Source organism: Panthera onca, chromosome C1 (assembly GCF_046562875.1).
Source record: "Panthera onca isolate mPanOnc1 chromosome C1, mPanOnc1 haplotype 2, whole genome shotgun sequence".
NCBI lineage: Eukaryota > Metazoa > Chordata > Mammalia > Carnivora > Felidae > Panthera > Panthera onca.
In genome coordinates, this window is record NC_138346.1 from 203,011,577 (window position 1) to 203,155,755 (window position 144,179).

The 144,179-nt window shown below is 46.2% G+C and overlaps 2 protein-coding genes and 1 long non-coding RNA gene across 13 annotated transcripts in view; all 3 read right to left on the reverse strand.

Moving 5' to 3' along the window:
* Positions 1-31,528: 31,528 nt before the first annotated feature.
* On the reverse strand, positions 31,529-98,238 carry CLIC4 (chloride intracellular channel 4). 2 transcript variants are annotated; one of them, XM_060623623.3, is made up of 6 exons: positions 97,990-98,238; positions 61,139-61,248; positions 50,869-50,994; positions 44,105-44,211; positions 35,774-35,955; positions 31,529-35,049 (listed from the first exon to the last, which is right to left on the reverse strand). In XM_060623623.3, exons 1-6 carry the CDS (start codon positions 98,059-98,061, stop codon positions 34,885-34,887), a joined length of 762 nt encoding a protein of 253 aa, XP_060479606.1. In that variant the 5' UTR covers positions 98,062-98,238; the 3' UTR covers positions 31,529-34,884. The 2 variants fall into 2 exon arrangements, with proteins under 2 accessions (XP_060479606.1, XP_078308318.1); XM_078452192.2 differs by lacking the exon at positions 97,990-98,238 and adding an exon at positions 73,575-73,595.
* Positions 80,738-81,999, reverse strand: LOC144617096 (uncharacterized). Of its 2 annotated transcripts, none has more exons than XR_013557121.1 (3): positions 81,911-81,999; positions 81,683-81,783; positions 80,738-81,175 (listed from the first exon to the last, which is right to left on the reverse strand). It is a non-coding gene; the product is annotated as an uncharacterized LOC144617096 (long non-coding RNA). The 2 variants fall into 2 exon arrangements; XR_013557120.1 differs by having other exon boundaries at positions 80,738-81,178.
* Positions 98,239-142,086: 43,848 nt separating the features above from the next.
* SRRM1 (serine and arginine repetitive matrix 1) overlaps positions 142,087-144,179 on the reverse strand; it is a 32,082-nt gene continuing 29,989 nt past the window's right edge. For all 9 annotated transcript variants that reach the window (XM_060624291.3, XM_060624283.3, XM_060624282.3 and 6 more), the window contains 2 exons: positions 143,960-144,169; positions 142,087-143,140 (listed from right to left, as the gene is read on the reverse strand). In XM_060624291.3, coding sequence (XP_060480274.2) covers positions 143,036-143,140; positions 143,960-144,169 — 315 coding nt within the window. In that variant the 3' untranslated portion in view covers positions 142,087-143,035. The remainder of the gene's footprint in view (positions 143,141-143,959; positions 144,170-144,179) is intronic.

Here is a 144,179-nt window from a genome sequence, read left to right on the forward strand (position 1 = left end):
TGGCACGACTGAGGCTTTTGCTCCTCATGATAACAGTACGCGATCGGTGTCACAGGATCGGTGGGCAGACTCGTGAGCTAACGCTATGAGTCGCAGGTGTTAGGGTTCGGCGGAACCTTCTGGAAAACGTGTCCAAAATACGAGCTGCCGGCCACGTCCTCAGGGTTTCAGATGCAGCAGGAGCCTGAGAATTTGCATTTCGAGCACGTTCCGCAGTGATGCTGACGCTGACGGCCTGCGGACCACGCTTTGAGAAGCACAGCACTCGTTCGTGCCAAGTGCTCTGCGTCCAGCACCAGGTCCAGGACGCAAACACCACGTGAGCACATTTTAGCTCTTCCCGCAACTACCACTGGGAGGCTTGCAGGACCGGGGTTATTATCTTGGCTTTCCGGTTGGGGAATCAGAGGCCCAGAGATGTCAGTAACTGCCGGGGGTCGTGAGGACAGGACGGCGCAAGGCTGAGACTTGAGCCCGGGGATTCTGGTCCGGGCCGAAGGCTCTTCACCGGCCCGCCGGGAGCAGGCACATTTCCTTCAGAATCTGCCGTCCCCCCTGCCCTCCCCCAGCCTCTGAAGCATTCTAGGTCAAGTCCAGACATCCAACGCTCCGGCCTTCTCACTCATTGCAATCTCCCTGCCCATCCGGAGATTTTCCCTAAACCCGCTGCTCTGAATCCACTGCCTGGTGGATACAGCTCCCGCCACCCCCTCCCCCGACTCCCAGAGCCTCTTCCTTTCTGCCACCCCTGCCCTGCCCCGGCCCAGGCCTCGGCTCCAGCAGGCAGGGCTGAGGCAGGGCGGCCCAGGCAGTCCCGACGGCCACATAAGTCACGTTCTCAACCCCTGGGAGCCTGTGCAAGGCCGTTGTGCATCATCCCCTCCCTCAGTTGCTCCTGTGGCTTCTACAGAGAAGTGGCTTCCTCGAGAGCCGTGAGCTGGGCAGGCTTCAGAATGAAGTCTCTCCATTGCTGGTCTGTCATCTGCTCCTTCATCCAAATATTTCCTGGGCACTTGCTCCAGGGCAGGGGCGTGCTGGGCTTTGAGGGAACACAGGGGTTATTAAAAGCCCGGTTGCAAAAGGTCACGGCCAGCTTAAGACGACGCTGACCCTGCAACAGTCATCACAGGGGTGTGTCCGAGGCGCCATCCCATAGAGAACACTTTGAGCAATCCCCAGAGACGTCCAGAAGCAGCCTGGTGTCAAAGCCCAGAGTTCCCGCAGCGTCCCAGTCCTCTCTTGCCCGCTCGGGGCCAGAGGTGGTCACGGCCAGTGGACCCCAGAGAAGTGGACAGACGCCACCCATCGGGAGGCAGGATGCCCAGCGAGATCGGGGGCCGCGAGGAAACACGGGCACATCTTTATAGGGCTCCGTCCTCAAGACAAGCTGCTTCTCAAAGGAAAGTACTTCAGTAAGGGAGGATGTGCAAACGGGTACCATTTTTCCCATTTTAATATTTCTGAAAATTGGGATGTGTCTTACAATAGCTGTTGGCCAGGGGCCCTCTGGATGGAGTTCTCATTGCCTATGCAAGCCAAGCGGTACTCTGGTATGGGTTTCTGCGGCTTGGAAGGAAATCCTGGAGACAATACAGGAGTATTCTTTCAGCCTCCAGGAACCAGATGGTTGTGGGCGCAGGGCAGGGGAGGTGGGAAAGCGGACGCGTTTAGCAGCATTCCTCGCGTGGGAGTCCAAAGGGAGGAGCACTGAGCAATGCAAAGCTGGTGTAGGACCAGCACCAGTGGCTCTCAGTCCACCTATGGATTCTGTTGAGAAACGCCGCTTCTGGATGCTTCCCTAGTTGGAGAGGGGGTTAGGGAGAGCACAAAGTTAGTAGGGGTGCTGGAAATCTCTCCGAAACCCAGAGGTAGCTACGCTCAGTACTGTGCTGGTAAACCAGCTCCTGAGGAGGGAGGACAAGGCCTGAATTGCATCATTTGCCAGTTTCCGTGGTGTAAATATTCTCACGATGGCTGGTTTTGAACAACAAACAGTTTAAAAGCTGCTCTGCCAAATCCCTAAATATTTACCCATCAGCCACCACTGGTCACAGACGCAGACTTCCATGGATGAAAACTCATCAGATATCCTTACGACGTGTGCGCTTCATGACATGCAAGCTTTTGCTGAATCAAATGTGTTTAAAGTCAGAAAAAGAGAGAGAGAGAGAGAGAGAGAGAGAGAGAGGTCACCAACACATGCTGACACAGAGGACAATACCGTCTGAAAAAACACCAGAGTCGGTCACTCTGACCCAGAGCCTGATTTCGAATGTGAACAAGTTTCTTTTCATGTGAATTGAATTTCATTTCGAATAAGTTTATTTTCATCTGAATGCTCCTTCTACATATGTACGAGAATGATGTACATAAGTCACGCATCCAAGTCTAAAGGAGCTCTTTTGTTAAGTGTGAAATAAAAAGATTCTGAGTGGTAAGAAGGTATTGTCTTAGTCTAACTGACAGCACTTTGATTTCCTGTGGCATAGAGAAGAGTGGTATGTCTGTATCCAGGAATGTTGTAGATTTGTTGAAATGTAGAGACGCATTTTTTTTTTTCAGTTTTGTACCTGTTCTCAAGAACACCGGGCCAGGAATTAAGAGATGGGGTTCTAAGTCTGGATTTGCTGCTGTGTGACCACGGGGAAGTCAGTTATCCTCTCTGAGCTCTGTTCCCTGATTCTAAAATAGGGATAATAATGCTACTTACCTCCTACAGCTGTGGAGCGAGGTTTAGCAGGTGCCTTAGGGAGGCAGGCTAAGTAAGAGCTGAGTCTAGGGCTACCTGAAGTCATTACTTAGACTCTTCTGAACCCCGATCTGTCAAATGAGCTCAGTCCTAGGTTTGCTGGGAAGATCCAATGAGCTAACACAGGTACACAGCCCCTGAAAACTGGACCGTGCTCTGCCCACAAGACAAGATTGTTAAGAGGGGCGCCTGGGTGACTCGGTCGGGTGAGCGTCCGACTTCGGCTCAGGTCACGATCTCGCGGTCCGTGAGTTCGAGCCCTGCATCAGGCTCTGTGCTGATGGCTCGGAGCCTGGAGCCTGCTTCAGATTGTGTGTCTCCCTCTCTCTCTTTGCCCCTCCCCCGCTTGCGCTCTCTCTCAAAGAGAAATAAAAAAAAAATTAAAAAAACAAGATTGTTAAGAATGGTCTAAAGGTTCTGAGCACATCAGGGTAGCAAAACCATGATGGGACACATTGCCCAAGGGAAAGAGCCAAAAAGGGAACCACGAAAAGACTGCATGAAGGCTCACGGCTCACTTCCACACATGGAAACATCTGTCAATCTGCGGTCAGACCCGCCGTCCCAGCCTGGCCGCTCGGTCACCTCAGAATGGAGAAGTGGCCATGGGAACGGCATCCTCGTCTGTGAGGGGCTGACGTAGGGGTTTGGACACAGGGTGGGGGACCGGGCGCCAGAAAACTGAACCGAAAACGTTCCCAGTGAGGCGGGCCCGCCCTGCTTCCCAGCTGTGCTGTCACCAGACCGTGTGGTCCGTGGATAAGGAACATGGCCTTCCCAGCCGGAAGAAGCTGGGCTCAAATCCCTGCTCTGTGCGGATTCTCCAGCTGGGAAACGGGGATGGAGCATAGCTACTTTCAGGGTTATTGGGAGGATTAAGGTAGAACACGTATGCAGAGCACCTGGCGGGCCTGGCACGCTGGAGGAGCCTCAGAGAAGGCCTCTGCAGCATGGCGCCACACAAGCCCATCGGTCCCCGTGCCCTCGATGGATCAGGTGGGACAAACACGGACATCCACGTTCACCGTTATGTGGTTAGCGCCGAACAGAGAAGAAAGTATGAGGCGCCATAGAAGGGTGCAGGGTGTGCCTGCAGCTTCCCAGGAGAGCTGAACCTCACCAGATGGGTAAAGTTAGCCAAGCAGTAGAGGGCGGGAAGGTCATTCCCGGCAGATAAGATAGCGTGAGCACAGCCAGGAGGCACGAGGCGGCCAAGCGTCCCACACAAAGGCCTCATGCTCCAGAGACAGATCCCTTGGTTTAGGCGGGGAGCCACAGGGACACCAACATTTCTTCCTCATTCTGAGCCAACGCTCCTACTCGGCTGGCAATGAAATGGGCTGTCGCTGCCACCTCCAGAGTTAGAGAGTGAGCTCCCCAGCACCTGAAGCATGTAAGTACAAGGTGTCACTGGGCCAGTCCCGGGCCTCTAAGTTCAAACGCATTCCTCCCTGTGTTGCAGGGGGGGCTGATGTCTGTGGGCTGCGTGTGTCCCCGGTCCCCTGGCCAGTGGGTTTCCAGCTGGGTTCTGGCCCGGCGAGGCACAGTCTGGGGGGATGGGAGAGGGGGCTAAAGAGAGAAGCTGGAATCGTTCTCCTCAAGTGAGGTCACCAGCAGCAGCTCTTCCGTGTTCCAGCTCCCACCCAACCGGGTCCCAGCTGGCACCAGGCAGCCCGGGGCTCTGGGCTCCACTCACCCCACCACCTGCCCTGGCCCCTCCGTCCCCAGGGCGGGGGCAGTTTTCCACACTGGCTAATCTCTGGGTTGACTCACCATCCCCTCTTTGGCTCTAAGCTCTTCCATAACCTGGGTAACTAACTCCCTATATTAAGTCTCTCCGTCTGAAATACCCAGACTGCTTCTGTTTCTTGGTTGGACCCCGAGTGACAAGACCCTCCTGCAGTCCTGTGACAGGACTGCAAGTCACAGATAGGAGGCTGGTCCAGAAGGTCCTCTGAGACTCTCCCCCAGGCATCCACGGGCCACAGGCAGGCCAGCCCCACCCGGACAAGTCCTGGAACAGAAACTATACCCCCAAACCCCAACCCCAACCACCAGGAAAGTCCAATAGCCCTTCCATGGTTACCCAGAGCAGAGACGGCCCGGTTCCAGACCACAGGGAAGAAATGCACAGGGAGCTAGGGAGGTGTCCTCTCTCCACAGCTTTAGAGTGGGGCCCACTTGCAAGCCGGGAAACTGGGCCAGCATCCTGTTGGAGGGTGAGGAAACTGAGGCTCAGAGAGGGAAGGGGACTTTTTTAGAATTCCCAACCAGAAAGCAGCAGAGCGGGGGCTGGAACCCGGAGGTCCCGGCTCCTGGCCAGTGCTCTTTCCCCTCCCGAGTTATCCTGTCCCTGACCCGCCTCCCGGGAGACAGGGACTCTCAGGTCCACCGGCGACACTGTGCATCAGCTTGATTGCAGTCGGGTGCCGCCGTGGCCCAGCCCGCCCGCTTCCGGGGCACCGCCATTTAGGAATGTTTCCGGCACAGGCCTAAGGACGTGCGGTGGGATGACTGTAGCCTTGTCTAAAAGTGAAAGGCTAAGGATGACCTGAGTGTCATCAGCAGGGGATCGGTCCCAAGTGCGGCGTGTCCACACCTTGCGCTCCTGGGTGACCGTTAGACCACACGTGGTGTGGTCTAACCACCTGCTGTGTTTTCACGACGGAGCCCACGTTAAGGAGCGCAGAGAGAACTCTGAGCAGGGGTCAGTATTGGGGCGGAGCAGGGGTCTGGACCCAGAAATAACTCACTTTTCACTGTAAACCCCTTATGATACTTACGTGGCCGCCACGGCCGCACCATTGTTCTAAGAACAGTTAATAAAGTTTTTAATATTTCACTTAAGGGGCACCTGGGTGGCTCAGTCGTTAAGCATCTGACTTCAGTTCAGATCATGATTTCACAGCTCGTGCGTTCGAGTCCCATATCAGGTGAGCTTGAGCCCTGCTTCGGGTTAAAACATAAGCCCTAGATGAGCCCCACTTCTTTCTCTCTCCCTCTCTTCCCTTTGTGGGATTCTCTCTCTTTGCCCCTCACTCACTTGCACCCTCTCTCTCTCTCTCTGTCTCAAAAAAAAAAAAAAAAAAAAAAGACCTAAAACCATAAAACTCCTAGAAAAAAAACATAGAAGGTAAGCTCCTGGACATTAGTCTTGGTGATAATATTTTGGATTTGATGCCCTACTCAAAAGAAACAAAGGCAATAATAAACAAGTGAGACCACATCAAACTAAAAAGCTTCTGTAGAGCAAAAGAAACCACCAATGAAATGAAAAGACAACCTACTGAATGGGAGAAAATATTTGCAAATCTTACATCTGATAAGAGATTAATGGCAAAAATATATAAGGAACTCCTACAGCTCAACAGCGAAACAAACAATCTGATTTTATAAATGAGCAGCGGACCCGAAGAGACATTTTCCCAAAGAAGACATCCAGATGGCCAACAGACACATGAAAGGGTGCTTGACATCGCTTATAGTCAGGGAAGTGCAAATCAAGACCACAGTGAGATGTCACTTTACCCTGTCAGAATGGCTAGTATGAAAAAGACCAGAAATAACAAGCGTCAGTGAGGATGTGGAGAAAAAGGAACCCTCGTGCACTGTCGCTGGGAATGTAAACCGGTGCAGCCACTGTGGAAAACAGGATGGAGGGTCCTCAAAAAATTAAAAAGACACCTACCACACAATCCAGTCATTCCACTTCCGACTATTTATCTGGAGAAAATGAAAACACTAGTTTAAAAAGATCTGTTACTCCCCATGTTCATTGCCGCACTATATACAATCGCCAAGATATGGAAACTAAGCTGAGCATCCATCGATGGATGAATGAATAAAGAAGGGCGGGGGGGCGCCTGGGTGGCTCAGTCGGTTGAGCGACCGACTTCGGCTCAGGTCATGATCTCGCGGTTTGTGGGTTCGAGCCCCGCGTCGGGCTCTGTGCTGACGGCTCGGAGCCTGGAGCCTGCTTGGGATTCTGTGTCTCCCTCTCTTTCTGCCCCTCCCCTACTCGTGCTCTGTCTCTGTCTCGGAAATAAACATTAAAAAAAAAAAAAGAAGAAGAAGATGGGGTAATATCTACAAGGGAATATTTTTCAACCATAAAAAGAAGGAACTCTTGTCGTTTGCTACAACAAGGATGCACCTTGAGGGCGTTAGGTTAAGTGAAATAAACCAGACAGGAAAAGACAAACATTGTATGATCTCTCTTATGCCTGGAGTCTGAAACCAACAACAAAAACAAAAACAACCAGGCTCCTACACACAGAGAACAGACTGGCGGTGCCAGAGGTTGGGGGTGGGGAGGTGGGTGAAAGGGGTGAAGGGGGCTCACAAGTCACAAACTTGCAGTTTGATAATAAAATAGGGATGTGACGTACAGTCTGATGGCTGCAGTTCATAGTTCTGTATTGCTTATTTGAAAGTCGCTAAGAGGCTAGATTGCAAAAGCTCTCATCACGAGAAAAGCGACGTCACTGTGTGTGGTGACAGGTGCTAAGCAGACCTACTGTGGTGCTCATCCTGCGGTCGATACAGATAGCAAATCATTACGTTGCACACCTGAAACTCACATACTGTGGTATGTCAATTACGCCCCATTTAAAAAAAAAAAAAAAAAAAGGTTAAAAAAGAAAGACCTGCCAACAGACCAACCTAAGATGGAATAAACGGCCTTGGGAGTGAGCATCCTGTCATTGGGGGAGATCAAGCTGGTGCTGGGCACTGGCCCACAGGACACTGTAGAGGTGACTCAATTGCAGGACAGTAGGTTGATTCTTTGATGTTCAGAGTCCCTTCCACCCCGAGAGTCACTGAAGGAGCCAGTCCTAGAACAGCCCCGTTCGCCGACTCTGGGCCCAGTGCTGTATGAAGGGTCCTATCAACTCTAGAGCCTTAAACCTCATGGCAAAGCTGAGGGAGGGGCACTACCGCTCCCCTGTTCTACAGACAAGGAAAGGGCTGGGGGGGGGGGGACAGGGGAGGGCCAGGCCCCCCCAAGAGTCCACACCTGCAGGGAAGGCATGGCACCCACTGCCCTCCTGAGCCACAGAGGCCCCAGTCAGCAAAGCCCAGCTCTCACTCACTTCCCCTCCCCAAGAGGTCCCCTTCACCAGTTGGTCTGGTTCTGTGTCCTCATAAAGGGTGTTATTGCCTTAAATTGGCACAAATGTATTGTGCTGAATTTTTTAGTATTCTCTTTTACTTTAAATTTGAAAAAAAAAGGGGCGGGGGAGCCCAGGGTGACTCAGTCAGTTAAGCGTCCGACTTCAGCTCAGGTCACAATCTCACGGTTCATGAGTTCGGGCCCCGAGTCAGGCTCTGTGCTGACAGCTCGGAGCCTGGAGCCTGCTTCGGATTCTGTGTCTCCCTCTTTCCCTGCCCCTCTTCTGCTTATGCTCTGTCTCTCTCTCTCTCTCTCTCTCTCTCTCAAAAATGAATAAACATTTTAAAAAAGTAATAAATTTGAAAAAAGTTAAGCCTTCAAAAAAATGACAAGAAAAACACACTAAAGGGGTCGCTTTCACCTAGATTCAGCCATTATTAACATCTGGCTACGTGCGTTCTCTCTCCACATATCTATATACTTTCTTTGTGTTGACCCACAGCAAAGTATGCTGTGCACATCAGGACGCGTCATCCCTAAATGTCCCGGGTGCCTCTGGAGAAGAAGGACGTTGTCTTACACAACCCGGGACAATGATCACATCCAGGAGAGTTCACACCGTTCCCTGACATATAGACCACATTCCTTCACCAGCCGGCCCAGAGCTGTCCTTTCTGTCATTTTTCTACGTGCACGTTTCCAGTATGTGGGTTCTTGTCCCCATTCCCGCTTCTTCCACTCAGCCCACGACGTGGGATCCCTGCGTGTTCCTGCGGGCACACGCTCCCCTCCCCGCTCCCCAGTGCGGACACCTCCCACAGACAGGGCTGGACACCGTCCTTCCTCCCTGTCCCCTAGCCCAGCGCTGCTCACACTTTGCTCCCAAACTACCCGGCGCTCTTGGGAGATGACAGAGTCCGATTCAGCAGGATGCCGGGAAATCTGCATTCCTGACCCCCTCCCGGGAGTTGCTGGCGTTACAAGTCCACACGTGGAGCAGTGAGGCCCCTGAGCGAGAAGTGGGGTGCACTTTTGTGGAGGGTGAGAGGTGAGGGCTGGACCCGGGGGCACAACCGCCGCGTCTTGGAGTTTGTGGACTTCACCATCACAGGGCACGGCCACTCTGAGCTCCACGATGACTGTCCTTTGTCTGGGTCGCCACGAAGGCCCAGGCGTGGCTGCCTCCCTCGCCCACCCCTCCCCCCCAGAGTCCCCTTCCTCCCCACACTGTGACCTAGGCGGGCAGCTGAAGCTGCACTGCCTGTGGCCAACACGAATCTCTCTGCCCCCCAGCCATGCTCACAACTGAAGCCTGTCCCGCCCTCTGGGCAAGCCCCAGAAGCCTCTCCGAGAGAGAGGCCTCCGGTCTGTGAACGCATGTGCCCGGAGCTGAACATGAGTTGTCACCACAGTCACAGACCTCGGCCAGCCCTGCCTTTAGCTCCTCTGCAAAACAGAGGCACAGAGAGGTTGTGCGACTTGCCCAATGCTACACAGCCAGAGAGATGGAAAGGCTGATACTCACTCCAGCCAGGAACCATAAGGACAAAGCCGACCGCCAGGGGAGATTAAAAGTGAAAACACCTTCAATCAAACCAATTGCAGTGGGGAGAAAATGACCTTCCTGGAAAGACCCATCTTGCTAAGGCTCATGATCAGTGAATGCATGGACACTGGGCATTTGGGGGTTTGGAGCGTGTGGGAGACTCTGGGTTGACCAGGCCAAGCCCTGCCTGTAAGGATGCTGGGGCCATTCTGGAAATATGCCCCTGAGCCTCCTGGGGGGCCAGCTCCAGGCACCTGCTTAGCCCGCCCACACCTCCCTGAACCTGTGGACCTCGGGGCTCCTCTCGCCCCTTGCTGCCCCCTGCTTTCTGCCCACGCCCTGCCCCTGCCCCCTCAACTTCCGGCCAGGGCCAGAGGCACCAGGGGGTCTGGAAGGTGTGTCTTCCCCCCCCCCCCCCCAGTAGCCCTGCCTCAGGACCCCTCCTGCTTTCTTGCCCCCGCCCCCATCCAGGCTGGGAAACCTCTCTCTGTCTCAATAAAAGGACACACGTCCTCCAGCACATGCCCACCTCCTGAGATCCTGTACGCGGCCACCACCCCATGGACGCTTCACCAGGGTGGGGACCAGGAGTCACAGCAGCAGCCCTGGGAAAGCCACCCGCCATCTTCCCCATGTCTCCATACCTCGTGCCCTGCGGACCCCAGACCTGCCTCCCACCCCTGCTCCGCTCCAGCCACCCCGGCCGGCCTCCCTTCGTGCCTCACCTCTTCGTGCCAGCTCTTCCCCTCCTCGGGGCTGTCCCTCTACGACACCTCCCCTAAAGAGCTTCAGCAACCAACCTCTCAGCCTCTGTCCGGATGTCACCTTTCCAGAAAGGACTCCTCCGAGGTGGCACCGTGTCGCTGGCCCTCATGGGTCCCCCACTGCCTCGCCCTCCAAACCGTCCCCCTGGTTTCCTGGTTGATCGTCCGGCTGTGACCCCTAGAAGGTCACCTCCAGGGACCAGGACCTTGTCGGCGTGCTGCTATTTCCCCAGACCCCAGAGAAGGGTACGTACGTTATAAAATGCTCATTTCAGGAACGAATAAGCAGCACTTTACAGTTTACCCGGTGTTTTTGTGTCCACAACATGCTCAATCCACCCAAACCTGTACGGTAGGTAGTTTCTTGACTTTTTCAAAGAGGAGCAAATAGGGCTTAGCCCCTCCTGGGCCATTCACTTCTCAGACTCTGGCTTCCTCATCTGCGAAATGGGCACCATAATAATCCTCACGGCCTGCTATGGAGCCAGCGTTCGATACATGGAGACTATTGTTAATGTTATTTTACTTAGACACGTGTACTTTCGATACAAAAGCAGATCCTCGGAACACTTCTGTTACCAAAAATTTGAAACACTGCAGATGAAGCTGAAGAAGCTCCTGGAACCACTGTTGGTTGGGGAACCTCCCTGTTCTTTCTCCTCCTCTGGAGAAATAAAGGAGTGGGGGAAATAAAGGAGCTAATCAGGGCTAAACTGATTAGCATCGTCACCCTGTGTCCCTCGGTCCTCACGTGAGGGCCACTTAGCGCCCTGTCCCAGAGAGGTCCCATGCTTTCTCGTCCACAGACCGTGTTCCCTCCCACCTGCCGCTCGACCTTCACAGGTCGGTGACTCGAGCCGGGCAGGCGATATCCCCATTTTGCAGAGGGATAAACCGAAGCCCCAAAGAGTAGAGACAGCCTCCCAAGCTCATGCAGGAGGAAGGAGAGGGACCGCCTCCCAAAGCGGGGTCTGCCAACTTTGGGGTGGCTGAAGCCACGTCTTCTGAGACCAACTGCCCCCTTGGGAACAGACTGCTACGCTCAGCTTCTTCATTCATTCATTGCCTCATGCATTCATTCAAGCTTTGCCAAGGATGAACAGACCTTCCAACAGTGGCCTCCAGCCATTTATATGCCAGAAAGGGGGGGGACGAGAGCCGTGCAGCGCTTTAGGACGGTGCCAGTCGCCTGGTTCCTGCCCTGAGGGAGATTCGGACGAAGAGGAGAAAATCTTCACGTCTATACTGTCGATAGTTCTAGTTAGAGGCGAGAGCACATTTCCTTTGCGACCGTAAAGAAAAATCCCACCGCCGGAGGGAGCCCACAGGCAGAGGAAAGGCAGGACGAAGCCAGATGAGGAATTGGGGGGGGGGGGGGGGGGGCTTTGCGAGACTCCCAGCACCGGCTCCCAGGCTCTCACGTCGGGAAAGGGGAAACCAGGGCGAGCGTGGAGCTGTCAGCAGCGCTCAGGCCCCATTAAAACGTCCCCCAAACCCCAAGGTCATTTCCTCCCGCACAGTGGATGTATTTATTTTCCATATCTGGCCAAACGCAGGGGAGAAACCCAGGCTGCGTAGCAAAGGGGCCGGGAGAGAGAGGGGAGAAAAGAAAACAACGCGAAGTGGAGTTTTACGAGAGGCACTAAGTCCCCTCACACGATGAATCACACGGGCCGCTAACGAGGGCGACTCCGGAAAGTCTAGGGGACCGAGTCAGGGGAGAGGCAGGCAGTCCGAGAAAGGTGGGTGGAACTGCACGGGCGCCCGGCACGCACACAGAAAGAGAGCTGCGCTGGGGGACGAAGGTCTCGAGGGAAGAAAGCAAACCCAACAAGGTAGAGCTCTGCAACCATCCCAAGAAGAGTCCCTTCACTCAGAACCTTCCACGGCCTTGCCCGGGCAGCGAAGGAGAGCCTGCCATTGCCCGGTGGATGCTCGGCTGGGGTCCCGCAGACCACCCAGAGTCATGGTCCCCTGCAGGGGGGCCCGGGTCTCTCTTCCTGTCCCCCCGCCCCCTGCTCCCTCCACAGGCATGGGGGCTGGGCCTGGTACAAGACATAGCCTCTCTCCGTCTCTCTCACACACACCTGCACCCACTCACACCCATTACACACACACACACACGACTTTAATTTCTTTTTCTCTGGGTGGGTGGAGGGAGCTTCTTGACCAACCAGCTACACCATCAGAAGGCCCTCTGTGTTCTCCAAACCTGCCAGCTCCCCCCCCCCCCCCACCCCCAGGCTGCAGAACGAGACCGTTTTTCCCCCACGTAGAGCTGTGGGAGGGCCCAGTGATGCTCGTAAGCACTTAGCGCTATGCCTGATACAGTCCCGGTACATGGGAGGCATTATTTTTCTTTTTATCATTAGCAGTGACCTTGGGAGGGCCCGGGGACAAGGGGTGGGAGGGGGAAGGGAATGAGCGAGCCGGGGCAGCAGTGGTCAGGAGGCAGCCGAGGGTGAGGGTCTGCTAGCCGGTGAGGCCTCACGCAGTTGAGGGAGCCGGTGTGAGGCCCGAGGTCACTGGCCGTCAGAAAAGGAGCCTGGAGGTGCACGGGGGCAAGGAGTCTGCTGCCGAGCACGGGGGAGGGAAGATACGGGTTCTGGCACCAAGAAGAGGGACGGAGGGTGGCCTGGAAAGACGCCAGGTGTCCTCGGTTGTGCCTCGCCTCCAACTGTGTGACTGTGACCCACCCCTGACTACTCCAAGCCTCAGCGCCCTCCCTGGGAGTCTGGGGCCCCATCTCCCCACGGACCCACGGCTCGATCTGACGCCACCCACTGTGCCCTCCAGCAGCGGGCGCTCCCTTCGCCCACGGCCACCCCCTCCTCACCTCGGAGCCCCCACACCCGGGGGCAACAGTCAAGAATGTCTGCCAAGTGCCTCTCCCTCCAAACAAACAAACAAACCAGAAGGAGTCACAGCCTAAGTGTCTTTTCGGTCCGCTGCCTGATGTCCCTGAAGCCCTGCCTGATTTCTTTCAGGCCCGGTTATGCAAAACATGACCCTCTCTAGCAACTGAGAGACGGCCCTGAGTTCTGACCTGGGCCTCGGCGAGACGTTTGTCCCGGACGAAGGTAGTCTGGCAAGTCCCCCAGCCCTTCTGAGCACCTGTCCAAGCTGCGGAGCCTCTTGGTGACTTCGTCAAAGCTAACCGTCGGCTCTGCCAGAAGGGAGGGCCGGGCTGAGCCCGCGGAACGCAGAACGTGAGCCAACGTCCGCGCAGGGGTGTGGTAAACTGCCCGTGGTCTGAAGGACGGCCTCGGGGAGCGGGGGGTGCTCAGAATCTGCTCCCGGACCGGACCTCGCTCCCCTTACTTCTTTAGGAAACTGGAGCCACAGGCTTCAGGATCCCGCCCTGCAGCCCCTCCAGGCCCGAGCTGACGGTCACGGCCGGGGTAGGGCCACTCCGCTGGCTGCCAGGGATTGACAAGGCCTGTGTGGCCTGAGTCACAGATTCCTGATGCCTTCCTGACCCCCACCCCCTCCCCCCCATCAGCCTCTAGGTGACTCGACTTCTGCTCGGGGACTTAGGCTGGCAAGCAGCCCCCGACAGTGACAGTGGCTGAAAGAGGACCGGGGTCCTGGATTTCCACGGACTCCCGCCATCCAGGGGGTCTTAACGGGGCAGGCTGGGGGCACAGCAGGGTCACCCCAGACTAGGGTGGAGGGACCTGTTCATTGCAAATCTGACTGCCCGTCTCCCACTCAGACCTGCTACACGGAATCCCCACTGCCCTGGCAGCCCCAGAATTAGGCTCTTGGGCCCCTAACAACTGCAGCGTGGGGCACAATTCTTAAGGGTCCATCCCAAGAGCCAGAAGACCCTCGGCGGACCCCTGACTCTGCCACTTACGAGCTTTATAAACTTGAGCGAATAACCGAACCTCTCTGAGCCTGTCTTCTCATCCCTAGAATGAGGATAAAACTGGCACCTCCTCCACAGGGGACATGAAGAAACGATGAGAGAATTCTGTACAACACTCGGTGCAGGGCTCGGCACAGAGTAAATGCCCCATAAACGCCAGCTATCCTTACCGCTCTGACGTGTGGCCCGCTATTAACCACCGCCCTGCCTGCTCTCAGGCTACAGTATCTCTCTGCCCTGCCTCACTAGCCAAATTATACCTCTGCCGGTCAGGGTTGCCACATGAGGTTGCATAGGTTGTGCACTGCACAAAGTGCTGTCGCCGGAACCGGGGCTGAAATCCAACCTGACTCTGCTGCTAAGCCAGGCGCAGCGGCATATGAGCTGTGGCCACAAGGGACGCATTTTCCGATCTGCCCAAAAGCCCCACACAGGCAGCAGCAGGTGCTGTAGACCCCTGACTTAGCTTACCCCAGCCACTGCTGGGCACGGGACCCTGATCAGTGTCTACCAAGTACTGCCACTCCAGCCTCGCCTCAGCCACCGGGAGAGGGTGGTGGCCGATGTCTGTCTGCCTGTCCCCAGCCCCACCCTGCGGGCTGCAGGAACTTTGATGTCTCTAGCTGACAGGCCCAAGCAGGAGGAGAACAGTGATCCACTGTTTTGTAAAAGTGTATGTACAGATGTATATATATTTGGAGGACAACTTGGGAAATTTGAAAATCAATTTATTATTATATGAGATTAGAACATGGTAGTTAATTTTAGGCATCGCGCTGGGTAGGAGAACGTCCGTATTCTTAGGAGATGAGGGCTGGATTATTTAGGGACGATGTGCCATGACGTTGACAACTCAGTCCAGGGGCGCCTGGGTGGCTCAGTCAGTTAAGCGTCCGACTCTTGGTTTCAGCTCAGGTCATGATCTCCCAGTCTGTGAGTTCGAGCCCTCCGTCGGGTTCTGTGCTGATAGCGAGGAGCCTGCTTGGGATTCTCTCTTTCCCTCTCTCTCTCTGCCCCTCCCCTGCTCACTCTTTCTGTCTCTCTCTGAAAAAGAAATAAACTTAAAAAAAAATTAGAAAAAAAAAAAAAAGAAGAAGAAAGAAACGCCTGGGCCCCAAAACATAGATCCAGATGTGCCTATAACTATAGAGAAATATAGATACGGAGAAATGATACAGATCAGCAAACCAAGTATGGCCAAGTGTCAACAGCGATTACATCCCGATGGGGGGTATAGAGATGTCTGTGGGACCGTCCTTGCACGTTCTCTGTACCTTTGACAGTTCTCATAATAAACACATTTCACTAATAACTCCTGTAAAGGAAATGGTGAGAAAGGGGCCCCAGGGTCAGCCGAGTTCTGTCTGGCGTCCCCCGCCCCCACCCGCACGGTGGTCTTCCTTTCCGGGAGAGAACCTCCTGGACAGGCCCTTGCCTCCTTTGGGCGTGTGGGAGGCACCCTCCCAGGGCGACGCGTTGGAGCCACTCAGAAGCCAGCGCCGAGAAGGGCGGACCATCACCGTCTCTGACCCCCAGAGGAGCTCAGATGCGCAGCTCGGGACACCCGCACCCCCGCACCCTCAGGATCCTCCTCTTGGAGTAAGAGACTCTAGAGAAGGATGTTCCCTGTTGCATTTTGCATAGTCAAAAAAAAAAAAAGGAAATCGCGTAACCGTCCACGAGTAGCGGATCAGAGGCATATAAACTGAACAGCTGCGTACCTGGGGTCACGGACGCGTCTATGACATTCGGGTGAAAAAGCAAGTTGACGAGCAACACGTATGATCTGTTGCTCTTAAAAGAAAACTCTAGGGGCGCCTGGGTGGCTCAGTCGGTTGAGCGTCCAACTTCGGCTCAGGTCATGATCTCGCGGTCCGTGAGTTCGAGCCCCGCGTCGGGCTCTGTGCTGACAGCTCAGAGCCTGGAGCCTGTTTCAGATTCTGTGTCTCCCTCTCTCTCTGACCCTCCCCCGTTCATGCTCTGTCTCTCTCTGTCTCAAAAATAAATAAACGTTAAAAAAAAAATTAAAAAAAAAAAAAGAAAACTCTAGATATATATGATCACTGTGTACGTCTAGAGAATGATCTGGAGGGTGGCCCACTGAACTGTTCGCGGTGGTTACTTCTGGAGAGTGAGAGTAGGTAAAGGAAGAGAAACTTTCACTTTCGGGTCAAACACATCTGCATTTTTGGGATCTGTTCACAATTCTAAAGAGCACATCTCAGGGCACTTAGAGCTTTTCGAGAAGCATAACAACAATGTCCAGCACTCACGGGCACCTACTCCGCCTCATGCACTGTTCTAAGGGCTTCATGCCTATTAACCCACTTAACCCGCACACATTATTCTTACCATCTTTCCAATTTAGAGACCAGGGAGGCACAGAGCAGTTAAGCAACCTGCCCAAGGTCACACAGCCAGTAAGTAGGGGAGCTGGGACTTGAACCTGAGCAGTCGCTTTCTACGAGCAGTGCCACAAGCCGACTATATACCCCTCGGAGGCGTATCTTCATGCGTTGTTTGTAACCCTCGCAAAGCTCTCAGGGGGCCTCCTTGCCCGACTCCGGTAGTCCAAGAGTAGCCGAGGAGGCTGACCCACGAGGGCCCCGGCACTAACACCATCTGAGGGTGGTCGGAGGTTCGTCCTCTTCTAAGAGGGAGGCAGTGAGGGCACCAGAGGAGTAAAGAGGATGCACTCGGTGTAAAACCCTGCGATCTCCGAAGCCGTCTCTGGTGCCACACAATATTCGTCTTGAAAACCAAGGCCCTGCTGCTCCTTTGACAGATGAGGAAACTGAGGCTCAGAGCCAGGAAGAGCCCAAAGTCGGGATGAGTTTTGGCCAGGGCCTTTTAGGGGAAGGGGGGAGAATAAAGACCAATCCCGTCCTCCAGGGGCTCCTGGTCTTGCTCTCCGTGGATGGTGAGGACCTAGTCTTGAGTCCCGTGGGCCTCACCTGGGCGGCAAAAGGTGAGCCGCCTCCAGGAAGGCAGGTGGAACCCGATGGCTCCCGCCCCCCGCCCCCCCATCCTCAGCGTCGTCGGGGCCTGGACAGAGGTGTCACAGTGCCCCAGAGCCACACCTTAGAATTCTGAGAATAAGAAGTGACCCAACACCCCGGAGGAGACACGCCCAGATGTTAGCAGGGGCAGATCTGGGGCGTGAAATTGCGGGTAATGTTTATTTCCTTCTTTGTACTTTCCCACGGTTTCCAAATTTTTATTTGGTGACCGTGTATCACTGTTATCATTCGAAAAAGAATGCTGTACTTCCTCTCTCTCTCTCTCTCTCTCTCTCCAGGAGAAACCGAGGACAAATCACAGCACGTACTTCCATGTGTGACCCTTGCTAGAGAACCAGCATTTCTGAGATGGCCCACTCTGCAGGGTGCCGGGACTGCTACGTCCCTTTAATGTCCACAACCACCCTGGGAGTCGGCTGTCAGGACCCCCATTTGACAGGTGGATATACCGAGGCCCATGATGGTCCACGACGCATTTCACAACCCAGGTGCCTCTCCGGGCATCGTTGTACCGTAACGCACAACGGTGACCGATGGCTAGCATTTGCCATTCCCTTGATGACGGAAGAACATTTTGTGTTCCGCATGCGCTGTTTTGTCTGGCGGCACGCACACCTAATGTAGATAAAGCTACAGCGGACTCAGGCTCCCCTTTGGCTGCCAGCAGCCCTGAAAACTGGAGCCACCCTTTCGGAAGCAATAGATGACGACGGGTAAAGAGCTCTAAGCACGTTAAGGTCCTCTGACTCGGGAGTTCCTTTCCCAGGGACGGGTTTCTAAAAGGGCTTCAGCAGGAAGAGGAACCTGGGCGCATAAAGAGCTTTGTGTCCATATTAACGGCAATAAGCAAACCACTTACAGCACAACGATGTGACAGAAGACGCCATAGGACCTGACCTTCTGCAGGGGCCAAATAGAGTAGCCATAGGTGGCAGCAAACCCCCCAAAAGGCCCCACAAGTGCCTCCTCGTCATCACTTGCGAAGTCCCCTCTCCCACCGAGCAGGGCTGACGTGGTAATGGACAGGATATTGTGGGAGTGACCACAGGTGGCTTTCAGGGAGAGGCCGTGAAACACGTTGCAGTTTCAACCTCAGTCTCGTGATCGATCACTCACTCTGGGGGGAAGCCGGGCATCGCGTCATGAAGAAACCCAAGCCCCGGTCGAGCCCTCAGACGACACAGCTGCCTGCCGGATACCTCAGGACCGCCCAGCTAAGCGGTCCCAAAATTCTTAGCCTGCAGAAACGACGAGAGAGGAAGTGTTGCTGCTGGGTGTCCGTGAAGCTCGAGAGATCCTGGCCAGGCAAAGGATATCAGATCTCATTGTCTTCTCAGCCCTTGACCTTTCCCCGAAACCCTTCCATGGAATGGTTTGATCACGGAAAAATAAAAATAAAAATAAAAATAAAAATAAAAATAAAAATGAGTAAGTATAGGTTGTCACTTGACGTCACTAGGTTTTGAGATAACTTGTCCCACAACAGTGAAAAAACAATACCCCATGCAGGGAGCCAGAGGGGCTTGGTCGGTTAAGCGTCCGACTTCGGCTCAGGTCATGATCTCACGGTTCATGAGTTTGAGTCTGCATTGGGCTCTGCGCTGACAGCGTGGAGGCTGCTTTGGATCCTCTGTCTCCCTCTCTCTCTGCCCCTCCCCAGCTTGTGCTCTCTCTCTCTCTCTCAAAAATAAATAAACATTTAAAAAATTTTTTAAAGCAACAATGCCCCATGCAGTGGAATACCAGGCAGCGATGAACGTGAACCAGTCGGCTGCAAACAACAATATGGGTGAATTTCACAATGTTGAGCAAAAGAAGCCAGATAGCAGAGGACATTCTTTGTGATTTCATTGATACGAAGGTCAAAAACATTCAAAAACGGGGCACCTGGCTGGCTCAGTCAGTGGAGTATGCGACTCGATCTCGGGGTCGTGAGTTTGATTCCCCAAGTCGGGTATAGAGATTACTTAAAAATAAATAAATAAAACTTAAAAAAAAAAAAAGTCAAAATTAATCTATGCTATCAGAGTAGTGGTTCTCTTTGAGAGAGGGAGGGAGGTTAGTGACTGGGGCTGGTCAGGAGGGGGTCCCCAGGTGCTGAAAGCAGTCTACTTCTCCATCTGGGGTGGCTTTTTAGTTCAGATTGTAAGTGTGGTTAGTTTGCAAAATTTCATCAGGCTGTCCATTCGTGATTTGTGTACTAGTCTGTATGTACCCTATATTTCAATACAAAAATTTTTTTTTAATTTTTTTTAATGTTTATTTTTGAGAGAGAGACAGAGTGCGAGTCCGGGAGGGGCAGAGAGAGAGGGAAACCCAGAATCTGAAGCAGGCTCCAGGCTCTGAGCTGTCAGCACAGAGCCTGACACGGGGCTCGAACCCATGAACCGTGAGGCCATGACCTGAGCTGAAGTCAAACACTTAACTTATTGGGGCACCTGGGTGGCTCAGTTGGTTGAGCGACCGACTTCGGCTCAGGTCATGATCTCACAGTTCGTGGGTTCGAGCCCCACGTCAGGCTGTGTGCTGACAGCTCGGAGCCTGGATCCTGCTTCCGATTCTGGGTCTCCCTGTCTCTCTGCCCCTCCCCTGCTCATGCTCACTCACTCTCTCTCTCTCTCTCAAAAATAAAGAAACATTAAAAAAAAATTAAAAAAACAAAAGAAAACACCACTTAACTTATTGAGCCACCCAGGTGCCTCAATACAAAAATGTTTTAAAGTGATCATTTTAGGGGTGCTGGGTGGCTCAGTCGGTTGAGCATCCAACTTCGGCTCAGGTCATGATCTCGCAGTCCATGAGTTCAAGCCTTGCGTCGGGCTCTGTGCTGACAGCTCAGGGCCTGGAACCTGCTTTCGATTCTGTGTCTCCCTCTCTCTCTGCCCCTCCTCCACTTGTGCTCTCTCTGTGTCTCTCAAAAATAAATAAATGTAAAAATTAAAAAGTAAAAAATAAAATAAAATGATCATTTTACATGCAATGGAGAGGGCCGCCTGGGTGGCTCAGTCCGCTGAGCGTCCTACTTCAGCTCAAGTTATGATCTCACAGTTCGTGAGTTCGAGCCCCGCGTCGGACAATGTGCTGGCAGCATGGAGCTTGCTTGGGGTTCCCTTTCTCTCTCCCTCTCTCTCTCTGCCCCTCCCCCACTCGCACAGTTTCTGTCTCTCTCAAAATAAATACATAAACCTGAAATGCACTGTATAAAATCTAGACACCTATGAGCAGGCTCTATTCACGGTTCGTGGGTTCGAGCCCCGTGTCAGGCTCTGTGCTGACAGCTCAGAGCCTGGAGCCTGCTTCAGATTCTGGGTTTCCCTCTCTCTCTGCCCCTCCCGGACTCGCACTCTGTCTCTCTCTCAAAAATAAACATTAAAAAAAATTTAAAAAAAATTTTTGTATTGAAATATAGGGTACATACAGACTAGCACACAAATCACGAATGGACAGCCTGATGAAATTTTGCAAACTAACCACACTTATAATCTGAGAAAAGGGCAGAACCCTAGGAGAGCCAGTTATCTTCATCCCGCAGCACGCACATGCCTCGGAAGGCAGGGTGGAAAGGAAAGGAAACGTTTGTGTTGGGAAGCAGGGACCCTGGGCCATCGTTAAATGTTCAACTATTTCATTTAAGAATGCACTATACTGTGGTGTCAAAGGAATGAACTACAAGGCCAAGTGGTAAAACGTTTCCGCAGGGTGTCTAAGCAGACACTAAAATACAATCCTCTAAGGAGTAAGCTTTCCAGTCACCAAAAATCCGGCCACCCAGAAGAGCTCCTTCCCAGAGATTTTACAAATCGTTCGAGCGCGGTCTCTCTAAGCAGAATCGGTTATTACAACTACCGTTTTAATGAAAGGCAGAAAAGCGGAGGCCTACTCGCAAGGTTCGTGGCCCAGCGGGGATTGGCGGGGAGTCTCGCCAAGAGGAGAGAGAAGGAGAGAGAAGGAGCGGGAAGGAGTCGACGACACGCTGGGCAAACAGAACAGGAAGTATCACTTTGCCGTGAAGTAAGGAAATAACTGCCCCCGGGGGCCCCGGGGGATCCTCCCCAGGGCTGATAGCAGCAGAATCAGAACAGAAACATCACCCTCAAATCCCAAAATGGCTGCAGACTCACAAGAAAGAGGCGAGAGTCCTCAAGTTTCACTGAGCTGTGAACTCCGGGCTTGGCGTAATAGCTTTCCAGGACGGGTCATCTCCCAGCTCAGAACTGTCAGTGGCTCCCCTGCCTGTGACCCTACAGCACAGCCCTAACACGGGTCCTTGGTCCGGCCCCAAACCACAAGTCCGGTCCAGGCACCCACGAATGGATCACCTCTGGCCTCCAGGCCAAGCCCCCTTGTATCCCTCACCTGGGAACTCCCTTCCCCAACTGCCCTGTACATGGGAAGGGCTTTCTGAGCTTCAAAGCTGTGGAAGAAACCACAGAGGAAATGTCTGACAGATCCGTGCTACAAAACACAACAACAACAACAACAACAACAACAAATTCTGGTGTGATTAAAAAATACAAGCACAATTAAAAGACAAGCGACTGGAGGGAATATTTGCAGCGAATACCACAGACAGATGGTTAGAACCCTTAATTTATGAAGAACCCACATAAATCAATAAAAACAAACACAAAGACACTCATGGATAAAAAGGCAAAGGACATAATAAGAAGCAAATGTAAGTGGCCCATAAGCACTGGGAGGGGGGATAAAAGGATGCTCAATCTATCTAAAGGCCGAAGAAATGCAATTAGCAGTAAGATACCATTAAGTTAGCAAAGACACTGTCCCCTCCTAGCTGGAGCACAGAGATGGCATTAGCCCCGGTGTTGGGGGTCGGGGCGTGTAAACCGCTGAGATATTCCCTGCAAGCCACTGGGTGATATTTATCAAAAGCCTGAGAGGCGCCTGGGTGACTCAGTCAGTTGAGCGTCCGACTTCGGCTCAGGTCATGATCTCACAGTTTGTGGGTTCGAGCCCCGCGTCGGGCTCTGTGCTGACAGCTCAGAGCCTGGAGCCTGCTTCGGATTCTGTGTCTCCCCCTCTCTCTGCCCCTCCCCTGCTCACGCTCTGTGTCTCTCTGTCTCTCAATAATAAATAAATGTTAAAAAGGAATTTTTTTAAAAAGCCTGAAAAAATGGTCCTCCTCTTTGTCCATATGTATGTTTTTAAACCACGTCCTCAGAAACTTCCCAGCAAATAACTTGCTCATATGCATCGATCCTCTGGAGATGGTCATACTTTTGGTTCACATCTCTGATTATTTCCCCCAAAACGTAGAAGCTGAAATACAGTCAGAGATGTACGTACAGAGATACCCACGGCGATGTAAATGTGTAATAATGGAAAGCTGGAAACAACCTCGACACCCTACCAGTCGGGGAGTAAGTGAGTCAATTATGATGCATCCGTGTGACGGAAAGCATTGGGCAAATAGCCTTATAATGATCGAGAGTTCCAGATGATGCGGGAAATGCTTCTGATATGATAGATTTGTGATGGAAAGTAAGCTGTAAAATTCTTAAAGAAAAAAAAAATCCTGACCAATTGGTGGGAAAACACACCATGAATGGGTTGCCTCTGGTGGTGAATTTGGGGGAAATTTGTGTATTGTGCTTCTCTACTTTTCTCTGTACTTTCCAAAATTTCTACAGCGAGCAGAATTACTTTGATAATCATTTGAACAGTTAAAAACCTTTTATAAACGTATTTGCTATACTATTGATTTTCCTAGTGAAAATCAATTTTCCCTTTACAAATCAGAACAAGGTAAGCTCAATAAATACGCAGGAGTGAATGAATGAATAGTGCTTTTAAGTCTCTTGTGAATAGTTTCTCACCTTCTGCTTTTATTGCCTGGTTATTTGTGTTTATGTCTTTTCTCCCCTGTGGTCCTGGAAGCTCCTGGAAGGCAGAAATCACGTGTCTCCATTTATTCACCATCAGCCAGTGCCTTGTGCCCAGGAGGCACTTCAGTTATTTTTTTTAATGAATGGGGCATCTCATACACTTAAGCGTGTTTTAACAGAAGATAAAGATTCTGGATCCAGATAATTTATTTGTTAAAACCCATTTCTTGTGAAGTCAGGGAACTCCCTGAGAACCAAGCAGAGGGGATCAAGATGTGTTTCCAGGGGCGCCTGGGTGGCTTAGTCGGCTAAGCGTCTGACGTCGGCTCAGGTCATGGTCTCACCGTTTGTGAGTTCGAGCCCCGCGTTAGGCCCTGTGCTGACAGCTCAGAGCCTGGAGCCTGTTTCCGATTCTGTGTCTCCCTCTGTCTCTGCCCTGCCCCCATCCACGCTCTCTCTGTGTCTCTCAAAAAAAAAAAAAAAGAATAAACGTTAAGAAAAAATGTTTTAGAAAACTTACCAAAAAAAAAGATGTGTTTCTAGAGGCAACTCTGTGTCTGCTTGGTAGTCACCACCTTGTCTAGACCTGAGAACACTGTCCTAGAGGTCCCCACCCTGCAACTAATTAACTAAGGGGCGGGGCACGACCCTCATCCTTGGTTCCTTCATTGATGAGCCAAGGGTGCTGGAGTATGTCCAGGTTGCCCTCACCATCATCTTCTGAAAAGCATCTGATAATGAAAGTTGAGTCAGAATATCAAGTTGAAAGGTATCTTTAGAACACGGCAAGAGGTTTTTTTGTTTTTGTTTTTGTTTTTGTTTTTTTTTTTAATCAGGGTGCTGGGGGTGGGGGGGGGAGCTCAGGGGTTGAGCATCCAATCCTTGACTTTGGCTCAAAATCTTTGAGCACTGTCAGCACAAAGCCTGCTTGGGGTTCTCTCTCTCCCTCTCTCTGCCCCTCCCCGCCCCCAAATAAATAAACTTTTTTTCAAAAGGCTCTTTTGATAATCAGTGAGTGGGGCTTCCCTCCAGTTTATTTACATTTTTATCTTTCGGTCCAATTTGGAAAATAGTTACCATAGGCAACCTTAGGAGTCTGCTAAGAACCATAGGGGTCTTGGAGCATCTGTAGAGACGAGGACCGACTTCTCTGCGGTCAACTGTTTAAGAGAGTGACATGACCTCGTAGACCTAACGGTGTTTCCAGGGAAGGGAAGGCGGAGGTACCCAGGCTTTTCGCCTCCTGCCGCTCCCTTGATGGGGAAACTCCCGTTCTTCCTCAGCAGGACGATTTTGCTGGCTTACAGTGACCTCTGCAGGCAGCGGGCAGTTGCACGCCTATTTCTGAGCCGAGGAGGTGGAGAGGCCAGGCCCCTTTTGCTCTCCGGGGAGGCCCCCAGAGTCCCGTCTCACCCTCTGTCTTTTTCACAGACAACAAAGCGCCAGTGCACTTGGCACTTAAGAGTTGGAACCTCTCAGCTCCGCGTGCACGGCGCCCACCCGACTGTCCTCCGGGGGCCGGAGCCGGGCGTGGTACAGCCGCGAACCTTCTGGATCCCACTGGAGAAGTCCACCTAGGGGAACTCTGGGCGGCTCCATCGCCGGGCCAAGAAATCAGCCTTCCCGAGTCCCCACCTGAGCCCCTCCCAACGCAGGGGAAGTGACAGCATCGAACTGAGCGCTGTAGATAAATCTCGGAACCAGATGGCCTCTATCACATTCCTGGACATGTGGCCTTGAGCAAATAATTGAACCTTTCTATGCTGAAGTTATCTTACAAAAAAAAAAAGTGGGGGGAGGGTTATTAATCACCCCTACCTCAATAGATTGTTGACAAGATTCAAAGATTTGAAACGTTTATTTATGAATAAATATATATATTTATACGTACATTCGGGATAAGCTTTAACACAGCAACGGGCACCTAGTGTTGAAGGAAAATTATTTACTCTCATTTGAGGACGTCCGAGGAAGAAGAATCACTTGAAAAAACCGAAGCACGCCCATTCTTCCTGTATAAGACACAGAATCAGAAACGTCGCCGGCTGTCCCTCGTTTTCCCGAAGGACGACCCCCGCGGCTCTCCTCACCGGAGGCCACTCCTCCGGCCGGGGACGGAATTTCTCCGGGCGGGCCTGGAACTTGCACCCCCTCCCGGGGACGACGACGCCCTGGGGCTCTCAGCGCGGCCCCTCCTCCGGGGAGCCTGCCCCGCGCCCCCGCCCCGCGGCCGCACGGTCCCCTGCGCCGCCACCTGGCGGCTCGCGGAGCCGCGTCCCGGCGCGGCGGGGAGGGGGCCCCCCAGGACCGGCCGTGGCAGCATCGCTGGGTCCCCTCGCCGCACCCGCCTGCACCCGCACCTGCTGCGATCGCGGCCGAGGCGCTCCCTGCAGCCTCCCGCCTGCCGGCCGACCGCCGAGGGCGCGCGAAGGGCTGGGGGTGCGCGGAGATCGCGCGCTCGCGGGCTCTGCCCCCGCGGGGAGCGGAAGCCCTCGGGCCGCCTGACTTGCAAGCGGGGTGTCCCCCTCCCCGGGGTGCGAGCGGGGCGGGGGGTGGGGGGGGGGCGGCGCTGCAGGTTAGAGCGGCCGTTCGGCACAGGAAGGAGGGGCGGAGGCCGGAGGTGCCTTCACGGCGCGCAGCAGCCGGGACAGATCTGATAAAGAGGAAGGAAGCCAGCGACGCGGCGGAGCCGAGCTGCCAGCTCCCCAAACTGACGCGGGTCTGCAGCTGCCGGGCGGTTTGCAGCCCGGGGAGCGACGGCAAGGGGGGCCTGCGCCCCCTGCTGGTCCTTCTAGATCAGCACCCAACGGGCGCCCCGAAAGCCAGCAAGGGCAAGGCTAAGGTTGCCTCCAGCACGAGGCAGTAAGCCTTCCCGGGAGAGGCAGGGCCTGTCGGGCCGGGGCCCTCGACCCTCTGCTCCTCGCCGGAGACCTGCCCCAGAGAACAGACAAGAATAGATTTGCTCCTGCTGGAGCTCTGCTGACCTGGCAACCCAATGACCTTGGCTGGCGGGACTCGCGGAGCCAAGTCTACGCTAGTAAAAGTAGGAACACTTGCACAGATTGCAGCTCACAATCCGCCTATTGCTACGTTCCTTGGGCTCTAATTCTGGCTCTGTGACTTAATAGTTGCGTGACCTTGAGCAACTCTCTTAACTTCCCTGTGCATCAATTTCTTCATCCACAAAATGGGAATCATAATCTCCATGTCATAGGATTGTTAGGGAGACTAAGTGAGTGTATGTAAAGTGGTTAGAATAGTTCCTGGCACATAATAGGCACATATGTTTGTTAATTTTTTTTACATTTCAGTGCAGGTTTTGGTCTTACTTTGCACTTGCTATCACTGGGATTCTCCTGCTGTCTTTCAGTCATGTCTATTTTAATTCTGCTGTGGTCAGAGCACATACTTTGGAGGATTTCTTTGAAATTCGTTGAGACTTGCTTTATAGGCCAGCATATGGTCTACTTTGCTGAAAGCAAAGTACTTGAAAAGCAAGTACTTGAAAAGAATGCGCGTTCTGCAGTGGTTGGATATAGGGTTCCAATGTCAGTCAAGTCAAGTTGGTTAACTGAGTTATTCAAATTCCTCATTGAGTGGGGTGGGAGGTTCTGTTCTTCTATCAGTTATGAGAGAGCTATGATGAAAATCTTTCATTGTGATGGTGCATTTGTCTATTTCTTCCTTTTAGCTTAGTTAACTTTTGCTGTATGTATTTAAGACTGTGTTGTTAGATGCATACAAGTTTAGGACTTTGTATCTTCCGAGTAAATAAGCCTTTCATTATAAAAGGATACCCTAAATGTCCTGTATTATAAAATGTCCTTCTTCGGCTCTAGTAATACTTTCTGCCTCAAAGCCTGCTTTGTATGATAAATGGTTATGTCTGCTTTCTTTTGATTAATGTGTCGACAGATTGACTGTTCCACCCTTTATTTTCAACCTTTCTGTATCCTTATAGTGGGTTTCTTGTATGTGTCAAATATTCGGTTTTGACTTTGTTTTTAATCATTCAACACTCTCTTTTTTTTTTAATGTTTATTTTTGAGAGAGAGAGAGCATTAGCAGGGGAGGGGCAGAGAGAGATGGAGACAGAGGAACACTTCCCACTTTCTGATTTTTAATGATTGTTTAGTGCACTTATATTTAATATAATTACTCATGGTATATGGTTTATAGCTAAACTTTTTCTATTTTTTCAATTTGTCCGATCCTTTATTCCTTTAATCCTCTTGTCCTTTTGTTGGGATTCATTGGCTTTTTAAAAAATTCCTTTCCCCTTGAACCTTAGATGTTTATTCTTATAATTATCGTAATAGCTACCCTAGGCATTACAAAACTTATCTATGGTTTTGTAGTTTTCTTAAATCAGTATTTAATGTAAGGATCCTACAAGTACTTAACTCCACTTACTTTCCTACTACACCTCCATCAATGTTATATATTTATAATATATAACCAGCTATATACTGCACGTTATCTATTTTACTTCATTACATTTTACTTCTGTAAGCCAGTTATATGTTCCATAAAATATACTTCTGCAGAATATAGATATGTAAATGTCTCCTTCCACAGAAGTAAAATATACGACAGTGCGTATCTGCAAGACGTCGTTGTTGTTTAAGTAGTCAATATTCTTTTACATTTGCCTACAGATTTTACCATTTCCATTGCTTATTCCTCCTTCTGGTTCTGTGCCTCAGTCTGGGGGTCATTTGCCTTTGGGCTGAAGTACTTCTTTCAGTGTCTTTGGTAGCATTGGTCTGCTATTGCCAAAGTCTCTCGGCTTTTGTCTCTGTGAAAATGACTTTTGACTTAGCTTTTGAGAATACTTTCACGAAAGTATGGAATTCTCCGTTGGTAGGGTTTCCTTTCCTTTCCTTTTCTTTTCAGCAGTTTGAAGATTCCCCTTTCTTATGGTTCCAACATCTCTGCTGAGAAGTCTCAGCTTAGGAGTCTCATGGTGACTCCTTCAAAGGTTATGGGTCATTTCTCTCTGGCTGTCTTCAGGCTTTTCTGCCTTTGGTTTTCAGCAGTTTGACTAGGATATTCTATGTTGTGGTCTCTTTGTTTTGATTCCTTATGGGGTTTGCTGAGGCTAATGAATCTGTGGATTGATGTCAACAAGTCTGGAGAGTTCTCAGCCATTATTTCACCCAATATTGCTTCTACCCCATTCCCTGTGACTTCAATTACACCTATCTTTAGATTATGTTCTCTCATGTTCTTTCCTTGTAGATTTGTTTTTGCATTCTTTTTACTGCCTTGCTTCAGTTTTTTTTTTCTGTTGACCTACCTTTGAGCACTAATCGTGTCTTCTGCTGTGTTTATCCTATTGTTTAAACCCATAAAATAAATTCTTAATTTCAGATTTGTGTTTTTTAGCTTAAAAAAAAAAAAACATGTTATTGAAGCATAATTTATAGGCTGTAGAATTCACCCATTTTAGGTGAACAAAACTAAATGGTTTATACAAAAATTCTTTTTTTCAGGGCGCCCGGGTGGCTCAGTCGGTTAAGTGTCCAACTCTCGATTTCAGCTCAGGTCATGATCTCCTTGTTTCATGGATGAGTTCAAGCCCATCATCGGGCTCTGCGCTGGCACCACAGGGCCTGCTTGGGATTCTCACTCTCCCTCTCTCTGCCCCTCCCTGCTCACTCTCTCTTTCCCTCTCACAATAAACAAACAAAACTGATTTTCATTTTTTTTTCCTTTTTCCCTTTTAAGAATACATTTTGGATGACATTTAATTTGTACTTTTTAAAATTTTTTTAACGTTTTATTTATTTTTGAGACAGGGAGAGACAGAGCATGAACAGGGGAGGGTCAGAGAGAGGGAAGCACAGAATCTGAAGCAGGCTCCAGGCTCTGAGCTGTCAGCACAGAGCCCGACGCGGGGCTCGAACTCACGGACCACGAGATCATGACCTGAGCCGAAGTCCGCGGCTTAACAGACTGAGCCACCCAGGCGCCCCTTAAATTGTTAACTTTAATTCAAACACAAAAGAAAGCCAAGTGACTAACTCTGGCAACTAAGCTGCCAAAACGCTGATTATCCAAAACTTCAGCATGGCAGAGCTGCCTCCACGCACTTTTAAAAAATTGAGATATAACTTACATCCCACAAAGTCCACCCTTTCAAAGTACACAATTCGGTGTGGTTTTTTTATATTTTAGTATTCACAAAGCTGAACAACCATCGCCATCATTTAGTTTTGGAACACTTTTATCACTCAAGAAAGGAACACCAGAACTACCAGCAGTCCCTCCCCATCGTCTCCTCCCCCAACTCCCGGCAACCCAGTAACTTGTCGGTCTCGGTAAGATTTCCCTCTTCTGGACATTTTGCATAAATACGTGGCCTTTTGTGATTGGGCTCTTTCACTGAGCATAATGTTTTCAAGCTTCATTCATGTTGTGCCTTGTATCTGTATTTTTTGATGGCTGCATAGTATTCCAGTACATGAACACATACATATATATAGATAGCTACAGGTTTGGGTTTGTTGTTTTTCAACCATTCATCTGATGATATCTGGGTTGTTTCCATTTGGGGGCTATTGTAACTGACACGAGCATCCATGTACAAGATGTGGAGACAGTTTTAATTTTCCTGGCTAGGAAACCTAGGAGTGAAATTGCTGGGTCGTATGGTTGCTCTATGTTTAACTCTTTGAAGAACCACCAGGCTGTTTTCCAATGCAGCTACACCATTTTATGTTCCCACCAGCAATGTATGAGAGTTGTAATTCCTCCACCTCATCGCCAACACTTAATAATTGTCTTCTTGATTATAGCCACACTAGGGGGTATTTTTTGTGGTTCTAATTTACACTTCCATAATGACTAATATTAAGCTTCTTTTATGTGTTTATTGGCCATCTTTGTATCTTCTTTAAAGAGATGTCTATTCAAATCCTTGCTCTTTTATTATTATAAGAATTCTTTATATATTGTGGCCATTAGACCCTTACCTATAATCCATATTTGGAATAGTTCCATCATCTTAAAGATCCCTTATGTTTGTTTGCAATTCCCATTCCCACCCCCCAGTGCCAGGCAACCATTACGTTCCTGGGTTTTGAGTAAACCCCTCCAGCTAATGAAATTTTGTCTCCTAAATACGGTGAGATTGTGGGAGATCTCATTCTGCCTTTTGGAAGCCCTGGGCCTAGCTTCTAGCATGCCCTGGACAGCTCTGGAGTTCAGCAAGTGTCCTGTGAGAAATCCAGTCATGTATTTGGGGTACCTCAGGTTTCCAGTGTGCCCTGTAAACAAGAGCCCTGTGATTTTCATTTCCCCAGAAGAACCCCTCTGCATGGGCCAAACCCAGTCCTCAGTCCCAGGCCCAGAATCAGCAAATGCCCCCAGGGAAGAAAATTACCAGACCATCAGTTCACCTCAGAAGGGCTTCCTCCTCTGAAATTCCAATTCATTTAGTTCTTCTTGCTTCCACAGTTTTCTGATGTTTAAAAATATTATTTTGGTGTTTTTACTAGTTGTAGTATGAATGTTGTGTTGTCGTGACCTTCTATAACCTACCCATCAATTACTGTAAGCTTTTAAGTCTTTATGTCTTATCAGGCAAGTCTGCTAGCCTACCTTCCCTTTTCCATATATTGGCTATTTGAGGGGCATTAATTCTTCCATATGAATTTTTTAAAATCCATTTATCTAGTTTACACACACACACGCACACACACACACACACACACACACACACACACACACACACACACTTGGGATTTGGGGGGAAAATATACTGAATTTATAAATTACTTGAGACTGAATTGAAACTCAAAGACTCTTAAGCTCCCTATCCATGAACATGGTATACCTATCCATTGAGCAGGTTTCTATTAGGTCCTTTGATAATATTTTGCACTTTTCTTCATAAAGAATTGCACATTTTGACCCTAAATAGCTTATAGTTTATCTTTTAAAACAGTTTTATTTTTTGGAATAGGTAATATATTTGCTACAAATTTCTCAAAGCTCAAAAAAGTATACACTGACAATCTCCTACCAATTTTCCTGTCACCCAGGTTTTTCCAGAATTGTCACTCAGTGTCACTAGTTTATTAATTTTAATATGGTTAATATTAGTATATAGTAATTATATTTCTTCATTATTGTATCTAGTAAGCTGGCTTAATTTTCTTATTTCTAACAGGTTATTATGGATTTCCTTTATGTGTATGTATCATCTGCAAAGAGTAGCCATTTGGTCACTTCTTTTCCATCCCCTGTTCTTTCTACTGATTTTACTGCACTGGCTAGAATGTTTCTAATAAAATAGCTGTAGAAAGTAGCTGGATAATAGCCATGATAAAAGGCAACCTATGTATGAAATTTGCTATAGGTTCTTAGATGGCTTCACCAGGTTAAACGTTTTTTTTTTTTTTTTTTTTTTTGCCGCTGGTCCTATTTTGCTAAGAATGAGAATTATGAAAGTTCTTATCAAATTATTTTATCCACCTACTGAGATGACTATATTTTTCCCCCTTTAATCTATTAAATGTGCCGAATCACCCACTCATGGAAAAAAGTAGTCTCAAGTAAAACACTTTTACCCCAGGTTACTATTTATTTTCATGAGGGGGGGAAAAAAGAACCTTTTATGATAGTGAAAATATACTTTATTTTTTTAATACAATAGCTGCCAGCAATATACTGGTTCTAGAGAGAAAAGAAAATACAAGCATTCTATAATAAGCTTTCATTTGCCTTTTCAAGTAATTCTAAAGAAAATATTCCAATTCTGTTCAACATTATGACTTGGGGAGTTGAAATTTTTTCCATGATAAAAATATAATTTTGACGGTTCCAATCTTGATCATTTGTAAAGGATGGAATTTAAAAAGCCCATACAGTGTATCAATAATGAATACTTCCCTCTCAGAATCAAATACTGATTATAACCAGTATAAGAAAATGGTTAATCAATAAACTTGATGAAATGTGTATCAAAATGTTCATGAAAAAATACATTGCTATTTCTTCCCATTTTTTTTACCTTGCAGATATTTTCTAAATGGAGATTTTAAATGTACAGAAATAAAAGCTATCTACGTAACTCTGGAGAGATTCAAAACTCAACAGAAGTTAAAATGCCTAAACTCTAGAGTTGATCAACTTAGTGTAAGAATGTCAGAAGTCTCTTAATTGCATACAGATTGCTCAAGAATTTAAACATAAATTGTGTAAGCTGAGTTACCAAGAAATCAAATCTTATATGATTTTCATCACAAAAGCCAACAATCCTAATAAAAGAAGGCTAGAGAATATCTGCATCTACATTAAAAAAAAAAAAAAAAAAAAAAAGGAAGTTATATCTGCTGAAATAAAGAGCTTTCCAACTGTTAAACACAAAAATGTCTCAGAATTCCTTGGAAAACAGTGAGAGTTTCCATTCAGAATCTAATGTTGTTGAAGGGGAAGGTAAGGGGTTTAAATGAAGGGGGAAATGATTCAGTAGTTGTAGAAATAAATATCAGATGATCCACATTATGTCAAATCATACACTAATTGCCATGAAAACTTTTATGTCCTAATATCTCCCAATATCTTAAGCTATGACCTTTCCACAAGTACAAAATGGGATTAAAAACAATGTTCTAGGATTATTCTCTTTACTAGCTTTTTGTCCATTTGCCAATCTCAATTTTATCTATCTTCCCTGATAAAGTAGTAAGGTCTTTCTACATCAAAATCAGAAGAGAGAAACCTGCCTTCCTTAGGTATCCAGAGGGATAGCCAAGTATAATCATGGGATAAATTTTTAAGAGACACTGAAGAGAATAAATATCGAAAGTGGAAATACTTCACAACTGAATTTCAGAATGTGTTTTCCATCGCTCTACTTTGAGGAATGTGCCGCTGTCCTCATTACCCTCTCCTCTGCACCGAGGCCACCATTCACTTGGAAGAACAGACCCCCTTCTCTTGAATCTTTTTCATACTTCAGGCTACGAGGCCCGGCTCAGTATCACCTGAATGCCAACTTACCACTTAGAAAGTAGGTGAGAAGTGGCAATGTGCGTCCCGGTGCAGATGTGACATTTTCACCCACTGAGGCTATAGAACCTCTCAATGATAACCTGAGTGCTCTTCTTGGAACCAGGTAAGTCGTCATCCGATATTTAATTATAAAAAGGTGGGTGCCCAAACTTTCGATCACCAATAAGGAGTTCTAAGAAAGGTAAGGCAAAGAAACTTCCCTGAGCTGAACGGAGACAATACGGAGCTCATCCTTCTACACCAAGCAATTACGGATAAAAATGCAGTACATTTATAGAAATCAGGCTGCTTCCATAACACCAGTGCTTACCGAATGTTACCACATCAAAGTGGGGGGAAACACCGCCACTTTAAAGCAATAATATACTTGAATTTCCAAAAACAGCCTCTGAGAAATAGCACTTCTTAAACAAGTTATGTATAAAAAATTACCAAAAGTGTATTCGAGTCACAGCCATGGTCTTTGGAGCAGTATTTATAAAGTACGTTTTTAAAAAATGGATAAATACATAGCAGACTTTTTGTTTTATTTTTGCCAAGTTCATCCTCCCCTGTCACAGCATGGACCATCCCTGGTTTAGGACTTCAATCTAAAAAATAAGCATGCAGAGTGCTATCCCTCAGTGCGGCTTTAGAAACATTTAATTGAAAGACGTACAATGACTGAGATTAGGCAAAACTCGGTAAATGCGTTCTCACCATCACAACTACAATTTAGTCCCAAAGGAGCGAACCATCCTCTAACCCAAAGTTTAACAGTAAACGGGAGTGGAATGGGAAAGCTCGTAACGAGTGTTTTATCTTGTTTTTAATATAGGGTGGAAAGTGCATTGTTTAGATGATCCACATTAATTAAATTATGTTTTAGAAACAAAATTCTACTTGCCATTTTGACAAACCCACCCGACATTCCTTCGGTTAATATCTGTGAGGGTTAATCTTTACAAATCGTTGTACTGCGACAGCAAAATCAACTAAAGATCAGTTTATGTAGTGTTGCTCAAAAGATCTACAGACAGCAAGGTCTATGCTTACCTAAAAAGGAGCTTTTTAAATAAAGGAGGAAAGCAATATGGTTCTAAATGAATGGCACTGGGCAAAATACATACAAAAAAAAAAAAACAAAAAAAACCCCAAAAAACCCAAAACAACAAAAAAAAAACCCACACAAAAAAAATCCACCACACATTTAGACAGAAGAGCAGGTGCCCACTGGTTTTTCTCATATGGACTTGAGGAAGACCTTGAGAATTATCATCTCTCTCTCTCTAAACTTTTAGCTTCTACATAGTGTCAGATGTTACAACTGGTTTGAGGGATAAATGCTTTCGGGCAAAAGTAAAAACCCACGTACAGAAGTGGAACGGCAAAGTGTGTAGTGACTTTCTGTGGAAGGCTCTCTTCACTGGTGGGAGCACACCCAGGACAGAGCATCCCGAAACTGACGGATACGGCGGTATTCTGATAGGGTGGCGATCCCTTCATGTACGAAACACTCTAAAATTCCAAACATACATAAATATTCCTTGTACCACGCATCGTGCACCAGCTGGGGGCTGACTGAGGAGGTCACGGTTACTATGTTCACACATCAACACTCAAAGTGCCGCCGTCTACTCAAAGTGAACAGACACAACAGTGAGGGTTCCGGAAGGATGGCAAACGACCTCTAAAGTGAAAAGAGCGTGATGGAGCGTCCCCAGATGGGGGGCAGGGGAAGGGGAAGGGGCAGGGGCAGGAAGGGGAGGCAGGGTGCAGAATTTTAACATAATACTGCTTAGGAGTGTGTACTTAAAGACAGCTACTATACCTGGTCTATCCTTGATCCTAATCCTGAATAACTGCATGTTCATGCAAAATAAGATTTCTACTTTATAGGAACAGGAGCAGTCTGTTAGGAAAAGCATGTTCTTAGGGGAAGACGTGAAGTCATCTCTCTCATAAGTGATAGTTTACTTGGTGAGTCTTTTGGCTACGTCGCTATATGCTATTTCAACCTCCTTGTCACTGGGACAGGTGTTGGTAAACTCATCCCTGCTATAAGCGTTAGTTAGGTATCTCCAGATGCCAGCCATCCCTTTTGGAATGTCAAAGTTGCGATATTTTTTGGCCACCACCTGAAAACACAAAGAGATCGAAAGTGAACATTTATTTTCCATGACTTGTACACCAGACATATCTCCAGTTTGGGGACAAACGAATTCCAACCATCTCTGAGAACTGCTTCTATTGGAGAAGTCACCTTCGTCCTAACTGGAGTTTTAAATAATGACAGGACTGCACACGACATCAGAACTTCAGTAGTGTCACAGTGACCGTAAACACCTGCTCTGGGGATCCAGGGAGGAGACAGCCAAGTGCCATTGCTCGATAGATACCTTAAAGCGCACATGCTGTTTGAGACGTCTGTTCTCCTTGGTCTTGACCTTTACTGCACAAGTAGTGCCTACTCCTATTCTAGGTAGCACAATGTCTTACACAAGAAACGCTCAGTAAATATTTTTTGCCTCGTACCAGATGATCACAGAACAGAATTTGACAATGTAAGTTTGTGTAGCAAATTCCAATTCCAAGTTACCTGCTACCTTTTTAAATTTTTATGCAGTCATAGGAAAAACTATTCTTCTTTCTCATATGCCTCAATTTTAAGACATAATTTCCCATTTAATTAACTCTAAAGGCATTTCAGCCGTTGCCTAAATAGCATTAATTTCTACTGTTCGGGGGTTCCTGGTCATATACAGAAGATCGAGGAAATTTCACACACAAAGAAAGCGCTATCTCAATAAACAGAGAAGGAGCCCCCTAATTGCAAAGTGACACCACATCCCATAGACCTACCTTGACAATGTGCAGTTTGGGAAGCAGGTTGCAGTCAGCTAATGTCATTTCATTGCCATCCAGAAATTTACGTGTAGAAAACTTAATGTCCTCCATACTGTTCTCATCAATTTCATCAGGGAGGGGAGAATTCAGATATTCATCCAGTTTCTGCAGGGTTTTCAAGAGACCCCTCTCCAATGCTGAAAGAAAGATGGGGATACTGTAAGAAGGAAAACCACCCGAGCCCCAAAATAGAAGCGTTCCTCTTCCAGCCCGTAACTACTTTATCAAATGCTTACGCCGACACGAAGCACTGTCGAACTAGACAGACAAGGTTCCTGCTCTCCTGGAGCTTATTTACATGGGGCCAGTATGAGACAAACAAATACATTTGTTCAGATAAATACAGAAACAAGCGGGACAGTTTCAGAAACCGGAACCCGTAAAACTTAATAACTAAGCGCCCCACTTACAAACACACTGTGGCCCAACACAGTTGAGGTTTAAACCAGAAAAGTGACCAACACAGTTGAGGTTTAAACCAGAAAAGTGAGTGAGAAAAGGCAAAACCTATTAATTCAAATCTAGGGAATAAAATCTTGCTACGACGGAGATTCTTGCCCTGAATTTTAACGCCTGCTTCCCCAGGAATATTTGGATTTATCACCAAGAAACGTGTTAAGAAACTCCAATACAGACAATCCAAGCAGAAAACCCGAAGTTTCTGCACTGTCATGTAACACACAAGAAGCCAAGAATAGCACATTTTATAATAACATGGAAAACACAGAGGTCAGATTAGTGAGTTCAATTTATAATACTGAATCAGGGGGCTCTTCAGCCAAGTAGATTAAGATGCTATGATTGTTATAATTCAGAAATTAAGTGAGACAGAGCCACCCCTGTATACCTGATCAAAGTTAAGGACCTTCAGCAGAGGGGGTGGGAATGTCATTGGAGAGGACTGTGGAATAACACAGACAGGTCTCCTATTATCCCTTCTTATCCTCTGCCTTCCCAATCTACCTTCACCCCCCCCCCCGCCCCCCACACCCTGAATGGACGAGCTCACACTGATGACTACAGTGCTTGGCCATAAAAGAAAGTTAAATACCCTGAGGTGACAATCAATACGGTTGTATAAGTTTGAATAAACTTGGTTCCATTAGAGAAAAAGACAAAGTTTTCATATGCTACATATTAGGTATTTCACCAGCCACATAAATATGTCCTAACCCAAAACGTCTTCTTCCACATTAGTCCCACCCACTCATCCCTTGGTCCCTTCCTAGCAGTCCAGATAAAAGATGGCAGTCTTAGCTGGATAAAAGGGGCTGTAGACAAAAAAGGAATAAATGGATTTTAGAGGTACTTAGGAGATAAAAACCAACAGAGCTTGGAAACAAAACTGTACATTGAGAAAGGACAGACGGGTGCCTGAGAGGCTCAGTCGGTTAAGCATCCAACTTCGGCTCAGGTCATGATTTCGCAGTCAGTGGGTTCGGGCCCCAGGTCAGGCTCTGTGCAGAGAGCTCGGAACCTGGAGCCTGCTTCGTGTTCTGTCAGCCAGATGCAGGGCTCAAACTCAGGGACCATGACATCATGCCCTGAGCTGAACTCACGGACCGTGACATCATGAGCTAAGCCGAAATCGGACGCTTAACCAACTGAGCCACCCAGGCGCCCAACACTTAAAAAAACTTTTAATAAATAAATAAACATTTTTTTAAAGTTACTTTATTTTATTTTTTAACGTTTTATTTATTTTTGAGACAGGGAGAGACAGAGCATGAACAGGGGAGGGTCAGAGAAAGGGAGACACAGAATCTGAAACAGGCTCCAGGCTCTGAGCTGTCAGCACAGAGCCCGACTTGGGGCTCAAACTCACGGACCGCGAGATCATGACCTGAGCCAAAGTTGGACGCTCAATTGACTGAGCCACCCAGGTGCCCCAAAGTTACTTTAAAGTCAGTATCTAACAACTGCATACCTTGTAGTTTTTAATATGTTTTTTTTTTTCCACTCTACCTGAAACGTTTTCTTTTTTAATATATAATTTATCACCAAGTTAGCTAACATACAGGGTATAGATACAGTATGCTCTTGGCTTCGGGAGTAGATTCCCAGGATTCATCACTTACACACACACTCAGTGTTCATCCCAACAAGTGCCTTCTTCAGTGCCCATCACCCATTTTTTTAATATGCTTTTTAAAAATATGTATTAGTTATGCTCAGTATTTTAATATGAACATTGTTAGATTTTTTAGAACTGTTAAATTTTTTAATTCAGGGCTGGTTTATATTAAACTAATAGTCTACTAAATCCTGAACTCCTTCCTTCTAATTCTTGTTATTCAATTAATACGTTATTCTTGTTTCCCCGACCACACTATTTTTTCTTTGAAGGTGAAGTCCGTGTCTTATGCTTCTGTATATCGTCTAAAATTTATGGCACTCTAGTCAAGCACAAATTAAATGCCTGTTCAACATCTGCCCCAGACTGAGAAAGGCTGACAACGAAGCATAAAAGTTTAGAGTTTCTTAAATGTCTGGAGAGGGTTCAAAAGGAAATCATGTGAAAATGTAGAATAGATACTTTTAAAGTCAGACAAGGGGAGATATTTGTATCTATTACATCTTTGTGGGAAGCTGAAAACAGAGGCAGGAACTGCGTATTGCTAGGAACATTAGAGCCATTTTAAAATGTAAAGAAGAAACGGTAAAAATTTTTTACTTACGTAAATACCAAATTGGAATGTATGTATGTCAAACGATAGGGGACAAGCTCCAGAACAAAGAACTACCTATTTTATTAATAAAAGGTCACTCCAGCCATAGCCGGAATCAAGTTAGTTTATTTCTTAGAGCAAACAGTTAAGCAGGAGGGCGCTAGAACCCAGTAAAATAAAGTTGAGGAGTTAGCAGAACTCAACTGCAACCATGGAAGTAACAAGGAATTAAGCCATTTAAAAATAGATCAAAAATACAAAGGCAATTAATATAACTTTTTGATTACATCCAAGTTATCACCATGCACACAGTCATCTGAAATGTCAAATTTATAAATTAACAAGAGAATGAAATGTGAGAAATAGGCAGGTTAGTGAGGAGTCCAGGGCTTGATGGAAAAGTTTTCACGGTTATACTTAAAAGGGCTGGGGACGGGCCAGCAGAATCTCAGGATGGTAAAAAAATAAATAAATAAATAAAAAACAAAGATTCAATATGCTTCCTATCAAAATCAATGAACACAGAATAAATACACATTAGATACAATGACTTGTTCTTTGATGGGTTTATAGTGAACAGAGTCACGGCCTCTATGGAGGAGAATACTGCCTGAATTCAAACACTGAAACAATGTCTCCAATGGCACTTGAGGGGAATGACAAGTCTGGGCAAGTCTATGATCTCCAAGCTACTCTAAATTCATCCTTTTCCTGAACTGGTTTTCAAATGTATCCAACAGAAAAATAAAATATCCTAAATCTACAATATTTGAAACATAATGCTTATCGTCCCAGAGATAATAAGGCACAGACTAAACTTAAGAACCTAGCCAAACATTACAATTACTATTCTTTCCATCCTTTTGGACTTAGTAAAGCATCCACAATGAAGTTGAACTGCTGGACCTCATTAGAATGTGATTATTCATTAAGAATCTCAGAAAAAAGGGTATAGTAATGAAAACAAAGAACGCTGAATTACTTTGATTCAATTTTTTATGAAACAACACAAGGAAGCCCAACAAAACAAAGAAAAACAGAGGTGCCGAGAGGTACTAACAGAGCATCATTCAATAAATATAATGAAATTTTGAAGACAAACCACAAAGGAATCTAAAGCTAAGAGAAAGAAAACGTCAACATTAACCACTAGAAGGCAATAGCAAGCCATGAGAAAGTAGCTCTTGTCTTAGCACTGTTACTCTAATACCCCTCCTGTGGTAATGCTGATATCTCTACGAAGGTATTTCAAAAGCTCTCCAAAAAAAATTAGTACTTAATTACAATAGAGGCCATACAATTAGTTTTAAATTAATTCTGAAAATCAAAACATCCTTTCTTGCCTATGAAAATATAGCAAAAATTTTCACACACACACACACACACACACACACATACACACACATGCACACACATGCCAGGGTCAGAAGTGTGGGGAAATGAATACTCTCACATTAGTGAGAATATAAACTGGTGTGGACTTTTGAGGAACAAAACCTTCTGACCTATTTAGAAGGTAGCACAAGGACACGGTGACTGGCATCACTGTTTGTGATAATAAAAAACAAAACAAAAAACTTGAGACAATCTATATGACTATCAACAGGGAAATAATTAAATAAAAATCCTTATTATGGAACACATTAAGCAACATTTCTAAAAACTGAGGTAGATCTATGATCTCCAAGCTACTCTAGATTCATCCTTTTCTTGAACTGGTTTTCAAATGTATCCAACAGAAAAATAAAATATCCTAAATTTACAACATTTGAAACATAACGCTTGTTATGTTTTTTGATATGGGAAGACTTCTACAACATAATATGTGAAAAAGACAATAGCAGAATGTAAAACACACATAAATACACACTCATATACAATGTTTGCAAAATTACATAGAAAAAAGGGTGAATACTAACTGTTGGGGAAGAATTTATATAAGGTTATTAAGAAGGACACTGAAATTCCATTAAATTTATTTCTAAACTATTGTAACTTTTTTAGTAAGCATACATTACTCAATCACTGTATAATTTGAATGAGTAAATGCAAGGCAGGAAGCATGAAATGTAACACGATCATGCTAATTTCAATAAAGGGTAATCTTACACAATTTTTAAAGGCCAAGTAGAAAATAGGGAGTGGTAATGAGTATTTAAAGATGATTAAATCTACAATTCGGTTACACAGTTACAATGGTGAACAACCACCCTCTGATTCCAAACACTTCCACGGGGGAGGGGGGGACGACAGCCAAGGAAGAGGGGAGGAAAGATGAATTTTGAATAAAAAGGAACTAATTAGAACTTACAGAGATCCCTTGCCTCCATTTAAAAATAGGAATTTGGACACTATGAAATATGCCTCAGAACATATAATGGCGGGTTTCATCACTGCCAATTCATTGAACTCTTAAGAATATTATAAATATCAGGGTGCCTGGGTGGCTCAGTCAGTTAAGCGGCTCTTGATTTCGACTCGGGTCACAATCTCACAGTTAGTGAGATCAAGCCCTGCGTCAGGCTCTGCGCTGACAGTTCCAAGCCTGCTTGGGATTCTCTCTCTCCCTCTCTCAAAATAAACAAACATTTTTTAAAAAAAGACTATTATCTAAAGTACCAACACCCTAATAAATTACCTATTAAACAGTTACATTTGGGAACTTAATAATTTATACAAATTAATGAAATCCCAGAACTGAAGGAAAAAAAAGTAGATCTGGACAAGTCCTACCTAATTCATTCCCATGAGAGGAATGACTATTAACTTCTTTTAATGCTTCAAAAGATTACACAAATCTTCTCCCAATCAACTTGGACATGTTACCAAAAGAATTAACCTTTCTCTCCCTTCCTTCCTTCCTTCTTCCTTGCTCCCTTCCTCCCTCTCTCCAGACCTACCATATTTCCCTTTATTGTATTCTTTAAACCCTATTTGTTTATTTTCTACCCAATCTAAGTGCTGACCCTTCTCGTTCACTGGCCCAATACTGCAGTATCTAGACATCTAATCCCTCACTTAGAATTAGGTCTTAAAAGGTCTGAAGACTGTTCAAACATACTGAGTTTTGTAAAATACTTAATAGGCTGGTAAAACTAATCAAAACCTTGCCTACCCGATCTACTGTGTAAAAATGACAAATTCATCTCCATATAAGCAGTTTATAGTTTGGGGGAAGAAGGAGAAGCACTAATTTCTTAGGCTTATTTAAGGCATTTTATTGCACTAAACAGACAGATAAGACATCTGAAACATGTATATACACACACACATATATACATATACTCAGTAAGCTCCACAGTAATTTGGAATACTGTTTTCTAAAGTCCCAGGGCAGTGACAGGCCCTATGGGGGAAGGTTGCTTGGCAACTGGAATTCTTATTTACTTACCAATAGGTAATTTAATATAAAGCCTTCTAAGTTATGCACTGTCTGATCCATTATGTTGTTTGTTCTTAGTGGTTACAATTCTAAGGACAGTAAGCGTAGGTGGCTACTTAAGACAGTAACAAATTGATAGGAAAAAATAGAATACAAAGTTATACTTAAGTGAGTCACTTTCTCCCCTGTTCTCTCCCCTCCATCCCATCCCCCAAAGCAATTGTTTGGCATGCACGTGCGTGTGCGTGTGCGTGCGTGTGTTTAAGCAAATATATTTTTTCCCCTTTCCTCCCCACCAAGTGTCAAAAGAAATTCAACCACCCTCCAGTTTCCAAAGGCTACGTGGAGAAATAAAAACATTATGAATTTAACTCTGAGAGTTCAAAGAAATGCGGGCAAGAGCATCTGGATATAAAAGGGCAGTTTCACGGAAAGAAGAGTCACCTGGATAAAGGAAGGGGACAACAGAAGATACTGTGTGTCGACAGGAGGGGCTCCAATGTAACTGTTTACTTAGTATCTAAAAGGCTTAGACTGAAACATCCACCAGGAAAAAAGCCAATTACTTAGGAAAAGTGCTCCCAAACCCAAGGCAATTACTGGAACACATTTAATAGCTACAAGCCAGGGCTGGACACTAAGACTGTTCCCTCCCTCTCTTTGTAGGAAAACATCGCATGCAGTGAATATTATCCCAGAAACCATTGAAATTCAATACTAAATTATAAACTGCTGCAATTTTAAAATTTAATAATAATAATTTTTAAAAAAGCCTGAATAGCTTGGAACTCTGCCTACTGAAATAACATCAGAAAATTAGCAAGTGTTTCAACTTTTTAAAAGATGTTTATTCTTGCTTAACCAGCACTGTTATTTCCCCCCTTTGGTGTCCTTGTTCATTTGTAGCCATAAACTTCTACCCAAAAGAACCTCACCCAGGCTACCAAACTGTCTAAAACTACGATGGATTCAAGTGTCTTTAGGAGCTGGCGTTTTGGGTATTGTGATTACTTTTAATTAATAAACACTAACGTTCTCTCCACAGAGTTTTATCCAGAGAGAACGATGCTGGATGCTTTGATGCTTCTCAAAGAGAAGAAAAAGAAAAATTACTGAATGGTGTAGTTAAGACAAGGTTCATTAAATGGGCCCTCTTTCAAAAAGACCTCCCTTCACCATATATAGTTTCGGTAAATGAAATAAGATAGTGTCCTTTAATAAATAAAAGAAGGAATTTGGGGGCACCTGGGTGACTCAGTTAAGCGTCTGACTTCGGCTCAGGTCATGATCTCACGGTCCGTTGAGTTTGAGCCCCGAGTCGGGCTCTGTGCTGACAGCTCAGAGCCTGGAGCCTGTTTCAGATTCTGTGTCTCCCTCTCTCTCTGACCCTCCCCCGTTCATGCTCTGTCTCTGTCTCAAAAATAAATAAACGTTAAAAAAATAAAAATAAAAATAAATAATAATAAAAGAAGGAATTTATATCTGTACTACCTACCCTAAACAATACTCACCATGAAAATATGACTTAAAACTAAAATCCTATTTCAGGATGCAAGAAATTAGGAATTATACTCCCCAGTATAAATGCCCTCTTAAGAGTCCCTCCCAAAATTGCTCTTTAAGGATAATTATCATAGAGGCGCCTGGCTGGCTCAGTGGCAAGAACACATAACTCTTGATCTCAGGGTCATGAGTTCAAGCCCCATGCTGGGTATGGAGCCTACTTAAAAAAATTTTTTAAAGTCAAAATAAAAAAAAAATTTAAAAAGGACAAGTATCACAAAGATCCATCCAGGCTGACTTTAGGCTGCCAGCACCCAAGAATAAACAAAAGATTTAGTAATAATTTAAATGAAGTTAAATCAGTCTATTCCAAACCACCACAACCACAGAATCCATGGTTTCTGATGCACCGTTAAGTCTTTGCGTAGTTCCCCTTCATGGTAACTTCTCAGAAGACTGTGGAAACAATTTGTTCAATAAACATTTTATCACACATCCACTATATGGTAGGCACTGTACCAGCAGCCACAGACAGGAAAACGACAACCTCTAATCAACTTGGAAAGCCAGTTTTTAATACTTAATGGGACTATCTGGACTCCAAAGTAACCATTTATAATCACCGTATAACGGGATTTTTTGGATTTATTCGAGGGGGTTTTTTGGTTTGTTTATCTGCAGTGGTAATCCAGTAGTCTGTGGGGGTTTTTTTGTTTTGTTTTGTTTTTTTACCTTCATTAGCCTCTGGCCTTGAATTTTTGATATATGCAGAGAATTTGGCAAAGATGTCCATTCCAGCAGTATTTGATTCTGGGTGTTTTGGTGAAAGCTTCAAGTACCTGGCGGGAAAAGGTGATAAAGGATTAGAAAGATCCTCCAGAGATCTGTTAGCGCTGAGTTCTCTCAATCCACAAACCATCGTGCTAGCAGTTACTAGACATCTTCTAACAGTTATGACTCTAAGAAATGCCATCATCTGTTTTCTATGGTATTTTTAAGATGTGTTTTTTCCTTAGGAAACAAAGCTCTGCACAGTGTTTTTGTTCGCATATTAATATTCTTGGCAAGCAAAGGGCATCCGCGCTCACTTCCATTTTAGAAATTAGAACGCTGGGGAAACAGTCTGCTTGCTCGGAGGTGGGTGCCAAGCCAATGCGGGTCTTAGAAAGAGAGCTCCAGAGCAGCACTGTCCAAAAGAACTTTCTGTAATGAAGGAAATATTCTATATCTGAACTTCCCAGTAGGGTAGCCACTAGTGATGTGTGGCTGGCTATCTGGACAGGAATTTCGATCAACTAGTGTTACGTCAAGTTAAAAAGTCCCCTCCTCCGCTTGCACCAGCCACATTTTAACTACGGAGCTTTCTCGAAACAGAGATGCCAACCAGATTCTTGGTGTGTGCCCTGCCCTGAACCACCCCATGCAGCAGTGCCAGAGAATCCCGACAGCGGGAAAGATCAGGCATTTTGGTCAAGACAAAAACAGCAGGAAGCGGACCACTCACTTCAATCCCACGCTCGGGATTTTCCAAAACCTTCCCTGTATTAGACATTGTAAGGGTGGCACTGGGCAACAGGAAGAGAAGTTGCCCGTAATTTTGCTAACAAGTGTTCTGTTGTGTTGTTACAAAGTTGGTCTACTTTGACATGAGACATAACTTTACACACACACACACACACACACACACACACACACACACAGATGTGTATTTTGCATATTTAAATCCCAAACACACATACTCAGTGTCTATTTCTTGCTCAAATTGGAAAATACATGTGAAAAGGCTCAGCTCCTCCCTCTTCCCTTGGGCGGAGTCGCACGCACTCAGGGAGTTGGCGGCCACAGGAATTCAGACCATCAGCACCCCAGTAGGAAGACAGATTCATCTCCTCAAAGGCCCTGCCAAATTTCCCTGGAAAGTGGGCCTGGGGGAGTAAGACTTTGGGAAACTACGAACTTTGATTTCCTCAGATATTTTAGGATGCGGTCTTTCCACTTCTTTAAAATTAAAAATGAAGGTGAGGTATTTTTAGGTAGAAATTTAATTTACTTGCAAGCTATAGTTTCTGGTTAGCTTTTATATTCATATTTTTTTACATCTGCGATTCTGAAATCAAGGACAGGTACATCTAAAAATCTGGACAGAGGACTACATGGGTAAGGAGATTATAAAGTATCTACTGAATACTCATAGGCTCCATTTGTCTTTCATTTTAGTAACTCTCAACTGTTAAGCTTAAAGATTTCTCTTATAAACAGAAATGTTTACAGAACAAATTCTTCAATGAACGATGAATTTCATACAGTATAATGTATACTACATTAATAATATATAATAATTTTTTTTTTCCCTCTTAACTATAGAAAACCTTACCCTCTCTTTCTCTCTCTCTTTTTTTGCCCCCGGCTTTGGGCTGAAAGAGTTAATTCCAGGTTCACCTCCCTGAAGTCCCCTCGAGTATAAAAACAACAGCCTCCAGTTTAAATGTTTTTACTGCCTGTAATACAGTAACTTCATTGATTCATTCCAAACAAAAAATAGCGCAAGGAACCTACGTGCCTCTTCAATACATCTATGTTTTCCTCTAGCCAAGTTTCCATAATTATTCTTCTTTTCCCCACCCAATATTTAGCTGTACCTACTTTTTCTAATAAAGTTCACTTCCTAATTCTCAAAATAAGAGGCGTGAAGGTAGGCTTAAATTGTAGATCATTTATATATTCATTACTCACATATATTCATTTATTCTAATTATTATGGGCCTGCACTGTCAGGCATTGTTGTAGGTGTAGGGGATATAATGATGAGCACACAGAGGCAAATTTACTAAAGACCTATTTTAATTAACAGGGAAGAATGAAGAAGGATTTGCAATCAGCATATCCTTAACCATATGAAAACAGATGCTATTATGATTCTTAAAAAATAAAAACTGTCCTCTAAAGCAGGTTAGGCATACCCTACTCTTCTCCAAGACAAACCATTAAATTTGTACTATTTAATCGATAGAATACTTACAAGAGACCACCTCAAATTCTCATTTTGCCTAAAAGGAAATTCTATTCCAGAAAGCTCACATTCTTGGTCCCCAAATCCCTAGACTAGTTAAAAGTATTGGCAAACTAAAACCCAGGTTTCCTGTCTCCAAGTATTGTTTTTGCTTTTGTTTTAGGACAGATTGGGGTCTCTGAAAGATAAAGCAAATTCTAAACCAAGAGGTCCAAAATCAGTTGCCAGTTCATTTTGCATTTCCTCAAATACTGGATTTTAACAATTCATCATTATTCACTTTCCCAAACAGCTTGATAAAGCAAAACTTCGACTGAGAACCTTCATTTCAACATTTAACAAAAAGGAAGGCAAGTAATTTACAAAAGCCTACCTGTCAGCAACACCACGGGGATGAGCATCCAGGGTACAAAGACTTTCAGATCAGTCCTTTATTCTGTATTACATCACAGACTGTGAATGGTAAGACTAGCTATGAATACTCCCATCCTTTTAGGAAAGATCTCAGGCATTTTCTTTCTCATGTGAATATAAGAATAAAGTCTGAGTATACAACACATTAAATTATCCCTGTAAATTCAACTTTCATTGTATTTTTCACTTTAAAAAAAAACAACAAAAACAGGATTAGGGGTTTAAGATTAGAGCCTGGACAGCTCAGTTGGTTGATCGGCCAACCTCAGCTCAGGCCATGACCTCGACTGTTGTGAGTTCGAGCCCCAGGTCGGTCTCTGTGCTGAGAGCTCAGAGCCTGGAGTCTGCTTCGGATTCTATGTCTCCCTCTCTCTCTGTCCCTCCCCTGCTCTCTCTCGCTCTCTCTCAAAAATATACAAACATTAAAAAAAAAAAAAAAAAAAAAAAAAGAATAACCCTTTACAGAGCTCATCTCCAAAATTATCTAACTTCCTCTATCCTTCTATTTTTTTTTTATCAGTAAGTTAGCCAAGTATACCGGTCTGCTTCAGTTAAAACTCCCAAGTTTCAAAGCTTTTTTGAAAGCTTTTTTGGCAAAGTAGTTCCTTAATTCAAGCAAGGGGAATTAGTTATATATTTATAAATACTTTCCCCAGAGGAAAAGAAAGAGAAAGTTTCTTCTATGTATGCTGGTTAACAGACCAGCAAAAAAAAAAAAAAAAAAAAAAAAAAATTCCTGGATTTAAGCTTTTCACTAAATTCTAAACAACTCTAGAACAAACAGTTGCCTGTATTTATATTTGTCATGATCGAATCAGAAGTGCTCACATAAAAACACTCTGTTCTCAGTACCATCAAATGCCAAAAACATGTTATTAGAAATGCTAGCTTCTGGTCTGCCAGCTTGGGCAACTCCTCTGCCTTTTCTCTTCATCCAGTCTAGAAACACGAAGGCTCTCAATCAGGGAGTGAGGAGGGTCAGCAGTAGTTAAGGACTAAAGACCTTCTTGTCCTTGAGGGGAAAGGCAATGAGCCAGGGCAGTCCCTGAACGCCCTAGAACACCACAGGAAGGGAAAGGGATGCCCGTGGTGGTCCGGGAAAGAACTTCCTTCCTCCTCCTGCTCATCTTCCAGAAACAATTGTGCCCAACAGAGACTCTGCTGTTCATCAGCACCTCACAGTAGGGGCCGCAGGGCCCAGTAAGGGGAAGCCCCTGCCCATCCAAACGTGCTTTTCCAATGCATATACATAAAAACTCATCACAAGTTAAGCCTCACCTATTTCTTAAACAGGATTCATTGAATTAAGTTTGACAAACACCTTCGGTCCCACGGGCTCATCACAGGAAGCTTTGATTTCTTTCCTGTCCTTCCTCCCAACTTGAACTAGCCTACAATTTTATACTCGCTAAAGCACAATCCAACTAAAGACTTACATTTCACCTCTTTTATAAAAGTCAAGCTCAACAACATAAAGAGGAGAAAACTAAAAGGAAGAAAATAGAGGAAACACAGGTTTTGGAAGTCATATAGGCCTGGCTTTGGAGCCAGCTCTGCCACCAGTGACTGTAAGACCATGGACAGGCTACGTAGGTTACTCGCCCTCAGTTTCTCCATAAAGTCTTTGAGAGGACAGAGATCGTCCACAAACATAATCCATAATGCACAGCGCACGGCACATAATTGGCACTTGAACGTTGGTTAATTTAAACAGCAGAGCCATCAGCAACATCAAAAAATACTCCCTTCTACAGAGTGAAATTTAAAGAAACTCTTCAGAAGAGGGGCACCTGGGTGGCTAGGTCGGTTCAGTGCTGACTTCGGCTCAGGTTATGATCTCAAGGGTTGGTGAGTTTGAGCCCCGCATCGGGCTCCATGCTGACAGCTCGGAGCCTGGAGCCTGCTTTGGATCCTGTGTCTCCCCCTCTCTCTGCCCCTCCCCTGCTCGCACTCTGCCTCTCTCTGTCTCTCAAAAATTAAATAAACATTGAAAAAAATTAAAAAATTTAAAAAAAGAAACTCTTCAGAATATAAACTACAGCATAAAAACAAGGAATATAATGGGAATAAGGCATGGGGATTAAAGAGTACACTTAGGGGGCCCCTGGGTGGCTCAGGTGGTTAAGTGTCCAACTCTTGATTTCAGCTCAGGTCATGATCTCACACTTGTGACATCGAGCCCTGTGTTGGGCTCCGTGCCGTGTGGAGCCAACTTGAGATCCTCTCTCTCCGTCTCTCTCTCCCTTTCTCTCCTCCGCTCACTTGTGCACATGCGCGCTCTCACTCTCTTTCCCAAAATAAACATTTCAAAAAAAAAAAGAGTACATTCAGCATGATGAAAAAAAAATAAAATGATTTTTAAAAAATACCCTTAGAGGGGCGCCTGGGTGGCTCAGTCGGTTAAGCGGCCGACTTTGGCTCGGGTCATGATCTCACGCTCCGTGAGTTCGAGCCCCGCGTCGGGCCCTGTGCTGACAGTTCAGAGCCTGGAGCCTGTTTCAGATTCTGTGTCTCCCTCTCTCTGACCCTCCCCTGTTCATGCTCTGTCTCAAAAATAAATGTTAAAAAAAAAAATTTTTAAAAATACCCTTAGAGAGAATTCAGCACATTGTGAACCTTTTAGGACAGAAAGATCTCCAGATACTTTTTTTTTTCTTTACTGATTTTTTTTTTAGAAAGTTTTCCAAGTTTTAAATTATTTAAAGTGAAAAAAAGACCGTCTCTGGTTAGAGTATCTCTGTGAACATGCCCAAACAAAATGGAGCTGAAATTTCTGTATATAAAAAGCAAAGTGAAAATGTGTATTTTCCAGGTCCGATTCAAGAAGCTGTGACGTCTCACAGAGCACTGAATGCTAAGAAACTTGAGTATTTTTGATATTAGTTCTACTATTATCTATTATCTTAATGTCTGTTCCCTCTGAGAAAAACAACAAGAAGGAATAATGAAAATCGTCGCTACAGTTGTGGAACGCCTAGACTGCCCATCTCTCTCCTTCGTTCACCTGCAGGATGCCACTTTTTGTTCATTAAAGCTTAAGCCAGGTATTGTCTCTTTTCTAAAGCCTTTCCCGCCTCCACTCACTTCCCTTCACCATGCCACCACCCCCTCTCCATCCATAATGGATCGCGCTTCCTGAGGGTAGGAACTGTGTCTTACTCACTACTGTATTCAGAGGGCTTTGGTTGTAGCATAAATGAGCGAGTGAGTTCTGAGGAACCAATTGTTTTAGAACCCTCTGACCCAATAATCCCATTCCTGGGAAATTTATCTGGATATGGAGAGTAAAAGTCAGATCAACTAGCAAGAAAGCCCCAGGCCAGAAGAAAAACAGTTCTGTTTTCAGGATGATGGCACCAGAAAAGTCTAAAAGAAATCCATAATGCATTGAACCTATGCCAGGATTATAGCAGGATGCAACACTGCACATGTGCAATGCGGGTAACTGTCACCACAGTCCATCTGTCCCTCAAGTGTACCTCACATTGTAGGAAATATAGTTGAGTACTTCAAAATCATTAACCACGTGGGCTAATGTGCAGGGCCTGGGAATCTATAACAGCTCAAAGAAATACATAAATAAAAACTGAATCCCAGGGACACAGTCTGAAGTCAATTCCCTTGGGTGACAGCTTTAGACAGCTACCTTTAAAATGCCCTGATGAGGAATCCCCCAGCAACGTATTCCACACTCCTGCTCAGCCGTTCTGGCTAGGTTCCATCTGAACCTCTCTCTCCATCTCTTCTCCTTCCCAAACTTCTCAGTTTGGGACCACTACCCCTCAAATAACCAGAGCTAACCTAACGTAGCTCCCACGTCTCAAACCCGCCTTCAGTGTGTACTCTTATCTAGGCTTATTGGCCGAGCCAGAAGCCAGTTCTGACAGAAGCCAGTTCTGACGTCTGTGGAGCATGAATTATAATGAATGAAGGGAAGCCCAGCCACTGCCCCTTAATGCTTGCTGTAAGAGTTTGACCCCAGGACCATCCGGAGAAAGGGCCCCAAGGGCCAGAAAAGACCAAACTTTAAAGAGATGGCAATACTTCCGTGCGCATTTTCTTTGATACTCACTTGGGAGGGCATAAGACTTCTTCGAGAAATTCTTCAATCTTATTTACATCCGTTTTGACTTCATTGTTGAAAGTTATAAATGGTGGGTGGGTCCCAGGAGCCAAGTTCTGCAGGTCAGCAGGCTTCCTGTTGGGCAAAACAGTGGTCAAAACTGGATCATTTTCTACTCTGGGAAGGCAACAATACTTTAAATACTCAGAGTGGTTCTAAATGTTAAAGTAGGTAAAAATGAATAAGAAATAGTACTTTTTCCACTAAGTACAACAGCTGCACTGCTCTTCTAATAAGATGCGAACCTTCACAAAGCACAAAATTCATAGTAAGAAAATCAGAAATCTTTGACTTTTAACCAAAAGACAAGCCCCCCATTCTCATTCCAAATTTAACGGAAGTGCTTATTAGAAACAGTGGTAGAGGGGCGCCTGGGTGGCTCAGTCGGTGAAGCGTCCGACTTCGACTCAGGTCATGATCTCACAGTCTGTGAGTTCGAGCCCAAGTCTGGCTCTGTTCTGACAGCTTAGAGCCTAGAGCCTGCTTTGGATTCTGTGTCTCCCTCTCTCCCTGCTCCTCCCCCACTCGTGCTCTCTCTCTCTCTCCTTCAAAAATAAATAACATTTCGAAAAAATTTCAAAAAAAGAAACGGTGGTAGAACTGAGAGACAACGGTCTCTAGTCCCCTAGTGGGTCTATGGCACCCACTCATTGTGTAGACATGGCGTAAACCGTAACTTTTCTGGGTCTTCCTTTTCTTTTTGTAAAACACAGAACAAGAGCAGCTGATTCATACAGCCTTTTCCAACTACAAGATTCCAATTCAGTGCTACCAATTTTCCACTTTCCTAGAAGTCCACTCTCAGCGAGGAAAGAGATCACCAGTCAAAATGACTTCAGTACGTAAGAGATAGCATAACCAAAAGTAAGATGCAACACAGAAAGGGCAAAACAGGATAGCGAACAGGAAAGGCTCAAAATACGTATTAGATGAGAATTTTGTCCAAATTCATTAAAAAGCCATCAACAAGTCAAACAGGTAGGAGTCAAAAGAAATTGATACACGATAGATAAAGTAAGTGGACACGTGGAAAAATGTAAAAACAAAACAAAAAACCAATTACCAAAGAAATTCAAGAGGAAACTATGACGACATTTCCTTCCTATTAATTAGGGAAAACTGAAAATACATAGAACACTGATAAAGACGGCAAAATTGGATACTTACAGCTACTAATACCACAGAACACTGGTACCACCCTATTAAAAATCACAGTGGCTCGCCTGAAGCCATCAGTGAATCCTAGAATCAATAATATGACCCAATACAGTGTGATCCTAATGATAAAATACGGAGCGTACATCACCATCTGGGAGGTATTCTTACAAAAAAGTTGACCCTGAATCTAGAATCAAGTCTCTTAAGGCAGCTGTCTCTTAAAATGCGGTCTAGGGGACCCTTTCACCAGGTGGTCCATAAAGTCAAAACCATTCTCATAATACTAACACGTCACTTACTTTCTTCACCCTCATTCTTTCATGCCTACAGAGTTATCCACAGACTACCTGGTGTGTGATGTCCCAAGGTAACGTATACGGAAACAGATATGAGAATCTGTCTTCTATGAAGGCAGACATGAGAGATGTACAAAAATGGAAAGCAATGCCATTGTTTTGGAAAATACATTTTTTAAGACATATTTTTTGTGATAATAATAGGTTCATGGTTGTTCTACCTAGTAAATGTTGTTTTAATTTCTCAGCTTTAATTTCTAATACAGTAAAGTTGACAGATACAACCCACACAATTGAAAGCTCTTTGAGGTCCTCAAATGATTTAAGTGTATAAAGGACTTCTGAGACCAAAAAGTTCATTTGCAGGAAACATGAGGAGTTGCTGAACAAAGTTAAATGATACCACAAAGAAGCCATCAGCCAAATACAGAATTTGGGACGTTCTGGAGTTCAACGGAATGGATTTCCACCAGTCAATGGCATGAGGGAAAAAAGTCACAAATGGGGGTTGGAAAGGACTGTTGCAGATTAAGAAAAATTTAAGAGACATAACAACCAAATGTAATGAGTAGAATTTGTTTAGATCCTGATTTGAAGAAAGCAGTCAAAGAAAAAAGATACTATGGAGACAACCAGGGAGATCGGATCATATGCTGGGGACTAGACGTGATAATGGCAGTGTGGTTGGGTAAGAAAATGTCCCTACTGTTTGGAGACATACAGTGAAGGGTGCAGGGTTGGAAGGACAGTGGGATTTGCTTTGAAACTTATTAGAAAAACTAGGGACACAGCAAATGGGTAAAATCTTGATAACTGAGTTGAAGTTGTGGGGAAGTTTATTCTATCCTTGTGTATGTTTGAAAAGTTTCAAAATTAAAAAGATAAACCTTAAGAAACTTAAATGTTAAAAAAGCAATATACTGCTTCAAGCAACTTTTCCCCCACATACTATTACAGCCCTTCCCTATCACAAATGCACAGAATTTAAAAGGATATCTTTTGTTTTTAAAGCTCACCCCTTTTTTTTTTTTTTTATGTTTATTTGAGAGACAGAGAGACATGGGCCCAAACCCATGAACTGTGAGATCATGACCTGAGCCAAAATCAAGAGTAGAACACTCAACCAACTGAGCCACCCAGGTGCCCCTTAAAGGATGGCTTTTTTTTTTTTTTTTTTAATTTTTTTTTTCAACGTTTTTTTATTTATTTGTGGGACAGAGAGAGACAGAGCATGAACGGGGGAGGGACAGAGAGAGAGGGAGACACAGAATCGGAAACAGGCTCCAGGCTCTGAGCCATCAGCCCAGAGCCTGATAAAGGATGGCTTTTAATGCATCATGAAGGTGAAATACTTTGTCACTAGAAAATAATGTTTAAAACAGAGTGTGCCCCAACGTCTCATCCCAGCTTATCAATTTCCCTTGGTCTTATCCATATTCCTTCTCTGTCCCTCTCCTTTTTTTTCTCCCTACACCCCCATTTAGGTTTAGAAAGCACTTCATCTCCTTATGACTACATTCCAAAAACAAAGAGACTTATTAACGTCTGCTTAGTTCAAATTTTCTAACTCCAAGCCCCCTCAACCCAAGCTCTAGAGCCCATCTCCCTTTCAAGCCAAAGAAAAAGAAGACGCATTTTCTATGACTTGTGTAAGAACCTAAGCTCTAAAAGAGGGCTTTTAAAAGCCAAAATCTGATTTGATGTGCAATTCTGATTCCTTTCCTGAGCATACTTTGGTCTGAAAAGGTAAAGCTGAGCACAAAATGACTGGAATCACGAGAGCTGAGCAGTCTTCCGGCTGCACACATACTTAAGCAGTGGTGTAGCCTGTGAGACTCCCGAACTCATGTAAGAATCCAGGTCGGAGCAGGGCCTTTTCCAGGCGTCATTTCTTTGGTTTGTTCAGTTATTCCTTTTCACGCCTCACCCTGACCATCTGTTCATCTGTGATCACCAACGGGCCCGGCAGGTCCACGGCCGTGTCACCTTTGGTCTTCAAGCCCCCTCACGTTCCAGCTCACAGCTCACGACTGTTCCCAGCTACCCTCCATTTCCTGCTCAACTCGGGAAGACCCTGTACGTTACCAACGGTCCAGAAACCCTAACAGTTCAGGGTTTAAACAATTTATTTTCAAATCTCAACATTTTAAAGTTAAAAAAAGAGACTCGTTTTGTTCCCACGTTATAAAACCTATCCATCCGCATTTTTATGACTAGCGGTCGATTAATGCCTAAATGTAAGGTAATAACAACATACGTCTGTGTGTTTCACAAATAATTTTTTCATGAACAGGGTAGAGTTAGACAAAGGGGAAGAAAGGGACTGATGCCTTAAAACAACATGGAGGGAGGGCAGCAAAATAAGTAACAGCTATTACTTCTATAATAAATTGTAACAGCTTTTAGCTCTCCAAACAAATTTATTAGAGGAGGGATAAAGTTGGCATGGCAGAGAAGAAAGAGCCAAAGACTGAATCAAAAGGATGTGGTTCAAGTCTCAAATTGAATAGTTCTGCCATCCATCCACCAGCTGTGTGACTGAGGAAATCACGGCCTCTGGATTTCCTCCTCTGCACTGCGGACATAAGCCCTGCTCTGCCGGTGAAGATCAAATCAAATAAGGCCTATGAAACCGAACTAAACCAAAGTACGCAAAGGAAATCCACGACGGCTTTTAGTAGCACGCTAACACAGCATGCTGCAGGAGGTGAGACAGGCGGTTTTTAACCTCTACTTGAGTCTGATGGTTCAGAACCGGCTACCTAGCATTAGCTGACTGGTAATAAGAAATCTGATTAATAGAGGCTTATAAGTGAAGTGAAACCAGGCACGCGATTACCAACGTTCTGTTCATATTAGGGACTAGTGGATAGTCCGTTTTGTTTCTGCCAAAAGCCTATCTAGATTCTGAAAAACCAAAGGTGACGAAACTATTTTCCAGGATTAAGTGTTGACGTGAAGGAGAACCATGTTAGGTCCTTACCCCAAGTGAAAGCAAATTTGAGAAGAAACTTGAATGCCTCTCAACGGAATAGCGGACTTCAAATAAATGTTCAAGTTGCAAACACTGAGGTGACTTAGAAGCTTTATCAGGTCATCAACAAGGCAGAATCTCCCCTGGCACTCCAAGGCCTCAGGTGTTGTTTGACCCACAAGGTTCACTTTACAGATGCTTCACAGAAACTTAACATTTCAGAAGTGCAGCGTGACAGACATGAAACTGAAACACAGGCAACGGCTAAACATTTCAGGCCATCCTTGGCTTATTTCATAAAAGCCCTTTAATAAATACTCAATGATTCATTCAAGCCCATTCAAATGTTTTCCTTAAGTGACATCTAGAAAAAGCAAAGTGCATATAATTCGTGCTTTGAGATAAGAGCACAAATACTCTTCAATGTTTGAGGTGTCTTTTCTTTTTTTCTTAATGTTACTTATCTGAGTAGTCTTTTTTTTCTTTGTCATAGTAGATGGACAAACATATTCTATTCTCTCCCGTTTTGCTTCTAGATGAAGAAAAGGAAAAATAAAGAGAAACAAACGAATACAAGAGGCAGAGGAGGAACCTCATAGGACCTAATACTTTAAGCAACTTAAGTGGCTTAACTTCAATTGAAAGTTAATTCAGTACACTTGCAACAATTGGAGAACACCGGGCAGGTGACTCAGGTCCGGCTGCTTCTCAGAAGATGAGCACAGTATAGTCCCAGGACACTGGAGCCGGTTCTTAAAGATGACCTATCTGTAACTAGCTGACTCCACTAAATGGAGAAAACAAAAATACTAAGTATGTAGACCTTATATTCTTCATTGAGTTCCTTTTGAAGGTACTGTTTTTTGTTTTTTGTTTTTTTTTTAACGTTTATTTATTTTTTTGAGACAGAGAGAGACAGAGCATGAGCGGGGGAGGGTTAGAGAGAGGGAGACACAGAATCTGAAACAGGCTCCAGGGTCTGAGCTGTCAGCACAGAGCCCGACGCGGGGCTCGAACTCACGGACCGCGAGATCATGACCTGAGCCGAAGTCGGCCGCCCAACCGACTGAGCCACCCAGGCGCCCCGAAGGTACTGCTTTTCAAGACATAAAATTCATCCATACAAATCAAGAGAATATTGAACGCTGTATGGCAAGCATGGGGGAAAAAAGTTAGCACCAAAAATCCTTGGTTTCAGAACACTGTACTCCTTTTAATTATTCTTCTCTAGGTTTGCTATAGTCTAATACTAAAGTCACCAACTGAATGAATGAGTCATGGATTCACCAAAACATACGCGCCAAGGTCCCAGTTACTAAGCATTTGCCTATGTGTCCCAATTCAACCAGTTAAAGGATTTTCTTTTGATTAAATGTGGTATGCTGCCAAACCTTCGTCTACTTTAGTGTCAATCTGTAGATCAATCATGTTAAAACAAAACAGCACCCACGAACTGGTTTCAAACACAACTTCAAAAATTCTTAAGAGAGTTCATCAACACAGTTTATAGAGTTTACGCTAAGTTTAGAAGTACCTCCACCATTAATCCATTTTTCTAATTCAGCTCTTAACCACCTCAACAGGATTTACCATCTCTGAAGTCATTTTGAAAAAGAACATAAAGACGTGGCAGTGAAGCTCTCTCTCTCTCTATGACTGTCCGTGGCTGTCTGTCTGTCTGTCTCTCTCTCTCCGTGGTTCTGACCCTTCCCCCCGCTCAAAACACTACACATGGGGTGTACATATGATTCATATGTACGTGTATTTCCCAGACTTTTTTTTAATAAATTTTTTTAAATGTTTATTTATTTTTGAGAGACAGAGACAGAGCATGAGCAGCGGAGGGGCAGAGAGAGACAGAGACAGAATGTGAAGCAGGCTCCAGGCCCTGAGCTGTCAGCACAGAGCCCGATGTGGGCTCACAGAGCTCACAAACCGTGAGATCATGACCTGAGCCAAAGTCGGATGGATGCTTAACCGACTGAACCACCCAGGCGCCCCATATCTCCCATAATTTTTAAAAGCAGTCTTCTCCAATTTATTTATTTTCTCAGAGAACATCACAGAGGAGGGATTTTATTCACTGGTAATATACCACCACTTTGACAACAAAAAGCTGATTTCTAGGGCGCCTGGGTGGCTCAGTTGGTTAAGCGTCTAACTCCTGATTTGGGCTCAGGTCATGATCTCACGGTTCATGAGTTTGAGCCCCACGTCCGACTCCGCTGCTTGGGATTCTCTCCCCCACCCACTTCCCTGTGTGCTCCTCCCGCACGTGCATCTTCTCTCAAAATAAATAAGTAAACTTAAAAAAAAGGTTCATTTCTTAACGTTTTCATTTCTCCTCTCATTCCCCAAAACTAGAAAAGCTTACCTAACAAACATGTGACAAAATATGGCCACACTTAGATATATCCAAGTCAGGGTCTCAGCATGTGAACAGGTGTGTGTGTGTGTGTGTGTGTGTGTGTGTGAGAGAGAGAGAGAGAGAGAGAGAGAGAGACACAGAGACAGAGAGACAGGGGATGGGGAGTCTACTGTTGTCATTCTTCCTTCTTTCTCCTCCCCTTGCCTGCCTCTCAGGCTTATCTGTGCTCCAAAGATGCTAATCGTTGATATAAAATTTTTATAATTAAGTATAATGAAGGTAGCAGAAGTCTTCAAAGATTTTCATCACTGCCACAAACCTGTCCAGCCAGTATGATATGAGACAATGAATTCTATTCAACAGAAGTGTCTGAAAATGGTTTGATGAGTAGTAAAAAGTACCCTGAACAGCGTTGAGTACACAGTAGACACTGGGGAAATCTTATTTTTTCCTTCCTTTTTCCTGAATTTAGAAACAAGGTAACTGACCTCCAGAGAAGACAGGCATCTTGCCCGAGGTCCCACGGAAATAAGTGACAGGGCTCTCTCTACACGGAACCAGGTCTCTATCCCTAATCCATTGCTCCCCCTTTGATGACATGTGGTAACACCTTTAAATATACTCCCAATTTTAATATTTTCGTTTCTATTCATCTGAAGATCATGCTTAAATGGTGGCTGATGTAAAGCCCAAATTCCTTCCGAAGCCTGAGCACTTTTTTTTGTTTTAATCTCCAATTCTGCAATACAATTGCAGCATGAACAGAAAATGAGGTTTAGGAATGACTCCCACTAAAGCATTAAGGCAGCACTGGCAGGCAAGCCGAGGGGGATTGTTCTAAGCCTCACAGGGGCTCATGAATACCACCAGCACGGTCATTAACATCAATTGAGATTCAAAGAGAACGTGTCATACACTGCCAGAACGAGAAACTGGCTTGTTCTTATGGATGAAATGTCACGGAACAATACTTTTTTCAGAGCACAGAGTGGGCCCCGAAATAGCTCTCAGTTGAGTCCAACCGCTCTCCACCGGTCTGTGGGGCGGTCGGCAGTCTTCACCGAGGAATTAGACAATTACCGGGAAAAGCAGGAAAATCAGCACCGTAGGCATTTTCTCCCCCGCAGCTTTTTAGAAACGGTCCTGTCTAAAGTTTTTAAAGTTAAGAACATACTGTGAGAGGTAGTTTTTTTTTTTTTTTTTTTTTTACTACAGGATGCTCGATTCCTCTGTGACAACTTCATTTCACAACGATGTTTTGAGCCAGCGTTCACTCTCTTTAAATCTGACTCAAGACTTTAAGTGTCTTAACTCACTGAAAAGGTCTGGAAGGATAAAGACCAAACCTAGATGCGACGGTATCTGCGAAGCGGAAGCTGCCGACCAGGGGCTGGAGGTGGCACGGATTCGTTACCAGGTGCTCCTTATACGCGTATAACTGCCCTTGAGAAGGTTTTGGATGTACTGTAGACCCAAGATTTCTGAAGGAAACTACGAAATACAGGCTCCAGTGTCAAGTGCTGTTGGTTTCACGCAAAGCAGGACAGAAACAGACAGCTTCTCTGGGGGGTGATCCTCACTGAGGAGGGAGCCTTGAATCCCTCAATCCTACCTGCCACGTGTCACTTTTCACACGCAGGGTGTATTACTCTGAGACACATACACATCCTCAAATATCAATCCACGCGCAGAAATAATGCCGCCAAGGGTTTGTACAGGAAGAGTGAAAGAGCCATTATGAGCTCACTTCCTTTCCTGAACCGGACTCCCTTCGTTTATGGCACTGTTGCTGGTCTGTGCCACAATCACGCACTGTGTTGAGCTGCTCAAAGAAGGCTTTTTCGAAGCACGGCCGCCAACTCACTTGCTCCAAGCCAAAAATGGAATAGGAGAAATCCGTGTATTTTAAGACACAGTAAGGGTGTGTGCCTGGTAGCATGGTCTATTTTTAGAAGTTACACTGGGAAACTTGCTTTTTGAATGCATGGGGGGCGGGGGGGGAAACAGTCATAGAAGGGGAACTACTTGAATTATTTCATTCTTCCAACAGCTCTGTCCAATGTGAGGTGGGCCCACCTTTGAAACAGACTATAGTTTTAACTCTTACTGTCCCCAAAGGCTTACCTTACCTCTGCCTTCATATACATAATTAACGGGTTCCTGGACAACTTCCTGGATTATTTTCAGTAAATAGATTTTAAGACTCCAAAATCTCAAATAAGGGCACTAGCAGTAAGTAAAGAATAAAGTTTAAGCTACCGACAGAAATGCAGGGAATGCTAGCCTGGAACTGGAAATGGGATGACAAAACTCTCACTTTGTGACACCCAGAGGGATAACATGCATGACTTCTGCCACCCATGTTTTTTCCTGGACGCTGCTCGTGACTGATAATGCTTAAAAAAATGAGCAGCAAGCCATGTTGTTGCATGTGTGCAAGAGGCATACATTTCCACTGCCCAATCCTAGATTTCCTTTTGTTATCACTGCTCTTAACCCTTGATTTAAATCTCTTCTTTTCGGGACGCCTGGGGGGCTCAGTCGGTTAAGCGTCGACTTCAGCTCAGGTCATGATCTCGCAGTCTGTGGGTTCGAGTCCCGCATCGGGCTCTGTGCTGACACCTCAGAGCCTGGAGCCTGCTTCGGATTCTGCATCTCCCTCTCTCTGTGCCCCTCCCCCACTTGTGCTCTCTCTCTCAGAAGTAAACATTAAAAAAAAAAAATTCTTTTTAATAAATAAACCAATCTCTTCTTTTCCCCTAAGTATGAATGTTCTTCACGTCGAGCCTATTTGCCGAGGAAGAACAGAGGGGCTCCTGAACACAAGGAGCCTATTACCTATCAGGGCCCTTCCCAGTCCTCTCCACTTGGGCCTGTGGAGGCAGAGTTAGAAACAACTCTTCACCGAGCAAGAATAATCACAGGGCCATGGATAATGGCTCTTATTTCACAATTATATTTAACCAAATATGGTTAAAATCATATTACAGACAGTTCCCTGTAAAGGAGAATAAATAAAATAGCCCACAGTCGTATCCGTCCTCCTAAAATCCCACTCTTGTCTTGAAGGATCCAGATAATATACACCATGAGTTTAAGCACCTTTTAAATGAAGAAGCTGTCTGCTTAGAAAGTTCTTCAAAGTTCCACGTTTACACTGGAAAGTCAAAGATCCTGGTGCTGGTCTTGAAGTTAAGAGTAAGCATACAGTAAGTTCCTAAAAAGACTGAGTGGCCAGTAAATGCAATTTACTGATACTGTGAGTTATCCATAATACTTACACAAGTTAAATTTGTCCACAAATCAGCTGAACTTTAATAAATGTATTTCCTTTAAAGAGCATATACATACATAGGGAGGAGAGAGGCTCAAACTGAAAACACTATACACTCAAGTTAATTTCCAACCACAACAAAATCTTACCTTTTCAGGTCCACGGTTGTGACACTAAATACAACTCCTTTGAGCCACAGAATCATGAAGAGCCTCTGGGAAAAGGGGCAGTTTCCTATGCTCTCACCATCACTCCCAGCCTAGGAAACAGAAATCAACATCGAAAACCAGGGTCAGAGGGGTGACATTCAAAACAAAAGACTTTCTTCTGACTTATAATCAGGGGTCCAAGAAGAGAGCAAAAGTTGCATTACAGAAGAAGGAGTGGAAACTCAGGTTTCTGTTATTTTGCTCTTTCATTTGCCTCCTCTCTTCTTAAAGATGGCCAGTCTACTATAGCACCACCCTAGAAAATTTTCTGCAAGGGTAGAAATGATCTGCATCACCACTGTTCGACACAGCAGTCGTTTGTGACATATGGCTAAAACGACTGCTTAAAATGTAGCTAGTTTGAGGCTTTTTATTTGCTTTTAATTAACTGTATGAAACGTAAGTCATTTCTTGTTCTATGAGACAGTATTCTTTACAAGGCAACATAAAGAGGGAAATTTACAGGTGTGTCTATCTCCAAAAAGTTAAATCATCACCAACCCCTCCCCATTTACAAAACAGTCATTATAAAAATCCCATATCCTGTTTTACACATTCAGGAGCAAGAGAATAACAAGATATCTTTATAATAAGCTATTTGTAATCCTACTTAATGTGAATGGAGCAGCTGATGACTATGACTTCCCCAAGCTCAATGATGAGGTAGAATTTTCCTAAAAATCAGTGGGACAAATCTTTAATTCCATCACATGTGCCCCCAAGTTTACAAAGCAGGGACAGGGGAAGCAGGAAACAGGAGGGGGGAAAGAGAGCATACTGGAAGAGAACATTCTAACACTTGCTAGGGAGAAACAGTCCTCTTCACCACAAAGGGTGGAAAAAGCCAGAAATAACTTTCGACAACTCATTCAAAGATGAATGATTCAAGTACTATTTATTATCCTAAAGTAACTCTCAAAATATTCAGAAGCCATTTCAGTAAAACGCTGCATTAGTAAAGTATTCCTAAACTAATGGGGAAATAGGGTGGAGTAAAAAAAAATAATAAAGTCGTTAACCGATTAAACACAACACAACTAACAAAACACACGGGTATAAAAGGAGGATCCCAGAACCCTTCCCTCATCAGCATGGGAGAGTTACAACTAAGCTTGGTTAAAAAAAATAATAAAAATCAGTCTTGGGGCACCTGGGTGGCTCAGTCGGTTAAGCGGCTGACTTCGGCTCAGGTCATGATCTCGCGGTCTGTGAGTTCGAGCCCCGCGTCGGGCTCTGTGCTGACAGCTCAGAGCCTGGAGCCTGTTTCAGATTCTGTGTCTCCCCCTCTCTCTGACCCTCCCCCGTTCATGCTCTGTCTCTCTCTGTCTCCAAAATAAATAAACGTTAAAAAAAAAAAATTTTAAAAAAATCATTCTTTATCAGAAACAAAACATACACAGAATTGTCACCAGACTGACTCATGTTAATTTCTAGTACTGCAACTTGCACAAATCTTGACTTCCTGAAGAAGGTCTAGTTCTTAAACTTTAAGGTGATTAAGAATAACCTAAATAAGGGGCACCTCGGTGGCTCAGTTGAGCATCCAACTCTTGATTTCAGATCAGGTCACGATCCCAGGGTCGTGGGATTGCACCCCCGCGTCAGGCTCCACACAGCCTACTTAAGATTCTCTCTTGGGGCTCCTGGGTGGCTCAGATGGTTAAGTGTCCGACTTGGGCTCAGGTTATCATCTCACGGTTTGTGAGCTGGAGCCCGGCATCAGGCTCTCTCCTGATGGTGCAGAGCCTGCTTGGCATTCTCTCTCTTCCTCTCTCTCTGCCCCTCCCCCACTTGTACCTTCTCTCGCTCACAAAATAAATTAAAAAAAATTTTTTTTCTCTTTCTCCTCTGCCTCTCTCCCCTGCTCTCACACTCTCTCTAAAATGAATTTTTTTTTAATTTTTTTTAACGTTTATTTATTTTTGAGACAGAGAGAGACACAGCATGAACAGGGGAGGGGCAGAGAGAGAAGGAGACACAGAATCCGAAACAGGCTCCAGGCTCCAAGCAGTCAGCACAGAGCCTGACGCGGGGCTCGAACTCACAGACCGTGAGATCATGACCTGAGCCAAAGTCGGACGATTAACTGACCGAGCCACTCAGGCGCCCCTAAAATGAAATTTAAAACAATAATAATAACCTAAATAAGACAGTTTGGATAGAAGATTTCTGGGCCTTATACCCAGAGATTGTGGGCTGTGATTCAGAAGAATGCTTGGGTGGAGCCCAGGAATCCTCATTTTGTTACAGGCACCCAAGGAGATCGCACAGCAAAGCACCTGCTAGTCACACTGAGAAACACTGGTGTGGGAAGGGTCAGGGTGATATTCCTTGGACAAAGCAGGAGTCAGTTCATAAAACTAAGTCATCCAATGATACAATGTAACAAAATGGTACACAAAGCTGCTTTTTTGAGGATGCCGGCTATCCCCACACACAGAGAACACTGATAACATAAAAGTGAGTTTATCGCAGATAATAAAAAGTTAAGGCATTCTCTTTCTGTATATGTTGAGGATTAATATTTTTACACAAGGCTGTGACTTTAGATACTCAAATTTTATGAACTTGCAGCTTGCGAGTTTGAGCTCTGCATTGGGCTCTGTGCTGACAGTGCAGAGCCTGCTTGTAATTCTCTCTCTCCCTGTCTCTCTGCCACTCCCTTGCTCGCTCGCTCTCTCAAAATAAATAAACTTCAATATATAACCACAAGAAAAAGTACACCAAACTTCAGACTTCCTAAAAAAGCAGTACAGTTTGGTAGCCAAAGAACGAGTCTGACTCACTTTGTCCTATTCCATTTGTTTAATCTATGAAATGAACTATAATTTCCCAAAAAGTCTGTCATAGGAGTGTAAAATAATTAAATTGGTAGAGAAGTTGCAATAAAGATGTTACACAGAGCCACTTGGAAAGACATTCAACCAAAGGCCAGCCGGACATAAACAGCGATTGGCTACAGATCAGGAACACCGCGCCATAACCCCTATGACAGTCTGCAGAGCATATGCGACAGTAGAGACAGAAGCACCCTGGGACAGGGACGCTGCGTGAAGACCCAGTCAGGACACGAATGCCGCCTCTGCTTTCGTGCGCTTACTTCCCTCTCAGGCATGTCTGACGCTCGTTACACATCCCGCACTCCTTATACGGTTCTTTTATACAAACACAAATAAAAGTATGTGTGCTCTTTAAAGCAGATGTGAAAAACTGCTTTTCATTAACTAAGGCCAAAACTCAGGACAATTCAAATGAGAAATATTGCCAACTACAAGTTTTTCTGAACTTTCAACAGCATAAGATTGGGAGCTACCAGAAGGATGTTTTCATCAAGTACACATACAGTGAAACTGGAAAAACTTGGATTTCTAGAAGTCACAGATCAAAGACTTCCTCCTTCAATCCGTGTTGTAATAAAATTCCATTTAAACATTTCAATAAAATTCATTCAAGTTAAAGGATCAAAATTACACTCTTCAATACAAACTACGTTGAACATAACCTATCGGTACAATGGACTGAGGAGGACATTGTGGTATAGTGGAATGCATTATATGCTGGAAATCAAGATACCTTTATTCCGTACCCAGTTCTTTATTATAATAAAAATTAACACATAGGTATATCTAACAATAGCATCTAAGAAAGTATGTTTAAAAAAAAAAAACTTGGCTTTTTACTGCTTCTAACAGTACATTCATGATGTTAAAGATAAATAAAAATTGAAACACTACAGAAAGTCAGAGTTCCTCTACCTTTGAAACATTCACTAGTTTGTTCCTTATTCTCCTGAATTTTTATTTTCTATGTACATACTACTTTTCTTTTTCCAATATGTGATCGCTGGGGCGCCTGGGTGACTCAGTCGGTTAAGTATCTGACTTTGGCTCAGGTCATGATCTCACGGTCTATGAGTTTGAGCCCCGTGCCGGGCTCTGCTGATGGCTCGGAGCCTGGAGCCTGCTTCGGATTCTGTGTCTCTCTCTGTCTCTGCCTCCCCCCCCGCTTGTGCTGTCTCTCTCTCTCTCTCTCTCTCTCTCTCTCTCAAAAATAAATAAATGTTAAATATTTTTTTAAAAATATGTGATCGCACCCTACATAACTTTTTTATAATCTGCATTTTTATTCCCAATGTAATGTAATCAACCCTGTGAAGGCTGTCATGCCCTCGCCAGGATGGTGGCCAAGAGGGTCAAGGGGGGCGCCAGGGCTTCCAACCCTGCCAGGAAGAGGAAGCCCTACTCCCCCCTGCTCGGGTGCACATCAGAGGAGGCCCAGTACAGAGCAGTCAGACATTCACCATCAACCAGAGGTAATGAGGCCACCCCACTGGGGTATCAGCGGAGGCCACTGTAGACATTCCGTCTCTGACAGTAACCAGGCAGTGTTGTTGCCCTTCTCCCCTCCCAGCCCCCTCCACAGCAGTGTCACAGAAGTCTTATTTGAGTGTTCGGGAAGTTTAAACAAAGTTTAAACAAGAGCCAGAGTCTCCTAACGTAATATGAAAAGGTACCGGTTTCAATCAAGAATCGCTTGTCATACAAAGAACTGTATCGAACTGAATGAAAAAAGGCAGCCAACAACGCGGACATCAGGATGACGGAGATGTTAACATTTGCTGACAAAGATTTTAAAGCAGCCGTAATAAAAGTGCTTCAAGGAGCAATGAAGACCAGCCTGAAACAAGTGAAAACATAGACTCAGCCAAGAAGTAGAAGGTGCAAAGAAGAACTAGATGGAAATTTCACAACCAAAAAAGAAAAGAAAAGAAAAGAGCTCAAAGGATGAGCTTAAACTGCCAAATGGAAGGCACAGAGGACAGAATCACTGGACAGAAAGGCTGGATAGAAATCACTCCCTCTGAACAGAGAAAACGTAGACTGAAAATGTGCTACTTCCTATATGTTTCCATATTTTGATGCCATCCATCAAACAGTTACGTTTGAAGGCTTCATTTATTCTATTAATCCAACCATTTCATTTCTATAAATTTATTCTGTAGAAACATGTATACAGATGCCCAGAGACAGAGGAGCAATGAAGCACCGTTTGTAACAGCCACCCACCGGAGACCACCCAATGCAGATCGATAAAGGACTTGTTAAGTTATAGGCTACCACCAGAGGGCATGTCTGGGCTAACCGCTTGGCCTTTGCTGCTATGGGTAGGGGCAAGGTCACAGCTTTTTTTTTTTTTTTTTTTTTTTTTTTTTTTGAGAGAGAGAGAGAGAGAGAGAGACAGACTGTGTGAGCAGGGAAGGGCAGAGAGAGGGAGACACAGAATCCAAAGCAGGCTCCAGGCTCTGAGCTGTCAGCACAGAGCCCGACGCGGGGCTCGAACTCACAAACTGCCAGATTATGACCTGAGCCGAAGTCAGCTGCTCAACTGACTGAGCCCCCCAAGCTCCAACCCCCCGCCCCACCACACAGTTCCTTCTCTTAAGGCCCATATGGGATGGTCTCACTTTATGATTCTTACCTACACACAGACACTTTATTTAAAAAAAAATTTTTTTTTATAAATGTTTTTATTTATTTTTGAGACAGAGAGAGACAGAGCATGAGCAGGGGAGGGGCAGAGAGAGAGGGAGACACAGAATCCGAAGCAGGCTCCAGGCTCCGAGCTGTCAGCGCAAAGCCCAACGCGGGGCTCGAACTCACAGATCATGAAATCAAGACCGGAGCCGAAGTCAGATGCTTAATGGATTGAGCCACCCAGGCGCCCCTAAAAACTTCCCGTCTTAAGCTTAGGCTGCCCGTTCCTGGTTCTTTGGCCAGGGAGAGCAGGCTTCTGTTAGAAAGGTTTTTGTCGGGGCGCCTGGGTGGCTCAGTCGGTTGGGCGGCCGACTTCGGCTCAGGTCATGATCTCACAGTCCGTGAGTTCGAGCCCCGCGTCGGGCTCTGTGCTGACAGCTCAGAGCCTGGAGCCTGTTTCAGATGCTGTGTCTCCCTCTCTCTGACCCTCCCCTGTTCATGCTCTGTCTCTCTCTGTCTCAAAAATAAATAAATGTTAAAAAAAAAATTAAAAAAAAAAAAAAAAAAAAAAAAAAAAGAAAGGTTTTTGTCTGCACCTGTTGGTGTTTCTAGGCTGCCGGCTCCTACAGCTCCGGGTCTGGGATATATCGAGACGGAAAACAAAAAATAGAAAACAAAAAACAAACAGACAAAAAGCAATTTATCTACTCTATCTTTCCAGAAGCAGAAGTCTCTCAGAAGTATTAAAATTAGAAAGCAAAATTAAAAATGTAGAAAATGTGGTATATCCATACAATGGAATATTATTCAACAGGAAGAAGCAATAAGGTACTGACATACACTCTAAATTGGATGAACTTTGAAAAATTATGCTAACTGAAAGGAGCCAGTCACCAAAAACCAGGTAGCGTATAATTCCATGTATATGAAATGTAAAAAACAGGCAAATGTAGAGAGACAGGAAGTAGATTAAGTGGTTACCTACCTAGGGCTTCTGTGGAGCAGGAAGGAAGGAAAGGTTGGATAAAAAGGGATGTTTTTCTGGAGTGATGAAAATATTCTAAAATTAGACTGGGGTGATGGCTGCACAACTCTGCGAATATACTAAAAATCACTGAATTGTATACTTTAGATGGATGCACTATATGCTATATGAATCATATCTCAAAAAAGCGGTTTTAAATATACAGGCACAAAGGGCACCTGGGCAGCTCAGTTAGGTGTCAGACTTTGGCTCAGGTCATGACCTCACAGTTCATGAGTTCAAACCCTACATCAGGCTCTGCCTGCTTCCGATCCCGTCCCCGCCCCCTCTCTGTCCCTCCCTCGCTCATGCTCTCTCAAAAATAAACGTTAAAAAAAAAAAATACACAGGCACAAATTACAAATATAAATATATACATACCAGATAAATGTTACCTTGGAATATATAGTTCTAATATTATGATCTCTTATTAAAAAACAAACACGTCCATGTTTTCTCAAAAATTAGAAAACCCAAATAAGGCAAAAACTTCAATAATCCCACTGACCCAGAAATGACCACCAATTTCCAGGTAAAGGCTGGGTCTAAACATTCATTTTAAATGTTCTTACAAAAGGAGCAGTTCTGCTTAACTTGCTATCTGGGGCTCCTCTTACACACTCACTATTGCTCACCCTTCTCCCTCCAGGCCTCTGTTGTAATTCCTGAATTGCCTAATACCAGTATTTAATCAGAAACTTCCATATTAACTCCTACATTGCTAAACAGGGGTCAGTGGTAGATGCCATAAATATTTTAATGTTTTACTAATTCCAGGTTAAGGAATGGCTCACTTAGAAAACCTAGTTTAATCAGTTGTTAGAATAGTCATTTTAAAACACCCAAGAAGGCAAGTTTGAACTCCATTCCTCCTTTGTGACTAAGGGACTGGGGGGGGGGGGGGGTGGCGCGGCGCAGGGGGTGATTAGGGTAAGAAAGACAAACTAGGAACCTAAGGTAAACCTGTGCTCCTGACCATTAAATTATTTTCCTTGACATACTTTCTAAGGAATGTATATAACAATATGCTGCTAAAAGAGTAAACTTAAAAACCTTAAGGCTTCATGTACCTTTACTGTGGATTCTACCTAAATTTGCTATCTGAATACACTAAATGGCTTGCTTTGATTTAGATTAACTTAAAAGTCTCAAAACAACATGATAAATGGGCAAAGTCACCTGGTTTCTATTATTCATTTCTTCAGAGACTTTCCTAAACACATGCTAGAACCAAGGTTTAGAGTCCTGAGGTTTAACAAGCCTTCACTCGTCTACAGGGTCTGCAGAGCATGTCAGAAACAGGGTTCAGAATCAGACATCTGGGGCGCCTGGGAGGCTCAGTAGGTTAAGCGTCCGACTGAGGCTCAGGTCACGATCTCGTGGTTCACAGGTCCGAGCCCCACGTCTGGCTTTGTGCTGACAGCTGGGAGGCTGGAGCCTGCTTCCCATTCTGTGTCTCCCTCTCTCTCTGCCCCTCTCCCACTCACACTCTGTGTCTCTCTCTTCAAAAATAAACATTAAAAAATTTTTTTAATAAAATAAATTAAAAGAAAGAATCAGACATCTGGATTTTGAATCCTGACTTCACTACTTATTAGATGTGTGATCTTTAGTAAGTTACTTAACATCTGTGAAACTGGACTTCCCATGCCATGTTATTAGGGGGTCAAGTCTGTTAGGGTACACACAGTTCTTGGCACATGGTGAGAGTTTAGTAAATGCTACTTGACTTTAAAGACACTTCATGCACAGAACTCAAGCCCTAACAACAGGTTTTTAAGTTGGAGCACTTAGTCATTAGAATCTCCAGTCACTTTATTCTTCCAGAAAACGAGAGAGGGAAAAGAATCACAGAACTAAGTCTACAAATAAAGCCAAAGGATACGGAGTGGAACAATTCCTGTATCCCAAGCTCTGGCGATGTAAATAAAGCAGCCAATGGCAGGGCCTGGGAAACACCTCAGTTGCTACCATTTTCTTGTTCAGTGTCACCAACTCCTGAAGTCCACTGTGCAATTTAGAGAAGAACTGATTCGTGTGAAATTACATGAGGATACCCAACTACCAGGGTTAGATGAAACTCCAGGCTAGGCTGTTTGAGTTCACATAAAACATTTACCCTACTGAAAATGAACTCTCTACTCTCCCAGAACAAGCTCTTTACATGTATTAAACCTAACTGATCCTTGCATTCTCTAATTCAGCAGAGGACGGTGGTTAATTAAGAGCCAGACTCACACAAAGCCACCACTTCCTGTGTGACTCTGAAAAAGTGACTCAACCTCTCTGGGCCAGTCTTCCTCGGGCATAAAATGGAAACAATAACAGGACCTACCATTGGATTGTTGAGGGGAACTGAATGAGATAACACACCAAAGGGCTCAGAACAGCACAACTGCTCTAAAGCCAAGACACTGGGAGGGAGTTATTCACTGCATACCTTTTACACTCTCACATTTTTTGATATTTGTACTATGCACATGAGTCTTTCGTCTTAAAAAGAAAAAAAAAGAAGCAAGGCGGGGTGCCAGGGTGGGGGTGCCAGGGTGGCTCAGTAGGTTAAGTATCCAACTCTTGGTTTCGGCTCAGATCACGATCTCGCAGTTTCCTGAGTTCAATCCCCACACTGGCCTCTGTGCTGGCAGCACGGAGCCTGCTTAGGAGTCTTTCTCTCTCCCTTTCTGTGCATCCCCCACTCACGCTCTCAAAATTAATAAAGAAAGTTTAAAAAAAAAAAAAGGCAAGCAAACAAAAGCCTTCCACCCCAAACATATGAAAATGAAGTAAAACAAAAGCTACAGAATGAACGTGGAAAAGTTCTGAAGCTGAATGACAGAGATATGACAGAATGTACAGGAGCAGCATTCTCACATCTCAGGCTACAGAAAAGTCCACAAGAAGTGCGTTTAAAATGCAGATTTCCAGGCCTCACCTCCAGACATTCAGATTCAGTAGGTCTCTGGTGAGGTCCAGGAATCTGCAATTTTTAACAAGTGCGTCAAGCAATTCAAATTCTGATGCATTTGGTGGGCAGACCACATTTTGGTAAACACTGACCCAGAAGAAAAATGTGCCAAGAAATAAAGACTGGAAGGAAGTTTACTCCACAGTTAGACTTTGAATTTGAATTCCTCGTGATGCCTTTTGGACTCTGCTCTTTGTAGGCCAGCAACCTGGTCACTATTTGTTAGAGGCAGTTTGGGTACATAACAGCCGCCTCCCATATTTTAAAGGAATACTACGCTATCTGGCCTCAAACCAGGGCATACCAAGACTTAAACGAAGCCAACCTAAAGCCCTTTAGAAACCTAAACACTCACATTCAAGAATATTCTTAAAAAAAAAAAAAAAGTTTATTTATTTATTTTGAGAGAGACAGAGACAGAGACAGAGCGGGACAAAGAGAGAGGGAGACAGAGAATCCCTAGCACAGAGCTGATGCAGGGCTCAGACTCATGAAACCATGAGATCATGACCTGAGGCAAAACCAAGAGTCAGATGCTTAACCTACTGAGCCACCCAGGTGCCCCAAAAACATTCTTATTTACACAAACTAAGAAGCAGAAGCAAAACAAGGTAACAACAATGTTTCTAAGGGTTTGTCTTACAGCCAAACAATGTCGAGGAAATAATGGTGTCAGGAGTCCTCTATAGATCAAGTCCTTTATGCTGTGGGATGGTTAGATCTGGTTTAAAAGAACTATAATTGTAATTACTATATTACATTACTAAATGATTTGACTTCTCGGGAGGAAAAAAAAAAAAAAAGATTCTACTATAATGTTAGAGACAAGGACCAATACCTGAATTGAAAAACAGAATTGGGGCGGGGGGGGGGGGGGGGGGGCGCCTGGGTGGCTCAGTCAGCTAAGCGTCCGACCTCGGCTCAGGTCATGTTCTCACAGCCCTTGAGTTCGAGCCCCGCGTCGGGCTGTGTGCTGACAGCTCAGAGCCTGGAGCCTCCTTTGGATTCTGTGTCTCCCTCTCTCTCTGCCCCTCCCCCACTCATGTGCTCGCACACGCGCGTGCGCTCTCTCTCTCTCAAAAATAAACAAAAAACACTAAAAGAAAAGAAGAACAGGTTGGGTTTTCCACTTAGAAGCCATGTAACTTCACACTAGGCGAGTCACTTAGCGGCTTTGCCTTTAGTTTTCTCTTGTAACGGGCAGTCCCAGCGTAGGGGTTTGGGGGTGGAGACTGAGTTACAGAAGCTGGAAACTACAATGCTGTGATACAAGAATATATTCCTACCCTTAGAGAGCACAATGTATGGAACTTCAAGAAAAGGAGCAAATAATAAAGCAAATGGGGTAACATATTAATAGGTAAACCAGGTAAAGAATGGTCTTTGTACTGTTCTCATTCCTGCAACTTGAAAGTTTGAAATTATTTCCAAATTCGTGGTTTTTAAGTTATTCATTTAGTTTCCACTTCTGTCCTAATAGTTTCTAACTATAACTCATTTTTGATGTACCATTTATATATTATCTCCAAGGGTAGATAAAAATCAATCTTTTTAAATTAAATTTTTTTGCTTTTTAATCATTCATCAACCGTACGAGGACCGACACTAAATCCTGGAGATCCGGTGCTGGATAAGAAAAGACTGTCCCTACATTTGTAATACCTATGGTCTACAAAGCTGAATGTGAGTAATTTAAGAATGTTAGAACACACTAAAAAATGAAAATCAAAACAGGATACAGTGAAACTCAAAATACATTCCCCAACCTTATCACAACTGAAATAGCACTTCAACATTTTCTCAAAAGTGTCATAAACATCCCCCAATAAATCACGGTTCTGGGAGTTTCAGTTTTATGGGCTTTTGCCACGGCTGCTCCTCTGCGTTGGTGATTCAGCTTTTAACAGGAGACTTGATGTTCTTTTGCTTTAGTCTAAATCACTGAACTGAGAAAGCATTCAAAACTGCACAAAAACATGTCTTTTCACTTTATTCTCAAATACAAAAAAAGGAGGGAGCAGGTAAAAGAACAAAGTTTATCATACTTTACCATCTAAAATAACCTTCTAAAATTTACAGTTATGACTAAAGTCATCGAGATTCAAAGTTACATGGGGCGCCTGGGTGGCGCAGTCGGTTAAGCGTCCGACTTCAGCCAGGTCACGACCTCGCGGTCCGTGAGTTCGAGCCCCGCGTCCGGCTCTGGGCTGATGGCTCGGAGCCTGGAGCCTGTTTCCGATTCTGTGTCTCCCTCTCTCTCTGCCCCTCCCCCGTTCATGCTCTGTCTCTCTGTCCCAAAAATAAATAAAAAACGTTGAAAAAAAAATTAAAAAAAACAAAACAAAACAAAAAAACAACAAAGTTACTTGAAGGCAGTTGGGGGAAATCACTGAAATACACAATTCAGCCCACTGTTTTAGCTACACATCAGGGTTTAATGATAAATCTTCCTTTTTTAAGCTGCTTCTTCTACCCACAACGATGGAGAGTTAAACCTGTTGAAAGGCAAACAATTCGTTTTCCAGTAGTTTCTAAGCCTATTTATTTCCTTTAGTAAATCACCACATTATGATTCAATTATCCAATGTAGCTGATAGTTTAACTTAAGATTAAAAAAAAAGCCTGTACACATGTACAATTGTCTTTAAAAATGAGGTCTTTGCCACAGTTCTCACTTCTTCAAGATGATTTACCAACCCGTGTCCCTGAGGACCCTACACCACGATTCCGTTATCCCCTCCCGTTCATCCTGTACAATAAGGCCACGTGAATCAGACACTTTGGTGACTCAAATCACATCATCTTCCACAAAAATGCCCACTGCCACACCTGTCCTTCAGGTGAAGCTCAAGCCTCACCTTTAAGAAATCTTTCTGGATCACTCTAGTCCAAACCAGTTACCTGTCCTCTCACCTTCTACTCTGGCTTCTCAGACTCTGATGTCAACACAAATCATCAGAAGATCATGTCAAAATGCAGCTTTGGCTCCAGGAGATCTGGGGTAGGGCTCAAGATTCTCCATCTCTTACAAACTCCAAGGGCATAGCAAGCCTGTGCCACTTACTTAACAATGAATACTGAGTTGCCTTGTGATCTCTTAAACTGTTACTATGTATTACCAGTTTCCTATTCATATCCCTGCACAGTTATCTCCTGAGCTAGCCTGTAACTTCAACTGAGATGGCATACATTTTTTTCATCTTACCATAGGACCTCATCTGCTACAGATGCTTTACTATTTATTAGCTTTCCGTTGATTGCTAACAATGAAAGCCTCTGAGTTACAAAAAATGTGCTCCAGGTTATTAGCATAGAAAAAAATATATTTATTAAAGTCAAATCTTCTTGATTAATGCTTCTCAAAAATTTAAATTAGTTCTCTAAGTGAACTTGGAACACAGCTAGCAAATTACAGAAGCCACTATAGCAAACTCTGAGAATTGCCTGCCCAGTATCCATTCTCCTACTTATTGCTGATAGAAGTCCCATTTATAAAACGGGAGTGGGGCACCTGGGTGGCTCAGGTGGTTAAGCGTCTGACTTCAGCTCAGGTCATGATCTTGCGGTTTGTGAGTTCGAGCCCTGCGTTGGGTTCTGTGCTGACAACTCAGAGCCTGGAGCCTGCTTCGGATTCTGTGTCCCCCTCTCTCTCTCTCTGCCCCTCCCCCTGCCCATGCTCTGTCTCTCTGGCTCTCAAAAATGAATAAACGTTTTTTTAAAAAAGTTTTAATTTAAAAAATAAAATAAAATACAAATAAAATAAAAGAGGGGCACGTGGGTGGTTCGTTCATTTGGTTAAGTGTTGGACTTCAGCTCAGGTCATGATCTCGAAGTTTCTGAGTTCAAGCCCCACGTTGGGCTCTGTGCTCACAATTCAGAGCCTGGAGCCTGCTTCAAATTCTGTGTCTCACTCTCTCTGCCCCTCCCCTGCTCACCCTCTATCTCTCTCAAAAATAAAAGAAACATTAAAAATTAAAAAAAGAAAGAAAGAATTCCCATTTGTGATCAGGTATCCATTCTGTCCTTCCCCCAAGGGACACAGGGGAGGATGACCCAATCCCCAATACTAGGAGTAAATCCTGACTAATCCTAAGCCAGTCATGGTAGCTCCATTCCTCTTGCCAGTGATTAGTGGCAGACCTGGTGACTAGCCCCAGTTCTGGTGGACAAGAGTCTCATGAGAAGTTTCCTGCTCTTAAAACAAAGACACCAGAAGAGGAAACCTTGAATGTGAAACCTCTGGCTGCTGTGGCCAACTTGACGGTAGCCAGAGGCTGCAACCAACCCCAAAAAAGAGCAGAACTGAGAAATGCAGATTTGTGTGGAATAAACAGTTAATATACCAAGTGAAAAACTGCATACTGCAGTAAGTGCCAAGAGGAAAGCAAAGTAGTAAGAGTAAGGGTAAAGAGCACCTACTTTAGATGGTCGTAAGAGCTCTCTTAGAGCTAAAGAAAGACAAGGAGTCCGCCATGCAAAGCGCCAGCATGAGTACGACAGAAAGTGGTATTGGCAGAGGCCAGATCATGAGTTTCTAGACCAAATTAAGGAGTCTGAATTTTACGTTTACAAAGGGAACAATTTATTCTCCCATGTAACAAATGTTGGCCCAGTGCCTCTCGCGCAGAAAGAAACCACTGCACACGATGGTTAATCAGCAAGGTCTCTGGAAGCAGAGTGTCTGGTTTGATATATGGGTCCTTCTGCTTAACCTGCTGTGTGATATTGGTACACTACTTAACCTCTCTGGGACTCAGTTTCCTTATATGTCAAATGGGGAATAATACTACCTCATAGTTAGGAGATTAAATGAGTTAATATGACAGTCTCTTAAAACACTGCCCAGCATCTGGTTAGTGCTCAGTAACAAAGTATGTGCTGAGTAGAGAACAATTTCCAGACTTCACTGAGCTTGGGGGAAATGCCAGAGAGCAGGGTAACGGGATACCACTGAAGGGTAGGGGCATATGAGGGCAACATCCAACTTCCTTTTTAAGACAATAAGTAACACTTGCTACCATATGGAGAGCAGGTTGGGGGCATGGAGCTGGTGGAGAACGTACACTGGGAGATTCAGAATTTGGCCTGGATTAGGGGCGCCTGAGTGGCTCAGTCGGTTAAGCGTCCAACTTCAGCTCAGGTCGTGATCTCATGGTCCGTGGGTTTGAGCCCCGCGTCGGGCTCTGTGCCGTCGGTTCGGAGCCTGGAGCCTGCTTCAGATTCTGTGTCTCCCTCTCTCTCTACCCCTCCCCCACTCACGCTCTATCAAAAAAATGAATAAACGTTAAAAAAAAAAAAATTAGAATGTGGGCTGGATTCAAGGCAATGGAGCTGGAGAGAAATGCATGGATTAAACTGAACCAAGAGGATACAACCCTAAAGACTTGTGGATGACTTGCATGTGGGAAGTGAAGTTAAAAAAGAAATCAAAGAACTAGATTTCTGGTTTGAGGAACTGGGTAGAGGAAAGTCTCAAGATAGGGGTGGGGGTGTGCCTTTACTTTGCTGGAAGACAGAGCAATCCCTCAAGAGATGACCATACAACTACCACCATGGCTTGGAAATATTTCTCAAGTGTGAAAGGCTACAAACCAAAACTGACCCTGTTGACCTCAGGACACACTTGAGGAGAGGTGGGGGGAGGGTTATGACTTGATATACCTCTGCACTGTTTGGTTTCTCCTTTTTTTTTGGATTTAAGAACATTCTAAAAGAAAATGTTCAAAATGTTTACCCATTTTATTCCTGTCCCTAACCACTGCCAAAACACTAAACTACTTAAAGATGACAGAACTTCTTTAGAATTCTTCATATTGCTTGAAAAAATGCTGAATGCAAAGTAATCGGGAATTAATGACAGTTGAGAAAGATTCTATTGAGGACATCTGTTCTGTTACATATTGGAAACATATGCTGAAAACGAAAACAAAAGTTCTAATCTATACTCAAATCAAATCTGAAATGTCTCAGCTAGAATCGTTTGCTAAAACAAAGTGTCAGATATACAGTGACCAGACTTTACATCGAAGCACAACAAAACTATAACAAAAACAAGTTCTGCTGCAATGTTTCATTTACATTCACCCATCAAAAGCCTAAGATAGGAGGAACAAAGTCTATTATCTCTTCAGAGAAAATTATATGCCACATGTAATTAAAAATACTAAATGCCAAGTCAGAAAAAAAAAAAAAAAAAAAAAAAAAAAAAAAAAAAAAGACGACCAAAAGTAGAACCCCTTTTCCCATCTGGATCAAACTGGATTCTACTCCCCACAGGAATCAAACACAGCAAATGAAACGTCACAAGTGGCCTACGAACAAGCTAACAGCTACTGTTTCATTTAGCAGCTTCTATCTCACGTGAGATGCACTATTATGAAAACGCTTTATATATAGTAATTCTCACAATAACCATATGAAGTTAGGTATTATTTTCCTCATATTTCAGATAAGGAAACAGATTTTGAGAAGCTTAAGCAACCCGTCTTAGGTCCTACAACTAAGGAGTAGCAGAACCGAGTTTGATGGCTGAGGTCCATGCAATTAACCATTCTCATAATTTCTTACACCAAGGTTAGAATGAGACGCTGGACTCCTGCCTGCTTAACCTCATGATTTGGGGGTACAACCACCACCTCACTCACATGCACATTACTACCAAGATAAATCCCCTGACCTACAATCAATACAATGTAATCGACAAATTTCATTTCAAATTTTCTAGGAGCCATGTTTTAAAGAGTAAAAAAGATTGAAAAAAAAAAAAAAAGGGGCGCCTGGGTGACGCAGTCGGTTAAGCGTCCGACTTCAGCCAGGTCACGACCTCGCGGTCTGTGAGTTCGAGCCCCGCGTCAGGCTCTGGGCTGATGGCTCGGAGCCTGGAGCCTGTTTCAGATTCTGTGTCTCCCTCTCTCTCTGCCCCTCCCCCGTTCATGCTCTGTCTCTCTCTGTCCCAAAAATAAATAAAAAAAAAAAAAAAGTTGGAAAAAAAAAAAATTTAAAAAAAAAAAAAGAGTAAAAAAGAAACACGTGAAACTACTTTAAATAATATCTTACTTAATTCTATGTATCTAAAACATTATTTCAACACATAAATGACACAAAAAATACTACATTCTTTTCTTTGTACTCAATCTTTGAATTCTGGTATATATTTTATAGTACATCTCAATTCAAACGAAACACATTTCAAGCACTCAAAAGCCACATATGGCTAGTGGCTCTCACACTGGTCATCAGACGTCTAGAGAAAAAGCCTCTGAATAACCAACACCAAGGTCACCAAGACCACATACTAAAGGTCATGTACCTGAACTCATCAAATCAACACTCAAGCTCTCAGAAATGATTTATTCTTATTCCAAACAAATTTTAACAAGTTTGTCTACCTGACTTACCAAACTACAACAGACGACAACAGAAAAGTAAAGGGAATGGACTGCATGAACACAGCTGAGCGGGCAAAGGAAGAAACAGAAAACACACAACATAAATACACACAGGCGTGCACACATAAAAAGGAGATCTAGGTTCAAAAACCGTAACAGTTGAGGACACTTAGCAAAAAGGCAAAAACAGTCTTCCATACCTCAACAGTTCCCCAGGACATGGCAGCATTATGGAATTCATCAGAATGCTGGCATTAAGTGGCAGTTAAATTCAGCATTTTAAGGGACACCTGAGTGGCTCAGTCGGTTAAGCATCCAACTTTGGCTCAGGTCACGGTCTCACAGTTCATGAGTTCGAGCCCCAAACTGGGCTCTGTGCTGCCTGTGCAGAGCCTGCTTGGGATTCGTTCTCTCTCTCTCTCTCTCTCTCTCTCTCTCTCTCTCATTCACTCAAAATAAATAAACTTTTAAAAAAACAAATCAATTTGAAAACTCTCTGTACCATCTTTGCGATTTTCCTATAAATCTAAAACTACCCTAAAATTATAAACTTACCTTGAAAAAAACAATCTGAGGGGCGCCTGGGTGGCTCAGTTGGTTAAGTATCCAACCTCGGCTCAAGTCATGATCTCACAGTTCGTGAGTTCGATCCCAACATTGGGCTCTCTGCTCTCAGCACAGAGCCTGCTTCAGATCCTCTGTCCTCCCCCATCTCTCACCGCCCCCCCCCACACTTCTCTTTCTCAAAAATAAATAAACATAAAAAAAATTTCTGAGGGGTGCCTGGCTGGCTCAGTCAGTAGAGCATGTGACTCTTGATCTTGGGGCTATGAGTTCAAGCCCCACACTGGGTATAGAGTTTACTTTAAAATCTTTTAAAAAATAAAAAGAAGGGGTGTCTGGGTGGCTCAGTTGGCTAAGTGTCCAACTCTTGATTTTGGCTCAGGTCTTGATCTCACAGTTTGTGGGTCTTGATCTCACAGTGTGTGCTTGATCTCACATTGGGCTCTGCGCTGACAGCATGGACCCTGCTTGGGATTCTCTCTCTCTCTCCCTCTCTCTCTCAAAATAAATAAATAAACCTTTTAAAAAAAAAAGGGGGGGGAAAGAAAAAGAAAAAAAACAGTTTGAGGCTTCTGGTATGGTCAAATAGTTCCCACAAATCAACCCTCTACCCCGATAACAATGATAACTTCCACACAAAAGCAACCACTTGTTGGGGCGCCTGGGTGGCTCAGTTGGTTAAGCGGCCGACCTCGGTTCAGGTCATGATCTCACGGTTCGTGGGTCTGAGCCCCACGTCAGGCTCTGTGCTGACCAGCTTGGAGCCTGGAGCTGCTTCGGATTCTGTGTCTCCTTCTCTCTCTGCCCCTCCCCCACTTGTGCTCTGTCTCTCTCTGTCTCTCAAAAAATAAGTAAATGTTAAAAAAAAAAATTTTTTTTTTAAATAAAAAAAAAAAGCAACCACTTGTGGGCACTGGAGAGTAAACAAAAGCAGCAGACATCGGAGGGGAGCTGACACTTGGAAGAAAGGAAATACGCTGCACAATTTTCCCCAATTTTTATCTTTTATTCTTGTGCCATGCAGGGCAGCTAAAACTCCAAAAGGCTCTGCTGGCTTGAAGAACAGCATTCAAAGCACCACTGGAAAATAAGGCAGAACACCATACAAAAGACAGCGGGAGAACCAGAGCCCTAAAATCTGCATAAAACTCTGCCTAAATCTCTAGCTAATGCCCAGCACACACAGGCACAGTACAGAATCCAAGCAGAGCAGCTAACAGAACTGAACTGAAATTTAAGCTGCCATCCATCATGGGGGAAAGAGTTTTGTACTTTGAGTTCAGTTCATTCCTGCTTTAAAAAAAAGAAGAAGAAGAAGCAAAATCCATACTCTTCAAAGGAACATAACCAAATCCAAAGCTTCTACAACTTGTCATTCACAATATCCAGAATGCAATCCAAAATTATTCCCAGGAAGAAAACAGGAAAACACAACCCATTCTCAAGAGAAAAAACTAATCACATAATCACGGACACACCCTTTGTTGACCCAAGTGGTATAATTTGCAGGCAAGGATTTTCAAGCGGTTATTATCACTATGCTCAAGAACTTAACAAAATATATATGTTCATCATAAAGGAAGATAAAAAATTTCAGTAAAGACTGAAAAGAAAATGGAAATTCAAGAACTACCAAATATACTATCTGAAAAATTTTTAAACCACTACATGGGCTTAACAGTAGAACAGAGAAAAGAAAGAGAAAAGTTTATGAATGGGAAGACAGATCCAAGAAATTAATCAGAAGAATTTTTTTTAAGGTGAAAATATCAACAGTCTCAAAGACCCATGGGAAAATATCAAAAGGCCTACATTTTTAATTAGAGTCTCAGAAGGAGAGAAAGAAAAAGAATGAGGCATAAAAATTTTCAAGAAAAAATGGCCAAACTTTTCCCAAATAATGACAAATCTACAGATGCAAGAAATTTCATGAACATCAAGATTAATATAAAGAAAGTGACAGCGAGGTTAATCACAATTAAAATGCTAAAAAGCAAAAAAATAAAAAAATAAAAAAAACAAAATAGTTGGGGGAAAAAAAAACACTGCATACAAACAATGATTGGAATGACAGTGGAATTTTCATCAGAAATAACAGAGGCCAGAAAATATGGAACATTTTTTAAATGCTTAAATAAAAATAACAAAAATCACCCCAAAATCTTATATCCACCAAACATATCTTTAAAGAATGGAAATAAAATCAAGGCATTTTCAGATAAAACTATGTAGACTTTGCACGTTTGACATTTCAATAAGTGAATGTCTGGAATATAGAAAACTAACTTGTGCTTTTTAATATTGTCATGATTATATTACTATAAAAAGAAACACGTGCCCTTTACAATTAGTCATTCGCACTTTGGTCACATACAAAAAAGGTATCTCCACCTTTTTCATTGTAAGACTCATTCTTTTAACATATTGTAAACAAAGACAAATTCACTGGGGCGCCTGGGTGGCTCAGTCAGTTGGGTGTCCGACTCTTTAATCTCAACTCAGGTCTTGATCTCAGGGTTGTGGCTTCAAGCCCCTCGCTGGGCTCCATGCTGGGCGTGAAGCCTACTTAAAACAAACAAACAAAAAACAACAAAGATACATTCACTAACTTCCAGAGTCTTCCTCTAGCAGCTGAAGACAAATATGTTGGGGTTGGGGGGAGCAGGGAAGGGAGGGGTGAAATTCTTATGCTAGTCAAAATCTAGCAGCCCACTTTCACTAAGGGCTTTAAAATACACACGCTGTAGTATCAACTACATTCAGAAAGAGTCCTGGGGCGCCTGGGTGGCTCAGTCGGTTGAGCGTCCGACTTCGGCTCAGGTCATGATCTCACAGTTTGTGGGTTCGAGCCCCGCGTCGGGCTCTGTGCTGACAGCTCAGAGCCTGGAGCCTGTTTCAGATTCTGTGTCTCCCTCTCTCTCTGACCCTCCCCCGTTCATGCTCGGTCTCTCTCTGTCTCAAAAATAAATAAACGTTAAAAAAAAAAAAAATTAAAAAAAAAAAAAAAAAAAAAGAAAGAGTCCTGAGAGTAAAAGAAAACTTCCTCCCCCATCTGTGTATGGCAGCTACCTGATTTTAGTGGATGAGAGGTATTTCTCTTCATCAACAAGTTCCCAGACCTAGAAATTCCAGTAAGAGTTCGGAAGTAGGGTCAAAAATCCAACTTCTCCCTTTGTAAAAAATATGAATTCTCCATGAAGTTCTTTTTTTAAGAGATTACACTTTAGATAAACAAAATAAAAATAAAGAATTCAGAGAATAAATAAGGTATGTGAGCGACTTTAACAACAGACTTACATGATACGGTTATGCACAGGAAATTGGCTATAAAGATATACATCACAGTACTGCTTAATAGCTAAATTTTGGACCTGTAAATGACTAAGAACAGTGGAATAATAATGATAACAATGAAACAATGAAAAAGTGCATTCATAAAAGTGCTACAGAATTTTAACATAAAATATTAGCAGTCAATAAACATATGAAAGAATGAATCATTCTCTGGTATTTTATTTGGGATTATCTGTGTTTAAAGTTTTCACTAAAATATCTTACAAAATAAAATTTTTAAAATTATATATACCCAGGGTGCCTGGGTGGCTCAGTCAGTTGAGAATCTGACTCCGGCTCAGGTCATGATCCTGTGGTGTGTGAGTTTGAGTTCCACATCGGGCTCACCCTGCTGTCAGCATGGAACCCATTGCGGATCCTATGTCCCCCTCTCTCTCTCTGACCCTCCCCTGCTCAGGCTCTTTCTCTCAAAATAAATAAAACATTTTTTAAAAAATTACAAATAAAAAAATAAAATTATCATTCAACAATGTACCGTAGCTGCAAAAGTTAACATTTGGGATTCTTGTCTATCTTCCTGGCTAGCCTAAAATCAGTATCAAATATCTGAATAGTACAAGACAGCATGTTTATTACTGAAATTTTTACTTGCTATTTCAACACACAGGTGCATTAAATATGATAAAGGCAAATCCTAACTTACAAGAGTTCTGTATCTTATTTTAGACATACAAACAAAATCTTCCCTTTATCTTTTAAGTAGCTGATTTTCAGGTAGTTCATTTGGAAAATAGAACATACTTCTAGTCAAAGAATTCACTTATGAAATATTCTTCATTTCTCGGACAAACTGCCCTCATTATCACTGAGAATTTTTTATTTAAAGAGAATTTTTATTAGCTCCATTTGTATTTGTTTTCTGATAAACTGCATCTAATTATGAGAATTCAATTATCTGGATCAGACTTTGAAATCTCAGGTCTCGACTTTCTGTCTGGACCTAAATACCCAAGACTAAGGCTACTCTGGCATATAAAATAAATCTGGACTGGACTGGACATCAGTTGTAAGAAACACACCCACTTTACAGATGAGAACAACAATTTGAACCTGGTCTTCCAGTTATGTAATTTGAAGACTCTAGGCCTTTAAACCCATCTGTTATTAAGTTTAGATCAATGGCTATCTAGTGAGCCCTAATCATAAAACCCAAATTACAGGTCTCAAGCTCAATAATTGAATACTATTTTTATCTCTGGCATTTTACTATGAGGTAACACAGAACCCAACACCAAAAACAGATTTAAAATTCTCTTGCATTCATCTATCCCCAGACTACACAACCCATTTGCCCAAAAACTCTTATAGATATTTACTGAATTAGTGAGTTTTCCCCTATATAAAGATTGTGTTGGGTGGAAAATATGAAAGATGAAGTAAACAGTCCCTGATCCTTGACCTCCTAGAATTCACATTCTGGCCCGCAACAAAGATATGATGAGAAATGACTGAGATGAGGGTCAGAAACATACAAACACCAAATGCTCCAGACAGACAGGAGGAAGGATTAGCTCAGCTGAGGAAGGCACAAGGTCAGAGAAGGAGCTAAACCTTGGAGGGCATTTGGTTTCAGGAGCTAAAACCCTTGAAATTATATGTTAAGCTACACTTTTTACAGAGTTTGGTGTACTCCAAAATATTTATAATGAAATACACCATAAAGGTGCATGCATCGTTCTTCTCTCCAGAAGCACAGCACATTCCTAAGGGCCTGAATGCGTCCGCATGCTTGCCAAGAGCTCTGAGGAGGAGCACAGAAGCTGAAAACAGTTATTGTCAGTAAGAATGTTTTGGGGGGCTTTTAAGAGTCTTTATTTGTGAACAACATGTGCTCTGGCCAGAAACAGATTTATTCCTTCATTCTGCTCTACAATATCTACCACCAACCAATCAGAAGAGCCTTAATACCACTTGACCACACAGGGGTCTGACTTCATGGTTAAAAACCGAATAAACCCAAGAAAATACTATGTAAGACAGACACTTCTTACAAAAAGACGAAAGAGTCTAGCCTCACAGTAAAAATACATGTGAAAAAGACTTAAGGTTAAAATCACCGAAGAGAGAAGAGAAGAGAAGAGAAGAGAAGAGAAGAGAAGAGAAGAGAAGAGAAGAGAAGAGAAGAGAATTGGGAATAGGAAAATGACAACAGGGTCAAGAAACTAAAGAAACGAACATATTTACAACCTCCCTCAAAAAAGACATAAGCAACTATTCTTTCTACAGAAAGCAGAATTTGTGTGTGTGTGTGTGCGTGTGTGTGTGTGTGTGTGTGTGTGTGTGTGTGTTTTAAAGAAAGATTCCTTATAAATGGTCTGGTTTTTCTTTAAGGGACAAAAGAAGACAGACCACAGGATTAATCAGTTTCATAGCCTTTTAAGTGAGCCAGAAAAAAGAAAAAAACGAAACCAAATGTAACAAACAAAAAACCCCAAATCCAAAAGCACTGGCTGATCTCATTAGCTTTGCTTAAGAAACTTTATAGATGTGACTTCACTCCTGGATTACACTTCTATATTTAGTTTATACCTAATATGGATAAAGTCCCGAACTAAGTCATTTCCTCTCTCCACAAAAAGAAACTTCCTTGCTTTTTTTTCTATTAACAATGCAAAGATTACTGTAGGCTCCTCTAAAGGGAGAGGAGTTAAAAAAAAAAAGAAGAACACAAAGAAAAATATTAACAACTTGGTATGTTACTTCTGTTAAACTCAGACTACTTGGACACATCTAAATTGTAAAGCAATCCTAAAATCAAATATGTGATGTTCCAGTCAAGTTCCTTAACAAGTTTATGAATAAACCCTTTACAGAACTTTACAATACTAATTAACCAGGCCCCCAAAATGCACAGAGGTGAGGTAATGGAAATTTTAGTTTCCTTTCAAATTTAACCAAGAGAACTGAAAGAAACCAAACTCATTTAACGAACCATCTAGACTTGCTGGTTGTCAGTATGTTTTAGAAATACCCTTAAACATTCTCAGAATGTTTTCTTTTATTTTTTTATTTTTCAGGGTGACTGAATACAGCAAAGAGTGAAAACAAAACTACGTTAGGTAAACATTCAAGTTTCAAATAAAGAAAAAATATAAACACAAAAGCTCTTAGTGGTTAAGAGTCAGGCTCTGGAAAACAAAGACCTCCGTACAAATACTTACTAGCCCTGCAGCCACACACAAGCAATGGCCTCTCTAAGCTTCGTGTGTAAAACAGTATTGATAGTACCTATTTCAGAGTTTATAGGAGGATTAAATTTGCTAACATGAAAAGGGCGTGGCACACCGTGCCTGGACCAGAGTAAATATACAATGCTCTCTAATATCTTATGCCTCTTATTCTGACTTTAACAGAAAAACAAAAACTTACTGCTCATTTTCATGTACCAGTGTACTCTTACACAGGAATAAATTAAGTGGTTTCAAGGAGCTTAAAACACTATCATAAAATGAAGGGTTTTAAAATCAGTTTACGATCCTTACATCACCTATTAATTACAGCCATGCTAAAGTTTTATCATCATCCCATTGTGGTCTAAAGTGGAATTAAAAAACAACAACAGTAACAATCTTAGGGTCTAGAAATCAACTAAGAATTAGGAGACTTCAACTCTCTCTACTCTTACCCCCTTAAAAATTACTAAGCATGAAACCTGTCAATCTACACTAGCTCAATTTCTTCTGCTACAAATTAAATAGAACCTAATCTCTCCTAAACATGTCTGTATCTCCCATAAAGAAAGCATTAGATAATGGGGCACCTGGGTGGCTCAGTCAGTTAAGCGTCTGACTTTGGCTCAGGTCATGATCTCGTGGTTCGTGGGATCGAGCCCCATGTCAGGCTCTGTGCTGACAGTGCAGAGCCTGCTTGAGATTCTTCATTCTCCCTCCGCTTCCCTCCCTCACGCTTACTCTTTCTCTCTTCCTCTCTCTCTCAAAAATAAATAAACATTAAAAAAAAAAAGAAAGAAAGCATTAGATAAATGTCAGTTAATGTATGACCAGTTCAACTTTGTAAGTGAAAATGTAGCAGCACAAGGCACTATGATACCAAATCCATAATTCACAGAACCACTAGACAGATTCAATAAGCCACAGATTATTCCTCCACTTCTTTTCTGCTCTCACAAAAAATGTAAGGAAGGGAGGGAGGGAGGAAGGGAGGGAGGGAGGGAGGAAGGAAGACACTCCTACTAATAATAAACTCTTAAAACTTTAGCTACTAGTCCAGAAACAGCTGCTGTGGCAGAGTCCAAACTGAATGTCCTTTAGTTATCTAGAAAGTGTCAACAGGATCATGGTTCACTTAATTCAGGAATAAATTTGAGACTGATCTTGAATTTTTTTTCTAATTATATCTGCTCTTCTGATAAAGAATGGAAAGTTCCCCACCTATTTATTTGTAGTAGCAGCCTGGCAGATGCTTCTCTTAGCAACATCCTGGAGATTGAAACCACATGTGTTGAACAAATAAACCAACCATGAGCCAGTAGAGTCTTAACTCAGCATGCCAAAGGCCCATGTAATAATAATAAGCAAATAATGCTTAGGACATGCCAGACCTTCAGTGTTTTCCTTGTATTAATTCTTGTAATCTTTACAAAAGCCCAAGAAGTAGATACCATTACCCTAGTAGAGACACCAAGGCAGCTGGCGAAAGGCAGAACCAATATTGACACAGTCCACATGAGTTCCAGAGACGATGCTCTTCACCACTATGCGACGACAACATAAAGATCCAGTCTTCCAATCGACAACTCAATTGCCTACTTGCAATATTTATTCTAACCATCTTCAACTCTGAAAAAGACTATTTAGTGCCACATAGAAAATACAAATGATACTTCAAGTCGATAATCATCCCCTGGCTCTGACTCTGGGCTCTCCAATCTCAAATATTACCAAGGATAGAAAGAACATTTACAAGCGACACCAAAGGCAGCACTATAATCTAGCACAGGGGTCCCTGCTCAGTCATCAAGACAGCGATGGCGACTCTTCAGCCCTCTGGCTGTCAAGCCACGTACTCAGGGCCAGGACGCAGTCACGGACTCTCCCCTCGCTCTTTTTTATTGTACGAGGGAAAAAAGTAAATCTGTTCACTTCAACCTAAAATAAGAGTCATTCTGAGGCACTAAATCAAAACAGCCATAATGCACTGAGCCCAGTGATTTGCATCACAGTCTATTTCTCTTGTTTGAAAATTTCTGTGAATTTCATAAGCATTTGCTTTTCCCCAATCACCTATTTTATGTCTTCTTTTCCCACCAGCCTCCTCTGGAATCAACCCTGAGCACGGGGGTTGGGGGGGGGGGGGGGGGAGCTTCTGTATACTCCTTCAGCAAACATTTTATTGAGTCAACACAAGTAATGCAGTTAGCCCAGTGCCTGGCATATAGAAAGCACCCATACATGTTTATATTATTTCAATTAAATATGAAATAATCTTCTACATATTTATTCTACCTCATGCATTTGGGAAATGCAACCCAAAAATAAGTCAGTGGTAATAAGCACATCTATTCTAAATATACACAAAACAGACCTTCCTCACTGAAAAAGGCCTCCCAGTCGGTGAATCAGGAGACTCTCATGGGAACTATTTTCCCCTCCAATATGATGATGTAGTGTTCTTTCCAACATTATAGCCCTTTCAGCTCATAATTTTTAGAAATGCCTCCCCTTAAAATGTCTCCTCTTCTGACTACCAACCTGTTCCTTCCGCATAGCCAGGTCTCGCGTTAGAGCTGGCATTACACATGGGCTTTGCTGGCACTTTTCTATTCTCTCTTCTACCCACTCTGCTATGGCTTTCCCACCAGGACTCCACCAAGGCTGCTGCTGTGTTGCCAACGACTTCCAGGCAATAAATCAAACAGACATTCATCTTACTTGACACAAATGGTCACTCCCTCCTTCTTAAAAGCCTCTCCTGGCTTCTTTGGTACCCCATTCTTGCAGCTTTCCTCTCCCCACACTGCCTTATTGCAACTCCTCCCTGTTCTCCTTTTTTCAGCTTCTCTATTACACAACCCCTAAGTGTTGAGAGTTTCTTAGAACTTGGTCCTGGGCATTTTTCCCTACTGCTCCTCATTCACCCAGTGAATGGTCTCACACTTTAAATACTATATAAGCAGCTATATGTAACAAGTCCCAACTTTCTCTACCCTGCCTAGACCTTTTTTTTTTTTTTTTTTTTTTTTAAGTTTGAGAGAGAGGGCACACTTGAGTAGGGGAGGGGCAGAGAGAGGGAGAAAGAGAATCTCAAGCAGGCTCTGCACTGTCAGCACAGAACCCAACACAGGGCTCGAACCCATGAACTGTGAGATCATGACCTGAGCCAAAATCAACAGTAGGATGCCGAACCAACTGAACCACCCAGGCACTACCACCCCCAGACCTCTTTCTGGTTGTGGTTGTTTGCTTTAACATTTTATTTATTTTTAAGGGGGGGGGGGGGGGAGAGAGAGAGAGAGAGAGCGCGGAGGAGGGGCAGAGGGAGACACAGAGTCCAAAGCAGGCTCCAGGCTCTGAGCTGTCAGCACAGAGCCTGACACGGGGCTCGAACCCACGAACCAAGAGATCATGATCTGAGCCAAAGTCACACGCTCAACCAACTGAGCTGCCCAGGCGCCCCTAGACCTCTTACAGAACATGAGATCTGTATATCCAACTTTCTACTAGACATATCCACTTGACATCTCTGTCATCCCAGACTCCAGAAGGCAAAACATGAACACTGTCTGCTCCTCCTCCTCCAATAAAAAGCACCGCTCTCAACCAGTGAATCTGATTAGAAACTCACATACAACTCCTTTGCTAGCTTCCTATTGACTCCACCTCCAAAATGTATCTCAAATCCACTCTCTTCTCCCCATCACCACCCCAATCCAAGCCATCATCATCTGTCTCGACCACAATGGCCTCCAAATAGGTTGCCTTGTTCCTACTCTCGCCTCTCCGCATTTCATTTTCCAGAGTGGGGAGACTACTCATATCAAAATGCACATCAAACCGCGGCACTCCGTTGCTTAAAATGTTTTGAGAGGGGCGCCTGGGTGGCGCAGTCGGTGAAGCGTCCGACTTCAGCCAGGTCACGATCTCGCGGTCCGTGAGTTCGAGCCCCGCGTCAGGCTCTGGGCTGATGGCTCGGAGCCTGGAGCCTGTTTCCGATTCTGTGTCTCCCTCTCTCTCTGCCCCTCCCCCGTTCATGCTCTGTCTCTCTCTGTCCCAAAAATAAATAAAAAACGTTGAAAAAAAAAAAATTAAAAAAAAAAAAAGTTTTGAGAACTACTCTTTTTACTAAGGATAAAAGTCACATGACCTACAAAGACCTCCATGATGTAGCCCATCTCCATCTCACTCTGCACCTCAATTCTGTTCCCTCTATTCCAGTCACACTCTCAATTTGTTGAGTATTTCCAGCCTTTACATGCATCAATTCTTCCAGCCTGGAATCCTATTCCCCTCATTCTTCTCTTAATTACTATTCGTCCTACATGTCATTTCTCAGAGAAGGCCCCACTCAGCTTCCATCTAAATTAGAGTTCCTGGCATTTCTTCTCAAGAAATGCCCTATTCTTGTCTTTAATGTAATTATATGCTGTCTGTGTTTGTGTATTTCTTTAACATAAGCTTCTCCCACTAGACAAAAGATTACAGGAGGTCTTAAAATTTATCGTGTCAAAAACGACACTCCTGATCTTTGCCCAGTCAGAACTAGCTCTCCGCAGCCTTCCCCGTCTCAATCAGTGGCAACTTCGTCATCCTGTAATTTCTTCAGAATAAAAATCTTCTAATCAGACTACTTCTCACCTTAGCCCAAGCCACCAATCTCCTGCCTGAATTACTAAATAGCTAATTGGACACTCTGCTTCTGACCATGCCTCCTTCTAGGCTATTCTCCACAAGGCTAGCCAAAAGTCCTGTTAAATCAAAAACAGCACCCCCTACTATTCTATACTCCGTACCCTACTCAAGTTTTCTTTCCAGCACTTATCACTAGTGGACATAATTTATGGTCTGCCTCCCCCAACTGAATATGAAAGCCATGAAATTCCTTGATGTAGCCAAGGCCCCACAACAACCACCTCACTATCTGTTACGTTGACTGAATGAAAAAGTGACTGAAAAAGTAACAATTTATTCCTCTGGGCAGGCAGAAATTGGAGGTGGGGAAGGGGCTGGAGAAGTCAAAGATATTTCAAATGAAGTAAACACCAGCAAAAGTCTTGCGTGGAGACACAGAAGTACAGGGCATATTCAGGATGAGTCTAGCTAGAATTTGAGGTAAATTTACAGCTGCTGTGGGAGATAAGACTGGAAACCCAGTTGGGTCATGATCTGAAAGGCTCTGCCTGCCAGATCAAGGAGCTGTATCTAATTCAATAAACAACTAGGGAAAGTAGGCTCCATTTAACGTTTGAGGCAAGAAGTATCAGTTTCATTTTAGATAGATAAAAATTACAGAATATTAACACATAAGTAAGTTACTGAGGGAAAAGATTCAAGTTTCTTTAAACGGCTAATAATATACCATACGTAGTAGGTTCCAGAGTACTAAGTACCTTTCATCTGTCAGCACACAACATAAACATGTCACTCGTGTCCAAGTCAGTTAGTTACCAAATAAATCATTTCTTAAGGTCTTAATTCAACTGCATTTTAAAAAGCACAAGCCAAAAAGTCGCTATACTGTATATGAAAATGCCATCATCAACCAGGGCTCATTTACTCACCGTCTAACTCTCCATCAGGGGATACTGTGAGCTCCTTAAAGACCAGAAACCTGCTCTCACGCCTTTATGTCTCCAGCACTGACTACAGAGAATGTATTCAATTAACGTTTGCTTTTATTAATATCTCTATATTGTGCTGGACCATTTCCAGGCAAAGATTCTATCTTATATCCTCTAGCTGTACAATGGGTACCTACTACAAGATTAAAGAGGAAAATTAATACTAAAATATAATTTGGATTTTCAGAACAGATTTCTCCTAAAGAGCACAAAGGGGCAGGCTACCTTCAAGCCATTTAATCAGTATCTTTTCTATGAGCAATTCTAGGTATTGGCAAATTTCACAACAAAAAGGGCTTGCTTACTTGCAGCAGAAATCAGAGTAAATGCTCTTTTAGGGTCATTAGGAAGATAAATCCAGATACAATCTGAGTTTCTTTGGGAAAAAAAAACTAAATAAAGTATATTTCCTTTAAATCAACTCACAACTCACTACATGTTACATACCATTTTTCATTCATCCAAGTATTCTGCTGTCATGAAGAACATTAAAATGCTCTCATCAATTATTCTTGCAAGTTTATGGAAAAGACTATGATATATAACAAAATAGAAACAGCAGCCATTTCCAGAAGGAAGGTTTTATTTGGTAATTTTTTTAGTAATTTTATTTATTTAGTAATTTTATTTTATGCGTGCTTTCCTGTGTTTTCTAGGTTGTCTACAGTAAACACATATGGTTTGAATAACTGGGGAAAAAACACATTTTTTTTTTTTTTAATTTGAGAGAGTGCTGCAAGCAGGAGAGGGACAGAGGGAGAGAGAGTCTTAAGCATAAGATCGACATGGGGCTCGATCTCATGATCCAGGGATGATGACCTGAACCAAAATCAAGAGTTGGGTGCTCAAATGGACTAAGCCACCTCGATGCCCCCCAAAAAAACACATATTTTTCAAAGAGCGCATTACGTATAAAACGAATATACTAGGAAGCAGAAAGGAAATGGCATTACTTTCCAAATTTCGGGTCAATATTTAAACTGAAGCAGACAAAAGTTTGATACTACTTATGCTAAGTGATTAAAAAAACAGGATTTGCAACCAAGGGTACTGTCGAAAACTACAAAGTGTAAATAAAGCTTGTGTTACTGATGGCTAGCCACAGTTTTTACACGACTTAGTGAAGGATCAACAGCCCTCAACACTTTCAAGCCAAAATTCTGGATCCCCGTGTTAACTAAAACATGCTGTGCATTAGAACTGCACACTCTTCCTCAGCGTGTGTCTCTGAACACTTTTCAATTCTGTCTTGGGCATCTGTATGTCTGAGGCTAAAATTTCATTCCTAAAGTCTGAACACCTTCCTTTTCTCTGCTAGTCCACTGTCACGGACACCCCACCACGCTGCCGGCTTCCTTAGGAGCGCGACAGCCTCCTTCAGTTCGTGTTCAGTTTTTAAAGAACTTTCCCTCTTGTCACCTACCACCAGGTCTCCACCCCCAAAATAAAGGAACCGGTTCTTAGCAGAGGAAGACAGGTGGCAGAACTCACATACCCTTAAAAGTTCTTAATGACTTCAGCTTTCACCTAATTACTTGCTGTTCTATTCTCCAACGTCTGCTCAGATTCTCTTTCTTCTCTCACACATACAAATTAATAGCTATGTGGCATGGTGCATTTTATTGCAGATGATTGACATGTTTATAACTCTATCATGAGAGCTAAATCCTTTTCGTAAGGATGAGTTATTGCACATGTAAAGCTGGAATGATTTGATCACAAAAAGAGAAGCGGGGGGGGAGAAATTTGTTATACCCCTTACTTAGGGCCACAATGTATTTCAACTTCAAGAAAAGCAAAAACAAACAAACAAAAAATCTAGGAGACAAAATATATGCATGATGAACTCAGTTCGGTATCTGGCCGTGGTTCTAATATTGTTACTTCTTCAAAACATTAACCATTAAAGTTTAAAATACTCCTAGTCCACCTTTGGCACAACTTTCAAATACTGTCTTGCTTATCTATGTTAAGTTGTTATTTTCATAAATTTAAAGGAATACAGTTTCCTGGTTTTAAATAAAGGTGGGGGGGGGGGGTAGGGACCACAAACCAAACAAGACTAATTGATATTCCTTATACCAATACTCAGTACTGAGCACTGAGGGATAAAAGCCAAGTCTCAATAGACAAGAGGATTAAAAGTTCCAAGAGAATTCACAAACCGATGCCCTGAATTAAATTTAGATTCCTGTTAATTCATACTTGGATGGTTTGTAATCATGACCTTGGTGTTATTTTCCTTGAGAAACTCCCTTTCCATTCTCTACCAGAGCCTCTAAAATGAGCAAACTCATCTTAACTTACCCCTAACTTGATCAAAATCTTAATTAAGGCTTTAATCACACTTCCCATTCTGCCTCGCACATTTCCCTTTTATGGACTCACTAATTCCCTATCCAGGAGACACCTGACATGAGGATCCACAACACTAATGAAACAGGAAGTGGGAAAGTCTTGCTCACCATCCTTTTACTGGCTTCCAGGCATCTCTGTAAGCATCCTTTCAAACCAACCAACTTTCAGTGACACCCAGGTCCTCCCCACTGCCTCCTTCCCATCATGATTCATACTATGTACAGCTTCTCACGTGTCCAGTCCCCTGCCTCAGCAGTCTCCTGTCTCTTCCCCATTTGGGGCCCCATTCTCTCAGAATTTTACAGTTAACCAGAATCGTGACCTTGGCCTTTGCCGAGAGTAGCACCGTTCAGTCTTCAGGAACAGGTCACACAACATGTAAAAAGAATACAGTTCTCATTCATTTCTATCTCCTGAATTTTCCCCTCTGGAAACCTCAAAGGAATGGCAAACCAGTTAGATCCAAGGTGACACCATCTTGATGCTGAATTTGTTTTTGTTCAATTATCAGAACAAAGTTCTCCGCATCACTTCTTACAGAAAACACATTTGATGTGCGTTTAAAAAGGAGGTTGAAGACCGCCTTTGATACAAAATATAAAGAGCTCACTCTATATTGGCAAAACAGTTGACAGTCTGCCCGTCTGTATACTCAACTACACCCTCCCAAATGCCACTGAGAAGTTGGTGAATAGACAGCAATCCAAAAAATAGGGAAGTGTTGGAAAAATAAACAAGGCTGGAGAAATTTTATGAGCAAAAACCTAAATTAGGTTTCAATAGTCTATCCTTGGGGTGCCTGGGTGGCTCGGCTCAGTCGATTAAGTGTCTCTTAATTTTGGCTCAGGTCATGATCTCATGGCTCATGAGATCAACCGCGCTGACAGTGCGGAGCCTGCTTGGGATTCTCCCTCTCCCTCTGTGTCTGCCTCTCTCCCACTCGTGCTCTCTCAAAATAAATAAGTAAACATTATTAGGAAGGCAGCTCAGACTACCCTAATTAATACACAGAGATTAGCAGTTAATCCCCTCAGCAACCCTATAAAATTGTTGTTATTATTACCCTAATATTAGAGGTCAGGAAACTGAGGCACTGAGAACTTAAGAAACTTGCCTGATACATTACGAGAAGCCAGATTCAAGCCAAGCAGTCTGGCTCCAGGGTCCACACACACTGGAGACCCTGCCAAATAGCTCAAAAGAAACAGTTATTCCTGTGTGTTATGCCACCCTGCACCAGATTAATTTTTTACAACCACCACCCCAATCCCAGCAGTTTAGCGACCATTGCCAACAGTGACTGTCCCAGTTCAAAATCGTACACCAAGTTGAAATTCCAGCCCACAAAACTAAACTCTACAAAGGGACTCCTTCTACGCTGAGATCAGAACTACCATCACAGCAAACCAAAGCCACCAGTGGGGACTGGGGAGGCAGGAGGGCCAATAGGAGTTGGGCTTATACAAGCCAAAGAAAAAAAAACAAAAACCCAGTCTCTTTTCAATTTCTCTCATTGCGTGATTCAATAATTAAGATTTTTACTTAATACAGAAATCTTGGTTCCCAAATTCTGAACATGGCCAAGAAGAAATACTGGTGGAAAACACGGAAGACACAAGAAAAGACTAGAAGTACTACCAACTGGAGGGGGGAGAAAAGTAGGTGAATAAAACCACATAGGGTTTTGGAGGCAAAGGACCAAGGTTTGAGACTCAGACTATGAGGATCTAAGTAAGTAGTTCCCAATTCCAAAGCACGTCAACACATAAATAAACAGCAAAGTGCTAAGAAAAAAAGGAAACAATCTCATTTCAAACATTCAAACCGTCTTATGTTCCAGGCACTTAGAAAAATAAATATACAGACCTCATCTTAAAAAGAAACTTAAGCTCTATCTAGTACGGGAGATCTGCATATAAATACACACATACAAAATGACACCCAACTAGCATTTATTTTCTGCATATCAGATACTGTTCTAAGCTTATTACATGCTCCATATATCAACTAATTTATTCCTATGAGCTTGGTCTATTAATATCCTAACTGCACAGATGAGGCACAGAGAGTTTTAAGTAATGTGTCCTGAGACACACAATTAGTAAGTGAACAAATTGGATTAGAAATTTTCATTATATTCAAATTATAAGGGACCTTATGCCTTGGCTAAAGGGTCTGAACTTCTTCCTGTTGATTAGTGGTTCCCAACTGGTGTCGGTACATCAAAATATACATGCACCAGGCCCCTCTTGGTGGGGGAAGAAGGCCCTCCCACAGTTGGGAGCGTGTCCTATCCTCTGCGTGTTGGGGTCAACAAACCCAAATGGAGAACTGCTTTTATACAGGTGATGAGGAGCCTCTAGGCTCAGGGGCAGACAACTCCAAAAACAGAAAGAAAATGTAGCTGTGAGTCCAGTCACACTAGCTGGGAAGGTCCTGGCCTATTTCTCTTAAATTTAAATCTACCTAAACGGGTAAGCTCAATATCCTTTTCACTCATGTGCCTGAAGTGTAGATAACAGTTTTTGGCTACACCCTCGGATACCTCTTGGCAGAATAATTAACGCTGTTTCACATACCGTGCTGAACAACCCTGGCCTCTGCCCCCTCACTGCTTTCAAAATAACTATACTTACAAGGGTATCTTCCCCCATTTGCATTTCCCATATATAGGTTTCAAGAAGAAATCAAGAGAACCGTTTACCAAAAAAGAAGAAAAAGAAGACTCTTTACCACCATTTACCTGGCCCTTTTTTTCCCCTTTGAAACAACTATCCTGGTTGATATCAGTACACCCTTTACCCACGCGGAATCACAGGGCAGCAGAAAACAGCTCACCTCTTGCTTCACAAATGAAGGAAGTAAACAACTTCCAGTTGGGAAAACAACTGCCCAGTGAGTGCAGAACCATGACTTGCACCCTGGGTCTCTGCCACCAAGTCCTGGGAGACAGGCTGACGATGAGTGGTGGACTCTCTAACCCTTTTTTATTTTAATAGTTATGCATAGAAGAAATATAATCACCACACCTCACCCACCGTTTCAGATGTTACTGCGAGTTTTATTTAGTGAACAAGAATACACGTCCAACACAGACATGGACAACCGGGAAGCAGTAAGGAAGTAACTCCAGTTCCAGAAACAAAGTGACATGCCCCTCTCCTAACTGAAGGGTTAAATTAATGGCAGGCAGAGCACGAAGCCTTGATCTCTTCCACTCTAACTCATACACTTCATTTCTTTTTCTTGTCTTGTTGTATTGGCTAGGACCTACAGTACAAAGCTAGAAAGAAACCATCACTGACAGTATCCTTATCTGATTCTAAATTTAATGCTACTTCTAAAGTTTCAAGGTTAAGTATCATGGGGTTTTTTAGAACTTAACAGATACACTGTTTTTGGAGTCGATGGGAATTCCTTCCTATTCCTAGCTCAGGAAAACTTTTTGAACACTGATCTGCGACCCACCCTTCTCCCTTCTCCCCACTCCATGCTGCCTTCCACCCTCTTACTTTGCCTTATGTCAGGTTCCTTCCTACATCCTCGGTGCTTCAAAGTTCTAGATCTGCCCCCCAAACGAACAGCATCTTTGAAGATATTCTGGGGGTTCTATACCGGTCCGCTGTTTCAGTTCCCCAAACCAAAATGCTTCTAACCCTGTCACTGAAAGAAAATCCTAAAACGCACACTGTTCTGATCATTTCCTATCTCTCCACCCTTCGAAGTGTCCCCTTCTTTAAAATAAAAACTCGAGGGGAAAAAAAAAAAAAAGGAACAAGATTCTTCTAGATTCCTATTAACTTTCCAATTCACAGCCTGGCTCTGAAGAAGTCTGCTTAAGTAAGTGACTAAGAGAATCTCAAGGATTTTGAAGTTTTGAGGGAGGCAGCTGGAGCCAGATGTTCCTAACTTCTACTCTCTCTGCTTTGCTAAAATGAAAAATAGTCAAAGAAAATACGAAAGAGACAGGGGTAGTATTTGTAAGCAAGTAAGGTGGTGGTAGGATACAAACACTGAAAAGACCAAAGGGGAACACCAACCCTTTAAAGCCCAAGCAAGTTATAAACTCTCTCCCTCATCAGTTTGTCTTTCAAAACAAAAGAGCACAATCTTTCCCGAGGCAGCAGCACCGAGCGGAGCAGCCAAAATGTTGCATCATACAAACCAGTCCGAGTTTGAGCAACAAGAAACCCAGATGGTGGTAAAACACCTAAGACAGGAAAACCCAAGTTGGGAATCTCGGTCTTTCCCGGAAGCCCAGGAATGTCTGCTTTTTTTTTTTTTTTTTTTTTTTTTTTTAAGACCGCATCGAAAATTAAAGTTACAGTTTCAAGCCAGCGGGAAGCGAAATGCTCTTTGAGAAAGCGTTCCAAGAAGTTGGGTCCATCATCTCCCGACTGAGAGGCTGCGGCCCCGGCCCGGGTCGGGGGGACCTGGAAGCGAGGGTGGGGTGGGGTCGGGCCGGCGCCAGGGCGGGAGCGGGGCTGGGGGCCGACGGGGCCCACCCCCGCCCGGGGCCCGGAGCGCAGCCGCTCTTCCCACCCGGACGCCGGACGACGGTCCGGCGTCGGCCGGAGCCCGCGCAGCTGGAGGCGGTGACCGCCGCCCCGCGTGCGGGCTGCCGGGGGTCCCGGTCCCGCCCCGGCTCCCCCGACCGGCCTGGGCGGCGGGAAGGCGCGGGTGGGCCCGAGACAATGGGCTGGGGGCGCGGGAGCAGCCTCTGTGGGCCCGGGAGGCGGGCGCCGCGCGGGGGCGCAGCGGGGGCTCCGCGGCCGGGGAGCGCCCGGTGCGCAGGGACGCCGCCCCCCGCGGTCGGGCGGACGGGCGCCGGGGGCTCGGCGCGGCGGGACGGCGGGCGAGCGCTCACCTTGACGAAGAGCTCGATGACGGGCTCTTTGTCCTCCTCCTTCAGCCCGTTCAGCGGCATCGACAACGCCATGGCCGGCTCGACTGCGCTCAGCGGACGGCGGCGGCGGCTGCTCCTGCTCCCGGGTTACTCCGACTGAGGGCTCCCGCCGCGCTGCGCTGCGCCTCCCTGGACAGTCCCGGCGTCGAGCTCGCCTCAGCCGCTGATGCCCAGCACCGCCCCACGCCCCGCGAGCGACTCGGAGGCGGCCCCAGCCCGAGCCGCTTCAAGCCGCGGGGCGGGGCCGGGGGCGGGGCCAAGGCCCGGCGCCTCCGGACTCGGGAGGAAAAGAGCGGCTGGAGCCGGGGGGCGTGGCCTGGGGCTGGGGCGGTAAAGCAGCTCAGGCTCGGCGGGTAGGTGGGCGGGACTCCGAGCCCCGCCTCCCGAGGGGGCGGGGGGGGGGAAATTCCCCCGGGGGTCGGAGCCTGACACCGCCTCCCGCCGCAGCGCGGGCGCGTCCTCGCAGCTGCCGCTGGCGCTCTGCCAGGTGACCTCATGCCTTCGGCTGGCCTGGGGACGCGCGGAGGCGCCTCCCGCTCTGTCCCGCGCTGCAGCCCACTGGACTCGCAGCCCTTTCCCCCTTTCCCGCAGCGGCCACCTCCCCAAGTCCTTCTGTTAGGCGGAGCTGCCTTCCGGAGGGACAACTTTTCGGAAAGTTTTCATCCCCTTAGAAACACCTTTTTTTTTTTTTTTTCCTCCTCCGACTTCTTCCTTTTTCCTTTGACTCTCCTGTCACTTCTATCTCGGGAGCCAGCATATTGACAAATATTTATGAGGCCCTCGTGTGTTCCAGGCCCCGGGTGGTGAACAGTACGGACGGGATCCCTCTTCTAGAATCCACAGTCTGGAACTGCAACCCCAGTGCCTGAAGGCTAAGGATTCCCAAGCCATTGTCTGTGTTCCTCCTGCCTGGACTGATTTCTCACCCCCGTTCGCCTGGAGTGCCTCAGAATCACCTGGATGCTACACTTGGCCCTGCTTTACCCATCCAATTCTCCTTCTCCGGGGAAGGGAGAAATTCACATTTTAACAAGCATCAGGACAATTTTGATGTAGGTGGTCCTCAAACTGGAAACACTGTCCTGGGTTTTAAGCCCCTGGAGACAGAAACTGTGATACTTCTTTTTTTTTTTTTTTTTTTTTTTTTTTTTTGGAGAGCGAGACAGCACGAGCAGGGGAGGGGTAGAGAGAGAGGGAGACACAGAATCTGAAACAGACTCCAGGCTCCGAGCTGTCAGCACAGAGCCCAACACAGGGCTCGAAATCACAAACCGTGAGATCACAACCTGAGCTGAAGTCAGACGCTTAACCAGCTGAGCCACCCAGGCGCCCCAGTGATACTTTGAGCCAGGCAGAAGGTATGCACCCAGTCCAGGTTTCCTTCTGTTGAACACTTGGGGAAAATGTCACCACCTCTGGAAAGAGTTACTTGTTCCCTCTTCTGGCTTTAGGTAATGCTTGACTCACAACTACTTCTCCTCACTTACCAGGTTAAGTTGAATGATGAAGGCCGGACGTGGGAGGTTTGTCTCTCTACACCCTTAGCATATTAACACACATTGGTGTTGGAACAAATTGAATGCATGCATGAAAATATAGTGAAACTGCAGCTTCTTCCTCCCCCAGCCCGTAGCAAGTTGCTCAAGTGTTCTTGTAGGGACACTGTTAAAGAGACAGTGTACCCCAGAGGTTAGGAGCACTGCTCTAGAGTCAGAGCCTCAGTTTCATTATGGCGCGGTGGGGCCCTGTTACCAGTCTTTGCCTTTCCACGTGTGCTGCTCAGTCATCGGTGGCTGTTATCAGAGCCTTGGGCCTTATACTGTCCCTGTCCCCCCCTGCGGGCAAGGATGGAGTCATATTCAACTCCAACTCCCTCCGTGACCAGCTCGTTTGTTGGAAAGGACTAAATGCTAGGAGGCTGCCCCCGAGATAGGGACTTGAACCTAAAACAAACTGGAGTGCCTGTGTGGACTCTGAACTGAACCCAGTGTTAGTTTTTCACAAAATTATGAACTGAACCAAAGTTCCCTTCCCGCCGCCCGCCTCCACCCTGCCGGAACAGCAACCAAAATGGACCTCCAGTTCAAAGCAGTTCCAAGTCTAAAAGGATCAAATGGCACTTCAAAGAAGGCCCCAAACTGTCCCTGGGGCCAAGGAACAGTTCAAGACATCCTATTTTCTAAGGCGTGCCTGAGGGTTTGTCGAATTCAGTTTGAATCAGCGAACATTCCCTGCGGTGTCTGTTGCAAGTCACGTGCTGGCATCCTAGCACCAGGATACAAGGAGATGGGGAAGGCCGGGAAGCAGGGGAGAAGACCAGGGTTCTTTAGACTTCCTTGACTACACTCAGCTCTTACCTGAAAGGAAACCATTCTCCTCCTTGGGACACTGAGGCAGCGACAGTCTCTAAGACCCAGACCCTGAGCCTGTGCTTAGAAACCCAGTCATAGTCACTCCTACCCCGGCCCCCCCTCGCCCCATTTCCACCCCATAGGCTCACAGAGATGGGTAGAGAGGGGGTGAGTGGGGATGTTTCTGCAGGGAGGCTCCCTGAGCACATTGTATTCAAGTCTCGTTTGCCAACTGTGAAATGTATGCATATTTTGCATTCTGTACTCACGTTTGTTTTGGTAGCACACACACAAACCTTAAAGACGGGTGGAGATGTGCTCTCTTTCCCACCTCCCCCCACACCCTTCTGACCTCATCTTAACTGCTCTCCCCTTTGCTCTCTACCCCAGCCACACCCACCTCCTTGCTATCCCTTGAACAAGCCAAACGCACTCTTGCCTCAGGTCCTTTGCACTTGTTATTCTACCTCTGTGGGACATTCTTCCCCCAGGATTCCCGCGACTCCCACTCCCTTGCCTCCTTCAGGCCTTTGATCACCTGTCACCCGCTCAGAGATCTCCCCAAGTACCATCCTGTTTGCCAATGCAAGCCGTTCCATTCTGTCTCACCCTACCCCCTGCCATTTCTCTCCGTAACACTTACCACCCTCGGTCATATATTTTACTCACTTATTCGCATATTGTCTGGCTCCCCCAACTAGACCGTAAACTCCATGAGAGCAGGGATTTTTGTTCCATGTTGTTTCTGGCTATATTTCCGGCTCGTAGAACTGCTCATGGTCCGCAATAAAAACTTATGGAATGAGGGAGTGTGCCCTGTTGATCTACAGTTTCCTGTACCCCTGGCTTGCCCTTTGCAGGGTCCTGCGTGTGCCCAGCCTGAAAAGCCAGGTGGTCTGTGTTTGTTACGATTGCCACTTGACGAGGAGTCAGGTTTTCCAAAGGACCAGATGGCGCCTCCAGAAAACTTCCCCGAATGACTTCCTCTTCCCTCCTCCCACTCTTGATTATGTGGCGTTATTGACTGACAGGCTCAACCCCCTTTCTATAACTTTCTAGACAGTAGACAGGGGTGCTATGCACGCGGACTCTGGGGCCAGACCGTCCGCTTTCCAGTCTTGCCCTGTCGTCGACTAGCTCAGCATAACTTATTTAATCTCTCTGCGCTTCAGTTTCTCATCTGTAAAATGGACCTGAAAATCAACTTGGGTAAGTTACTCAAGTACATTCCCTCGTCACTACAGCAGACAATATAAGAGAACCTAACTCATAGAGTCACTGTGAGGATTAGGTGAGACAACATTGGTGCAAAGTATTTAGTTAAGAAGCATTTAATAAATGTTAGCGATTGGGGTACGTGGGTGGCTCAGTCGGCTCAGCCACATCCGACTCTGGGTTTCGGCTCAGTTCGTGATCTCTGGTTCGTGAGATCGAGCCCCAGGTCCCTTGGGATTCTCTCTCTCCTTCTCGGTCTCTCTCTCTCTCAAAAATAAATAAGCAAAATGAGGATAATTACAATACCTACCTCATAAGGTTGTTACGGAGATTATACAGGTTAATAAATGTAAAGCCCTTGACACAGTGCCTGGCGAATAGTAAGTGCTCAGTAAACACTAGTGGTTATGGATGCTCTGCTCTGCTTCCCTCAGCGCCTGGCACATGATGTAGGATAATAATCATCAGACTAAGTGAAAGAATCAATCACATAAATGTTCCTACGTTCATATTGCTCTTTCTCTCACTGCACGTATAATAGGTGTTCAGTTATTCTTCGGTGATGTCAATCAACCCAGCGATGGAAAATCCCAAGGCAGCTTTGAATTTCAGCTATGTCCCCATAATGTGAATTAGGTCCTATAAAATCTTGCTAATTGCCACTTAGCCATAATTCTGGCTAAAGTTTAACCTGAATGCTGTGTCCATAGGAGCAGCAACCTGTCCAGCCTCTCTATAGATCTGGGTTCACCTGGAGGCATCAAAGTCTCTCCACAAACACAGGAGCTGGACACGGCCTTTCCAGGCCTTTCCAGGCTCTAGGGATAGAGTTCCAGTGTGTGGGTCCAAGGACGGACATGTTCATCCTGGCCACAAGCCCCAGTAGATGTACCTTCATTAGGAAAAGGACCGTCCAGGTGCCATTTGAAACCAGAGTACCGTGGAGAAACCTGAAGTTCAGAGAAGTTAAGCAGTTTGCCTAGGGTCACACAGTCAATGAGTGGCAGAGCCAATAATCAGACCCAGATCTCTTTATCCATGTTGCCTATACCCTGGCCAACCATCTGCTCATAATGCTGTTCTTCGGGTTCTTAAGCGTGTTTAAAAAAGATAGTACATAGGGGGCGCCTGGCTGGCTTGGTCGGTGGAGCATGTGACTCTTGATCTCGGGGTTGTGAGTTTGAGCCCCGTGTTGGATGTAGAGATTACTTTAAAAAAGAAAATCAAATCCAAGGGAAGAAAAGACGGTACATAAAGTTTTTAGTATGGTGTAGACATTCAAAAACTATCATCTTCTGCTTCTTCTGCACAAACCCCTCCTCAACTCAATTTCTCCTTTGCCTCACGGTCCTGAGGTCAAAAGATGTTGCATAACAGGTCTTGGCTCAAATTCCAACTCTGCCACTTACCAGTTTAGGCAAACAGTTCCACCTTATTGAGCCTCAGTTTCTTCTTCTGCCAAGGGTCAGAGGCTTATGTTGAATCAGGGAAGGAAGGGAAAGTTTACACAGATGTGAGAGACCATTATTCATATTGAAAAGAATTCACTAACATGCTCACAGGATCTACTGGGTTGGCTGCCTTCAACATTACTTCCAGAGAAAAACAGCCTAGAAGAGCACAAGTGGGGGGAGGGGCAGAGAGAGAGGGAGACACAGTATCCGAAGCAGGCTCCAGGCTCCGAGCTGTCAGCACAGAGCCTGATGCGGGGCCGAACCCACAAACCCACAAACCGTGAGATCGTGACCTGAGCCGAAGTCGGAAGCTCAACCGACAGAGCCACCCAGGAGCCCCAAAAATTTCTTTTGGAAAGAAATAAATAGTTGAAAGAGCATTCTGAGTGCAATTAAGCCTAAACTTGCGGACAGTTGCCTTTCCATTTCTGCAGTAGGGACCTCGAGCAGGGTGTGCCCTTTCACAGTCTAGGTTTCCAGCCCGCCCGGCCGCAGTTTAGTGGGAGAACTCACGTCTCCTTGCTTCGCATCTCTTTTCCACTGTCTGCATCCAGCTCCCTCCCTGCAAGGACTGATCTTGAGGGTGGTGATCCAGCCTCTGATCCTGGCCCCAGCACTCTCTCTCTCTCTCTCTCTCTCTCTCTCTCTCTCTCTCTCTCCACACACACACACAGTATTAAAACCATTTGGGTGCAATGCACATCTGCTTCCCTGGGAACAGAAACCCTACCCTCAGCCCCTTCCTGCCCTGCTGGCCTGGAGACTGTCTCGTCTTGGGAAAGTTACAGGTTTCATTTTGTCACTTGGAAGCCGCAGCAGCCAGGAAGGGAACCCGAGTTGACTTGGAGCCAGGGCCTTAATTGGATTGGATCCCTGTGGAGGCCATTAGCCTCTTGCTGCAGCTTGGCAGGGAGGAAATATTTCCTCCCTCACCCCAGTCCCCACTTGCACACGCCCCAGCCAAGATCTTCAATGGCCTACCACCCAAATAAGGTCCTGTATTAAGTTTCCAATTATTATGATCCTCCTGTCCATTCGAGCAGCTTTTTACTGTTTCCAGGCACTAGCAACCGCCGTGTTAGGAGGAGTCTCCTTTGATCTCTTCATTCAGTTATGCCATATATTTTTATTGAGGGCCTACTATGTGTCAGGCACCTGCCCCAGGCCCAGGTCAGACAGCATCTTGGCTTTCCCGAAGATTACATTTTATTTGCGAAGACAGAGAATAAGCCAAGACCCAGGACAATTTGCCTATGTCAGGAGGTAATAAGAGCTACCATGAAGAACAAAGCAGAGTAAGGGGATGGGGAGGGGTGCTGGGGGCAGGGAGGAACAGCCTCTCTGATAAAATGGTGTTTGAGTAAAGACCTGAAGGAGGTAGGACAATATCTGGGCAAACAGTGCTCTAGGCAGACAGAACAGCAAGTACAAAGGCACTGAGGCAGGAGTCTCCTCAGAGTGTTGGAGAAATGGTAAAGAGGCAGCTAAGAAATCACATGTCTGGACAGTTTGGTGACTTGTTTGCTGACCAATTCAGTGGCTTTTACCCACTCCTCTGCCTAGTGAACACTAAAGACTAGGCGAGGGTTTAGAAAAATTTCTTTAGCTGGGTAACAGAAATCATCCAGGATGATAAATAACCCCCCCCCCACACACACACATGATACATACATATATATACATATATATATATGTATATATACATATATATATGTATATATACACACATTCCACCCAAATGGATGGTTTGTGTGTGTGTGTGTGTGTGTGTGTGTGTGTAAAAGTACTCCTCATTAGAAGAGAGAAGTAGCATTTTTTAGCTGAGTACTATGCTTGTAACACTGCACATTGGACTTTCAATAGGAGGAAACCGTGACTCAGAGAAGACATGTGACTTGCTTAAGCCCACACAGCCAGGGGTTTGAATGCAGGTCAGGTTATATGCCTGTCTCCCCTGTAGCCCGTGAGCATTGTGAGGGCCCATCCATGTCTGTCCTCTTTACCCTGGCACAAAGCACAGGGCCTGGCCCGGAGTCGATGCTGACAAAAGTGCTGATTATGTGGTTGATGATCTCTATCTTCAAAGCCTGTTCTGATTCTAATATACCACTTGGCTTCCCCATTAAAATGTGATCCATCTAATCATTGAACTATTCTGCAGCTGTTAAAACGATTGTTTGCTCAGGGCAGCTGGGTGGCTCAGTCAGTTAAGCACCGGAAGCTTGGTTTCAGCTCAAGGTCACGATCTCGTGGTTCATGAGTTCGAGCCCCACGTCAGGCTCCATGCTGGCAACGTGGAGCCTGCTTGGGGTTCTCTCTCTCCCTCTCCCTCTGTCCCTCTCCTGCTCACACACTCTCTCTCTCTCAAAATAAATAAACTTTAAAAAATGATTGTTTGTTTAAATAAGACATAGTTCATCCATAGAATGGAATAATACACAGTCATTAAAATGATGTTGAGGGCTGCTGAGAATAGATCCACGGACAGGGTCTGGCCACCAGGGTGATGGCATTCTATCTATACCTCTGGCCTCCACTCAGTGCCACTGGCTACTCTCTTAGCCCATACCCCACTCCTACTTCACCCTGGCTCCAATTTCCTAGTCAAGCCTAACACAGCAACCCGGAGGCTCAGAAATGATAATAGTGATCATCACCATCGTCATCATCACTATTATTATTAGATAGGACACTATTTGGGGAGGGGTTTACTGGACACTCAATATGCACCTGATTGAGTGGGTTACGAATACAATCTCATTTAATACCTACAACCTCATTTCAGACCTGCCATACCTACGACACGAGTGGAGTATTCTTTTTTATTTAAGATGTTACTTTTAAGTCATCTCTACACCCACGGTGGGGCTCGAACTCACCACCCCGAGACCAAGAGTCACGTGCCCTGCCAACTGAGCCAGCCCGGTGCCCCGGAGTTTGAGTATTATTAGTGCTCCCCATTTTGCTGAGGACAAACTGAGGCTTTGAGAGATTAAATCACTTGCCCAAACCACTCAATCAATTTGAACCCAAGGTTCTTCTGACTCTAGATGGTGCTTTGCTGCACCGTCCATCCTTCTCCCACCACCCACGGCCATCCTACGGGCAGTACTCTGTGTTCAGCAGTCTTCCCCTAAACGTCTGCTCTGCCCTTTGCCCTTTGCCTCAAGAATATGCCTGTGATCTTCAACGTAGACAAACAGCTCTGACCACAGAGGGTCTCCACCCAGAGCTTTGTGGCCCTGAGTCAGATGAGCAGCTCATTTCCTACTGTCTGAAGGTGCAGAGGATGCCAAGTGGTTGCCCCGGGAGAATCCCAGGCCTGGGTAGCCTACTTCCCGGCTGTTTCCTTGCTACATAAGAGCAAACGACGACAGTCCTCTCCAGCCATACATTTGGACTTGAATAAGGACGTCTCTTGTCCATCCTTGGGCATTCACAGTTCATTTATTTGGTACTTTGAGGCCCGAACAATCAGTCCTTTAGATCACAGCTAGGTAGCAGAGGGGGCGTTAAACTATTTGAAATTCAAGCAGTCAGCTGTATTTTTTTCAAAGCTGAGAAGTGTCCTTCACGCTTCCCCAGTGCTGAGCCGTGCTCGTGCTCAGTGCCAGCAGCCAGAGGAGCCCTGCAAGAGGGGAAAAGGAAAATCAGCAGGCTGATGTTTTCGCAGCTGCATCCCACACCCTGGGGGGCCACCTTCTTCACTTGCTGGAGGCTTGCTGATACCTGCTGGCACACAGAGCTAATGTAATGTCCACGTCTGGACACCCAGGGACGGTCCCCAACAGAAGGACAACAGCCTTGCCTGAGCGGATCACAGACATGGCCAGGGACCTGAGGGATGAGCCCAATACTATTTTCTTCTCCCATTTGGTTTACCTCTTAGTTTTCAGGTGAGATTCTGGAAGGAATCCTTTCTTCCCCCGCCATTCTCTTCAGCTGCTGGAGACACCCCACCAGGGCAAGGACCAGAACCCTTGGATTCACCCAGCGGGGCTCCCACAGGAGTGGGCATGTCCAAATCCCACAGAATGCTGATATAGGCCCCATCCCAGTCCCTCAACAGGGGAGGGCGACAAGAACGAGGAAGGTGAAAGGGGGCCGGGCACCTCTTCCTGCTGATCAGAAATAAACACTACAAGAATCAGCAGGAACAGGATATTTACATGACCTTAAAGTGTCCCTACAGATTGCTTATTGCTTGCAAGGAGGAAAATTGTAACTTCTACGGTGGAGAAAAACCAGACCACCTCTTAACTGTTGCTCAAATTGAGCACCACTCTCTCCAGGCAGACAGACATGGGCGGAAGGGGTGGGGGGGGGGGGGGAGGGGAAGTGATGCATATGGTATCAGTTTTGCAAATATTCCAGCTGAGAATGCGCAACCTGAATCGAGTCAAGAGGAGACATCAGACATACCCAAATCGAGCAACATTCTATAAAATAACTGGTCTGTATTCTTCCAAATACCAGCGTCGTGAAAGGCAAGGAAAGGCGGCTTGCTGTTCCTGACTCAAGGAGATTAGAAAGACACGTCAGGCAACTAAATGCAATGCGTGAACTTGGCCAGATCTTGTACTGGAGGGAAAAGAAGACCGTAAAGAACATTCCTGAGTCAACTGACAGCATCGGAATACAGGAGAGTAGATTAAAGTATTATGTCAATGTTACATTTTCTGGATTTCATAGCTGTACTGTGGTTGAGTAAGAGGATATTTTTGTTCTTTAGAAGTACATAGTGGGGCACCTGGGGGGCTCAGTTGGTTAACTCTCTGGGTCTTGGTTTTGGCTCAGGTCCTGATCTCGCGGTTCGCGGGTGCGAGCCCCACGTCAGGCTCCACACAGACAGTGCCAAGCCTGCTTGCAATTCTCTCTCTCTCTCTGCTCCTTCCCCATTCGTGTTCCCTCTCTCTCTCTCTCTCCCTCTCAAAATAAATAAACCTAAAAAAAATTGCATACTGAAGCATTAAAGGGGAAAGGGGCATCAATGTCTGCAATCTGCTCTCAAATGGTTCAGAAACCGTAATGTGTATTCCATAATTATATGTATCTATCTATATGTCTATATATCTACCCACCTATCTGTCTCTATTTACCTATCATCAAAAGAGAGAGACAGAGGGAGAGAGAATAAACATGGCAAAATGTAAAAAAAAAACAAGAAAGGTGAATCTAGGTAAAGGGTATTTAAGAGCTCTTTGTATTATTCTTGCAACTTTTCTGTTAGTTTGAAATTATTTTATTTTTTTTTTAATTTTTATTTTTTTAACGTTTATTTATTTTTGAGACAGAGAGAGACAGAGCATGAACGGGGGAGGGTCAGAGAGAAAGAGGGAGACACAGAATCCGAAACAGGATCCAGGCTCTGAGCGGTCAGTACAGAACCCGACGCGGGGCTCGAACTCACGACCGTGAGATCATGACCTGAGCTGAAGTCGGACGCTTAACCGACTGAGCCACCCAGGCACCCCTGAAATTATTTTAAATTAAAATAAACATCATAGGAGTCCAGAGGGGGGAAAAGTTGGATCCCCAATTGAAATCCAGGGAGTTCTTCCCCCTCCTCTTTGAGTGAGTAACAGAACATTCTATGACTTCTCTCTTTGAAGGACTTTTTGTGGGTTCGTTGGTTCCTCTTTTGCTAAGAACCAGGAAAATACTCTAGCCCTCTTAAAGACTTCTTTCTTTTTTTTTTTTAAGTTTATTTACTTATTTTGAGAGAGATAGAGAGAGGCAGAAGGAGAGAGAGAGAGAGAAAGAATTCCAAGCAGGCTCCGCATGGTCAGCTCAGAACCTGACAGCTTGAACCCACGAACCATGAGATCACAGCCTGAGCCGAAACCAAGAACCAGATGCTTAACCAACTGAGTCACCCAGATACCCCTAGCCCTCTTAGATCATTACCACTGGGACCACCAAGTCTGACCATAAGGGCTGGGCTTCCCAAGTGGGCCAGGTGAGAAGCATGGGGAGCACAGGCACACCCCCCTGTCATTCCAAAGTGAAAAGGCAGAGATTCTGAGCCTCTGGGACCCACGTGGAAAGTAAGGAGAAAGAAAAGGCTGCACATGATGACAGAAGCCTAACACCCCACCTCCCTTTGTCTCCAGTGGGGCTGAGAATCAGCCGAACGAGAAACCACCTTTTTTAAAAAAAATTTTTTTTAATGTTTTTTACTTCTTTTTGAGACAGAGAGAGACAGAGCGTGAGCAGTTACTTCTTTTTGAGACAGAGAGAGACAGAGTGTGAGCAGGGGAGGGGCAGAGAGAGAGGGAGACACAGAATCCAAAGCAGGCTCCAGGCTCTGAGCTGCCAGCACAGAGCCCGACACGGGGCTCGAACTCACGGACTATGAGATCATGACCTGAGCTGAAGTCGGATGTTTAACCGACTGAGCCACCCAGGCACCCCCAGATGCAAGGATGTTTAACACAGATATAAACTGAGCACCTGCTATGTGCCAGACATTGCTCTAGGCCTCATGAATGCCATAAAAATAGAACACAAGCTCTCACAGAACTTCCATTCCAGTGGGGAGTCAGGTTCTATTAGGAAGAGACAAATAGATACATAACGTGTCAGGAGGTCACGTGCTGTGATGAAAAAGTAAAAGAAGTTAAGGGGATGGCAAGTTTACCCATCTGTGAAATGGGGTATCTACAGGTATCTCACTCACACCCTCATCACAAGGATTAAGTGAAGTCATGTATAGAAAATGCTTAGGGGCTCCTGGGTGGCTCAGTCAGTTAAGCATCTGACTTCAGCTCAGGTCATGATCTCACGGTCGGTGAGTTCGAGCCCCGCATCAGGCTGTGTGCTGACAGTTCAGGGCCTGGAGTCCTCTTCGGATTCTGTGTCTCCCTTTCTCTCTCTGTTCGTTTCCTGCTCATGACCTCTCTCTCTCAAAAATAAATAAGTATTAAAAAAAAAACAAAAAAAACCCAGAAAGTGCTGGGTGTTTAACACAGAGTGTTAAATACTTTACATGCTTTGTAAATGCTCGAGAAGTGTGTATTTGTTTGAATGGATCATTTCGTTTCTTTAACAAGAATCTCTTGAGAAGTTTTTAATGTGTACTAGGCCCTGAGTGGGTATCAGGGTGATATAGCCCAACTGCAGCGTTCAAGCTCAAAACTGTCTAGAGGGGGAGACAGATAAACAGGCAATTCCGAATATCACGTGATGAGAACCAAGCCTTATCAAGTGCTTACCGTGTACCAGGCACTATTTTCAGCATTTTATCTGTGTTGAGTCATATCATCTTTTACAACAACTCTGAGCTTAGCACTCTTTCACACATGAGAAAACTGAGGTTCCGAGAGGTTAGGTAATTAGCCCAAAGCTACAGGCATTGCAAAAGGGGCAGAGCTGGGATTCTGAACTAGGGGACCCCAGTGTGTAACGGGAGCCCCGAGGAGGCCCCTGACAGGACTGATCAGGGAAGGCTTCTTGGAGGAGGGCCCATCGAAGATCAGGTTTGCACCATGGGTAGATATTAGCTGGGCAGTTGGGGAGAAGGACTGTTCAGGTTGTGCGTGGGCCCGAGGGGAGAGAGAGAAGGCTGTTGTGCTTCCCAGCTGTTAGTCTGAGATGAGGAAGCAGAGAGGATGAGTCTGGACAGTAGGGCAGGGCCGGTCAGGGAGGACTTTCTACCGTCCGAAGAAATGTGGCCTTTCTCTTTGGTGTGGAGGTGCAGTGAGGAGCCGGTGAAGAGGCTGCCTGTCTTGGTGGGGGTCCTCCAGGTTGAGTGGAGTGGGCAGGGGGGCACCCCTGCGGTTCTGCTCCCTGAGCTGGTAGGTGCCCACTTTGATAGAAACAGCCACCTGGCCAGGAGACTCCTAGTCGGACCCGGGGTCTCTCCAAAAGGGGGTCACCCAAACAGCCAGAACAAGGGTAGCTGGGCCAGTTGCTCAGTCAGTTAAGAGCCTGATTCTGGATTTTGGCTCAGGCCATGACCCCACGGTTTGTGGGTTCGAGCCCTGCGTCGGGCTCTGTGCTGACAGTGAAGAGCCTGCTTGGGATTCTCTCTCTGCCCCTCCCCTGCTCTCTCTCTGTAAAAATAAATAAATAAACGTTAAAAAAAAAAAAAAAAAAGAACCAGAATAGAGAATGAGAGGGGGAGCCCATAGCTGGGTCCCTGAGATGGCAACTGTGGGACCTAATGGGAATCTGGGGCTTGGGTCTGGTTGATATTCTTGACTAAAAATGAAACAAAGCAAAACTTTCTGAGGGCCCCTGGCTGGCTCAGCTGGTAAAGCATGTGACTCTTGATCTCGGTTCTAAGTTTGAGCCCCATGTTGGGTGTAGAGATTACCTTAAAAAAAAAAAAAATCTAAAAAAAAAAAAAACCACAAGACACTTTTTTTGGAAAGGTTATGCAAGCATATGGTAAGATAAGTAAATAATAAATTCAAGCAGTCCCATGGAGCCTAAGCCCAGAGGCACCCCCCTCCCTCCACCTTGGTCTCTCATTTCCCCTCCCCCCAGTCCTGCGCTTGACCATTTTTCTGGACTGCCTTCCAAAGACATTCTATGCATATATGCATAGGTTTATGTAGATGCGTCCCAGGGAGGAATTTTAATAATGAATTTTAATGTTCTTCTTTGGTGGTGGCGGGGAGTCCATTAAAAAGTAAAATATGTTCGGCGTAAAGAACATGGGGGGAGAAAAAACACAGAAAGGAGAAAAGCAGAACAAAAGCTGAGCCGCAAAGGCAATCACTGCTCACGTTTTCAATCACCCCAGGATTTCTGCTCTAATAAGAAAAACAAGTAACCTTTGAGGCATGGGAAAAAGAACTCCGCATTCCCTCCCATCTGCCCCCTCCCAATGGCATGATATTTGGAATCATGCAGATTATTATTACTTCAGACGAGAAAACGAGGACTGGGAGAACTAGTCCTGTGACGCTAGATCTCCCGGTTCTAGACCCGCTTTACACTTCGGGGCCCCCACCTTTTCCCTGTCTCTCAGGCCTCAGGAGGGGGGGGTCACCTCCCTGCCCACCAGAGACAAAACCTGGCTTCCCGCCTTGGTCTGCCCTTCTCTCCTCCCGCTGCTGGGATGGGGACCCGGTAAGGGAGGTACAAGGAGTGTTACGAGCCCCGGCTTTGGGGTCAGAGTGCCCTTGGCCAGCTGTGTGACCTTAGGCAGATCACTTAAGCTTTCTGTATCTCCCTCTCTCTCATGCCCGAGTAGAGCTTGCCCATGGCATGCGCTCAATACTTTTACCATTCCGGTGCTCTCGGCCAGGAGGTGAGGTGGATAGGAGCCCGTTCTGTCTTCTGAGGGCCATGTCTCCACACGCCCTCCCTCCCTCCCAGGCTACTCTGCCCCTAAGCCCCAACTTCCCAGAAGCGTATAGCTCTTTGCTCATGCCGTACCCTCTGACCCTCTTCTCAGGCTTTCCAGCCTGAGGAAATCTTCCTCAGGCTCCAGGATTCAGAGGCGAAGCCTCCAGGGATCCTCCCACAAATAAACCTCCACCCTCAGTCCAAATAAACCTCTTCCTCCTCTAGATCCGGCACCACCGCACAATGGACGAACACATTGTATTCAAATGATTTGTGTAACCCAGGGATCCCCCCCAGACCCTCCAGTTGACAGGGGTCACTAGTTAAAGTTGCGTCCACAACCGCTTTATGAGTTCCCAGCAGATCCCTCCTCTGGCCAGCCCCCTTATTCTGGGAAAGCTTGCCCCAATACCAGTTCCAAGCATGCAGGCAGAGAAGGCAAAGCTAACCAGCTCCTGGCATTGTTTCAGTGCCATTACTGGTCCAGGGATGACCACATGACACAGCTTGCCCAGTCAGACTGAAGGGAAGCCCTCGGATGTCCCGTTTAGGGGCACAGCCTCTTCCTCTTGCCGGAAGAGTAAGGATGCATGTTGGTCTAGGGGCTGCGGGCAGCCATCTTGTCATCAAGAAGGTAGCTAACCTTGGACTGGATCCAACGTGTAGAGTCAGAGACAGAAATCTCCTGGGTCCTTAGGCCACCGTCGAACCACGGAATCAATCCATCCTAAGGCTAGGAATGCTCCGGGACTTCCCGTTGGTGAAATAATAAATTACCTTAATGTTTAAGCTTGAGTCGGGTGTCCACATCACTTCTCACACCACAAGAGCTCGGATTGAACTTCTCGAGCACTTACGACGCATCAGGCACCGTTCTGAGAGGTCTGCATGCAGAAGTTCACTTAGCATTCACAGCTACCTTCATAAGTAGATGTGATCTGGGTCACAGCTAATGGCACCGTCTCTGGACCGAGACCTCCTGGGTTTTCATACCTCTGCTACCGATTGTATAAACTTAACCAGCTGCCTACGCTTCCTAGTCCTCAGTTTCCTCATCTGAAAATAGCACCTACCTCATAGGGTTGTAGTAAGGCTTAAAAGAGGACAATCCAGGGGCGCCTGGGTGGCTCAGTCGGTTGAGCGTCCGACTTCGGCTCAGGTCATGATCTCGCGCTCCGTGAGTTCGAGCCCCGCGTCCGGCTCTGTGCTGACAGCTCGGAGCCTGGAGCCTGTTTCCGATTCTGTGTCTCCCTCTCTCTCTGACCCTCCCCCGTTCATGCTCTGTCTCTCTCTGTCTCAAAAATAAATAAACGTTAAAAAAAAATTTTAAAATAAAATAAAATAGGACAATCCACATAAAGCACCTCTATCAGGGCCTAGTACCTAGTAGATGCTGAAAAACTTAGTCTTTATGTTATTGTTCCCATTTTACAGATGAAACCAAGGCTCAGAGAGTCTATGACAGGACTTAAGTTTACCCTTGCAGTAAGTGTGTCAAACCCGCATCATCTATCTCTACGGTCTGCAGTCTTAACTTCAGGGTTCAAAGCCTCAGTGCCCGCCTGGGGAGAAAAACCCAGGAGACGTGCAGGTTACAGACAGTCCGTCTCATCGGCCTCCCAGGACCGCATCCACTGAACTGGCCATTTCCAGACACGTCTAGCGCCCCAGGGGTGCTGTCCACACCCCCAGTTCCGGTCGTGGAACACCACCGCCCACAAAGTGGTGGGAAGGCTGGGGTGTGGCAGGCGGTCTGGAGGGTTAGCGGTGACAGTGCAGGGTGCCACCACTTAACAGCTGAGATTTGATCGTTAAATAGCCTTCTTCTTAAAAGCCCAGCAAACATTTCCGCCCCGGGAACCCTGGGACTCGACACAGCCTGCCTTTTTCTTGAGGCCCCGTTTCTCTGCTCCCATTTTCGGTGACAGGTCTCCCCTCCTTTGCTCACAAGAAGCCTTCCTCTCACGGGCAGGGAGAGGCTGTGGGCAGGGAGAGGGCAGTGCTGCTCACACCCGAGGTGGCCATCGGTGTATGTGGCCACGCAAAGAGCCTCATCTTCCCGGAGGAGTGCCGTGGCCAGGTCTTAATCTAGCATTTCTCCCCCTGCCAAGTCTGTGAGCGTGTTGGCATTCAGGCCTCTGGCTCCGGGGCCCAGTCTTCTTGCAGGGAGTGTCCGAGGAAGGAAGACCCAGCTAAGGCAGTCCTGGCCCTTCCCGACTCGGCGGCTCGCCCCGCCTCCCCAAGAGGCAGTCCCGAAGCCGGGCCTCTCGGCCTTTCCTGTTCTCTTCCCAGGCTCCGGAAGAACAACAGGATGTGAACTGCGCCTGAGCCTTTTTTGGACTTGACCGAGTGGCAGGTGTTGGCAGGCCGTCCGCAGAGGCTAAGGCTCCTTGCTCAGTTGCCCGCATCCCACCGCCGGCCCCCACCCGTCACCCCAAAGGTGGGAGAACCCCCGTCCCAGGAGATGAGTAATGGATGCCCACGGATGAGTGGGGTCCACTGTGCACCCCAACTCCCGAACAGAGGGGACAGGGGCAGAGAAGGTCAGAAGGTGGAGCTGCAGCCAGATGACCTGGGTTTGACTCCCCGGGCACAACTCTCTGCCTCAGTTGCCTCATCTATAAAAAACAAAAACAAAACGGGGGTAACAATAGTCCCTCCCGCCAAGACGGTGAGGAGTAAGCGCTTTAATCTGTGTCAAGCACACAGAAGAGTGCCTGGCACATAAAAAGGCGCTTGGTCCCGTGTTTCATGAGAAAAATAAATTCAGTAAACATTTAAAATGTTGATTTATTTTTGCGGGGCGCCTGGGCGGCTCCGTCGGTTGAGCGTCCGACTCCGGCTCAGGTCACGATCTCGCGGTCCGTGGGTTCGAGCCCCGCGTCGGGCTCTGGGCTGACCGCTCGGAGCCTGGAGCCTGTTTCCGATTCTGTGTCTCCCTCTCTCTCTCTCTCTCTCTCTCTGCCCCTCCCCCGCTCATGTTCTGTCTCTCTCTCTCTGTCTCAAAACTCAAATAAAACATTAAAATAAATAAATAAATAAATAAATAAATAAATAAATAAATAAACTTCGCTGAACAAGTGGTAAAACTGAGGCACGGGGAGGGGCAGGCTGTCGCCCAAGATGTTACAGCTGGAGAGTAACAGCAAGCACTAAAGCTTAGAGAGCGCTTTCAACGCCCCAGACGGAGGGTTGTTTCATCGGTGTTTTGTTCTTGTCCCCAGTGTAGAAGTGAGGAACTGAGCACAGAGAGGTTGAGTAACATGCTCAAGGTCAAATTGCTAGGAAGGGGTAGAGGCAAGACTGACCCCCAGGCAGCCTGGCTGAGCAAACAGCAGGACAAAGCTAATAATTAACTGTCGTCTACAGAGAGCCCCCAGAGGTACTGCAAAACACGTCATCTTCTCTCATCCTTGTACCACCCGGCGAAGTAGGTACCATTACTGTGCCCATTTCACAGATGAAGGAACTGAGGCCCGGGGAGAGTATGCAGTCTGCCCAAGTTCTCACAACAAGGCCGTGGCAGAGCTGGGGTTTCTAAAAACTAGGCTCTCCCGCCTCCCCGGCCCTCTTGATTTCCAGCAGCTTCCCCCACCCCGTCTGGCTGGAGCCTGTCCTGTTGCCCTCCGTCCCTCCCGGGCCCCGGGCAGCGCGTGCAGAGAATGCAGAAGCCGCTGAACCACAGTCTGGACAAATGAGCATTATGAGTACGGTCCGTCTGCCAAGCGGAGAGAGAGCCTTAGAATGTAGCCAGAGCCAAGCGGCTGCTGTTCGGGACCAGCCGCAGCCCCACTCCCTGCAGCCGGACCCCAAGATCAAGGATGCTCTGGGACGACTGGACTCCGCCAGGCTCGGAATACCACTGGTAACAGCGGTGCTCAGCTCGGCTGGATCTCCCACACACATCGTGCCAAGACTGGGCTTCACGACGACCTAACGAAGAAGGTTCTGGGAGTAGCGCCATCTTGCACGGGGCAGGACAGTTGAGCGTGAGGAGCATTGACTCTGGAGCCAGACAGCCTGAGTTCCAACCCCAGCCCTGCCACCCCCTGGCCGTGGCCTCAGGCAACTCTTACCCTCTCTGGGCCTCAGTTTTCCCATCACTACAAGAGGACGATGAGAGCACCTACGCCTCCCAGGGTGGGTAAGAAAACAGCGTGAGGACACGAGAAGCACTTCGAAGAGTGCCCAGCACACCAATAAGCACTATGTGTTTGCTATTTTAAGGAAACCGAGGCTCCAGGAAGTCCCGTGACTCGGCTCACCTCACTCAGGTGCCACATAAAAGAGCCAGGACTTGAACTCAAATCCATTTGACTCCCGAAGCAGCCCTTTGTCACACGGTGGGGGCAGAGTCCCCCGATGGATGAGCAGGGTTTGGGGTTGAAGGGAGACAGACATGTTAGGTTGACGTGGGAATGGGCCGCACAGCTGCCTCGTAGTAGAGCCAGAGAAAGGGCCCCGTCCCCACAGCACCAACGCTCAGCCGCGCCCACCCCGCCTGAAGGCAAGTCAGATCAGTCCAGAAGAATTCCTTGGGCACCTACCGTGTGCCACGCCAGGCACTGGGCGCTGAGAAAAGAAAAAGATATCATACACAGGTCTCGTCCTCCAGAAACCCAATAATCTAGTGCAGGAGATGAGTATACAAACACACAAATCACTATCAAGCAGCCAAATAATGGTTCCTTAGTGGACAGGAACAAAGAGCAAATTCTCTTTTATTTGCGCCTGGGTGGCTCAGTCGGTTAAACGTCTGACTCTTGGTTTCGCCTCAGCTCATGATCCCGCGTGTCGTGAGTTTGAGCCCCGCGTGGGGCTCAGCGCTGGCAGTGTGGGGCCTGCTTGGGATTCCCTCTCTCTCTTTCTTTCTCTCTGCCCCTCCCCCGCTCGCTCTGTCTCTCTTGAAATGAATAAATTAAAAAAAAAAAAAAAAAAAAAAAGAGGGGCACCTGGGTGGCTCAGTCGGTTGAGCATCCGACTTCGGCTCAGGTCCAGCTGACCAAGTCAATGAAAGGGGAAAAGCGAATCAGCCCCAAGTAGAGAGCCCAGCAGAAGTCACAGAGTACATGGGGTGTCTGGGGGGGGAAGGCAAGTCCAGAACAAAAAGGCAGATGGGAGCTCAAAAGTGGTTTGAGGCCACAGTAGGCAGGGCCTCTGTGTTGGTCAGAACTCCTGGGTTGCAAGAGACAGAAAGCCCAATTCCAAGAGGCTTAAAGGAAAAGGAAACGTATTGACCTCAAGAAACAAACAAAAAAAAAGGCAGCTTATCTGCTTCAGGTACAGCTGGACTTAGTGGGCTCAAATGATGCCGCCAGCACCTGGTCTCCCATCTTCCTGCTTCTCCCTGCCTTGGCTTCATTCTGGAGCAGGTTCTTTCCAGATGGAGGCAGCCCCAGGCTGACACCCTCGCGGTTCCAAGCCCAGTGGAAGGAAAGATTCATTTCTCCCAATGTTCAAACACAGATTCTGAAACTGGATCTCCCTGGAGCGGTTTGGGTCACATGACTACCCCGGAACCGGCACTGTGTGGGGGTGGGGTAGAATATCCTCATTGGCCGGAAGGGGGCCTGTGGTTAGGTGTGAGCCCCACCCAAGCGGCAGAAACTGGGGGTGGGGAAAAGGTGGCTTCCCAGGAACTAAAGGATTTAGAAATCAGAAGGAAGAGGAACAGGTACCGAGTGGGCAAAGAAGGCAGGGCAAAGACCCTGAGGCCATGGTCCTTTGGGCAGTGGGCAGCCGGCGAGGGCTTTAATTCACTGAGCGGCTTAAATTAGATTTGTGCCTTGGGAGTGAAGAAGGGGGAGCGAAGGGGGGCAGACATGCTTGTGGGAAGACGTAAGTCCCTTTAAGAGATCCTGGAAGCCTGGGGCAGAAGGCGTGGAGAAGAGGGCGAAGTGCAGAAGACACTTGGCTGGGATGCCCCAGTTGTCACTGGAAGGGCTTTTCAAGGACCAAGACCATGTTACCCTCTTGCTATGGGCCTGCAGATGCCAGCAAGAGTGTGGGCTGAGGGCCCAGCCTCCCTTCCCCCCAGAACTCCATGACTAACTCTCTCCCTACATCTGCTCCCACACTTACTCAACCACCCCCCCCCCCCCCACACACACACACACCCCTACTCCAGCCCCGGGCCCCAGAGAATCTGAACTCCTGTGGCCCCAGTGCAGGGTGGTCACCTTGACATCAGGTGGCCGTGAGGGGGTGACTCAGCACCTTCACTTCCCCCAGCCTTAGCAACCCCTTCCTTAGTTTCTGACCTCCCACTCCATGCCCCTGGGGCCTGGGACACCACCTCGAGGGCTATAGGCAAGCCAGCTCTTCTTTGTGGTGAAAGGAGCCATTGTGAGATCAGCCTGAGAGCTGGCAGGCGCTGGGCTGGTTCACGTGGCTCTCCCAGAGGCCCTGGGTGCAGCCATTCCTGTTCTGACCGCTTGGGCCTTTCCAGAGAGCAGGGAGGAGGCCTAAGGGGGCTTGGGCTACCACAGGGAGCTTCTGGGCCTGCCTTAGCTAGACCCCAAGTATATGCTAAACATTCTGGTTTCCATCTGCCTTGAGTCCGAGGGAGGAGCCTGGAGGGCAGGCTGGCTGCTGGAACCTTCAGAAACTTGGAACAGGCAGGACTTGCCAGCTGGCCCCCAGCAGATCTGGGGCCTTCGCCAAACTGAAAGCCGTGGTGTGCTAGACCAGGCCAGAAGCCTGGTCCCCAGCAGCCCGGCCAAACTTGGAGAGCTGTGGAGGGAAAGGCAGGGCAGCGAGGCCGTCCAGGAAAGGTTATGAGGTTTGGGGGTGGGCGGTGAGAAAGGAAAGAGTTTCTTACGGTGGCAGCCCAGACTGCCAGAGACCTTCCAGACTGGGGCTGTGGTGATGTGTCATAACAGCTCACTGCTATTTCTTGAGTACTTTACTAAGTGTTGGGCGCATTATCTCATTTAGTCCTCCTAAAAACCACATAAGGTCAATGTTATCCATTGAGCTTTCTTGTACAATTGTACAGGTTGTTCACTGCACAGGGGACCCAGGCAAGGGACGGGTGAAGGCCCAAACGCACCCAGTGCTGTACTCACCAGCTGTATCCCTGCAGACCTGTGTCTGTACAAAGGTCCCATTCCCCTTACGTTACAGCTGAGGGAAGGCAGGCTCTGAGAAGACGAAATGACTTGTCCGAGGGTCCCATAACTAATAAAACACAGAGAGGGGCGCCTGGGTGGCTCAGTCGGTTGGGCATCCGACTTCGGCTCCGGTCATGATCTCACGGTTCGTGAGTTCGAGCCCCGCGTCGGGCTCTGTGCTGACAGCTCGGAGCCTGGAGCCTGCTTCAGATTCTGTGTCTCCCTCTCTCTGCCCCTCCCTCACTCACGCTCGTCTCTATCTCTCAAAAATAAATAAATGTTAAAAAAAAATTAAAGAAAAAAACTAATAAAACACAGATAGAGGATTCAGACTCAAGGTCTGTCTGACTCCGAAACCTCTCACTTAACCACAACACTCTCTGTGTCCAGGCCTGTTCACTTATACTCCTCTCTACCTTCCTCTTTCCTTAGGACCCAACTGCTCCCAGTCTGCATTATGGTGGGAGGCAGGACACCTGGGTCACACTCCCAGCTCTACCTCTTATCCACGTTTCCTCTCCACACCTCATTCTCCTCATCTGTAAAGTGGGTATGTCAATTAGAGCTCTTTAAGAGTAAGCAACAGAAACCAACTTGGGCGGGGGGGAGGGCGGCACTTGGGTGGCACAGTGGGTTGGGTGTCCGACTCTTGATCTCGGCTCAGGTTGTGATCTCGTGGTCCGTGAGTTGGAGCCCCGCTTGGGATTCTGTCTCCCCTTCTCTCTGCTCCTCTCCGCCTTGGGCTCGCTCGCTCTCAAAGTAGATAAATAAACTTAAAACAAAAAACAAAAAAGAAACCAACCTTGGCTTGCTTCAGCAGCGACGGCGGCAAAGGAATGTGCTGGAAGGATCTGAGGCTGCCTGTAGAATGGAGGGAGGAGGTAAACCAGGCCTAGGAAAGGCCAGAAATCTTAGCCACTCAGGGATCCAGCAGTGGGGATAGGGACAAGTACCTTTAGATTAGTTCTGGAAGTAATCAACCAGGCTCCGTTATCGGAAGGGGAATGGTTGTAGCAGCCCCAGAAAACTCATGCCCACCTCAGGGAGGAGGACGGCCTGTTGGTAGGGACAACCTGAATCAAGTGAACTCTGGCTGGGGAGAAGCCCCTCGAAGGCGGCAGAGTAGCATAAGACATATGGAAGCATCATGGATCCCTGCCCTTCTTATCCAGTCATTTCTGACTTTGCCCCGACTGGTCATACGTCCTTGGGCAAGTCACTTTTCCTTCTGGAGCAGAACTTTCCTCATCCATAGAAAGAAAGTGATTATCTTTAAGGCCTTTAGTAGCCCATCCCAGAGGAATTTGGGATGCGGAAAGATATTCCTGGGAGCGATTCCTCAACCCGAAAGAATGAATGAGGAACAGTGGAATTTCAGGCATCCGTGAAGATGGTATTGGGCGGGGTTCTGTTTGTCACACCAAGTGGAGACACCCTCGCGTCCCCTGGGAGGCTGAGCGGGGAGAGGGGTAGCACAGGCACGGTGCCCCAACCTCCTGCCTCCAGGACTTTGCCATGAAGGGGCTCCAGAGCTTCTCGCTCAGGGGCAAGGGGCGGGTCACTTTTGAGATTTCAGCCACTGGAAGTTTCCAGGCAGAGGAAATACAAGCCGGCCGACAGGAGACACGGGGCCTCTGGGCCGCTCGTGTCACAGAGCCTTTGTTGAAGGGACACACGGATTTGGGACAGTGGACGGAGGCGCTGTGCGAAGAGGGCATCAGTTCTCTCTGGGCCTCAGTTTCTACCTCTGTCAAACGGGGATGAGGTCACTGTTGTACCAACCTCCTGGGGCCTCTCTGAGGGTCAAATAGGAAAATACGTATGAAAGGAAACCTGAGGTGGGGGTGGTGCCTGGGTGGCTCAGTGGGTTACTGTGCCTGACTCTTGATTTTGGCTCCGGTCATGATACGGTGGTGTGTGAATTCGAGCCCCGCATCGGGCTCTGCACTGACAGCACGGAGCCTGCGTGGGATTCTCTGTCTTCTCTCTCTCTGCCCCTCCCCCACTCGTGTACTCGCTCTTTCTCAAAAAATAAATAAGAAAGAAAGAAATAAGAAAGAAAGAAAGAAAGAAAGAAAGAAAGAAAGAAAGAAAGGAAGGAAGGAAAAGAAAGAAGGAAGGAAGGAAGGAAGGAAGGAAGGAAGCCTGAAGAAACATAGGGCGCCCAGCTGCTGAATAAAGACTTGAACGTGAGCTTCATGGGCCAAGGCCTGTATCCGCCTCGTTCCCTGCTGTATCCTCAGTGCAGCTTTGCGTCCAGCATATAGCAGGTGCCCCCAAATCATTTGTCGAATATTACCAGCTAACACATTGTATGGACTTATGTTCTAAGCACTGTTCTAAGAATTTTCCACGGATGTACTCCTTTAATCTTGACGACCACACGGGTTCAGTTGCTGCCATCTCCATTTAGAGGTGAAGACACTGAGGCACAGAGACTGAGTCACCTGCCCACGGCCGGGCCCTTGTAAGAGGGGGAGTGGGGCTCTGAACCCCGGGCGGTCTGGCTCTAGGGTCTGTGATCTTACGCCTAACTACACCTGCCTGAATGGCTGACTCACAGAGTAAATACATGAATTAACGACTGTGGGTATTTACGAATGAGCTTGGGGGTTCAGACTTCTCGAAGCTTTGCTTTGGGAACGTGAGCTGAAGCTCCTCTCTCTCTCTCTCTCTCTTTTTATTACTCTGTCAGCAGGTTCTGGTATTTACGGAAGGCACATTGCAAAGGCAACGCCGTTCGTCCCCAAGTGGTCTTATCACCTTCCTCCGAACCTGTTCACCCACCCTCTCCCTCCCCCCAATTTCAGCTCCAGCTGTCACCGAGGACAGTTGCCCAGGACAGAAACTTCCGAGTCACTGCTGACACCTTCCTTTCTCTCACCTGGACGGTCTCTGGGCCCTCCTCAAGGTCACAGCAGAAACCTTATCTCATACCGAGTTCATCCAGATGTCACCCCGGTCGTCCAGGTATAACGACTTGCTGAGGCCCCCCCCCCCCCCCGCCGTGTTTTAAGCTTTCATGAAAAGTTGGCTCCCCTAGGGGCGCCTGGGTGGCTCAGTCGGCTGAGCATCCGACTTCAGCTCAGGTCACGATCTGACACTCCGTGAGTTCGAGCCCCGCGTCAGGCTCTGTGCTGACAGCTCAGAGCCTGGAGCCTGCTTCCGATTCTGCGTCTCCCTCTCTCTCTGCCCCTCCCCTGCTCACGCTCTGTCTCTCTCTGTCTCAAAAATAAATAGAAACATTAAAAAAAGAAAAAGTTGGTTCCCCTAGCCTATCCCACTGTGACAGGATTCATAGCTTGTCTCCTGGTCCGGTTAAACTATTGCTGGAAAGTGAATCAACTAAAACTTAGCAGCGTGAAACAACATCATGTTATTATTTTTTTCTCACAGCTCTGTGGGTCTGGTGGGCCTAACGAGGGGCTCTCTCTCTCTCAGGGTTTTTCGCGTGTATGCAGTCACGGTGAATGGAGTTGGAGTGATCTAGAAGCTTCCTCACGCACACATCTGGCAGCTGACACTGGTTGTCACTAGAATCGCAGTTGGGACTGTTGGCCAGAACACCTACACGTGGCCTTCCAGTGTGCCCTGGGCACAGCTCGGTGGCTGGATTCCAAGAAGAAGTGTCTCTAGAAACGGGAGGTGGAACCTACCAGTCTCTTAAGACTTAGGTCACTTCTTTTTTTTTTTTAATTTTTTTTTTTTACATTTATTCATTTTTGAGAGACAGAGAGAGACAGGGCACAAGTAGGGGAGGGGCAGAGAGAGAGGGAGACACAGAATCCGAAGCAGGCTCCAGGCTCCGAGCCGTCAGCACGGAGCCCGACGCGGGGCTCGAACTCACAAACTGTGAGGTCATGACCTGAGCCGAAGTCCGACGCTTAACCGACTGAGCCACCCAGGCGCCCCAAGATTTAGGTCACTTCTATGGTATTCTATTGGTCAAGCAGTCACAGAACCAGTATTCAAGGGGAGGGTCAGAGCATTTGGGGGCCACGTTTCAGAGCCACCACACCTGACCTCTCTGGGGACCCTTGTGGAGGGGTCGTTTCCCCTCGTTCACTCCGCAATCCCTCCTTTCCGTACCACCTTCCTCTGCTGGATTTAACACCCTTCAGCTCTCAACTCCCTTGAAAGCTCTTTCTACTCCACTGGCAGCCCAAAGGTCAACGCCCCTTGCTCTCGATTTTTCCCAAGGTGATGTGTCGAGATGCAGGAGACTCGTACTGACTCACCCATGGGTGATTCACGCATGATGGGCGAGAATCCCCACGCTGCCTGCGGCTGCGTGCAGATGATTTCTAGCCGCCCGTCGGCCCTCCAGTGTCCTTCAGCCACCCTGGGGCCCCCATCCTCCCTCCTGCCTGGGCTGCATCTTCCCACCAGGCTGCCTGACCCTCCCCCACCCTCAACCCACTCACCTCGACTCTTTCAACTGCCTCTCTCAACTCCACACCCACCGGTTAGCACCCTGAACAATGAACTTCTCAGCCCCCTTCTTTCCAGTGCATCCCAGCTGCATTCAGGGAGGGCTCTCTTTCCACAATTACAGTGTCTTTGTAGCCAAGAGAGCTGCCGAACACAGGCGGGTCCCTCCCCTAAGGGGAATCCAGCTACCAGAATGTTCCCCCTGCTTCACTTGGATTTGGAAGGGCCCTAAGAGAGCCTCTCACTCAACATCCGACAGCCCCCCCCCCCCCCCCCCCCCCCCCCCCCCCCCCCCCCCCGTCCTGGGAGCGGCATTCCTTCTCACGTTGGTCACAGATGTGCCGTAGGGGTAGTGTGGCCAATTGTGTGCGGGGACTTCTGGTTAAGGTGGAACGGCCCCCTCTGACTGCAGTGCCATTAACTAGCACCTTCTACAGGCAAGGAAACCCTCTAATCACTTCCATGCTACATGGTAACCACCAGCCACACATGTCTATGGAGCCCTTGAAATGTGGCTGGTGAGATGGAGGTAATGGACTTGAAACTTTAATCGATTTTAATTAATTTTAATTTCAGTAATCACGTGTGGCTAGTGGCTACCATGTTGGAGAGCCCAGCGTCAGAGTCTTTATTTATTTTATTTATTTATTTTTTTTAATTTTTTTTAACTTTTTTTTAATTTATTTCTGAGAGAGAGAAACAGAGCATGAACGGGGGAGGGGCAGAGAGAGAGGGAGACACAGAATCAGAAGCAGGCTCCAGGCTCTGAGCCATCAGCCCAGAGCCCGATGCGGGGCTCGAACTCACGGACCGCGAGATCGTGACCTGAGCTGAAGTCGGACACCCAACCGACTGAGCCACCCAGGCGCCCCCGTCAGAGTCTTTAATATTCCAGTAAGTGTTAGGTGGTTTTTCCCAACATGTTTACCAAGGATTCTCTCTCTCTCTCTTTCTCTCTCTTTATGGAGTGCATTTAACTCTTGTTTGTTTGTTTGTTGGTCTGCAGTCTGGGAAATGCTCCTCTGGTCCAATCCTTATTTGACAACTGATCCCAGGGAGCAGAAGGGACTTTCCCAAGGTGACACAGCAAGTCAGTTGCCCAGCTGAGACTTGAACTCAGACCTCTTCTCTCTCCTAGTCGAGCTTTGCCTCTCTGGCCTTTTGACAGCTTTCAGGGCTGAAGCCAAAAGAAAGGACAGACATTGAGTTTGCTTAATGTTCAAGTCTGTGACAGGACCTCACACATCCTTTCAATAACCCTGTCGGGTGGGAATTAGTCGCCCCAATATACGCATGGGGGAACTGAGGCTCAAAGAGAGGAAGCGACTTGCCCGAAGCCATGTATGTGGCCATGCCTGAAATGAGCAGAGCTGCGTCCAAAACGTGCAATCAGCAGGAAAAAGGTGGGGAAACGCCAGGAAGGAGAAGAATAAACCTCTGAAAACAATGAACAGAGAATTGGGGTGGGGGCAGGAGCCCAGGGAACTGGCCCAGGCCCAGAGGAAAATCAGGATAAGCAGAGAAAACGTTTGCCTAAACCAGAGACAAAAACGACCCCGACCATCACAGCGCAGGGATGGGCAGGCCTCTGGTCTTGGGCAGCCATCCTATAGGTTGGCTGGCACCCAATGGGGGGGGGGGGGGTGGCCGGGGCAGCTGGTGTGAATGCTCTGGCCAACAGGGGCTGCTCTGACAAGTTGGCGAGCGGGAGAACCAATCGGATCCTCTCTTCTGTGGGGTTTGGAGGTGAAAAGTTGTTTATAGCAGCCAAAGACACAGAATGAGCCAACGGTTGGGTAGCCTTGACCTAAACCTGTGTAAACGCTGCAGTCACAGACTTGAGCAAATGAGCAATGGCTCGTTGGAAAGAAAGGATGACCTAAGAGCCTTCCACGAGTAATGAGTAATTAGGGACAATGTATAACATTGTGCTGTGTGGGTAGTAAGAGCTCCATCATGGAGATTATTCAAGACTTCTTGTCTGGGGAGATGGGGGCTGGGATGGGATCTAGACCAGCTGAATGGACTGGGGAGGCATCACTTCCTCCACCCTTCACATTGATCTTAGAGAAGCCGCGCCTGCTCCCACAGCCCTGGTCGTGGGCGATGGGCGGTGGCCCCCGGCCCCCGGGGGTGGCTGCCAGCCCCAGCTGGTCAATCAGGTTTATTCTTCTAGAATTTGCGACTGAGACCTAGACACCGGCCCCCGCTGAGTGCTTGAACTGAGGAGACCCAAAAAGCTGGGCTGGAGACAGCGGGGAGCCCTTCCAAAGCTAGTGGACAGGGGCAGGGGTAGGGGGTGGTGCGTAATGGCATTTCTTATTTTCTGGTTTTGTTTCTGGCCCCTTGGGAGCTCTGGCTGCAGTGCCTTGCCCTTGCCTCGCTCAAGGATCTTGCCAATATCCCCCACGCCCCCTCCCCCATTTATGCCTAAGTGGGCTGGGCTGAGCGGCCTCTGACCTTGCAGCTTGAGCAAGGCCTATGTGACCTTGTGTGTCTGGGTGTGAAGGGATAGAGTAACTTTTGTGCCCGTGAGAGCCCACGTGCTTGGTGAGGGTATATCTTTGTGGACAAACCACTTTTCTCTGACCCGCAGTCTTCCCACTTGTGTGGGGAGGGGTTGGGGGAGGAGAGAAGAGGATCTTATTTAAAAAAAAAAAAAAAAAAAATTAATGTTTATTTTTTCAGAGACAGAGCGGGAGTGGGGGAGAGGCAGAGAGAGAGGGAGACACAGAATCCGAAGCAGGCTCCAAGATGTCAGCACAGAGCCCGACGCGGGGCTCGAACTCACTGATCGTGAGATCATGACCTGAGCCGAAGTAGGACGCTCAACCGACTGAGCCACCCGGGCAACCCCCGAAGGGACTCTTCTGATGGCCAGCTTTCTGTTGCAAGGCTACGTGCCCTAGGAAACCCGCATTCACTCATTCATTCTGCAAACGTTCACTGAATACCTACTATATGCCAAGCATCGTTCTAGGCAGCAGGGACGAAGCAGTGAAAAAAACAGACAGAAACAAACAAAACCCTTTGTACAGATTGCCCTTCGTTTCCTTATCTGGAAAATAGGGTACTGAACCAAAAACTCTTTGAGGTAATCCTAGGCTGTATCTGTCCGCAAAACGCGCCTGCCCCCGCCTATAAAACCCGATTCTGTACTTCAGGCTCCTGGAGGGGGTTGGGCAGGGGACCTGGAACCCGAGAGGGAGGCGGGTGGGCGGTGATGGCTCCTGGGCTCAGGTTGCAGACTGCGCCGGGCCTGCCAGCTGGCCTTGCCCTAGCCCCATTCCTGGCCACCCTTCCCCTGTTACTGCTCAGCTCTCCCTATTTGGCCCAGGGGCTCCCCCACCCACCCTCTCTGACTCACCTACCCGGGCTTCCCTCACACTCCACCCTTGACCTTTTGGTGGGGTGGGATCCTGGAACACCAGGCGGTTAAAATACCTGCCCCACCACTTTCTGGCCGTGTTACCTCAGGCAAGCTTCTTCTCCTCTCCGCGCCTCTGTGTTTCCCTCTGTGAAATGGGGATAATAATAGTACCTTACATCATAGGTGATGGAATCATACGTGGCTGGCACACGAAGTGTTCACGTTTTATGACACACAGGTTCCTAATGGAGCGTTGGCGCTGGCCCGGGTTCCACAACAGGAGCCTCAATTTTGTCCTCTACGGAATGAGGATAACAAAGATGTTGGAAGGATAACAGGCAAGGCAAAATGCCTCTGCGTGTTTTAGAATTCAGCTCTGCCTTGAACCAGATGGATCACTTTGAGCGAGTCTCGTCTCTTCTGAAGCAGACCCTTCCTTCCCCTCTTCCTTCCCCCCTACCTTCTCCCCTCCTTCCCCCCTTCCTTCCCCCCCCCCCCAAAGGGGACTCCAGGAGAGCCCCGTCCCGGGAGAGCTCCCCTCTAGGAGAACCTGCCCCAGGAGGACCCATCCAAGGAAAGCCCCGTCCCAGGAGAGCCCCCACCACCCTACACCCTTACCTCCCACCTCCACCCCTGCTCCAGAAGAGGTCTTGTCCCCTTACCCAATGGTTGGTTCAGGCAACCCTGGCCAATGGGAGGCAAGAGGAAGTCTGCGGGCCGCCCTGGGAGGGTCTCCCCTCTCTTACAATGTGTCACAGGGAAGAGAGAGTTCGCTGCTTGCCTCCGGACCGCCATTGTGGGTCCCTGACACCTTTGCGGCCATTTGGGGACGGTGAGAGACGGTTGCGCCAAGGTGCCAAGAAAGGAGCTCATGAAGAGGGTAAGAGCCCTGTCCTGGTGGCCCGTGGGGTCCCTGGATTACCGAGTTGGAATTCGCCAAATCTAGAACTTTGGGGGGGTTTGTCGGATAAATGTCTTTATCGTTTAAGCCACTTGGGGTTGGCTTATCCGTTGCTCGAAGCTGACAGAATCCTAACAGATAGACTCTCCTGAGCCTCAGTCTTCTTCTCTGGAAAGTGGAGATGATTCCCACCTCACGGTTGCTGTAAGCATGGTGGGAGGGCAGGGGTGTGGAAAGTCCAGTGGCCTCTGTGTAAGCAGGGGCTCCCTCTTGGTTTTCTTCTGTGAGGCCAGGACCAGGTGCCCCTGGGTAGCACGGCTGACTCACTCGCTCCTGCTGGGCTGGCCCCAGCTCCCCAGCGGGCGTCCCAGGCTGACTGGGTGTTCCCCATGGGGCCAGCACGGGGCGCGCCAACGCAAATACCGCCCCCAACCACACAGTGACTCGAAGTAAGCCAGGGGACCGGCGCTGCTTCTCTCCACAGACACGTGGTGGCTAGGGGCCTGGACTCCGGGGCAGCCAGACCTCCGGTCTGAGTCACAGCGGTGTCACGGCCAAGATGGGTCATCGGTTACATTCACTGCCTTATGGCTCAGCTGTTTGGTCTGTAAACTGGGAATAACAGTGGCACCTGCCTCACAGATGCGATTGAATGAACAAATGTGGTCAGATGCTTGGAACCAGTGAGCAGCTTCAAAACGGCAGTTCCCTTCATCCTTGAGTCCCTAGCTTGGCCCGCGTCCAGCTTCCAGGTCCTTAGAAGCCTGTGACTTCAGCGGTCATCTGGTCCAACTTTGTCCTTTCTTTCTTTTTCTTTTTCTTTCTTTCTTTCTTTCTTGTCTTTCTGTCTTTTTTTTCAGTCTTTCTCTTCCTTCCTTCCATCTTTTCTTCCTTCCTTCTTTCCTTCCTCTCTCTCTTTCTTTCTGTCTTTTTCTTTCTTCCTGTCTTCTTTCTTTCTTGTCTTTCTTTCTGTCTTTTTTTCAGTCTTTCTCTTTTTTCCTGTCTTTGTGACTTCCTTCCTTCCCTTCTCTCTCTCTTTCTTTCTTTCTTTCTTTCTTTCTTTCTTTCTTTCTTGTCTGTCTTTCTTTCTGTCTTTTTTTTGGTCTTTCTCTTTCTTCCTGTCTTTCTGTCTTCCTTCCTTTTTTCTTTCCTTCCTTCCTTCCTTCTCTCCTTCCTTCCTCTTTCTTTCTTTCTTTCTTTCTGTCTTTTTTTTCAGTCTTTCTCTTTCTTCCTGTCTTTGTGACTTCCTTCCTTCCCTTCTCTATCTCTTTCTCTTTCTTTTTTTTTTTGTTTCTTTCTTTCTTGTCTGTCTTTCTTTCTGTCTTTTTTTTTTTTTTTTTGGTCTTTCTCTTTCTTCCTGTCTTTCTGTCTTCCTTCCTTTTGTCTTTCCTTCCTTCCTTCTCTCCTTTCTTTTTCTTTCTTTCTTTCTTTCTTTCTTGTCTTTCTGTCTTTTTCTTTCTTCCTGTCTTCTTTCTTTCTGTCTTTTTTCCAGTCTTTCTCTTTCTTCCTATCTTTGTGCCTTCCTTCCTTCCTTCCTTCCTTCTTTCCTTCCTTCCTTTTTCTTTCTTCTTTCTTTTTCTTCTTTCTTTCTTCCTTCTTTTCAGTAGTGCAACTTCTTCAGATAAAATCTTATGTGAAGGAACATTCATAGCTCTTCATTTATAATAGCTAAAAACTGAAACAATGCAAACTGCCCCCACAGGTCAATGGATGAAGAAACTGGCATTTCCGTGCGACAGAATACTACTCAGCATTACAAAGGGATGTGCCACGGATACATGTGGCAACAGAGACGAACCTCAAAGTAATTACGCTGAGTACAAGAAGTCAGACAGAAGAGAGCACATACCGCAGGCTTCCGTTTACATAAAATTCTAGAAAATGCAAACTGGGATGCCTGCGTGGCTCAGTCTGTTAAGCGTCCAACTTTGGCTCAGGTCATGATCTTGTGGTTCGTGAGTTGGATCCCCGTGTCGGGCTCCCTGCTGTCAGCGCAGAGCCCGCTTTGGATCCTCTGTATCCCTGTCTCTCTGCCCCTTCCCCGCTCACACGCTCTCTCTCTCTCTCAAAAATAATAAACATAAAAAAAAGAAAAGAAAATGCAAACTGGTATATAATGAGAGAAGGCAGATCAGTGGTTCTTGGGTCACGGGAGGAATTAAAGGGCATGAGGCAACTCCTGAGGGGGATGCATATGTTCACTATCTTGATTGTGTTGATGGACAATGCTTTTCAAATTATACGCTTTAAATATGTCAGTTTATTGCCTATCAATTTCCCCCCAGTAAAGCTGTAGAGAACAAAACCAAACAGACATCTCAGGTGAAAGCCGAGCGTGTAAAAGTTGAAAGTGAAGAACGGAGCCCCCCTGGGCGGTGGGAGCCGGGCCTGGAATGCCAGCTCGTGCCCTTGGCCTCTCCCCACCACTCAGGAATATCCACGGCACGCCTGGCCTCCACTGAGCACAATCTGAAAAACCACAAAGGCTTCCGAGAAAGGGCCTTGCCCGAAGTCATGCAGACCGAGCCGGGTGCAGCCAGGGGCAGAAGCCGGGTTTCCTTCCTGTGCAGCCGGACTCTTTCCACTAGACGCTGGGGGTCCGGTGGGTGTTCGTCAAAGGCCTCAGGGAGGAGCCGGCGACACTGTCAGTTACTGGTCTATACTCTGTGCTCAGCCCTACCCTGGGCTCTGAGGGGAGCACAGAAGCAAGCGGGCCCCGGTCTCTTGTGCTTAAACACAAGCACTCAAGTCTCGCTGGAGGCAAGAAAGACCTGGAATTCAGGAGGAATCAGAGACATAAAATTATAAAGATGGCTTGGTGTCGAATCCCCGGGCTGGAGCACTGGCGACGGCCAACCGGGAGGACGGCGTGTGTAGAGGAAACTTTCTCGGGGCGCCTGGGAGGCTCAGTCGTTAAGCGTCCGACTTCGGTTCAGGTCACGATCTCCCAGCTTGTGGGTTCGAGCCCCGTGTCGGACTCCGGGCTGACAGCCCAGAGCCTGGAGCCCGCTTCGGATTGTCTCTCCCTCTCTCTCTCTCTCTCTCTCTGCCCCTCCCCTGCTCACACTCTCTCTCCCTCTCTCAAAAATAAAAATAAACATTAAAAAAAATTTTTTAATAAATAAAAACAAACACTGTTTCTCCAGCAGCCCAGGAAGAGGGACCGAGGGGCAGCACTTTGTGACAGGTGTGGGAGGTGGCTATTGTGTGAACCCAGGACGAGACTCAGGCCCCAGGACCGCAGTAGGCCAGTCCCCTCAAGCTAAAGTTCCTTATTTCAAAGTGCAGACACTGAGGCCCAGAGAGGGGAAGGGGCTGAACCAGAACTAGAGCCCCGGTGTCCTCACTCCAAAGCTGCTGCCCCTCAGGAGGGCTGGGAAGTGGGTCTTCCCTCCTGGAGTCTGGTGTTTCTCTCCGTAGGACGGATGGTGGGGGCTGGACCGCAGGCTGGGTCCTGGTCAATCAGACCAGGGCAGTGCAAAGACAGGGGCTGAGAGGGGAGGAGTATAGCCAACCCATCCAGGCCTTTCTAGGGCTGATGCTGGGTCAGGCGATGACAGACTTCCTCGCCAGTGAGCCCTCTGGAATGCTTGGAACTCAGTGGTGACAGTCCAGAAGTTTCCCTTCCCCTAGAGGGCCCTGGAATGGAGGGAAAGTTCTAGATAAGCAACCAGGGCTTTGGCCTTTCGTCCTGCCCTGCCTCCTCTCTCCCGGGGACTTCGAGTGTGCGGGGGCGGAAAGAGCCCCTCTGGGACGCGCGGCCCGGCCTCGTGAGCCTGCCCACTTCCTGCCCCACCTCCTGCGCTGGGATTAAGGAAAACGACGATGTCTTACATTTAGACAACGCTTTGCAGTCCACAAGGAATGCTCACATCCTTCTTCACTAAAAATGTTCCTCCCCAATCCTCACAATGCAGGGGAGAATCATTATCCCCATTTCACAGACAAGGAAACAGAGGCCCGCAGAGATGCGTGGTTTTCCCTGGCCGCGGAATGAGTAAGGGCTCAGAGTTTGTTCAAGAACCCAAGGCTCCGGCCTAGCTCTGCTCCAGCCAATTCCTACCCTCACGCCCCTGTAAACACCAAGAGGGGGGCGTCGCGTGATGAAAAGCACGGACAGGCTCTGAGACATTCAAGCTGCGTCGAGTCCCAACTCTACTGCTGACTTTTGCCGCATTTTCTATGGTTCCTTCACCCTCCGGGTTTCAGTTTCCTTATCTGTAAAAGGGGGTAATAATAGTAACCACCCATTAGGGTTGACGTGAGAATGAATACGACGGTCACACATGAGGTACTTGGCACATGGTGGGCAGAGAGCACTCAGTAAATGACAGTGGCTGTTTTGTCACGGGCCCTGGAGGTGAAAGCACGTCGGGCCTGCGGCTCTCTGCCTTGTCCCGGCTCCTCACTGGCCGCCGGGAGGATCCAGCGGGACGGCAGCGTGTGGATTTATCTCCGCCGTCATGTGAAACCACCACCCGAGACCCGACTGTCTGAAGTGAGGCTTCCTCCTTAAATTTCCGGTCTCCTTTGGACAGAAGGGAACTAGGAAGATCCCGAAGCATCTCAGACACGTGAAGTCCAATCTGCTACTTTCATACGGAGAGAACCCCGAGGCCCAGAGAGGAGCGGGGACTTGCTCAAGGTCACACAGCAAGGCAGGGTGGGAGACTGACCTAGAATTCTTGTGATTCCTCCGTCCCCGTCCCCTAAAGGAGGACTGACCAGGAGAAGCCTGCAAATTGTTGCCCGATGTTTAAGGGCAAACCCAGGATGTAAAGGTCGTGTCTTAACAGAAGCAACAAGTGGAGAGAAGAACGTGCTGGGTCAGGAGTCAGGAGCAGCGGGGGTTTCCCACGGCCGTCTTCACCGGTGGCCGTGGAGCCGGGGCACATACTTTGGTGTAGGATAAAGGACCAAAGGCACGGAGGGCCTGTCCCGCGTCTCCTGGAGCCTGGGCCCAGCGCTCAGCACCGCACTTCAGAGGGACACAGTCAAACCAGGCCGATGTAGAGGAGATAATACAGATAAGCTTAAACGATAAGGGGACTTAACCAACACTAACAAACTACCTACCTAACTCATAACGTATCAGAGAGTTCAGAGAAGGGTCCTGAGGTATGAGCTAATCTAGGAGCTCCAGTGATGGCGCCGCAACGATGACTTAAAAACTAGTCTACAGGTTCTTTGACACTCCCTTCACAGGAAGCCTCATTGTCCTCCCCCTTGAATTGTGGGTCCGACTTAGTCACCAGAGCCCAGAAAAAAAGTGGAAATGACAACAGCACGCCGCGTCGGAGACTAGACCGTTGGTTCCTCGCCTCGTTCTTTCTCCTCACTCACTCCGGTGGAAACCGTCCGCCACGGAAAGGACCGCCTAGCGAGGGACTGAGGCCTCCCGCCCGTGGCCATGTGCGTGCGCCATCTTGGAAGTGGATCCTCTGGGCCCAGTCAAGACTGCGGATGCGTTGGGGCGCCTGGGTGGCGCAGTCGGTTAAGCGTCCGACTTCAGCCAGGTCACGATCTCGCGGTCTGTGAGTTCGAGCCCCGCGTCAGGCTCTGGGCTGATGGCTCGGAGCCTGGAGCCTGTTTCCGATTCTGTGTCTCCCTCTCTCTCTGCCCCTCCCCCGTTCATGCTCTGTCTCTCTCTGTCCCAAAAATAAATAAAAAACGTTGAAAAAAAAAAAAAATTAAAAAAAAAAAAAAAAAAAAAAGACTGCGGATGCGTGCGGCCCTCGCCAACCCCTCCCTACAAACTCGTGGGAGACCCCGAGCCAGAACCACCCGTCTAGGCCTCTTCGACCGTGTGGAGTGATTCGTTGCACAATAGTTGATAAAACCACAGACTGGCTTCTATGTCTCTACAGAGTCTCTGGGTGCTGCCTTCCTCTGTACGTGGGCCTCATCCTCGAAAGGAACTCTCTTTTGGCAATGGCTGCCGTGCTTCTGCCCTCCTATCCCCGGCCCAGGTTGTCCAGGGAAGCAAGCCCTGCTACTTCTCCGGACAAATCGCTGGCTCTGACTTAAGCGTCCACTGTTGTCCCTGGGAGTGTGGTGATGCGGTGCTTGGCCTAAGCCCTCTGAGCCCACTCTGGAGCTAGAGGTACCACCATCACCCAATCACACGGCCTCCCAACAGGGCCGAACACGGCTCTGATGGCGGGGGAGATGGGGAAATGATGCTGGGAAGCCGCGCAATCGCCATGACATCAAGGTAGTGGTGGCGGAATGATCAGGAACAGGAGGGTCCTCACCGGCCCCACAGCATCCTCCAGGGTATGGGGATAGCGGGGCTTAGAAGTTAAGGTGTCAGCTCCGGAGTCAGACGGGATCCAAATCCTGGTTCTACCGCTCGCCAGCTTATGTGACGTCTCTGTGCCTCAGTTCCTTCATCTGTAAAATGGGGCTGGCGCGCCCAGGAACACAGGTGGAAGGAGGAAATGAGGTGCAGTGAAGTTTCGATAGATAAGTCCTATTATTCAAAACATTCACCGAGGGCTCACTACCACTCAATTGTCCCTTGTCCCGGCCAGACCGAGAGGCACCCCCAAAGGAAGAAACTATGCGGTTGTGTCTTTGTCTTGGTAACCCCAGGGCTTGGCACACAGGCAGTACATGTATGCACGGCTGAGATGAATCATTTGGAAAAGGGAGTAAATGTTCTTTGTGCCTCCGACGGACAGAGGGACAGAGCTCAGCCCAAGGCCAGTGCATGCAAGTTTTGGGAATCGGGATGCAATTTGCTCTAGAAAACTTTTTTTTTTTTTAATGTCTCTTGATCTTTGAGAGAGAGAGAGACAGAGACAGAGACAGAGTGCGAGCGGGGGAGGGGCAGAGAGAGAGGGAGACACAGACTCCGAAGCAGACTCCAGGTTCCGAGCTGTCGGCACAGAGCCCGATGCGGGGGTCGAACCCATAAACCGTGAGATCCTGACCAGAGCCAAAGACGGAACACTTAGCGGACTGAACCACCCAGGCGCCCTCTCAAAGGAGAACTCTCAAATAAGAGTGGTTATCCATAGGTATACAAGAACTCAAAATGAAAGACGCATTTGCTGAGACTAAGCCTGTTTGCACGTCGTCGTCTCCTTCGCTCCTCACAACCTTATGAGGTAACTACCCTGATCAGCCCCATTTCCCAGGTGAGGAAACTGATGCTCAGAACAATGGAGCTGGTTCACTAACTCGTTCACCAAATGAGTGCCCCGCCTGTGCCAGGCCCCGGGGATTCACTCATAAACAAAACAGATGGGGTTTAAGTCACACCTGCTAAACCAGGGGCAAAGCTGGGACGGTTAGAGCCGAAGTGCATGACCATTACATGGTTTCCTTCCAGAAGAGGATCCTCCTAGAGTAGTGAGTTTCCAGCCACCAAAGGTGTGCGGGGTCAGAACTGGAGGGAGCTGGGGGGTAGCCGGGAAGAAATTCCAGTTTGGGATGTACTGGAGCCAGGGGGCTGCGAGGGCCCCTGTGGCTGTCAAGCTCTGGAACCCTGCGGGCAGCCTCTGAGCACTTGGGGCCTCCCGCGGCCAGGAAGCAAGACAGGGATGGAGGGAAAGGGAAAAGAGAAGCTGGGGAAGCCCACCACCGAGGACTCCCTTGCAGGGCGGCAGCTCCCGCTGCCGGCAGCCGGGGTCGGGGCGCCACCTGGTGGAAGAATGTTAGAAAGCCGCTGAAACAGGCGTTAGAGACCCCGAGATGGAGGGATGAGAGGTGGAGCGACACACGAGTGTGTCGCAGGGCTGGGTCAGGAGCCCTTCCTGGGCGTGGCAGACCCTTCTGTGCACAATACTGTATTGAACGTGACACAGCGTAAGAACTTTTTTCCCCTCTACGTTGTAAATTCTCTGAAATCGCGACGCGTCTTTACAAATGAGTGGGATGCAGAGCGTAATGGATGGCATTGCAGCCTACAACGGCCGGCCCCCGGGATTTGACGAAACATGGTCGCAACTCCCGTTGGTGGGGTCCTCCTGACGTGCCGGGCACAAGCCAAGCCCTTCATCGTCTTAACTGAATCCGTGCCCAACTGACGGGAGAGGAAAGGGAGGCTGAGGGAGGTGAAGTTACCTGCCCGGTCCCAGCGTCCGTGGTTGAAAAGCTGGCCGCCGAATATTGTCCTTGTTTATTTCTGCACGGCCTTGCTGTCTCGATCCTATGCCTCCAGTCATATGGTTTTATCATTGCCTGACTGGCCCTCTGTTCCCACCCCTTTCCTGTCAAATGCCCTGAGCGCCAATGGGGCAGGGACTACGTTTTGTTCATGTTGGTCCTCCCCCAAGCCCTATGAGGGGCATACCATTGTTACTAATTTTCCTACAGAGCTAAGGGTTTCAATAGAGAAGCATCTAAAAATCTTTTTAAATCACTAGGTAAGACGTATACAAAAGGGAGAACTGTAGCTGTGGTTTGCTAATGGCATGGGGTGATTTATCGAATTTCCAAACGTCCTGGTTATAGAAAACATTTACAATGTATTCTGCAATTTTAGTTTGGGATATGCCCAATGAAAAAAAGAATTATTAAACATTATTGTATATACGGTATGAGCCTGATATGTACTTCTAAATAGCTAAGAAAAAGACCTGGTTTGTTCCATATATTAGACGGGGGGAGCTCAGTGGGCACTGGGTGTAGTCAGGTAGAGAACTTGACCTGACACAGGTGCCCTTGGTTATATTAGGACGGTATGATTGCCAACAATTTTTTTCTCTATATTTTTGTTTCCCAAATTCTCTGAAAGTCAGTTAGAAAATATCATCTTATATACATTCATAAGTCCAAAAAGGATTCGGACATTAGGAGAGAACATTCCAGAGAATGGCAAGAGAAAAACAAGAGAATTGAAGCGGGCGGTCACAGGATAGGAGCCCCGAACCGGCCTTGAGCACCTGCCAGGTGCTCAGCAAACCCTGGCTGCTTGGGTAGATCCTGCCGGTCTGGGTGGGCTTCTCCCTCCTGGTGGGGCTGAGCCCAGTTAGACTTATTACCCCCCACTGGTCATGTCGGCTGCGTAGGCCAAAGCCTCTGTGCTTAAAATGCCAGAAGGGTCCCTGCCTGGTTGTGCACTAGGGAGGATCTTGAAAGAACAGATGTCGGACTCTTGGATCCAGCAACTTGCATATATGTCTAGATGGGGTTTCTCCTTCCATATTACCGATACCCACGGAAAGCTGCTTCACCCCTGCTTCCGAGGCACTTGGCAGATCTCAGTGGGTCTGCTTCCTCCCACCACAGCGTAAGGTTGGGTGCCATTCACAGCCCCCAGCCGAGGCAGGGCGATGAAGTGGGAAAGTACCCGGGGGAGTATTATTTACTATGATGTGTAGGGCCTTGGGGCAGTCTGTTCCTCTTTGTACTTTTTCTGTAGAAGACACGGACTAGGCTAGATGGGTGGTTTTCACACGGTGTTTGGTCGCAGATCCCTTTATTCAGACAGAACACTACAGGAAAAGCCCAAAGTTGAAAGAAAAAAATACGTGTTTGTATGTATCTAGATACCTACGTATCAGAGTCAAGCACCTGCAAGGCTTACCTTCATCATCTCTCTGTCCTTCCACAAAGGTAGGTACGACCAGCAGTCCCGGTTTACAGAGAAAATCTGAACCGTAACCCGCCCCCCCCCCCCCCCCCCCGCACTTAGGGTGCTGCAGGGCAGTTTAAACACTGGTGGACCAGATGATGGGCGCGTGCGGCAGTGGCTTTCCACTTTGTTGACTATGAACTAGACTACATTTTACATAGTAGCCCACTTACACATGTGCGCGTGGGAATAGACACGTCATGAAACGATACTTAGCCTGCTACAATTCACAGCCAAATTTACTGTTTGACTTTTTTTCCTTTAATGCTGGTTGTGATCCAGTAATCGTAAAATTATAATCCCCTACTGGCTCTCAACGTGCAGACTCCAAAAGACTTCCTTAAATTAAAGTAGTTCCTACCCGAAGAGTTTACGACTGCTTCATCTGGTTAGCAGAGTCCACAGCCCTCTGCACGGATGCTGCCACTCTCCGGGATCTTGGGAGCACGCTGGCTGCCCCTCCCCTCTGATACACCTGAAATAAAAGGGGATCTTGGCAAAAACCTTTTATGATATACTAGACAGATCTATTGAGAAAAAGATGGGGTTCTTTATCAGATGGTAGGAGGGACAGTATTTTTTTTTTTTTTTTTTTAATAGTGTCTTTATTTGAGACAGAGAGAAACAGAGCATGAGCAGGGGAGGGGCAGGGAGAGAGGGAGACACAGAATGTGAAGCAGGCTCCAGGCTCTGAGCTGTCAGCATACAGCCCTACGCGGGGCTCGAACCCACAGACTGTGAGGTCATGACCCAAGATGAAGTCGGACGCCCAACCGACTGAGCCACCCAGGTGCCCCGGGACAGTACTTTGTTTTTATTTTGAGAGAGAGAGAGAGAGCGAGCGAGCAGGGGAGGGGCAGAGACAGAGGGGGAGAGAAAGAGTCCCAAGCAGGCTCTGCACTGCCAGTGCGGAGCCCGACGTGGAACTTGAACCCACAAACCGTGAGATCATGACCTGAGCTGAAATCAAGAGTTGGATGCCTAACCAGCTGAACCACCCAGGCGCCAGAGGAAGGACAATATTAACTAGACCTGCATCTACCCCTTACCTTAAGCAAGTCACACTGTCTGAGTCTTCTGATCTTCTTTGTAAGAAGGGAACTAATTTTTGTTTAGCCCCAACCTGCACAGTGAGTATGAGCACATGTCAAAGCACTTTACAAATGAATTATTAGCTCTCTTCTACAGACCCTGAGAGACCTGGATCCAACCTACAGAAATTTCAGAAAAATCTTCATGTAGATACAAACCAGCTTAAAAGAGTGCTATGGTGTATCGACAAATGAAGAGATGCTCAACATCACCAGCCATCAGGGAAATGCAAATCAAACCACAGTGACACCAACCAGGCTGGTGATAATAAATTGATACATAACAAGTGCTGGTAAGAATGTGGACAAATTAGAACCCTTATACACGCCCGGTAGGAATGTAAGATGGTGAGCTGCTTTGGGAAGGTCTAGCAGTTTCTAAAAAAGTTAAGTTACGGTATGACCCAGCAATTCCACTCCTAGGTGTATATACCCAAGAGAAAACATGTCCACATAAAAACTTACATGCAAATGTTCTTAGCAGCTTTATTCTTAATAGCCTGAAAGTGGAAACAGCCCAAATGTCCAGCTGATGGAGGGACAAACAAAATGTGATATAACCACATAAGGGAATACTATTTGGGAATTAAAGAAATGAAGTCCTGGGGTGCCTGGGTGGCTCCGTTGATTGAACGTCCGACTCTTGATTTTGGTCATGATCTCACAGTTTGTGGAATCGAGCCCCGCGTCCGGCTCTGCGTACTGACAATGCAAAGCCTGTTTGGAGTTCTCGCTCTCTCGAAATAAATAAATAAACTTAAAAAAAAAAAAAAAAAAAAAAAAGTACCACCATGGTTGAACCTTAAAACATTATGCTAAATTAAAGAAGCCAGATACAAAAGGCCACATCTTGTGTGATTCCAATGAAAGGTCCAGAATAGATGGATCTACAGACGGGAAGTAGTTGTCAGGGGCTGGGGCTGAGGGGACTGTCAAGAGAATGAGAAGTGAATGCTACTGGGCAGCAGGTTTCTTTTTAGGACAATGAAAATGTTCTGGAATAGACAGTGGCGGAAGCTGCACAACCTCGTGAATATACTAAATACCAATGAGTTGTACACTTTAAAACAGGAAATTTTAGGCTGAGTTACAACAAAAAAGAAGAAAACTGCATTGAATAGGGCTGTGATTGGTTCAAATCTTTTGTAGACGTGTAAACTAAAATTTGCATTACTAAAATGGATCCATGTCCTTAGCTAAAAAGTTGGGAACCTTTCTTTGTGCTATCAGTGGATTATACGTATCAACTAACACATTAAAAAAACCCTGAAACCACTCTGAGGTAGATTCCACCATTATTTCCCTTATAGAAGAGGAAATGGCAGGACTTAGGTCAAGTACAACTTGATCGAGGTTACACAGAAGGCTACGGTAGAAACCTTGGTCTACCAGAGTCTGTACGACGTTCTGTCCACTACGAAGTGTCTGCATGGTTACAGCCCCAGCGGGCAAATACTCCTTGGTGGCAGCAATCGCGGTCTTTTCATTTTCTTTGCCTCAAACCCTAGTTGCACCTGGCAAGTGCAGAGACAAGTCAGTTAAATGCATTCATCCATTTGTCAGATACTTGTGCTTCTACTGCGTAGCAGGCACTGGGAACACGGTCACGAACAAGACCAGAGCTCCTAGGGACCAAAAACCCGATCATTTCAGGTACTAATAACTGCTATATATGAAGACAAAGAAGGGGAGTTCAGGAAGACTGTCTGAGGAGAGCCAAGGAAGGAAATAAGCCACAAGGTCAGGAGCAGTGTCTCCCAGGATGAAGGAACAGTGGGTGTGAAGGTCCTGAAAGAGCAATCGACTTTGATGGGTCACAGGGAGGGCAAGGTAGCAGGTTCGGCACAAGACTGAAGGATGGAGGAGGTTGCCAAAGCAGATTCAACCCGGTGTGTCGGGTCTGGGAGGCCACGGTAAAAAATGTGGATTTTCCTCAGGGGCAGGAAGCTATCAGAGGGTTTTGAGCAGTACTGTGATCTGACTTAGGACTTGGGAACGGGATGGCCTCTGTGCCTAAGGACTGGAGCGTAGACGACACCGCTCCTAATAGTACTCACTCCGACTCTGAGTAAATGAAGTCGACGTGGACCGAAAGAAGAAGATGGGGAGAAGACCAGAGGGCGGCATCAAAAATACTCTACTTTGGATACGTTCAGTATCTCTTTTAGACCCCTGAAGCGAGGTAACAAGTAGGTGGCTGGACAGGGTCTAGGTGAGGGGGAAGTTCAGACTAGAAAGTAACTGACAAACTAACAGAAAGAGGACATTTACAGTCAAGGGATGAGGAATTAAATGTAGGGAAATCCACCAAGGACTAAGACAAACTTCCATCACGTTATGTTTGCGAGAAGCCATTAGACATAAAAGGACCAACTAATGAGACAGGAGGGAAACTAGGGTTGAAACCAGTGGCATCTCCTAGCACCCAAGTGCAGTGTTTCAAAGGAGGCATGAGCGACTGAGCCAAATCCAGCCAAGGGCCAGTAAAGGATCAAGAACCGATCGTTCAGTTTGGCAGAATGGAGGCTACTGCTAATCCTAGCGAGCAATCTCAAGTGGAGAATGAAGGCATAACGAATGAACGGGAAAAGTAAATAAATGGACCGACCGAATGAATGACTGGCTAGATAGGTCCAAGTACCCAGTGATGCTCACTGGTTAGCTCACACTGGAAGGGATTAAGTCATCAACGACCATTTTAGAAACTGCACATTCTGCGCTTTCCTTAAATAACAGAAGTATAAAATCGAAAGGAAGTCACGTGAAAGATGCTTAGACTTAAGTTACAGCACACACATAAGATTCTGTTATCGATCATAGATTCTAGGTCACTACAGAAGCAGCTTCATTAACTGAGCTTCTGCCTTTTTACAAATTACTCTAAAAACTCACGGTAAAAACAGCCCCTTTATGACCATGTCCTTCAGGTAAAAACCATCCCACCGAGGTTTCCTGAAGTTAAGATGTGTGGGCATTTTCTATGTGTAGGCATATACACAGATACTGCTCCGCTTGAGGTGCCGAGTCGACTCTGCCCTGTCCATTACGTATTACCATACACTCGCCCTTCATAGCACGTACCACATCAATTAAAGACGGCAGAATAATTTCACCACCTTTTACTTTCCTTGCTCAATCTTTACTGTGTCAAAGGTGCCAAGAGGGTAAAAATATAGGCTTAACTGTAACATTTTTTTAAAAAAGGTGGGTTCCCACAGTATTGAGACGATTAAGTAAAAGTGAGTGGCAAACGTTTTTAAATTTAGAAATTTATTCTGTTTAATCCACAAGCTTTATATAGCTTTAGTTTAAAAAAAAAAAAACAACAAAAAAACAAAACAAAAACAGTGAAAACAAGACACTATTTCAAAGTCTGGGCCCTTCCAGCCTTCCAAATATGAGAGAGCTCTGAAAGTTGTATATACCAGTTGGAAGAACAAGACAAAATTATGAATGGAGCCGTGACATTTCATAAAACAAACTTTTATGTAACTGAAGGATCCTTCCTGGGACTAGTTAATTGCCTTTACAAAAAAAACACAACAGAATAGAATGAAATTCCAGTGTTCCAAATCAACTTGTTACACATCCATATAAACCCACAGTGTCCTGGCAAACAACATGCTTTCATTTTCCGTCTCATCCTAGAGCTCGAATCTGGATTCATTTCAGCAGAGACTCCACAGGCAACAGGAAAGATTGTGGCATCAAAATGTTCATTTATACTTTTGTGGTAGTTCAACAGTGGTCTTATTTCTGGGCTAGCTTGCAAACCATACGAGGTTGAAAGCATCATAACTTAAATGGGTGCTAAGACTCAAATGAGAAAAAATAAAGGGGAAAAAAAAAAAACCAAAAACGAAAAGAAAGGAAAACCTCTGGGAATAGCCAAGGCCTTTAAAGAAACCATAAGAATGCCAACAATATTGAAACCCCCTTTTTTAAAAAGGGGATTTTTTTTGGCTTAAAATATTTCACTCTAAATGAAATTTATGTCAGCTGTCAATGAAAGAATGTCACTAATACACTGTGGACACCTTTTGCAATGTAAATCCATGCCCTTTTTTTTTTTACATGGTGAACTTCAACCTAGCAATTATTACAACAAATGTTATAGTCTAAAGCTCAAACACATTTTAGCAATTTTGAAATTGAATTGCGTACAAACCAAATAAAATGTACATCGTAACACACATTCCCACCTAAGACTGTGGGGACACTTGAGCCTTCCGCATCGACCTCAGCGCCTTTTCACGCAGGTGCTTTTCTAAGTCATCGAGGTTGTCTTCGGGCTCGCTTTCGGTCTCCTAAAACCAGAGGAGTCACACTGGTGAGTCTTGAGAAACTGGCGAAAAGGTGTGGGGTGCAGGGCAGAGCCACATCGTGGCAGCAGCTGCACAACTCTATGAATACACTAAAAACCCCTGAATCATATAGTTTCTTTTTTTTTTTTAAGTTTTATTTTTGGGGCGCCGGGGTGGGTCAGTCGGTTGAGCATCCAACTTCTGCTCGGGTCATGGTCTCGTAGTGAGTTCAAGCCCCGCCTCGGGTTTGCTGCTGTTGGCACGGAACCCACTTCGCATCCTCTCTTCCCCCTTCTCTGTCCCTCCCCTGCTCGCGCTCTCCCTCTCAAAACTAAACTAAAAAAATGTTAAAAGCTTTATTTTTAAGTAATCTCCACCCACAACATGGGGGTCAAACTCACGACCCTCAAGATCAAGAGCTGCATACTCTACCAACTAAGCCAACCAGGTGCTTCTGAATCACGCACTGTCAATGGGTAGATGGCATGTTAATTATACCTTAAAGTTATTTTTTAAATACACATTAAGCTTTTGGTAGCCATTCTACTCTTTTCCTTAGTCTTGGCAAATTCCTGTTCTTGGTAGATCATCAAGGAATAGACCAGAAGACAGCTAACAGCTGAGGAGTCAATTACTGTAAAAAATTACTTAGGACGCCTGGGTGGCTCAGTCAGTTAAGCATCTGACTTTGGCTCAGGTCGTGATCTCACGGTTCGTGAGCTTGAGCCCCACTTCTCTCTCTGTCCCTCGCCCACTTGTGCCCTCTCTCAAAATCAAATATCTGGCCATCCGTATAAACGGCAAGACAGCATCCATACACACCTTCTTAGGCTCGGGCTCTGCTTCTGGTTCCTCCTGTGCTGATGTGGTTGTGGGAGCAGCAATGGCTGCAGGGGTTACAGCAGCCGCAGCGGCTGCAGCCACGGCCTTTTCCTTCTTGTGTTTTTTGTGCTTCTTGTGCTTCTTATCCTTTTTGTGTTTCTTGTCCTTCTTTTTCTTCTTTTTCTTTCCACCTCCTTCGGGGTCTGAGTTCTAAAAATCC

What these genes read in the sequence shown, in the direction of transcription:
- CLIC4 (XM_060623623.3), bottom strand. Translation starts at nt 98,061, where the DNA reads ATGGCGTTGTCGATGCCGCTGAACGGGCTGAAGGAGGAGGACAAAGAG. An exon ending in TCATCGAGCTCTTCGTCAAG is followed by an intron (nt 61,249 to 97,989) that starts GTGAGCGCTCGC and finishes TCTGTTTCCTAG; the next exon opens with GCTGGGAGTGATGGTGAGAG. An exon ending in GAAGTCTTATGCCCTCCCAA is followed by an intron (nt 44,212 to 50,868) that starts GTGAGTATCAAA and finishes TTTTCCCGCCAG; the next exon opens with GTACTTGAAGCTTTCACCAA.